Consider the following 104,294-nt stretch of genomic DNA (forward strand, 5'->3'; position numbering starts at 1 on the left):
CCCATGGTTCCTCAGTGCAGGGAAGACAGAGCAGCCACCTTGGAGCTGGGGGAGCTTGCTGTGCAGGGCACTCTGTGCTTCCCTGCGCTTCTCCACAGTCAGGAATTTAAAATGCAGAGCGGGACGCTGCCAGGGCAGTGATTGAAGCAAGTTGGAGCCAACCCCAGGATAACTGAAATGAGCCTGGACAGAGGGGAGGATCTGTATCAGATCCCCTGTGAGCCCTGCAGGAGCACATTTCATGGTTAACGGTGAAAGCACACCCAGGGTGAGGCAGGAGGATTCAGGTGTTTCACAGCAGGTACAAGAGCTCTGGTACAGCTCTGGTCGCTCTCGGGAGTGCCGTGGGGTCAGCGGGCGGTAGCAGTGAGCACTGCGAGAGGAGGGAAGCGTTTGCAACCGGCTCGGAAGTAATTTTGGTTTTGGCTGCAGCACAGGGAATCTCGATGAAGGGCTGGAGTTGGTTCCAGGTGGAAATGCAGCCAGCGGAAGGGTGTTGGAGTGATGCAAAGACTCGTGCTGGGTTTGTTGCACCTAACCATAATGTTGAGTGCCCCACAAACCCCGCTCCATGCGGCTGTTTCTTAGATATGAACCTCTGAAACAACACTCGGCTCGGCGTAGTCCCAAAAGATCAGCTGCGAGCACGAGTGAATTGCACACGGAGCTTTCCAGCGAGCTCCCCCGGGCCTGGGATTACAAAGCTGGCTCTGTTCGGTGGGCACAGTGCCCTCCTGAAAGCTCCTCGGTCTGGAAGTGGTTAGTGCTCACCGAAAAAGACCTGCTCCATCTCTTATTTTTGGCTGTGGTGTTCATCGAGGCCAGGCTCTGCTCTCATGCACGTTCCAAATTCGGCTCTCGCCAGAGTGGTTCATTTCCTCGCTCACCCGCATTCCATCCAAATCCTTTCTCCAGTACCTCAGCCCCTTATATCTCGATGATGTACACTAAAACAACGCCGGGAGATGAGGAGTTCAAGAGAAATGAGAAAATGAGATATTAAGTAATTGGCCCAGAGTCGAGCAGAGTGCCCGGCCAAGGTGTGGCACACAGGGGGTTCCTGAGGGCTGCTCCCAGCCTGGCACAGCCTTTCCTCGGCCCTCAGCCCCCTCCGTGGGGAATCGGGGAGAGCCACGGTGCACCGAGCTCTGCCAGCTGCGATTGCCAAGCTCCTGCCGCAGCCCGTCCCGTGGAATGGGCTCCCGAGGGGTGTCTTCACAGGGGGAGCAGGGTGCGTTTGTAACCTGTGTCTGACTCCCTTTCCTAACAAGTCCTCAGAAACATGAACGGGATTTTAACCATCACAAGAGGAGCGGTTTGGAAACGGCATCCTGGGCTTGGCGTCCGACCTCCAGGCAGAGCCCTGGAAACGTCCCCGTGAGGGGACCCAGGCGGAGCCCTGAGCGGACAGAGCCCATGCCGTTGGGGGACTCGGCCCGAGCCGTGAGGGGACCGAGCCCCGGTGCCCCCCGAAGACGGCCGGTGGGGGGCCGTGAGGGGACCCGGGAGGAGCCCTGAGGGAAGCAGCACGCGCGGGCTGAGGGGCAGCGTGACGTCACCGCGCGCACGTCACGCACAGCCCGCGCGCGGGGCACTCCGCGCGCCCCCGCCCCCTGACATCATCACCGTGCGCCGCGGGAGGGCAGCGCGGGCATGGCGGCGGCGCGGGGCGGGCGGTGTCTCCTCGCGGCCCTGCGGCGCTCCGGGGCCGCGCCCCGGCTGCGCCCGCCCGCAGGTGAGGGGGGACGGGCGGCGTGAGGGGCGCGGGCCCCCGGGCTGAGTGGGCGGCCGCACCTCCATGGCTCGGCCCGGACGGCCGCGCCTGCCCGGAGTTGCGCTCGGCCTTGTGCGTCCTCTGGAGGTGCGGAGGGTCCGTGTCCCACAAGCAGCGCCCCGTCGCTGTCGGCTGCTGCCGGCCGCGGCCGCTCGGCAGGGTCGGAACGGGCGCCGGCCTGGCAGCATGGGAGCAGCGCGAACAGCGCTGACCCGACCCGAGAACGCCCAACGCTCCTTCCTGGGGAGGGGCGAGTTCTTCTGGGGACTGTGCAGGGAATGGCGCGGGCTCGTGTCGGGCAGGGAGCGCGCTCAGGGCAACCAGCGGCTCCAGGGCCATGTCCTACCTCATTCAGGGTGTACAGCACGCTCAGATCGTGTAGCATGGTGAGGTTCATGTCCTGGCTCGTGTAGGGGTATAGAACATATCCACGTTTATGTCCTGGTTCATACAGCACTCCCAGTTCATCTGCTTTTACAAGGTGTGCAGGACATCCAGAGGTACCTGCTGGCTCATACGGGCTGCACAGCATATTCACATCATGTCTCATGTCCTGCTGCATGTCCCAGCTCACACAGGGTGCATGGCCCGGGTACCGGGGCTGAGAGAAGAAGGCAGAGAGAGAAGTACCTGCATGAGAGCAGAAGGCAGCAGCGTTGCTGTTCTCTGGCCGTGTCAGTACCAGGGGTCTTTACAGATGAGCCCAAAGGGTTTGCATTTCCCAAGGGTGCACTTGAAGTTTCACCTCAGACAGCTGGCAGGAGTGAGTCCTAAGAAAATCCAAACTCTGAGGCCTCAGTTATGGGATGTGCTCCATTATCAAGGCCCTCGTGGGCTGGAAATGTGCCTGTGAGCTGCCATTAACCAGAGCATGGTGAGGAGTGTCCTGCCTGTCAGCAGCCCGTGCTGTGCTCCCTATTTCCTTGTCTGTTGTGTGGCCCCTAATTGACAGATCTGCCTGTTGTTGGTGTGGTCTGTGGTTTCACTGCAGATTACGAAGAGAAAATGTGACAGAAGAAATTGTGTGACAAATAGGATCACTTTCAGGGTCGGGTTGTCAGATTTATTGTGTCACAGAGTGCCACTTGGGTGTTTCTGGGCAATGCAGCTCTTCCTCTACAGAAATCCCCAGAGGCTTGTTAGCATCCATGTCTGGGAACAAAGCTGCTGCCTCTGGTGGGTTAGACATACTCCAGCAGAGCTCGAGTTTTGAGTTTTATCCCTTAAGCTGTCATTCAGGCCCTCAGGGAAAAAGCAGTGAGCAGAAGGTGTGTGGGGTGGGGATAAAGAGGGAGGAGCAGGAGATGTTGTCTTTTCGGTTGGGTCCTGGCTGCAGGGACAGCCATCCCTTCCCTCACCGGGCAGAGCTGGCAGTGTTTGCTCTCACCACTTCAGAGGCTGGAGCTGCTGCAGAGCTTCTCAGGAGATGTGTTGGTATGAGTGGGTCAGTCAGGGAATCTCTTCTCCCCAGATTTCCGGGGATGTGGTGCCCAGCTAGGAGCCCTTTTGTGTAAGGAGATCTCAGCTGGGAGTGTTAATTGCTGGAGCTCTTCCCTGCACGAGCTTCCCTGGGCTCCTGCTGACCCAAATTCTTTTCTTGTTTTGAGCCACAAACTGCTTTGTGCAGGTTTCCCACCCTAATTCTCTGGCTGGTGCTGGGCTCTGCTCACTGCAGTGGTTTTTCCAGAAGAGGCTGTGTTTCCTGGGGGGCTGGCTGGCTGATACTGAGGTGTCTGGATTGAAAGGAGCCCCTGATGGTCTTTGTGTTTGCTGTGAGTGTGTGAGGCAGGTCTGTGGCTGTGGGCACACTGGGATCACAGAGAGGTGGAATTTGGGGTATAATGTGGGTTTCTCCATCCCTCAGGGTGCAGTGATGGGAACAGGAAGGGCTGTGGGCTGTGGTAAAGCTCCACATTTGATTAACTCAGTATCAAAAGCCCTGCTTTGCCCCAACACATCACAGTGCTTATGTAGGGCAAGAGCCATTCCTTCTTTGTCACCTGGGCTTAGGAATTTGTTTCTGAGGCTCATTATGAGTAGGACATAACCTGTTACCTCAGCAGGTGCTTCTCAATAGCTCTTGTGTGCTGATAATTGTGCTTTTTTACCCAGAATAGCCAGGAGCCTTTTCTGCTCCCTTGCTCCAGGCAAGGACTCTCGGGAGGCAAGTGGGCTAAAGATGCTGCAGCTTGTGTTTAACGAGCTGTGTCTCTGCCTGGCATGGGACAGGCTGTTAATTAAGGATGATAAGACCAAACATTGCACAAATCTGACAGTAACTTCCGAATTGATGGGTGGTGATCTATTATTGTGCTTTGGAGGTAGGGAGGCAAAAAATGCGAATACATCAACAATTATAGATAGCCAGAAATAAAATTATAAGTAGCTGTAGTTTCTAGAGTCAGCTGGTGTTCATGGGCTGCGGAGTGACCTGTGTGGGGGCTCTGGGGTTTTGCTGCCTGGACATCTGATGATAGAAGTAAACTTAAGGTTTTAAGCTGCTACTGATCTGTGTCTTTTTTGGATCCTAGAGTGAGGGAGGGAGCAAAATTTTCTTTTATTTCTGCTGTTTGGGAGATGTGTGTGTGTGCTTACGTACAATGCAGTATCCTACAGCACCTAGCATAAAATGAGTCTAAAAGATGTAAATACCTAAATAAAATATATATAAACCCTGAGCTGCAGGCCCTTCCCCTCTGAAGCTTGAGGGGCTGGACAGTGAGTCCTCTGCTGCTTTCCACCTCAGCCAGGGTTGTTTTCCTTGCCACTTTCCCAGGTGATCCCAGCACAGGCAGTGGAACGGGACTTCCAGAACATGTCCTGCGATAATGCGGCAGAGCTGTTTGTGACGCAGAGCGCAGTTATGTGTGTGGGAGGTGTTCAGATGCATTTAGAACTATTTGTGGGCTCTTTTCTTTAAGGGCAGAATGACTGGGGAGTCATTCAAGCTTCTGGCTGAAGAAGTGGATCTTGATTCGAAGCTTTCTGTGAGGAGGAGGAGGAAGAACAAGGACTGACAGCCTCCTCTGTCAGCTCTTGAGGATGAGGTGCAGGAGACAGAAGTGCTGTTAAAGCTCAGCGGTTCATGTCCACCTGGTCTGGAGCAAGTGAGAGCCCAGCATGATGGTCTGGAGCAACAAGACCTGTTCTTGATGACCACACTGACTGTAGGACCTGCTGTGGGGGGCAGGAGGTTTGCAGAGCACTTGTGAAGTGAGCCTGAGCTAGAAGATGAGGGATGTTGGTGAAAAGGCTGGAACGCAGAGTTCACTCGAGGGCTGTGGCAAGGTGGAGGAAGGTTGAGGAGGGAACTGAGCTCCCTCAGCATGTCAGCAGGCCTGGAGGGCAGGGGATGGCCTTAGAAGCTGTTTCCAAGGAGGTCACAGATGTGCTTTGGGACTCTCACCATACTAATGAGGTTTCGTTCAGCCTTTAGCTGGTTTTGGACCCAGTTATCCAAAGAAAGGACCCCTTGAAAATGTCATGTGTAGGGTTTGCCTCCTTCCCTTGCTGGATGAAACAGCCACCAGGCACAGAGTGAGCGTAAGGAAAACCTGAGCTTGTCATTGCTTCCAGCCACTTCTGCTGCTTATCCATGTTCTCCTGGCTCTGCCCAGGCTGTCCTGGTCCCTCCTCTGCCTCCCAGATCAGCCCAGCCTGTTTATGTTCACTGTAGGACTGGGGGAGGCCAAGATGCTGTCTACCCCAGGGCAGCTGCAGGGTCAGGTCTCACCCTCTGGGATCCTGCTCTGGCATTCTCCCAACAATTCAGAAATCACTCCAAGGAACAGCCTTTGGACAGAGGTCTATGGTGCTGCAATGGTCTTTTTGTGGCCAGGTTTGGTTTGATTCATCCCCTAACAGAGAGAAGACTTTTCAGTTCACCTGGGCATAATGAAAGGAGGAGAATATGGAATCCCTGACCTTAAGGAGGCTTGTGCCATTTCCTGACTGGTCTAATTTTCCCCGCTGATTTTGTGACTGGTGGCCTTGCTGCTGCTGCTTGTGCTGCTTTGTTGGGGGATGAAATCCTTGTGCTTGGACAGTCAAAGGCCAAATGTTTATTGCCAATTTATATTTTCACAGGCAGTGATGTGGGAGTTGTCTTCAGCTTAGCCAGGTAACAGCAGTGAAAGCTGCAGACTGCCTCTTCCTGACTGGTTAATTCAGTGGGATTCAGCTGCTAATTCTCATCTTCTGGATAAAATTTTAATTCAGAAGAGCCAAAGTAGCAACTTGCCCTTTTTATGCAGTGAAGGCAGTTCTGGAGGGGAATGGTGGGTGTTGGATTGTGAGGGGGCTGTTCAGACAGCTTAAATCCCATGGGATTACCTAGGTGGGACCTCTGAGGAGTGCTTCTGTTGGTGCTGGACTTGTGATGTGTATTGAAATATCTTCACTTGTGTCTTTAGCAAAAGGAGCAGCATGTCTGCAAAGACAAATACTCCACCGCTGGAGCCTCCAGCACAACGTTCCTGCCTCCAGCATTCCTGCTGTCCGGATGTACAGCACACAGACAGCAGAGAGCAAGGAGGAGGAGCCCCTGCACACCATCATCAGCAACACAGAGAACGTGAAAGGTGGGCCTGGCACACATGCCTTGTGGGGATGATCTTGGGGTGCACCTGGGTCAAGGTGTGCTGCAGGTGAGCCCTCCTCAGCAGTGCTGCTGCCTCTGGAGGAAGTGCAGGTACTGCTCACCACATCCTTTCCATCTGTGTTGCACCATTACATCCCAAAACCTGGGTGTGGAGGTCAGCATGGCCTTTTCTGAGAAACAAGGACATGAAGACTGCATCCATGGGCTTAGCCAGGCAGTTGATGGTCATGTGTATATGTGGAGGCTCCACAGGCACTGGAATTGGCTGAAAAGAATTTTCTGTCTCAGAAGGAAGCTGTGCCTGCCCAGGTCATTGCTGTGGATCGTGGAGGTGTGATGAGAGTCCTGGTGTCAGCCCTTTAGCTAGAATTAATTGCTTTACACAGCTTCAGGGACAGGTGCTCTAAAGCAGTCTGAGCAATGAGTTATTCCAGCACAGAAATAACATCTGAACTCTGTGCCTCTGTGGTTTTCCTGGAGGTACTTTTGAGACTGCCAGGCTGTGAAGTCCCTGGTAGGGTTGATGTGCTGGCTGCCCACACTCCAGCTTCACCCCATCCCTGAGGGATGTACATCCTTGCCAGCAAGGCATGGCAGAGTTGATGTGGGACTTATGGCTTTTCCTTGTGTTTTCTCAGAGTTTTCTAATGCCTCTTGCAGGAGAAAGGAATTCTCTAATGCCTCTTGCTATTTTAAAAAGGCCAAGGATAGTCTTTCAGCTGAGATGTTTTGTAGTTTTAGTTTTTTCTGATGAGGTTTCTCTTCCTGGGCACAGCTCCCTACCTGCAGGGGTGCCAGTACGGATGTGTTCATCCAGCCTGGCCTTGGACACTTCCAGGGATCTGGGGGCAGCCACAGCTGCTCTGAGCACCCTGTGCCAGGGCTTCACCACCTTCACAGGGAAGAATTTCTTCCCAGTATCCCATCTATCTCTGCCCTCTGGCATTGTGCCGTGTCCTGTCACTTCAGGCCCTTGTCCAAAGTCTCTGTCCAGCTCTCCTGGAGCCCCTTTAGGCACTGGATAGGGCTCTAAGTGCTCCCTGAGCTTTCTCTTCTCCAAGCTGAACAACCCCAACCCTAACCTTTATTCCAGGTGCAGCCTCTAAACATGAGTTCCAGGCTGAAACAAAGAAACTGCTGGACATTGTTGCCCGTTCCCTGTACTCAGAGAAAGAGGTAAGACACCCATAGCTTGCTGGGGGATTTTCTGTTGGCAAAGCCCCATCTCTGTCAAGGGATACCTCCAGAATGGTTGAGCTGGGAGAATAACTGTTCAGCTCAGAGTCCTGAGCTTTCATGTCAGCCTTTCTGGAATGATGTTTTCTTAAGACACCTTGAAAATGTATTTTTGAAACAATCTGTAGGTATAGCCAAGTGACTCCAAGCCTTGAGCCTCTGCAGTTTCACACTGAGTTTGGACAAACTATTCTCCTGGCAGATAATGGGGAAACACAGTTTGGGGAGCTGGAATTAGTTTGTGGGAGCCATTGAGCTCCCAGGTCTCTGGGAGGGCTGTGCAGGGGGCAGGGCCAGGCTGCAGGGTCAGGCTGTGTCTCGTCCCCAGGTGTTCATCCGGGAGCTGATCTCCAACGGCAGCGATGCGCTGGAGAAGCTGCGCCACCGGCTGATGACGGAAGGGAAGGCCTTGCCAGAGCTGGAGATTCACCTGCAGACAGACAGTGGAAAGGGAACCATCACCATCCAGGTAGTTCCCTTTGGTAACAGCAGGGTGTTATTCCCTGCTGCTCTCATCACTGGCCTTTGTCCTGTGAAAGAGTCACTGGAAGCTGAGCAGCAGCACAGTCCCCAAGCCTGCCCAAATATTCTGTCCTCAGCTGGGCTCTGGTTCATGAGGCTGTAACCTCAGGACTTGATGAGAAACCAGCAATGTTATCTGCTCCCCACTTGTGGCCATAGGAAAATTTGCTGCTCCTTCTTTCCCTGTTGGGAAGTACCAGTAGCTTTTCTCCCAGTACCCCTGCCTAGTGCACTTCCCAGGTTGTGTGAGTTTCCCACTAGTGGGTAAATTGTGAATCTGGTTTCCTCCTGACCTTTGGGGAGGTTTTCATGCACCTCCTTAAGTCTGAGGTGTTACCTAGTTACTTGCAGACCTTCTCTCTCCCTTGGGTGAAAGGGGGAATAAATGCCAGGGTAGTGAGAACTTCCCGTTCCCGCCTGTCTCTCTCTTCCTGCTCCAGGACAGGCTGAGTCCAGCTGATGCTGAGGTTCTGCCCTCAGGCACAGTTGGGACTGTAGATTTGGGCAGTAGCACAGCACTCCCCTGTGCCCAGGTTTTGGTCGTCTCTGCTGGTGACAAAATGCTGACTGGGAGGGAGACAGTCTGTAAGAACAGTCACCTGTGGGCATCAGCGTGGGGAGGGAAGTGGGGTTGGGCCTTCTCTCTGTACTTTGATCTTGCTTGTGGCTCTTGTCCAAGGTGGGAGGCTGAGCCTCAGTTTTGGTGTTTTCTTGGCAGAGTTCCTAACATCAAGAAGGCAAACTGGTCATTTTCCTTGTGGAGTTGTGTCAGCCATGAGCATAGCTGTGCACATTTCTAGGAGAGCAGAGGAGAAGGAGGAGGATGAAGCAGGCAGCCCTGAGTGGCCATGGCAGGTCCAGGGGAGATGTGGCACAGACAGAGCACACAGGCTGATATTTCACGTGGGACAAAAGCACAGGGGTCTGTTGGAGGCTGCACAGTTATTTTATATTTCTGTTCCTCTGCAGAGCAAGTGCTGCAGTTGCCATGGGGAAGTTAGTGCTTGTCAGTGGGCAACACAATCACCAAGCAGGGATCTTCAAACCATGATGCAGGGGCTTTGCTATTCCTGTCACTCTGTTGCAGTTTTCTGACTCCCGTGCAACACCAATTGCTTAAGGAGCCCCTTCTTAGCCCCAGGCAGGGGGTCATTCCTGCCTCTCACCTTTCCCTTTTGAGATCCTAGTGGACATGAAGCATCTGATTGCATCAAGACATTGATACCTCTCATGCCCTGTTCCCTGTGGAAGCTCTCACCTTGTTTGGCAGTTTGGTTGGAGAGCTGCTTGCCCACCTTGCAGGGTGCCTCAGATACCATCCCAGTTAGATGGGTTAGGGATTGGGCTTTTTATAACCCCCTGCCTGGCTGCCAGTGCCTCTCTAATGCCATTAAATGAGTCTTAACTAGGAAGCTTTTAACTGCAGCAGTCCTGGGCTGTGGGGAGCAGCCAGAACAACGCTGCTCCAATCTCTTTAATAGCTTTGCCTTCTCCAGAGTGCTGAAAGCTCCTTACCTCCAGTCAGGGGGTTATTTATAACTTCTTGAAGAGGCAAACTGCATATAATGATTACTGTGAACAAAGCGTCATTCAGAACATTTCTCTGCCTTTCAGGAATGCAAAGGTGAAAGAAAGCTTGCTGCAGGGATTGAGGCAGAGATGGATCTTCCCTTTGCCACTGTTTTGTTTTCTGTACCCACTAGGACTTACCAAAAAAGAGGCAGCAGGTCCCTCATATATGACCTGTAGCAATGGTCAGTCCTTTTTTATTCCTAGAAAGGTCCCATTGTCTCACTCTGACCCCTGGATCCTTCTCAGATCTTCATGCTGCTCTTTGCCTCTGGATCTGCTGAATCTCTCCCTTCCTCTTCCAAGCCCTGTATCATCTCTTTGTGTCTCATTGAGCTGAGAAAAGGCAGGTCTGTAATGCGTGGTGGCCATTACAGGCACATTCCTGGGGGATTATGTAGATCTGGTATAGGACTGCACTCATCTCTGTTCAGTGACTGCAGTTCTCCTTGTTCTCTGCCAGGACTGAATTCCATAAGTCATAAGCACAGCAAGACTCAGAATTCTGATGGATGTCCTCATTCAGGAATATTCCACCTAAGCATTGCAGTGTAGTATCTGCTAAGAGGGGCGTGTTGACTGAATTCCACTACCTTGCTTCCTTCACCAAAATCCTGTTGTTTTAGCAAATTCCACCATTTCCTCCATCCCTTTGAAAACTGCCTCGTGTTTCTAGGACAGCTCCATCTGTAGCAGCCACAGCCTGCAAGGTCAGAGTGCTTAAGAAAATCCATTTGAAAATGTGAGGGGTGTGTTTCCAATGAGAACAGCTCTGCAGAGCTCTGCAGTTCCCTGTGCTGAGGCTTTATTGATGTGGTTTTGGACCCTTTGAGGTGGGAACAGAGAGCCTGTTACAGACCCCAAGGCTCTGTGAGCACAGAGCTCACCTTGAGCACCTGCACGAGGTGACAGGCGCTTGGCTGTGCTGTGGTGGTGTTGGAGCTGTGCAGTTCTGCCGTGCTGCTGTGCCTGGTGGTGATGTGTGAGCTCAGGGCTGCAGCCCTGCTCCTTGCTGGTGCTTAATTTAGAGCTAGGACAGTTTGGAGGAAATGGTTTGAAATGTTTACAGAGCTGATGGCTGCTTCTGCTGGGGGAGGGAGTGTGCTTGCTGTTCTAGCACAGGAAAGCAGCATGGTCGCTGCCAGAGCTTGGGCTGCTCAGTTCCCTTTGTTGGGCTTTCATGTCTCTGTTGCCGTCATCCAAAATCAGTGTCTGTGAAGCCACAAAATCACCAGTTTGCTGTGTTGGGAGGAGTTAAAATGACTGCAAACACCACTCCTCCCTGCAACAGCTCCCTGTATCGCTGAGCAGATCTCTCCTGCCTCACCAGTTACAAACAGCCTGTAACAAGGACTGGGCTGTGCTGGGGCTCCAGTAAGGATTGGGCTGTTTGGGCTGCAGCAGGTCAGTGCAGATGCACCCTTGTGTCCCACAAAGCTTGGGGCAGGTGTGGAGCAGGTCCCTCTCCCTTATGGGACCAGGCTGCAGCAGAGAGGGTGACCTGCACTGCAGCATCTGTGTGTCACTTAGGCTTGAGGAAGCAGGAGATGGACAGGTGGAGATAGAGGGGTAAATGTGGCTGTACTTTAGCAAGTCTTAGGTGGAATTAAACCTACAGAAATGTGCCACAGATTGCAGGGATGGGCTGCAGCTTCCAGTGGTTGCATCATCTTTAACAAACAAGCCCAGGACCCAGAAATACAAACACATCTCAAATAACCTGTGGCCCAAGGAAGGAAGTGCACAATCTTTTAGTACTCTTCACGGCAGAATAAGAGCATATCCTGTATAAAAATGGGAAATTCAAAGTGGATGAAAGGCAGTACTTTTCTGGACAGTGGGTATTTAGACCTGGATGGGTGGAGGCTGAGCCTGTGGTTTTACGAAGGAAAGCTCAGGCTCTCTGCTTTGGACAACTTCCATGTACTAGGCCAAGATTACCTCGTGTTCACAGGCATTAGTTTTATTCTGGCTTTTCATCTGCTGGTTGTTGCTGCTGCAGATGCTTTAATGATTCTAAACCAGAACGTTGCTCCAGTGCAGCCCTGTCCTGGTCTTGTGAATTTGAAGTCTTTAATCAAGGTATTTAAATAACAGTGGGCACATTTGCTAATCAGACATTTTGGGATTTTATTACCTATCAACTGGTGAAAGCAGCATGTCTTTACAATATAGTCAGTGTTCTTCTGATGCCCCATTGAGGTTTTCACTGAAATAAATTTTTCACGTGTTTGTTTTGCAGCAAAGCAAAGTGAAAGACACAACAGTTCAGCCAGGTACCTCTAACTGGGAGTATTCCTTCCAATGCAGTCATGGCAGAGGCAGCAGTTAATGGCTGCTTAATGGGTTGTTAGGTGAAAGGAAGCTCTGCAGTACTTCAAATTGGACTCAGGTAATGAGCAAAGCTAAACTAATCTTACACAGCAGGTCTCTGCAAACATCCAGCACCCTCACCACAGCGTTAGAACAAAGGGTTCAGAAGGCACAAAGGTGCAGGTCAGCAGCAGCTTTGGTACCTTGGAGGTCTCCACACATAAAAAGGTGTTAGAAACAAAGTTCAGCTGATGTCTCTGGGGTAAATGTTACTGAGTTTAGTTCAACACTTCTGGCCACCAGCCCTTCGTAGTCTGAAGGACTGCAGCCTCTTTGTTGTCTTTTATAGGGGATGGTTTGGGGAGGATTTTTACTCTGCACCCTGAGAAGTAGCAGAGGCTAAATTCACCCAGGTGAGGAGGTGGTGGTTCTGCTGAGTAACAGCAGGTCTTCTGTAATTAACATTCAGCTAATGAAGGGTCAGCACACTGAACTCTGTGTCTTGGTCTATCCAAGCTGTAGAGAAACACCTGGCACATGGAACTCTGAGCATATCCCTCACATTTTGTAATTTGAGAAGCCCCATGTACAATTTGCTTTGTGCTGTTACAAATAGCTCTTTTGTGGCTGTGGTCAGCCTGATAAAGCTTTTCTTGCAGGATGAATGGAGGGCTAGAACTGTGTGCAGGGGAAGAGAAGTTGCAATGCTGATGGTGGAGCAAAGGTGGTGGATAGAAGGTGTTAGCAGGGGTTGGGTGATGCCATGGTGGTTCCTGGTGAAGACACCCAGCAGCCAAGCAGCAGCTGGTGCAGCACAGCTAGTGCAGAGTGGTGTGAGAAGGGCAGTAGAAGTTCCACCAGCTGCTTCCTTGGCTTTCATGGAGCTGGAGCTGCCAGCAGTTATGTGGGCCCAGCCTGAGGTGGGCTTCTCATAGGCAGGTTCAGTTGCTTCCCATGACTACAGAGTTCCTGCTCTGCAGAGCTCAGCTCCCATCTCTCCTCTGCTGCCACGTTATTCCCATTCCCCCGAGCAGCTCCATGTGGTGAAGGGAACCAAAGGGCAGCTGCAGGAAATATGGATATGGCAAGGGTGGGTTGATTCTTGATGGTGTGTTCATCCTAATCCACCCAGGTGTTTTCCTGCAGTAGGAAATGTCTGCTTTTCCAGGATCTTTGCTTTCTGCTTCCCCTGTCAGCATCCTGGCTGTTTGAGCCCTGCTTTCTTTGTTCATGAGATTCACCCTCATCAAAGCAGTCTCCAGGAATTGTCATTAAGCATTCTGCAGTAAGTTTGGCAGGGCATTAGGAATTCAATAGCCAATAAATTAATGGGGTAAGGATGTATTTTTTTTTAACACACTGGAATTTGGGAATGACATGCTGTGCTATAAATAGAAGTGGATCAGAGTTCTGTTCAGGGTCTGGCATGAAGAAAAACTGAACCAGATGCTGAAAGCTGTTCTTTCTGGCTTTTTCTTCCCTGGGGGAAGGGACCATGTCAGATTCCTGAGATTTTGCCATACGCTGTTTGTTTTCCTTGGCTTTTGATCTCTTGCTGTTGAGATCTTACTGGGCATCATCCCTGTTCTCAGCCAAGTGGGCTGACTGGCCTTACTGTATTTAACCAAGGGAAAGGGATTGCCGTGACGTGACTTGTGGGGGTGCAGGAAAATGTCTTACCCACATGGCACCTCACAAGCTGAACAGTTCAATCCTTCAGTGAAGTTAAACACTGCATTAAGAAATACATACTGTCATTAACTTACTTTGTTGGAAATAAGTCTAGTAAATGCTCCATGGGTGGCAGAGGTCACTCTGGTACCTCACCTCCAAGCCACCTAGCAGCTGCCAGCTCTGTTGCAGCTGATTTTGCTGACCCTGCACACCAAATCCCACCCCTGCTAAGGCACTGGGAATGTGTGAGCCCACTCTGGATGTGCCAGCTGCTGTCAGCTGCGATAACCATGCTCACAGGTACTCAGGTAGAACTGAATCCCTCATGGAATGAGAATCACATCTCACTTGGCTACTTTTCACCTCAGAGGCTCAGAGAACATGTAGCAGTGGGTTCTTGGGGTGCTTATGTCAGGTAGAGAAGCTGCTGGGATTTGGGAAGGGGAATGGCACATTTTTCTTAGGAGTGGCATCCTGGAGGGCAGTAGCCTGCCCTTTGCCATGGAAAATGTGTGTAGAGCAAGTCTGAAAGCACATTAGACAACAGAAAGGGAAAGATTTTTGCTGGGGTCCTGTGTGAGAGGGTGGCCATTTCTGGCTGGGGTTTGCTGTTACCTTTGTTGCCTTGGGGTGTCATGCAAATCGAAGTTGCAGCCAGGTTTGAGACTTACTGCAGCCTTTTCTGGGTGGTGCTGCTGCAGGCTCTGCTGCCTGAGATGTGTGAGCTGCAGGGAGATGTTTATCTGCATGCAGCAGTGCAATTCTGGAATAATCTGGGGATGACAAGGAGCTGTGTGCCTCTGAAGCTTGGGCAGAGCATCACAAAGTGTAGCTGGTGCATTGTATTTTGGCTGGGGTCAGGGTGTTCCCATGGGAATGCAATACCCAGCTCTCCTGGGCGTTGACAGCTTCATACCCACATCATGGAGCACAGGGTGAGGGGGAGAAGAAGGGGGGAAAAGGCAGAGCAGATGGAGATCAGTTCATGGGGTACTTGCATTCAAAGGTCTGCATTACCTGAAAGTTAAGGGATTTGCTGCTCTGCTGTTGATTCCTAGTGTGAGTGCATCGCTTCCACATTTGCAGATTGCAAACAAGCTGCTTCTCACTGCTCCTCAACTCCCCCTCAGACCAGTTCAGGAATGGAGGGTGTCTCAGTGCATGACATCTGGCAGTGTGGAGCCATGGCTGGGTTGGCATTTCTTTCCTGCACTGCCATCCTGTGCTTTTTAGAGGGACGTAGAATCCAGCCTGTCCTGGCATGGTTTTGTCTTTCCTTGAGAAATGGCCAGAGTCTCTGAGCTTCCTGGTGGTTTGTAGGCAGCTGTGGCTGCCCCTGGAGCTCTGTGCCCTCTGAGTCTGTGTTCCTGGCCATGGGCAGACAGAGTCACAGCTGGAAGTCTGCTGTTGGATTTACTACTCAGAGGGGAAGGAGAGAGTGGGAGTTGGAGGCAGAAGTTGCTTGGGTGCTGTTTGCTGGAGCAATGATTCCCTGCTGATATTTGAGCTGCAATTGCTGTTTCTTTTCAGGACACAGGTATTGGGATGACCCAGGAGGAGCTGGTTTCTAACCTTGGTACCATTGCTCGATCAGGCTCAAAGGTAACTTGGGATGAGGACCCTTCTCCCTCCCTTAGAAAACTCCTCTCCAGTTACAACCACTTTTATTCTTCAGTAATTTTTCATTCTGTTTTGTCCCTTGGCCCTCAGCCCAGCCGTGAAATTACACCCCTTTTGGAGGGTGAAACCTGCCTGTGGAGTCTTCTGGCTTTCAATGGTCCCTGCTGTGCTGTGGGAGGCCCAGGGAGCCCTGGCAGTGCTGATGGGCCCTGTGTGTAGCACTGCTGCACCCACTGCCCTCACTCCAAACACCCTCCTGCCCAGCCATCCTTACAGAGGGGCACCCACCCACTTGGCATTTACCCCATGTTTAGGGGAGCAGCAGCTCTGTCCCCACAACAAGGTGTTGTACATGTGTACCTGATTTTTGTTTTCATCTCTGGAGGCACCATTTTAAGGTTTCCTGCTCCTGATTGACCGAGCTCTCGCTTGTTTTCCTTTTACTGCTCTAAGCAGTGCTCCCCTTTTCCAGAGGTGCAGTCCCTGTGGAGAAACTCTTTTCCTTGGGAACCTTCCTCAGAGCACTGATGCAGGAGCATGCAGTGAGGGTGCTGGCCTGCCAGGCTGCAGTGCCTGAGGAGCCCAGCTGGGGATTGATCACAGCCTCCAGCAATACCTGAAGTCACTGTGTGCTGGTTTGTGTCTCCTTTGTTCCTGCAGGCTTTCCTAGAAGCTCTGCAGAGCCAAGCTGAAGCCAGCAGTAAAATCATCGGCCAGTTTGGAGTGGGTTTCTATTCAGCCTTCATGGTGGCTGATAAAGTGGAGGTGTTCTCACAGTCAGCAGAGCCAGGCAGCCCAGGCTACCACTGGTCATCTGATGGGTGAGGCTGCAGAGTGGGGTGGCAGCATGGGGGGCTGTGTCCAGACCAGGCATGGCCTGAAAGCTCTGCAAAGACAGGGCTTGTGTGTTCTTTCAGGACCTGGCTGACTGGTTTAGGTCCTGCTCAAGTTATACACAGTAACAAAGCATGGCCAAATGTGCCAGTGTGGAAACTGCAAGGACAGAAGTTGGTTTGTCAGAGCAGGCATGCTGTGGACAGAGTACCTGCCTCTCCTGTTCCATCCCTGCTGGCAGGCAGTCAGCTCAGGGGCCCCACACCACAGGGACAAACTGAACCTCATTGGTCTAATCATCCTCTGAGGTTTGGCTCGAGGCACTCACAGAGAGCAGAGCTTGTGCAGCACTGGGGTCTGCAGGCTGGGGTCTCCCTGTGGGTCACTGTATGCTGTAGGCTCATCCTTTGCTTTTTGCTTGAAGTTGCAAACATCTGTGATGGCAAAGCTGTGGGCTGCTGGACATGTTGAAATTGGAGCTTCTGAGGGTGACAAGCTCAGCATCTCCTTAAAATTTCCTCAGAATAAAGAATTTACTGCATTATTTAAATTCTTGAGAAAGGTGAGACACCAGACTGGTTTGGGTTTTCAGTAGTTAGTGTCTTTGCAGAGCAGTGTGTCCTGGGTCTGGAGTCTCTGTGGGGAAAAGAGCCACATGGGTTTTGGGGTTTCTCAGAGGCACAAGGAGTGTTCAGGCATTCAAGACTTTTTTGCCTTTTCCTCTTGGCCTTGAAGTGTTGTGCATGCTCTTAGTTGAACAATTTCTCTGTGCTATCATGAGTGTATCTGAAGTACAAACTGACACAGCATTTGTTTCTAATCCTAGTTCAGGGATGTTTGAGATTGCAGAAGCATCTGGGGTCAGAGCTGGGACTAAGATTATTATACACCTCAAAGAAGACTGCAAAGAGTTTGCAAATGAAGACCGAGTTAAGGGTGAGTAGAGCTGGGGAATGCTGTTACCCCTGGGGCTCTGTGAAGTCTGTTGGTGCCCACAGACGGGAGGTGAATTTACAGGTTTTTTCCTCCTGCAACTCCTTTCACCTGCTGTTACTGAGGGAATTCCTGCTGTTTCCACAAAGGTGACCCTTATGTGTCTTCTTTCCATTCCAGAGGTGGTGACAAAATACAGCAACTTCATCAGCTTTCCCCTGTACCTCAATGGGAGAAGAATTAACACATTACAGGTGAGGTGGAGGCCACAGGCAGGTCAGTCATGGAGATGAACCACTGTAATGCTCCACTGGAGACAGGAAACAATATAAAGCTGCTGCTGTCCCTGGAAATCAGGGGAGGATTGTCCAAGATATCACAGACCTTGCAGTGATCAGTTATTGGAAGAAAAGAAGACAATCCAGCTGAAGTCATACCTGCAACAGCTTCTTTGTAATTATTGTGGAAGTCTTGGAGATCAACAAGATCTCTATATTCCCTTATCCTGAATTACTATTTCTGCTTTATAATGCTTATTCTGTTCAAGCCATGTGACATGTTAGTGCTGTAGGGATTGCTCATATTGCTGGTGTGCTGACACCTCTCACTGCAGTTCTTTCTGTCCTTTACATGGAATAGCCACTGCCAGGGGGTGGTTGGGGTTTTTCAGCAGCTCAGCCCACAGCCTGATTTATTCCCAGCTTCTAGCTGAGCACTGCTTGATGCTGGCATTTTCTGATCATTGGCATTATACTGTAGCCAGATCCATTTTGCTCAGATGTTCTTGGCCCAATTGCAGGCAACACTTGGGAGAAATTAATTATCTTTAAAACAGAAATCTATTAATCATTTTCCTCCAGCATCTCCTCTTCTGATTGTTTAAAACTTTCTCACCTAAGAGAGCAGGTAGAGAGCATATGTGTGGCTTTTTTGTTTCCTGGAATGTGGCACTGACTGCACAGACTTTCAAGACTGTATTTAAACATTTTACTATGTTAATTTATCTAAGATTCTGTAATTGGTGTTATTAGTCACTGATTATTTATTTGGATTACTGTATAATAGTGTTTCTGTTCCAAAGGCTTTCTAGCTGTGCCCCTTAAATTACAAAACCAGAAATAGCTTTATACAGCTGTTTGCTCTCTCTGCCTGACAATCAATAGAACAGGCTCCCTGGAGGAGAGCAGTAGTAGAGCAAGGGGTGAAATGCCCTTAATAGAGTCATGGACTTTTATCTTCTTATCAGAAAGTCTGTTTTCCCTTGGGTTACAGCAACAGCTTGATTCTCATTATGCTCCCATTTCATGCCTTTTCTTTATCCAGGATGTGTTTTTCCACACATCAGCATCAGTTCACTGCAAACAGAGACACAGTTGGTTCCCTGGTGGGGTTTCTTCTCGATGAGCTCCTGAATGCTCACAGCATGGAGCTGGGGGCTTCTTTGGTCTAACTGGGATAACTGTTAGCTACAAGTGAGCCCCTGAGAATGCAGCACTTTCCCTAACACAGTTACTGTAGAACACCTTCGCTCCCAGTGAGTTCATAATCCTACCTGTCATCCTGCAAGCCCTCCAGGATACTTGTGTGTGCTGGAAATGAGAGGAAGCCACTTACGGAACAAAGCTCTGAGGCAGAGGAATCCTTAAGGATTTCAGGGCTGCCACCCTTAGGCTCTGAGGGTGGGCTGGATGTTGGTGTTGTCCCCAGAAATAACTCCTGTCACTCGTTTGGGCTTGAGTGGCAAAGAGAGGCAGTGGCTGAGATGGGCTTCACCTAGCTGGAAGCATACAGTTCTGCATTGAGTCCCACATCTTTGCTAGGTGCGAGTATTTTGCTGAGGTACTGGAAACTGAAACATGCTTGAGCATGGGCTGAGTGCTTCAGAAAGCACTGGGGGCTTAGAGCAGCAGCAGGTGGAAGCTAGAGCTCATGGCTTCAGTGCATGTGTTCATGTGTGCTGGAGCAGTGACCCTGCAGTGGTTCACAAAGCAGCTCCCAAGGTGCTGAACAAATCAGCAGAAAACAGTGCAGGAGCTCCTTCACAAGCTCTTAGCTGAGACAGTGACCTCCATCAGAGAGGCAGGTTGGTTAGAAAAGGCTGACTTAAACTTTTGCTTTTCCTTTGCCTGCTGGTTAGGCCTTGAGAACTTGACCAGTACTGCCAGTCAGTTGAGCTGTGGGATCTGCCCAGGATGGCCATTGGCAAGTGTGAGGCAAAGGAAGTTAGCCAAATCCCTTTTGTTTTGGGCTAAACAAAATTGCCCTATATATGTTGCAGGGCAAGAGTTAGCTCTGAGGGGTGGCCTAACCCCAGATGAGGGGCAGTAGTTTATTCATTGATAATGTGCCTGAGCCACATCTCGCTCCCAGGCCGTGCAAAAGAGTCTGTTTGAAACGTTCTGTTTGCCTGCTCTGGCATCCTGGAGGGCACACAGCTGATGGGAACTGTTCTCCCTGCTCCTGCACAGGCTCTGTGGATGCTGGACCCCAAGGACATTGGTGAGTGGCAGCACGAGGAGTTTTACCGCTTCATAGCGCAGGCTTATGACAAGCCCCGCTATGTCCTGCACTACAAGACCGACGCTCCCCTCAACATCCGCAGCATCTTCTATGTGCCCGAGCAAGTACGTGTGCTGTCCTGGGAATGTGGGACATTTGCCCAGCTGCTCTGAAAGGGGAGAATGGGAGAGCTCCTTAGGGAAAGGAGGCAGATATGGCTGCAGGGAGGAATATCCAGTGTGGCATCTCTGCAGTGGGCTGGGTGCTGCAGGGTAGTTGGGATACTGTGGGTAGTTGCCCACAGTGTGATGTGGGCACCCTGCACAGTGCTGGTGTTACCTCCTGTCTCTTTTCCTGCAGAAGCCATCCATGTTTGACATCAGCAGGGAAATGGGCTCTAGCGTTGCCCTCTACAGCCGCAAAATCCTCATCCAAACCAAAGCTGCAGACATCCTGCCTAAGTGGCTGCGCTTCCTTAGAGGTGTGTGTGTGGGACCAGGAATAGCAGGTTGTGGACGATGGCTTCCACAGGGATGAGGCAAGGGCTGCCCTCCTGAACCTAACACTTGTGTTTGCATCACTGTTCAAGGATTGCTTTGTGTTCCAGGTGTTGTGGACAGTGAGGATATACCCCTGAATCTCAGCAGAGAGCTTCTGCAGGAGAGTGCCTTGATCAGGTAAGCAAGAGTATCTCTGGACTGAGATACAAGGAAAAGATGTAAAGCCATGAGGGAAAGGGGACAGTGGACTCACTACAACCCTGCACAGAGAGACGTTTACCTAAAATCTCTTGTCTGGCTCTAGCAGCTGTCTTTAAAAAGGTTTGTTCCTCCTGCAGGAAGCTCCGTGATGTTTTGCAGAAGAGGTTGATCAAGTTCTTCATTGACCAGAGCAAGAAGGACCCTGAGAAATATGCCAAATTCTTTGAGGAGTATGGGGTATTCATGAGAGAGGGGATTGTCACGATAGCAGAGCAGGATGTCAAGGTATGAGGAGTCTTGAAACGCTGCAGCTGATAGTAAAGATTACCATGAGCTGGGATGAGGTAGATTGCTACTTCCCATGGAACTTGCACACCCATAACTTGTGTTCCTGGGTCTTCTGAGACCTATGGATTCTCTAGTGCCTAAACTTTCACTCTTTCTGACTGGTGCTGCTTCCCATTTATTTTGAGACCCTGCAGAGTTTCTGTACCCACACTGTTGTCAGCCCTCCCTGGTGCAATGTCAACTACAACAGGCAATAAAGACGGGCCTTCCCCTCCTGTTGTCTTCTGCCTAATTGCCATTTCCAGGAGAGCTTGACCTACATCCTCTCTATGTCACTTTTCTGCCTCTTTAATATCCGGAGCAGGAAAGGAGGGATTCAGAATCACCTGAGTCTTTTTGTAGGGCTGCTAAGAGGCACAGGAATCCTTGGGGCTGGGAGGGGTCGGGTGGAGCTCAGTGACCCAGCCAAGCTCACAGGAGCATGTTTCTTGCAGGAGGACATAGCAAAGCTGCTGCGTTACGAGTCGTCGGCGCTGCCCGCGGGGCAGCTGACCAGCCTGACCGACTACAGCTCGCGCATGAAGGCCGGCAGCAGGAACATCTACTACCTGTGTGCCCCCAACCGGCACCTGGCCGAGCACTCGCCCTACTTCGAGGCCATGAAGAAGAAGGACATGGAGGTGAGTGAGCAGTGGTGCTACAGCTAAAAGAACACCTTGAGCTGCTGCAGCAGTGGTCAGGGCTGGCTCTCAGAGCTGAGCAGGGCAGCGAGGCCTGTGATAGAGCCCTGCCAGCGCGGTGCCTTTGCCTGGCCCCCTCTGCCTCTGCTCAGACTGTGGCATGAGGCCAGGAGGAACCTGTCACACACTCTTTAACCACAATGTTAAAAAAAATCCATTCAGCTATTAGTAGTATCCAAAGGAGGGCTGTGAGAATGGTGAAGGGCATGGAGGAGAACCCATATGAGGAGCGGCTGGGGGCATTTGGTCTGTTCAGCTTGAGAAAAGAAGACTGAGGGGAGACCTTAACCATGGTCTTCAACATCCTCACAAGGGGCAGCAGAGGGGCAGGTGTTGATCTCTTCACTCTCATGACCTTCATTCACATGTTCTGCTGTGCAGGACCCAAGCTCAGCTGAAGCTGAGCTGGTAGGTTTATGTTGGGTATCAGCAGAAAGTTTTCACCCAGAGATGTTAGGCACTGGGTCAGGCTCCCCAGGGAAGTTCTCACAGCATCAAGCCTGTCTGAGTTCCAAGAAGCATTTGGACAATGCTCTCAGACAGACAGGGATTGCTGGGGTGTGCTGCACAGGGACAAGAGTTTGGGACAATGATCCTGATGGGTGCCCTACAACTCAGCATATTCTGTGATTTAGTACTTGTACAGACACTTGGTTCTTATATCTGTTTCCTACCTTTGCTGGATCCTAGAGCAGGAGACTGGGAGCTGCTGTGCAGGGCTGTAATTGTGTTGCAGATGTCCTCTGTGGGCAGGTGGCCCTCTCAGGACTGGTTCTCACTTTCCCTGGGCAGCAGGACTTTTTCAGCTGCAGACCTGCCACCCACGGTAACAAGTCCCTCTAAGGGTTGGCTTTGCTGTCAGGCCCTGAGTGACAGTCACTGTGGGGTTGAGGTTGAAACACCTGTGAGTTTCCTGTGTGATGTTCCTGCTGTTTGGCACAGAGCTGCCTTGGGAAGAAGGGAATGCTGTTACATCCCAAACAATGTGTTACTGTCCTTTTGTTGGCACAGGTGCTGTTCTGCTATGAGCAGTTTGATGAGCTGACACTCTTGCACCTCCGGGAGTTTGACAAGAAGAAGTTGATCTCTGTGGAGACAGACATTGTTGTTGATCACTATAAGGAAGAGAAGTTTGAGGAGAGCCGCCCAGGTACCATGAGGCTCCCCTGTCCCCTCCTGCTGCACACTGTCCTGCTACCCTGAGCAACCAGTGAGGGGACACCTTCCTCCTCTGCTCTTGCTGCTCCCAAGCAAGAGCCTTCCACCATTCTCATGGCTTCCATTCTCAAGGTCTGAGGCAGCTTAAATTTTTTGGAGACTGGTTTCATCTCACATGATCAAAGTTAAATGGAATGTCATGTGTGGAGTTGCCATGATTTTATTTCAACCCCATGCATACATCTGGTGCCCAGACAGAGGGAGGCAGCCCCTGGCTGCCTGGCAAGGCATGAGCCTGTCCTCTCCAGGTGTGGCACGCTCTGGGATGAGGATATGTAGGTATGTGCTGAGTGGGGCTGCATTCCCACTCCCACAAGAGAACTGATAAATGGAAGTGTAGAAACTCAGCTCATTGTCCATTGCACGCTATAGACGCACACTCAGATGTGCCCTCTTTCCCTGCCAGCTGGAGAACGTCTGACAGAGAAGGAGGCTGAGGATCTGATGGCCTGGATGAGGAATGCCTTAGGCTCTCGAGTCACTGGAGTGAAGGTGGGTATTCTGTGTCTGGGTAACTGAGTACAGGAGATCCACGGAGGCAACAATGTAGGGAAAAAAGGTGACAGGTGGCTGGGGATCTGCTGCCACAGATTTTTCTTTGGACCTTGTGGGAAGACATTTTTCTCTGTGCCTCCTGTGTGTAAATGGTGTGAATGCTGACATTTGTCATTGGATGGTCAGGGTGGCAGCAGAAGAACCACATCTCAATGTGTATTGAGAAAAGCCCATATTGCAGTCGATGCTCAGGTTACCAGAACAGGCTGGTGACTTTTCTTGCTTGTGGACTAGAAAGGTGTATTGGCAAGGAATGCTTTGGGTCCAGCTGCAGCCCACTGCCTGTGGACTGTGGGGCCATGTGGGCTCCCATCTTTCCTGCTGGTTTAGGCAGCCTCCTGTGGGATGGGAATTAATCATGTGGAGGCTTGGTGTGGATCTGTGCTGAGGAGGCTCCAAGTCCTCAGACTTGCCCCACATGTCCAGGCTTTCCACATTGATAAGAATCTTTTGGAAATCTCATTTTATGATGCCTTATTGTTCTGCTGAAGTGTTGAGTTGAGGACATCAAGGGTTTTTGCAAGTTTGTCATCCTTCGCTTATGCTTGATTTGTGAAAGCTTTTTCAAGTCTCTCTCCCAGAGTATTTGCTTGAATGGGAGCTATGCGTTGAGGGCTGCCAATTTTACTGCAAGGCCTCCATCATATGAGGCAAGGCAGGATTGGGATCTTGCAAGCCTCGGATGACCTTTTTGCATTCTGGACATGCATTGTCCATGGCTGCCCTGACTGGTGCTTGTGCCACAGGTGACCACGCGGCTGGACACCCACCCTGCCATGATCACCGTGCTCGAGATGGGCGCTGCCCGCCACTTCCTGCGCATGCAGCAGCTGGCCAAGACCCAGGAGGAGCGAGCCCAGCTCCTGCAGCCCACCCTGGAGATCAACACAGGGTAAGGAGGGACAGCACCAGCACTAGGCCTGGGACACAGCAGCCTCTCAGAAGTGGAGGCAGAGAGGAGGAAGTGTAAGGCTGCCAATTAGCAGAGTCCTCCCCATTAAGTGCAGTCAGTGCCACAGAGCCTTAATCTGTGAGGCTGCGTGGCACCTTCAATGTGAGCCCCCCACACACAGTGTGCAGCCCTCTGGGGACCATGGGGGTTGTAGGGACAGACAGAAGAGAAGAGAGAAGCCCCCAGAACAGGAGCAAGGAAGTTGACTTTGGTGATCCAAAGTTGACTTTGGGATCCAAAACCTTTATTTCCTCTTACTTTAGCTACTTGGCCTTGTTTTCTGAGTTTTTCATAATATTCTCGATGTGTAAGAAAGTTGTCATAAGGAAGTATTTGTGCAATCTTGCTGCCTTTAGGAATTGTTACAGGTGGTTGTAAAGCACAGGCCATGATTTGTACTTGCCCTATGAAATCTGCATCTGTTACTTTGGGTAATGCAATTACTCCTTGTTTGTTTGTTGACGACCTGCCAAGTAAAAGCCCTCCGGCTGGAGACTCAGAGAGGAGACGCAGAGAGGAGGAAGTGTAAGGCTGCCAATTAGCAGAGTCCTCCCCATTAAGTGCAGTCAGTGCCACAGAGCCTTAATCTGTGAGGCTGCGTGGCACCTTCAATGTGAGCGCCCCACACACAGTGTGCAGCCCTCTGGGGACCATGGGGGTTGTAGGGACAGATAGAAGAGAAGAGAGAAGCCCCCAGAACAGGAGCAAGGAAGTTGACTTTGGTGATCCACTGTGACTTAGCTGCTCATTCTGGAAATAAATTTCTCACTGTCCTAAATCAGCAAGTCTCAGTGTTGATCTCTCTCTTACAGGCATGCTCTGATTAAGAAGCTCAGCGAGCTGAAGGACAGTCAGCCTGATCTGGCTCAGATGTTGCTCGACCAGGTGAGAGCCAGACCTTCTCCAGAAGCAGCACCATCCTTCCCAGAACCAGCTTGCAGACCATGCATGGCAGGGAACAGGGTGAACCATTACAACGGGCAGGAGTCACATCCTTCTATGGTCCCTGGGTATTTCTGGGACTTGTGGTTGATGTTTTCCTAGCAGGTGTCCTAGAAGACATTCTTGGTTTCAGTGTGCAGATCCTGGGAGGGACATTCCCTTCCTCCCTCAGGCAGTGTGCTTTGGTGCTTATTTAGTGGTTTCTTCTCTTTTTCAGATTTATGAGAATGCCATGATTGCAGCAGGACTGAATGAGGATCCCAGGCCAATGGTGAACCGGCTGAACGAACTCCTCACGAGAATCCTGGAGAAGAACTGAGCCCCAAGGACTGAAGGATGAACTCTGTGCTGATCTCTTGCCTGAGGCACAGCCACTCTCAGCAGCTGCTTGTAGGCACTGTCCAGCACAAGTTCATGGGCAGAGGGCAGGGACAGTGCTGGGGACATCCAGGCCTCCCTGCAGAGGGAGGAGCCACCTGTAATTACCAGATTCCACATCATCAGTTTGTTCAAAGTGCAGTGCTCTTAGTGGGGACAAAATCCAGAGGTTGTTGCTTAAATAATGCACCCAAATTTCTGACATGACCCTGAAGAGCCTCATTTCATACTGTTTGTAAAAATGGCCTTTCTTAAAACAGGTGTTGGCAGCAAGATTCCCAGTTAGGTCTGTGAATACACCCCACCCCCATCCACAAAATCCCTGCTCACCTTTGTGCTCTGAACAAGCACTGGAAAAATCAATTAATTACTTAAGAAATCTCCAGGTCTGACCAGGCAGGAGGAGTTTGCTGGCATGGAGACAGCTTGCTGCCTTTGGCAGACACAGATACTCTTGGTGGAACATGTCAGTGCAATCCCATGGCAGAAAAGATCACTGAGCTGCTGGACCAGTTCATCCTGGTCTTGTGGAAAAAGGGAAGAAGCTGGGGGCAGCTTTCCACTGTGTGGCTTTCTGGAGAGTCTGTGGGATACACTGCATACCTTGCTGATCTGTATTTATGATAAATAAACAGTTCTTACTTTCCAGACATTCCCCCCACTTCACTTTCCTCTTTATTTTGTTGGTCTTCATGTCTTCCAGCTGATGATGTTGGTTGGTCTCTCTTCGGATGCTGTTTGGTTCTTCAGGGCATCAAGCACTGGACATGGTGGCAGGAGAGGGCTGTGAAAACAAGAGAGTATAGAGGGAAAGCAGGAGAATCAGTAGCTATGAACCCTGTTAGTTTTGTCTCTGAAAATGGGATGTAGCCCTTGGTTTGACTCAAGGAGCAATGGCTGTTCAGACAGAAATGCCCTGCTAGATTCCCTCTGTGTCTGCTTTACACCATGCAAATAGTTTATAAGAACCTTTTCTCCTGCTCAGCAGGGCTCTGAGCAGCCCTGGTGTTTGTTTAGTTTATCTTTAAATTGCCAGATTAAGATGCTGGGACTGGGTTTGGTTAACTCTGAGTACTGTGCTGGACCCGACAACCTCCAGCTCTTTAAGCTACAGGAAGCCTAGCTGTGCACAGAGGAGTGAAAAATTCCTGCTGCTTGGGCGACCATTTGAGAAGTTTTATTAACATCACCTAACATTTCACTTTTATTCAGATGTGGAAGAGGAGAAAAACAGTGATAGTTTAGAGGATGCTGAGACAGTCAAGGAGCCACCTTCTCCATCCTACAGTGGGTGATACATCCTGTCAGGAACATTGTGGCCAGCAGGACCAGGGCAGTGACTCCCTCTGGGCATTGCTGAGGCACCTCCAGTCCTGGGGTCAGTCCTGGTCCCCTCACAAGAAGAAAGACATTGAGGGGATAGAGCATGTTCACAGAAGGGAACAGAGCTGGGAAGGGGCTGGAGCACTAGGAGCAGCTGAGGGAGCTGGAAAGGGGCTCAGCCTGGAGAAGAGGAGGCTCAGGGAGGACCTTCTAGCTCTGCACAACTCAGAAGGAGGCAGCCAGGTGGGGGTTGGGCTCTGCTCCCAGGGAACAGGGACAGGATGAGAGGAAACGGCCTCAAGTTATGCCAAGACAGGTTCAGATCAGATATTGGGAAAAATTCTTCACTGGAAGCGTGGTCAGGCACTGGCACAGCTGCCCAGGGCAGTGATGGAGTCACCATCCCTGGAGAGATTCAAAAGTCATATGGATGTGGCACTTGGGGCGTGGGCTAGTGCTACATTAAGAGTTGGACTTGAGGATCTTTTCCAACCCAAATGATTCTGTGACTGCAACACAGACTGAAGCAATTAAAACCTTTGGTGATTTGTGCTGTGAGCAGCAGAGCAGGTGAGTGTGGTATCCTGCAAGCTGCACACCTGACAAAGTACCTAAAAATAGGAGTGTTGATACAATGAGCTGAGGCTGGATGGTGGTTTGTAACCTTTGCTGCACTGAGAAGCAGAGCATGCTTGGAGCTGGCCATGAGCTGCCTGACACATCTTTAACCTCCCCATCCTGTGAATCCTCCAGGAATCCCAGCAGCCCTTCAGGTGCTCATTTTTTGCCATGAGGGATTTGTGACTAAAAGTCAAATAAGATATCTGTTACTGGAGTGCACACCTACCCTGTGTCCCTGTGCCCATCAAACGTGGTGAGAGATGGTGATGGTCCTGGGATGCAGGAAGGAGCTACAGCAGCAGGATCAGGAGGGAGCTTTGGCCCAAATCTCACACGTTCTATCATGCTGCTTTGTCTGAGCCACTGGATTCTCACCTCTGGGACTCAGCTTTCCCTTTTATTTAGCAAACACCTGCAGGGAATGTTGGTGTGTGAGGATGATATTCCTGGCTAATAGAGCAGATCCTAGTGGGAAAAGGTGGATGTATGGCATCATGTTGATGAACACAAACTGAAGTGCTGATAGGAACACAGGCAAGTTGCTCTAAAGCTGGTGTCTGGATAATGATTCCTTGTCTGAAAAGGCAACAGATCCTCTTTGGTAAATAGCTTCCTGTAAGCAATGCTGCTTTGTGCAGAAAATTGATCTACTGGATTTGATTTTTTTTTTTTTTTTCTGGGATCTTATTTACAGCTGCCTGACCTTATCTTGTATTAGGTTCCTGGGGTTTGGGGGGGGGGGGTGTTGTTAATTTTTCACTACAAGTTAAACTTTGTGTGCTGAAAAGCCATTGGTGATAAACAGCATGGCTTCCTTTCCTGCCCCGCCCAGGCTCATCAGCTGTGAAGTCAAACCTATATTCTCCAGGGCAGAAGATGGAAAATATTTAATGGGGAGTGAAATCCAGTTTGAAGGGACATTCTGGAGACCTCATGCTTTCAAACTTGGACAGAATCCCTCTCACGTCTGCCATGGGACGTTGAAACTGGACTGGCCATAAAGTGGTTCAGCGGGCCAGACTGAGAACAGTTTTCTCTTGTCCAGATTTCCTGCTGAGACCATCGAGAGTGTCTTGGGTAGGCTCCAGGTCTGTGATTTATGGACAAACCACAAGCCAGGAATCTGCACTTTAAGCTCCTTGACAGCAACTGTTTAAAACATTATGGGAAGAAATGGCCACTGTTTCCAAGAGAAGAAAACTTGGGAGCCATTAATAATGTTTAGCATTTCTGCAGTTATTAATTAATCCTCCTGCTCTTGTTGTGAAATGAGTCAGAATTACTCTTACTGTACAGATAAGGTCTGCATGGAGCTTAAATGGATTTCCTTAAGAAACACAGTCAATCTGCATTAAGGACACAGCACAGGACTCCAGAATTCCAGCACTAAGTGAAACAGACCCCTCCAGGATCCAGAATCATGAAAGTACCTGCTGGATTTGGACGAGGCAGTAAACACAAACTTACAGCACCTTCAAGAGGCTCTGCCCAACACCCTGCTCAGTTGAAAGTTGTTCCCAGGGGAGCTCTAGGTCTGCCCAAAATTTACCTATTGAAATCATGTTGTTTTCCAGGAACTCCTGGGTTCAAAAATTCCTGGTATTTCAGAGAATCAGTGGAATCTTGGCTGCTTATTGGAATTATCCTGTACTAAGTCCTTTCCAGCTGGTTTTCTCCCCTATTGTTTGGGAAGAAAAGGATGCTAAAATCTGTCTTGCTCTCTACCCAGAACTGCTCACCTCCTGATCCTTCTGGAGTGAATGAAATATGGGTTTTCCTTTCATCAGTAGAAAGGTTTTCTTCCAGGAAAAAAAAAAAAAAAAAAAAAGTCAGTTGTTCTCCTTCTGTCCTCAGAATCATCTTTTGTTTCTCTGTTACCTCCCTCCTTACACTTCACCTGCATCTTCCCTGGGGCACTCCATGGTTGATGCTATGGTTCAATGCAGCCCAGGCCAGGAGAAGATTTTCTCTGCCTGGACACTCATTTCCTCATTGTCCCAGGATAAGCAGTGTTCCTTGGTGCTGGAGCTCCTTCTAGCAAGATTTTAATCTAAAATCACAAAATCCTTCCCATCACATCCCTCCTGGAACTGGTTTGACGTGCAAACAAGTGGGAATAAGTAAAGTCTGCCATTAAGTCCCAGCTGAAATGGAAGAGCTGGCAGGAGCACATGGAGCAAAAGCTTCAGTAAGTACTTAAATTTGTAAAGACTCCTGATGGTCTCATTGTTAAATCTATTTACAGCAGCAGGGAAGATGAAAAATTAGGGAAAGAAGTCGTTTTCTCATCTTTTTAAATCCACATGGCAAAAGGTATTGTAATGAGTTGTCCATTAAACATCCATCCAATGTTATTCCAAATGTCATGAGAGGATCTGCAGGGGATTTGGGGTCAGTTAATCCAGAAGCAGACTGAGGAGCCAAGCAGAGCTTGTTCTCCTTCTGCAGCCCAAGTAAACAAGGAATAATGGGTTAAAACTCAGTCCAGAACTAGATCAATAAACCAGTCCTTCATGGACCTGTGCCACATTAAATCCTTTGAAACCCAGGAAGTTAGAGCTGTGGCGGGAGGCAGAGGGAGATTCAGCTGCAGTTTTGCTTCTCAATCCCTGGACTTGTTCTGTCCCAAGTAGTTGAGCAGGTATTTTAAAAAATGTATTCAAAGTTATCTTGCAACATACTTCAGGAAATCAAAGGACAGGGATTAGTGTTTTTAGATGGGAAGTGTATTTTTAATGTGTTTAGAGATTCTTTAGTGCCCAGTGCCCTGGCTGAATGATGGTGATTCTTCTTGGAAATGATAATTCATTTCACTTCCCAGGAGAACAGGATGAATTTTGGTCTATACCACTCAAACTCGTGCCATGTGAGTTACTGAATGGAAACATGCTTGTTTTCCTGGCAGGCTTACAAGAGGAGATGGATATAGTGGCCTATACCATCCCAAAATTCACACTTGAGAGGAAAACAAACCCAGCTGCTCTTCAGGAAAATGCTGCTTTTTTCTTTGTTTGGCCCTTTCAAGTCTCTGTGCTGAGTTTACGCTGAGCTCTGTCATCCAGAAGGGAGAGCAACACAATAAATTGATACAAACCCAAACCTTCCTCATTGGAACTGGCCTCAGTGGCTGCTTCTCTGATCACTGCTGACCTGAACTGAATCAATTTGTATGAAAAGCTTAAAAAAGCTAATTTGAAGATGCCAAAGAGCCACCAGTGTTACAAGTCTTAACAGAAAGTAGGGGATCTGCTCTTAAACTGAGCAGAAAGTGAAACAAAAATTTTGAGCAATGCTGACTGCAGCACTCTGGGGGATGAATATGTACATTCTGCATAATATGTAGTTTGTGTACTCATAGATATGTAGATAGCAATATTTACTATAAAGCCCATTGCACAGCGAATTCTAGCAGTTATTTTGAAAACCTGTTCATGTCAGCAATAATGTTCACAAGCCCCATAGTCGTTTTCTGCAGAGACAACCCAAAAGCCCAGTGTGACAGTAAATATCCTGCCTCTCACAGTGTGTCCCAAGTGCTGCTGTTTCAGGGACCTGCCTCCATCTACACAGCTGTAATTCAGCGGTGAGTACACGTTAAATTAAGCCAAAATTGTCATTCTGAAGCCTAAACCACTGGAGCCCTGAGCCATATCTGATACAGAGCAGTTCCCTGGGCGGGGTTGGGGGGAGGAAAAGTGAATTATTAAAAAATTGGGAGTGCAAATCAGATGAGCAGCCTGATTTTGGGAGGGCTGCTTCTCCTCACTGCACCTGTCTCTGCTGCTGCATCCTCCAGCTGATGTTGGCTACAAATAGTGATCAGAGGACCACGTCCTTGTTGCCTTTCAGAATGGCCTGGAAATGTCCTGTGAAATTGATGGCCATTTGGTAGCCAGGATGGACCATTAAGTGCCAGTGCTTTTGGATGCATCTTCACTGGGAATATTCATCTGGCTTTTGAGTGCTTCTGAGTTCAGTTTAGGCCATTGTGCAACGAGATGTTCTTGTGCTTCAGTGTATTTCCTCTGTCTTGGTTCAGAACTGGAGTATTTTCACTCTGTTTGTGCAATGGGCACTTGCAAGTTCTTGCAGGAATTTCTTCTGAGGGCTCCTAATTCCCATCAGTGCAGCAACTTGAGCAAGAACTTGAATAAACCAGCAGAAGTGTTGAAAGACACAAACCAAAGGATTTCTTCTCATTAGTTTTGCACTGACCAGGGGCATGTTGCATCTCCAGGGGAGGTTCACTGCAGAAAATACAGCCCTCAGGTCTGCCAAAATAACCATTTTTTGCTTAAAATTCAAGGGTTTCCAGCTAAAATGGTTTGAACCAATTAAAAATTAAGTTGCTTTGCTGGAAGTGAAAACTCACAGTGTTTCAAGAGCTTATTTCATTCTAAAAGTTCTAGTTGATTTTTTTTTCTTAAGGTTTCCAAACAGGCAATGCCGTAACAGCCTCAGGTTCTTTTGGTGATGTCAAATTATGGAGTGAGATGTAATAATGGGACAATGTTATGTGCAAAGGAGACATCACATTGCTCACCCCTGCAACTGATTTGTAGTTATTAGTGAAGTGCCTGTCTTGGTGTTTTCAAAGCTCCAATGTGTTCTGTGTACCACTAAACCTCTTTCCTCTGCCTCTTGGCCGGTTATGAAGTGCTGCTCAAGAGGGATTTTGGTTCTTGCCACAGCCAGACCAAGCATTGAGAAAGAAGTTTGGATTTCAACACTGAAATTGTGATTTCAATCATGCATTCAAAATGCAGATCCAGCATATGAACCCTCCCACCCATCTCAGGTGATTTTACACCTGCAAAGCCTTGGCCACAATTAGCTAACCATTTGGAGGAAATTACTGTTGATCCTGACTCCAAGGTGATACTCATTGAGAATTCTGAGCCAGAGCAAAATGTAGTGGGAAGAGCACTTGTTTTCCTGCTCAACTCCAGGCAAAAGAAAAAAAAAAAAAAAGTATATCTATAAAAAAAAAAGCAGTAATGCTCTTTGCTCTTTTTACAGAAAAGCTTGAGCTATGCCACTGCTCACCGTGAAATTTCAGTGTTTCCATCAATTTCCACATGAGCAGCACAGCATTGATTACAACCCCAAAACATTACAATTGTAATGGGCTTCAGCTGCAGCTGCACAGCCGGCACAAGTGCGCCTGAGGTTTTAAGGTGGAAACGATTGATTTTAAATGGTAATTCCGTGCTCACAAGCGAGTGGTGTGTATTCCTCTCCCTACTTAAAATTTATATTTTTACGTATAGATAGATTGATTTCTATATATTGGAACTCCTTAAAAACACAGACGAGCCGTGCAGTACCATGTGCTCTCCTCTTTCGGTGGTGTTCTGACCATTCACCTCAGTGACAGGCGGTGCCACGGCCTTATCAAACGCCCTCCCTGTTCTTTACGTTCCACCCCGGCCGGGGCAGGGCTCGCTGGGGCCGTGAGGCGGGACGTGGTGGCCGCCCGCTTCGTGCTAGGTTCGCTTCAGTAGATGCCGCCGCCCCGTCGGAGAGGCTCAGGCTGTTCTCCTGGGGGGAGGAAAGGCAGCGCCCCGGACCCCTCAGCCCCGCTGACGGGACGGGAGGAGCCGCCCGGCGCCATGAGGGGAATGGACGGCGGGGGCGGGCGGGAACGGTCTCTGACAACGGACGGCGGGAAGGCCGTGCGCATGCGCGGGTACCGTGAGGGCCCTGTCAACGTCCCGCCGGCTCGGCCTGCGCATGCGCACCGCGCCCGCGGCGAGCCCAGCAACACGGCTGGCGCCCCGCGCATGCGCTCCGGCCGCGCAGCGGGGCTCCCCGCCTGGCGGTGGGGCGCGGGCAGGGCCGCCAGCCCGGGGCGCGGACAGGTGGGTGGGCGGCAGGGCCGCGGCGGCGGGCCCTGCCCGGGCTGGGGCCGGTGGGCGGGAGGGGAACGCTCCCCACGGCGGCGGGCCGGCGGGAGGGCGGGAATGAGTGAGTGACGTCATGACGCCGGTGATTTCAGCGCGACGCGGCGCCACCTGGTGGCGGGGAGGGGGTGGCGTTGGCCCCGGGGCCGGCCTCATCCCAAGCGTTACGTCACTGGTATGGTGACGTCAGTTATTACGTCATCCGCGGGGCGCACGGGGCGGCCCCTGTGTGGGCTGAGGGGAGCCCAGGCCGCGGCCCTCGGGCCCCGCGCGGGCCCGGCTGCAGCTCAGCCCGGGGCAGCGCCCGGGGACAAACGGTGCTGGAGGATGGAGCTCCATCCTCGGTGCTGGCATCAAAGGCAGGAATTCGGGCACAGAGCAGAGGCAGAGCTGCTCAGGGTAAGGAGGCGAGGGGTCAGCGTTCCCAACAGCTGTTCCGCTGACAGCCGCTAGGATTCGTTGGAAACCTTTAACGGGTTCAGCTTCAAAACAAGCTTTTTTCTAGCAGGGTTACCAGGGAAAGCAGTTCTGATCCATTTGTTGCTGCTTCGTGAAGCAACGTGGAATTTTATCTGTTATTTCCAGGCTCAGGGGCACACAGAGCAGCATATTCAGAAGGGTGAAGAGGGATTCTGGACAAGAGCCTGGAGCCACAGTGAACAAGGGGAGATGGAACCCTGCCCGAGGGCAGAGTTAGTTGGGATATTGAGGAGAAATTGTTCCCTGTGAGGATGGGCAGGCCCTGGTACAGGGTGCCCAGAAAAGCTGCAGCTGCCCCTGGATCCCTGGAAGTGTCCAAGGCCAGGTTGGACAGGGCTTGGAGCAGCCTGGGATGGTGGAAGGTGTCCCTGCCATGGCAGGGGGTGAGAATGGGATGAGCCTTAAGGTGTCTTCCAGCCCCAGCCATTCCATGATTCTGTGATGTGGGCCTGCCTTGAAGGGAGGCAGTGTCAGCTGCTTTACTGACAGCACTTGGTCCCTGAACCTGCAGACACACAGGTGTTTATTTTAACTAAGCAGATTTTAGATAAAGCCAAAATTACAGCTGGGCAAAACCAGTTTGACTCCAGTAAAGCCTAAAGGCAATGACATTGGGTGTTGCTCAGTCTGTTGGCTCTGTAAGAACTCTCAACAGTCACAGACTGGGTTTTGTCTACAAAAAAAGGCCCTTATGTGCTTGGCTTTTGCATCTCTTTAGAGTACTGTTCTTCCTGCCCTGGTCCCTTCTTTGCCCTTTGATTTCGGTGCTTGGACTGGAACATTTATCTGGACACCAGTAAAACTGTGTCAGAGGCAAACTGGAAATAAAAAAATTGTTACCATGAGCTTTACATTTGGAAGCAAATGGACCTCAAGTTCTTTTGACTCTTTGCTTTTCCCACTGGGTCAATTTCCATTAGATGCAGAGTGTTGAGGGGTTCAGTGTAGCTCTTGTGTGGGATTTTAGCTGAGAAGAGAGTAAGTTATTCATTGCTATGAATTAATGAAGTGTTAGTGTGAAAGATGCATTATCAGGTCACCTGAAGAAATCCATTATGAGTTTGGTCACCTTTTCAAAGAGAGCAGCCTCCTGTTTTAGAGAAATCGAGATACTTTGTTAAATTTCACTTAATATTTGGCTTCAATCAGAAGACATGATTTTGGGTAAAAAATCAGTAGAACTGCCCTTGTTTCAAGTGAATGTGCACTTCAGAATAACACTGCCTTCTTGGAAAGGAATGGCTTGAATGTTTAACATGGGAGTGTTCTTACTTCTCTTTATTTTCACTTTTTCATTAATTATTCAGTTCATCTTGCCACAAATATCACTGCTCCATTCTTGATCTACAGAATAGCAGAACTGGTTGACACAGTCACAGTTATCCCTGTTGGAGTGGAGTCAGGCACCTGGACAAGGTCACACTGTGGTTTGGAAGAATGATGGGCTGTCCAGTGCTTCCCTTTCTTGTCAGCTTGATCCTGGTGGTTGGGGTCTCTCCCAACTCAGTTCCTAAGGTAAAGAACAGAAAAACAGGACAGGCAGAGAGTTAATCTCTGTGGGGTGGCACTAGAAACGTGAGTGCTCAATGGCAGCTGTTTGCAACTGCATTTGGAAACTTATCCAGCTGCATTTTAATAATTTGAAATGCCTTGTATTGATTTTGTTGGATTTTAATTAATCATTTTGTCCCTTGATACTCCTTTAGTGGTTTATAGAAGAATTACCCTTCTGATGGCACAGAGAGCTCTCATTATTAGCTGAATGTAGGTCTGGGTTTTTATAAACTGTGTTGATTTGGCTTAATTTTATTATCCCTTTTTATTCATCAATTCCCATATAAGCCCTTTATCAGCCTGGTGTTGAGCTCAGTCTGCAAGATGGGTGTTTACTTCCCTAATTGTCCTTTTTGAAAAATCACAATGACTTCTGCTTGCAAATGATCTGATTCTGTTGACAGAAACACCTTCAGCAGCTGCTTTTCAGTGTGCTTTGGATTGCTCCTGAAATAGCCTGCTTGCAGCACCATCAGGGAATGGATATTATGGAAACATTTAGTATTTGCAGGCTTAACAGTTCCACAGTTTGATGGAGTGGCCTCTTCAGGTTTTTCTTCTTGGTTTTCATGTACACCAAGAAAGGTCTTTTTTTGAAAGTCCTTACCTTTTTCTGACAAGGTAATTTTACCTCCTAGTTTTAATACATTGCATTGTTTATACTCCTTGTATATATTCAGAATCCAGTTCCATCCCCATGATATTATATTACATCTTTATTTTTATTATCACTCTGATTACTTTTCCTTCTCTGAAAACCAAGTGAATTTTTATCAAGTATTCTTCTCTTTATTGATTTTTGGGGCATCTACCAAAATGTTTTTATTCAGTCCCTAAAATCAATTGTATTATTCTCTTTAAATTAATAACTTGTTGTTTTCAGTCAAACTCATTTGATTTTTGCATCACCAGCTGCTTCTCTTTGTGATGTATGTGCTGCTGTGTTTGCATACAACCAGGAGCATTTGCACCTGAGTGACCGTTAGTTTTTATTTTTCTCTTCACTTCCCCTTTATCCTTTCAGAGGAGGTATAAAGTGAATTTTCTATTCTGGGGACGTATTGGTAGAGGGACACTTCATTGTGTAAGTAATGATTTAAAATTCTGTCTAGAATGTGATAGATTTTTTAGTGACTGTGAAATGCTTTGCCATATGAACAGGGTGCTGGCAGGGGGAGGTGTAGCCCTGAACAGAAATGTGAGGACTGATGGGATATCAGATATGGAAGTGGGTGGTGCCAGGTGGACACTGATGCTGATCCCTGCTAAGATTGCTCCTTGGAATCTCAGTATGATTTTCCTACCTAGCATTCCCTTGTTTATAGAGACTTGAATTAATTTCTCATTTCCTATTTTCCACATCTGGTTTTGTTACCCTTTTCTGGCACAGGGAAGCTGGCAGAGACCAGGACAAGAGAGTTGTACCCTCTTTGAATTCGTGTTTTGCACTTATATTTGTTCTCTCCTCACAGAACAAACCTTGTTGTCCTCAGGGTTAAATTTTTTTGCACTTTTGCAACCACAGAGACCCTGCACTGTACAGATGCAGTGTCATGTCTTTATAAAGTAGTGATAAAGGTGTTGGTTAGTGCAGGAACCTGCAGAGATCAGTCTCTAGTGAAGAATCCATAAAAGGCTGGAGGATAATGTGCTTTTTCAGAAGTCACACCATTGACATGTAGGTTCTTCTCTATCAGGAACCAGTAGGAAGATTTTTTGTTACAAGATTTGGTCTGGAGGAATCCTTAGAGACCTCTTTCCAGTGTGGCTGCCAGAAAAAACACTGCAGAAATTCTTCCCTTTCGCAGTATTTGGTCTGACTTGACTGGAAGTTTTATCATTAACCCTCAGATCTTTGGCTGCAGCTTCCACAAAAGGAGAAGAAGGTGATGAAACTTCAGTGCCAAGCCAAGTGGTGCATCCCATCATCCTGCTGCTGCCAGCACTCTGTAATTAGCAGCCCAGGGTCATCCAGGCCCTGGCAATTAGCTGATTTCTGAACTGAGGTGAAGCTGGAGGGAGGAGTGGGGTAGAAAGGTGGCTTCCTCTGCACTCACTCCAGCAGGTCCATGTCCTTCCTGTGCTGGCGACCCCAGACAATAATTCAAGTTTTGTTTTTGCCTCACTTTCTAATGTTAATTAATCCCATTTCCCTTAGCATTTCCTGTGAAATACAAGAGATTGCTTCCAAGGCACTTTCCTGGTTTTGGAAGTATAAAGTGAATTTTTCTTTCAAGATGAGGAATTGAGGAGGAGATGTCCTGAGGCACCGCTGTGGTGCTCAGGAGGGGAGAAGGTATCTGCTGTCTGCAGCTTGTGGAGGCCTGCCTAGCACTGATGGGCTGTTGTAGCCACGGTGATGACATATTCTTGGAGACTGAAATGGCAGGAGAATTGTTCCTGGAACAGGCAGAGAGTGTAAAGCAGCAAGTGAGCAGGCCCAAATGTTGTGTGTTTGAGAGCATGTCACGTTGGACTGCTGGTGGAAAAATGTTTTCAGGGTTAAAAGAGAGGCTGCTCTGAAAAGTGGGAGGGTAACAGATGTTTTAGCTGTTTGGGGTTTTTTAAGGGTTTTATGATTTAACTAAGTAATTACAAGGCAGCAAATTGAAGGCATGTAGTAGGTGCATACTTTTAAATCGTAGAATTACGGAATAATTTGAGTTGGAAGGGAATTTAAAGATCATCTGGGTCTACCCCCCTGCTCTGGACAGGGACAGGGACACCTTCCACTATTCCATGTTGCTCCAAGCCCTGTCCAGCCTGGCCTGGAACACTTCCAGGGATGGGACAACCTATGCCGGGGTCTCACCACTCTCACAGGGAAGATTTTCTTCCCCATATTCCATCTAATCCTACTCCCTGGCAGTGGGAAGCCATTGCACCTTGTCCTGTCACTCCAGGCCCTTGTCCAAAAGTCCCTCTCCATCCTTTTTGTAGGCTCCCATCAGGTACCTATTGAAAGGGTGCAAAGGATCATCAAGAGCAGTCATTTCAAAATACACTAAATCCATCCTTTTCCCTCCATTTTCCAGGTTCTATCTTTCATTCTTACTGGTCCTGCTTTGTACCATTTTGCTGATCCATGTTTACCTGAAGGGCACAGCTGGGCTATAGATTTGGCATCTCAGTGAACAGTAAGTGATGCTGATTATTTTATTTGTGATTTGTTGAATCCTAAAATCTTCCAAAATGAATTGAATGTTATACTGGAAGAAATTACTTTCAAAACTATTACTTTTTGAGCTCAATAAATTGGTGCAAAAGCTGGTTGTTAGGGGCAGCAGTAGCAGCAGCTTCAGAAATTTTGAGATGTTGAACAGAGCAGGAATCTGTAAATGCAGGTGTGGAAAGGGAGGTGTAATACAGATAAATTCTTAGTTTTGCATCATAGGTGTGTCTGATCTGCCTGGGACACTGAATATTGATAGCAAATGCCAAAGTGCTGCTCTGTTTCAAAGTTTAATATCAGGAACTCACCATAAATAATCCAGCAGTACACATGTGTCTGAGGTATTTAAAGCCATGTAGGATGTGAGATTTGGGACTTCTCCACATACTGTCTCCTCCTTAGAAGAAAATGGTCAATTTACAGTTATAACTACCCCAGTGTTCTGTCCAGAAAAAGTAAATTTATGAACCGGCTACATAAAACTTTTGTTTCCCTCTAACAGAAAATTACTCCAAGATTCACAGCAAAATCCTCTGCAGGTCTGGGAGCCTGAGTTTAAAAGAAATAAATCCATTAACATCTGTAATTGCTTATAGGAAAGGCTGACCCATGGAAGTGTGTAACCAGCATTCCTCAGCCTCTCATGTCTGCAGCCAAGCCATTTGAGAAAACAATCCCCCATGTGTTTTTCCTGCTTTTTGAGACTTTCTATGCCCAGAGCTTTACTGGAATAACTGGACCACAGCTGCTGCCATTCCAAGTGAAACATTCTGGTTTAGGTTTGAAAGAAGTAGTTTTTGGGAGCAATAAAAACCCCTGGTAAAATAGCCAGAACAATCATGAACTCAGGACTAGGAAGAAGGGGACAATGAAAACATGTAAGAATAGAGCTCTAGTTTTAATGTTGCCTGGGAGTTGATGGCATTTCCATCTGGACACTGTACCCAGTGCTGTTCCAGGTAATCCCTGTCTAGTACTGCTGTTCTTGCTGTAGCTGAAAAGATTAAGAAATTAATTTTAAAATACCATTTATTTAGTCTGTTTACCTCATATATGTGACAGCAGTTTGGGAAATGTGGTCAGTGCTGTGGTTTATTGAGTACTCAGGGGAAGAATTCAGCAGGAGCAGGAGAACTAATCCTAAGTGAGCAACAGTGGACGTAAGAGGACAGAAAAGGTGAACGTGTTTAATGGAATTGTTCTCTGACTTGTCCTAAAACCCCTTCTGAAGTGCCAGAAATTCCATTTATTTACTTTTCCAAATGAGGCTGGGCTCTCTTCTCTGAAACTGTAGTGTCTCAAAGCAGAGTTAAACACTCCAGAATCACTACATGAGCTGAAGGATGGGGTTTTTTCCTGCTGCATTCAATGGTCTTGTGCTATATAAATATAAGTAGGAATGTGTATAACAGAAGGACTGTCTGAATCCAGAGCTCCAAGACAAAAACCTACCCCATATCAGATACCTGTTTTAAAATCTCTCCTCTCCTTTGCTAATGTGGCTTGGGCGTGTCTGTAGTACAATTATAGGGACACTGTTTGGGATCAATATGTGCTGTTTCTAATCACAGTATTTCGTGCAAATTCTCCAGCAGTTTACACCTTGTCCCACAGTGCATCTGCCTGTACCATGGTGCATGACTACCTGCCTTTGTTTCTTTGTTTAAGGGCTTCCATAAGTGTCTCTCTGAAACTCTGTAGCTTACCATGTTGATCCTAGACATGCTCTGCACAAACTGAGGTGCCTAACCTATGGTCCAGAGTCTTCTGAAGAACCAGCTTGTGAAAGCAGGTGAGGTCCTTGGAGAGAAAACATGCTCTGCTGAATGTGAATTAAGTGTGGAAGAATGAACTGTTGGAAGTGCCCACTCTGTCTGGTGACCTCATTGAAGTCTGGAGAATGGACATCTCTGAGGTGCTGGAAGGGCTGATACAAATCTGAACTGATTCTGGTGCTTCCCCCTGCCCTCCAGTCCTCACAGTGTTACTGGAAAGCCAATGGATGAACAGGACAATGATTTTAAAGAGTTGTGGGCAAATATTTTGAGTAGGGCAAAGAAAAAGGCTGGGGATGCTGAGGCAACAAAGAGGGTTCAGAACAGGCCAAAGAGCACCACAACACAAAGCAGATTAAGAAGAGGCAAAGCTGCTGCTAAGAGCCAAACCCATCATCACTTACCAGCAGTGAAGGAGAAAAACTTACTTCAAAATTTGGGTCCAAAGGAGCAAGCGTTGGTGCACAAAGAAGATGGTGATGCTGCAGCCTGTAGTGGTGAGACTGCACAGGGGGATGGAGCAAGAAGCCCTCTCCCTGCCAGCCAGCTGAGCACAGGGACCACTGAGTGTAGCCAGAGGCCTCTGACAGGTAAGTGACCTGAAACAGTTCAAACAGAAGATAGGCAAGGACTGGAAGGACTCTGTAACTCAGTGAAGGTTTTGAGAAGTCCATCCAGAGGGGACACAGTAGCACTGTTGAAAGCAGGCTTGTGCCTTACACAAGTTTAACCTAGGAGTGTGTTCTGTGCTGCAGGCAGATGTCCCTCAGTAAGGTGAAGCCTTGGTACAAAGTGATTTGCTGGCCAGTTATTATTCACTGTTTTTTGCAGTATCAGAGCTGAGAAAAGCACTCTCAGATCATCCAGGAGCAAGCTCAGATGATATTGTGGTGCTTTTTCACTCAGTGCTTCATTGTATGGTGACATATTGTCACTGGATCTTTTCAGGGGCAAAAACATGAATGAGTTAAGAAAGGTGTTGGATTAATTCATAAAGGATTAGTCCTTCAGTAGCTGTTAAACATGATGGCCAGAATGCAGTCACCAGTGATGGAAGTCCTTAAATTGATAAATTAAGTCAGTCAGGAATGGGACGTTGTTTGGTGGGAATGCTGGGAGAGCAGGGCTGTGGGACTGCCTTCCATGTCCCTGCTGGAGACCTTCATGCAGGCAAGGGCTTTCTTTATATTCCTGCCTATAAAAGGAATACAAAGGTCTCTAAATGCCTCTGCAGCACCCCAGTGTTGTTACTGTGGCTACACAAATTGTTCACTTCTCCAAGAATGGCTGTTGCAGAACTGAGCCTGGCCCAGGCTGCTCTCAGGGAAGGGCCTTCCAGCAGCTCTCAGTGTGTGTTTAAAACTGCCTGGTAAAACTGGTGTTTTCTCCCCCTCTAGTAAATCCTCCGAGTGGCTGTTCCCAGACTACCCTGCCCTCCCTTCCTGCTACTCCTCCAGGAACCTGCTCCTCACCCACCCCCAAGGTGCGGGTGGCAGAGCTGGTGGTGGAGAGAATGCAGCAGTTCAAGAGGGTGGCACCTGAGCAGCTGAAACACAGCTCGGATGGGAGCATGCCAAAGGCTGCAGCCAGCAGGGATTTCCCTGCCAGGAGCCAGGAGCAGAACTCTCCTGAGGATGGTACGTGTCTCCTCTTGGCTCTGGTGTATGCAGAATGAGTGGCTGGTGAGAATGGTTGCCTGAGGAGCAGTCCTGGATCCCAGGGCTTTGTTCCTGGCTGGCCTAGTGGTTTGCTGTGGCAAATCACTCCAGATCCCTGAGAAAACTTTGTTAAAGGATTATCCATACCTTTTCCCCAGCTCTTCTCTAAGGCTGAATTAATCTCATGTAAATTCTAGAGGAATAATTGTCTCTCTGGAAACAGGTTGAAATTCCAATAGGATCAGTGAACTTGGTCATCCTTCCCTTGGGACAGTGTTAAGCCACTCTTAGGTAGCCCCATCTTTGGTACCTCTCCAGGCACTCTCTAAGGTGATATGTTCTGTGTTGATAAATTGAATTCACAGCAAATTTACTCTGGTTCTTTAGAGATCAAGTCCCTCTTGGTTCTGTATGGGCATGAAAATCTGCTGTGTTGTACATTTGATGTATAAAATTCCATATTTTCCCCAGAAACTTCAGCAAAACTGTCCCTTCATTGTCTCTGACATGTGATGTGCTGTGAGTGAATTGCCACCTCTTGCTCCTGGGCTGGTCCAGTCTTGGAGTGTTGGAAAGGAGCAGGTTGTACCTTTTCTGGTGGAGATCAGGTGTGAAGATGCAAGAGGAAGATTGCAATGAATTTTTGTGTGTCTAACTTAATAAGCTAATAATGACAAGTGTACCAGTTTCTCACCTTCCACACAGGATTTAGTTTTCCATCTTACATCATCTCTGCCTTCTTTGCTAGATACCCACCATCCCCCATCCGTGGAACACGACAATGCTCTGGCTTTGGCTCTTCAGCAGGAATCCAAGGAGGAAGCCCTGGCAAGCCTGGAGGATGCAGGCTTGTTCTTCTGTCAGATCTGCCAGAAGGATCTCACAGCCATGAACACCCTGCGGCGAGAGCAGCACGTCAACAGGTCAAACACCAGCAGGACCTGTCCTTTCCATCCAGCCCCCATCGATTCCTTACTCAGCCCAGCCGTGGAAGAACGAGGAGCAGGGTTTCTGCTTAAGGGTCTTTGCCTTTATGGCTTGAATTTACGAGTCATTTTGGTGTGAAAGCAGAGGCTGATTGCCTTGCCCTGCAGGCCTTCTGCCTGGGTGTGGCCAGGCCAAATCTGCTTTCATTAGCAGTGTGGCAGAGGAGCTGCCATTGTAAAGGAACTTGGTGATCTTAAAGGTCTTTTCCAACCTTAATGATTCCATTAGTGATGACTCCCTAATACAAATTTTGAGATCTACTGATTTCAGCCAACAAAGTTGCCTTTGCTTTGTTTTGCTAAAATTCATTTAAGGACATCTGGTATGTCACAGTATCTGAGCTGTTTGCTGAGGGAAATGTGATGTTACTCAGAGAGATGACTCAGTTGAAATTACTGCCCTTCATTGAACAATTTCCTTAGTGATAAAAATCAAACACAATTTATTATGTACAGGCAACTCTCTGGAAATTGAAACTGTGCTTTTCTGTTGACAAAGTATCAGAAACAACACATTTGAATGATTGTAAATTCTTGATTCAAGCACTTCCAGAAAGCAAATTGTCCAGTAAATTGTCCAGTCCTACATCATGCTACTGACTGGTTCCCACTGGTCAGGCTTGTTTGCACCTGCAGCTTTCTAGGTGTTACTGTTGGTTCTGTTTTCAGACAATTTGTACTGCTTGAAAAAGCTATAAAACAGTGACAGTGCTAGATATGTTTCTTGGAAAGTCAGGTTTTCTGAACTATTCACATGTAATCCTGTGTTGAGATTACAAGGTTACATTAGCCAGGGATTTTTTGATAGCAGCCATGATTCCAAGAGTGAAGCTGTAGATGGACAGATGCACTGACACACCAGTGAATGGTCTCTTAGCACAGCCCTGTGTGTGTCATTACCTAACCAGGGAGTGACTTTTGTTATAGGTCCTGCAGATCCAGAATTTCATAGCCTGGATCTCTTTGGAAAGAACAGAAAAAGAACAAGCACAAATTTTTACATAGTTTTGGCCTGCCAGAAGTTATTTGAAGTTCATCATGCTGCACTCTGGAGCATGGTGTCAATTCAGCTGCTCCCTATTCTGTTAACAGGGGTTTATAAATGAGCTGGAATGTTAGAATGAGTGCAGGAAGAGAGACTGGGTGATGGACACACATGAAGTGTATTGTTTGGAGAGGCTATGGACTCCTTATTCCAAGAGATGTTCAAGGCAAGGCTGGAGTAACCTGTTCTAGTGGAAGGTGTCCCTATGGCAGGGCCACGGATCAAGGTGTCCTTTAAGGTCCCTTCCACCCCAAACTATGTGGGATTTTATGATGCTAAAGTTATTCACTGCACTTGCCTTTGAGCAATATGTTTTTAATATGCCTCTGAGACCCTTATCTCCATGTGACTGTTCCATGTTGTGTTCCTCACAGCGGTGGGCACATAATTCTTGTTTCTTTAGTGGATGTTCATGGCTGTTATTGATAGTAGAAGTGATTGTGCTTTCTATTAATAATATCAATATTAATAGATTAATGGCTTCAGTCTTAGCATGGACCCTTCAAAGTCTCCATAGGTAAGCTTTGCCATTGTCTCCCAGGTGTCTGGATGAGATGGAAGAAGCACAGATGTCATCCTCCAGCAAACCAGTGGTCCCTGAGTGTCCCATCTGCGGGAAGCAGTTCCAAACCCCGCAGAGCCGAGTCAGTCACCTGAAACGCTGTGCTGTGGAGATGGATGTGCCTCCTAATCTGCTGCTTCAGGCAGTGCAGTTGCAGGTGGCCACGCTTGGTGATGCAGCTCTTCAGTGTCCCAGGTAAGCTGGTAGGAAAAAAAAAAGATGCTGGTTGCTTTGGCCTGAGAGGTGTTGGAGGTCAGAAAGAACAGTAAATGCAAGGCTGACTCGCACACTGGGCAAACCCTGAGCCCAGAGCAGGTCAAGTAGAGCCATGACCCAGTACCAGGTGAGGAGGATGTGGCAGTGAGTTGGAGAAATCATCTGAATTTCCCTCAGAAGAGGTCAGGTGGTGGATGACTTTAAAAGCCAGCAGGCAGGAGCAAAATGGGGAGTAAAAAGCCTTGCAGTGTTTTGTCAGAATGATTTGTGCTCTGTGAGGCAATTGCTCAGTAAAGCTGAAAGGGTGTGTTTGAGCTTATTGAGTGAACCACAGAGTATAAGTATGGAGCCTTTCCTGAGATTTGTGGTGTCAGTGCCTCAGCTCCTCAGTTCATGGCTGTCCTGGGAACATCCTTTCACCCTGAGCCAAAGAGGAAGCAGATGTGATGTTTTGGAATGTGCTTGGTACAGAGCTGCTCACTTGAATTTGAGCAGAATCTTCAGAGTGCACCAAGTGGTGCCTGAGTGAATTTGTGGAGGGGCTCATAAGTCCAAGGAAGGACCATTACCTCTTCCCTGTGGAAGCAGGTGGGTGGGAAAGCATTTTCTGGTGATCTGGTTTTCTCCCTGCTTCAACTTGTTTGTTCCCCTTTGGTAGAAAAAATCACTCAAAGCAGAGATAGTAGATGCTTACATCCCAAAATAAGACTTCTCTAAATTGCTCTAAATTCCATGAATGATAAAAAATCTTTGCTCTCTGCTAGGAAAGAAAGTACTGAATGGTTTTTATTATGCTTGACATGGGAATCTCTCTGAGCAAATGGAACAGCTGCTCTGGAGTACTCAGTGATTGTTGTCTCTGATCCAGCCACATTAACTGGGGCTTCCTGCTGCATTCTTGGATTTCAGCAATCAGCCCAGCCGGGCAAAGCGGAAAGGCCCCTCCAACGAGGACTTGAGGAAAACACAGAAGAGGGCCAAAATGGAGCCTAAGGATGAAGATTTGCAGGTTGCCATGGCAATGTCACGCTCTCTCTTGGAGCAAGAAAAGCAGGAACAAGCAAAATCAGTTACAAATGTGAAAGCAGTGGCTGCTTTCCCAATCAAATGGAAGCCAGGATCAGGTATGTGTTACAGCAAGTTACTGTCTGAGGCTGTGTTACTGCAGGAGTAAAGCTGCTCTCCACCAAAACTTTCTTGTTGGATACAGGAGGGATGACAGCTCTGTTTCTGGTTTGTTTAAGCTGTCAGAGCTTCAACAATATGCAGTATCCAGGTGCAGTCAAGAATGACAGCAGGATGTCCATGGGTTTCAGGAATCCTGTGCTTTTTTTCACTGATTTGTTTTGAATCTGTAAAATAGTCTTAAACTGTTGTTTCTTGTAAATTGTGGAAGTGAGGAAAAATAACATGAAAATATGATTATTTCTCCTGTAGTAGATTCTTTTCCTATTCCTCCTGCCACAGCCTGGATTAATGCAGCTTTTTCAGCATTATCTCATATCACTTTGTTCTTTCTGCAGTGCCATGTGTGTCCAGTAAATGCTGCTGAACAGAGCCTCACCATTTCAGAGTGCAGAAGAGTTTAGAAAGGCAGACAACTGCCTCTGGGGAGAGGGGAAAGGGTTGAGAGCTGTACAGAGGGGAGACCACTCTTCACGACCCTGCTCCTGCCCATAGGTGCTCCCAGCTGGATTTGGGGTTGGGCATTAGTAAGGCAAAGGTAGTAAGACACAGCATTTCCAAATGAAATCTGCCCAGTGTTTGTGTGAGCTGTGGTTTGATATTACCCATGACCAGAGCACAAGAAAAGGAGTCCTGCATGGGTGTGTTGGTGGAGTTCATTTCTCCCGTAAGGGCCGTGTGAGGTTTTGGACTACCTGCACAATCTTCAGAGTTGTGTTCCATGCCTTTTGGTTGTCACTGATTACAGCACTGAAGAAGCTGCTGTGTTGACCTCCTCTGCCCTGTGTTCAGCTGTTTACTTACTTGGGTTCCTTTTCTTTTTAAAGAGAAAAAAAGGCGTAGAAAAGGCACCAGTGCTCCTCCACCTCTGCTGCTCCAGGACCCGGAGAAGGTCCACAAGAGGATCCAGGAGAGAGTAGCTATGATGCTGACAGAAGAGCTGGAATTCCCTCCCACCCCTCAGCTGCCCATTAGTAGAATTCTGGAGGATGAATCTGGAAAAGCAGCCTGGCTCATGCCATTGTACAAAGCCAAGAAATGCTTTTTATGGAACATCAGTGCTCTGACAGGACCCTGTGACCCCGAATCATTCTACACTGCAGCCTTAACCCCTCCAATTGTACCCTGGAAGCCTGTGCAGGTGGGGCTCTGTTGTCCTTGCTCTGACATGTGTGTGCCCTAGTTCTTGATACTTGCCCTGTATCCCTTCTGTTTCCTGATTGGGAATGTGAACCAGTGATCCCCTCTCTCTTCACACTCGCTGCCTGTGACCTGTTCTCCCCTCGTCTTACACAGTCAGGTTTGAGGAACTTGAACTTTCATTTCTGCCTTTTGGAGAGGAGAACAAGGTTCATGTTACCACGGTTTTTGAGCTTTCAGAAGGTAAAAGGGATGGGGACAGAGAGTACTGAGTAAAGGGATCCCATCCTACTCATTGTGCCATTAGTTTGTCCATATATACAGCAGCTTGGCTCTTGTTTTTGTACTTGGCACTTCTTTCTGGTCATTTCTAGTGTGAACTTTGCCCATGTTGCACTCAAAAAGGACTGGGGAGAAAAATTTAAACTAAAACCTGATATTTGCTAGCACAGAGAAGGTTGGAGTGCCTGGAGTTGTACAGCAAAGCATTTGCACTCAGGGTTTCCCTGTGCATCCCAGTGCCTCCTGGTGCATGTGAGCTTTGATCCAGGTCTCAGTTCCACTCTTTCATTTTGGTTCCACCTGGATCTGCCTCTTCCAGTGCTCTGTATTTTTATAAAAAATGCCCACAGAAACTCAGGAATCTCTTTCAGTCTCTTCTCTCCAAGAAAAATATCACTTTTCTTTCTTCCCTCTTTCTTCTCTTGAAGAAGTGTTTGGTGCTCGTGTTCAAAATCTACTGTGCATATTTAGGTGCTTTATTTAATACTTCTTCCCTAGTAAAAGCCCAATGTTTCTCTGACTTATTGCAGGTTGAGGCTGGAGAGGAGGGACTCCATTCTAGGAAGTTTTGACCTTTCATTCAAGCCAGAAACTGCCAGAGAAGTTTAAAAATAAAAAGCAGGAAGGTCTTTAAAATCATGGCAAGAGTGTGTTTTTCCTCTGATTCTTTCCATTCACAGAAATGTCTGAACTATTTTTACTTAGAAATAAACAAGCATTTTTTTTTAAGAAATGGAGACCAAACCTGGAAAATACCCACTCCAAGGTGAAAGTTTGATTTAGTTACATGTAACTGCAAAAGCATTTCAGAACTCAGAGCAGAAGCACCTGGAGAGCTTCAGCTGTGACTTTTGCCAGGAACTCCAGCTATAATGAAATATTTAGATGTTGAATTGGGAGCATTTCCCCCATCCTTTCTCCCTGCTTGGCAGTTGCCTGCACAGACATGTTCCTGGAGAAACCAACTTCTCTGCATTTTCCATTGTAGTTTTCTTCTGTTCAGAGCTCTCTTATCTCTGGAGGTACACCATAGTCCTCCATGGAACTGCAGAGAGCAGTTTCTCAGAATCCCCTGTACCTGGGCAATGCTCTGTGAGCCTTCATAGATGTTTCAGGAGTATGAAGCAGACACTCTACTCAGAGCTTTGCAAATACATCAAACAAGACCTAATTTTTTGGTGTCTTTTTTCCCTCCTCACTTGATCAGAATAAGCCAGAGAACCTTCAGCCATCGGTGGGATCTCATCAGCCAAAAGTATCCCAGCAAACTCAGCCTGACCTCAGTTCTCAGGAGCCCACTTGCACAAAGGTTGGAGGCCAAACTTTTGATGAATCCAAGCCAGGCCCTGAAGGAGATGGGCAGCTTTTATCCCCAAGCCAGAAGGACATTCAGACCCTGCAGGACCTGGTGGAGTTGGCCAGGGAAGGACTCACCCTTACTCAGTGGAACCTTGACACTGGCCATGTTCAGGCAACAGAGCAGCCAGGTGAGTTCTGGCAGCTTTGTGAGCCCTGCCCCTGGTTCCTTCAGCTGCACAGAGCCAGGCTGTGGTGGGGCTGAGTGAGCAGCACCCACAGCTGTTGGTGTTGATCCAAGAGGTGATATTGTGGGGGCACATTTTCCTGCAGTGAGATGTAGACACAATCAACCTGATATTTCTGAAATGATTAATAAATCCCAGCCTTTAAGAGAATTCCTAGACAGCAGATACTAAATTTTATTTTAAAAATAAAGAGATCAAAGTATTTTCTCCCAGGAGGGAGCCTGGATGTGTTCAACACCTGGAACAAAATCTTCATTCCTGTTTATCTTGGGCATACAAAAGAGCTGGAGAGGGACTTTTCACAAAGACATATAGGACATGGGGGATTGGCGTCAAACTGAAGTAGGTTATATTTAGATTAGATACTGGGAAGAAATTTTTCCCTGTGAGGGTGCTGAGGCCCTGGCACAGGGTGCCCAGAGCAGCTGTGGCTGGCCCTGGATCCCTGGAAGTGTCCAAGGCCAGGTTGGACAGGGCTTGGAGCAGCCTGGGACAGTGGAAGGTGTCCCTGCCATGGCAGGGGTGGTAATGGATGGGCTTTAAAGTCCCTTCCAACCCAAACCAGTCTGTGATTCCATGATTCTACCTGGACAGCCTTTCTGTTCTGTGCACTGTCTTTTCAGGTCTTGAGACAGTCGGATGAGAGATGCACAAGGGGATGATTTTGTGTTGGACGTCAATTACACAAACCTGAAGTTTATCTGTGCGCTACTCAGGGTTGAAAAAATACAACACTTGGAATTCCTCTATGGGCAACTCTCTAATGTCCCCAGTCACAGTTGCATGTGGTGCACAACTGCACATTTCAAGGGCAGTGGTATCCATTAAAGAGCTCTGGCTCTTCAGCAGAATCTAATCAGCAGAATTGTGTCTCCTGTTCATCTGTCAAAGAGAACATGGTTCCTAAACTCACGTGTCTGCGTTTGCACTTGGATATAATACTCCTCACTTCCCTTGCTAAGCTGCAGCAAATGGTCCCTGGCCCTTTAATGTATATAAAAAACAGTGAAATGGTGCTTAGGTACCCTCAGCCTGTCACAAACCAGAGCCAAACCCTGCAAAAAGGCATGAGGGAGAGGCTGAGCCTTCAGCCCAGCCAGCCTGGTCATAGCAGCTGTCACAGGAAGGATCCTCTTAGGAGTTCTTAGATCATTCTGTCTCACAAGGAAGTTGTTTGTGATTTGTGATGTGCATTTTTTTCCCTGAGGAGAAGAACTGACTTCCAGTGATCCTCCACTTAGTGGCTTTGTGCCCCCATCCAAGAAGAAGAGCCTCCGCAGGAGCAGCACTAAAAGAGTAAGGATAACCTTTTCTTCTACTCTTTATATACTCATCTATATATATATAGATGAATATATATTCAACAATTAAAAATGGTTGCATTTGTGCAATTCAAAGAAGTGTGGAATACTTCCCATTCCTTTCTGTGGAAACAAAGTGGTGCTTAAGGGTCACAGTGACTTGATTCCTCATGGGCACAGGTGAGATCAGCACAGCTGGGGTGTTCCATCCATGCCTATGAGAGCCTGGGGATTTTTCAGTACTTGTCCTACCTGATGAAAGATAATTTAAATGCCAGGGAACAGGAGGCCAGGCTGTGCAGGTTAGGGAGCTGTAGCACTGAGAGTGTTTGGGGGTAGGAAGCAGGGATGCAGCTGCAGAATGTTATGCAGTACTCTGCTTTAATGCCCAGGTTATCCAGGAGAAAACTGGCAGCAACCCAGGAGAGACAGAGCTGCTGCTGCTCCCCCTGGGCTCACACACCCAGCTCTGGTTGGTTCTGAATGGAGCTCCTTCCTGCTCTGGCACCCTCCTCCCCACGCCGTGTCCTGCAGTGGGAGGGGGAATTCTTGGAAGGACTGGTTGACTTGTACTAAATCCTGGCATAAAAGCCTGGTAGATGGTGGAATGTTGTGAGGGCCAATGGAAGATGAGCATGTTTTGCTGCTGAGCTTTTAAAGAGTTTTGTGTAGAAAACCCTCAACTGTGGGAGCACAGAGGATCTAGTTTGAAAATCAGTGTGTGCTCTATGGTGGCTGAGTGAGAAACACAGCCTAGTAAGTCACAGATGATGTTTTTATCAAGCCTGTGGTGTTCTGTAGATGTCATCTTATCCCACATGCACCAGGGGATCTGTAATTTTTCCATTAATGTATAATCAGTTTTATTCAGCTGAAGTTCATACAAAGTAAAATGAATTCATTTTCTTACCAAGGTCATCCACTTCATCTGATGAATCTTACTATCTTTTGTTTGATAATAAATAATCATGCCCTGAAAGGAAGTACATTTTGGTGCTGGATAAATCTTGATGCTCTGACAACATAATTTCATATTGTGCTTAAAGGATTAAGATACTTCTAAAAGGAGACAATTCCTTGAGGTGAGAATTGGTATTCAACTGGAAGATCCCAGCTACTTGGTACAGAAACTTGAGATATTCTTTGGGAGTATTAAAAAAAAATATCCTTAGCAGGAAAAGGCCTTGTTTTGTTTTTCTGTTAAACCAGAGGCCTTTAGCAATACAGAAACTGTTCTCACACTGTTGTTGAAACTCAGTTGCTCCCAGTAAAACAAGTATGGTCGTTTTTTCAGAGTCAGTTTGTTTCCATTATAGTTTTCCTGAGCGAATGAAGTGTTGTTGAAGAGCTGGATTGCCAGTGGGAGGGATTTGTGCTTTATATGAGCACAAACAGTGTAACCATGCAGAGCAAATGCACCCATTGCATTGGTAACACATCCCCCATGCTGAAGACCCTTGGTCACATCAGTGGGGTCCAGTCTCAGTGGCCTCCTCAGCAGGAGAGAATGTTCTGGTTTGTTCTCCAACACACAGCTCATACCTGCTCAGAGCTGTCTTCTGGCCAGTTTCTTTGCCTTGCACAGAGAATGGAGCAGCCAGGAGGTTTCTGGCCCCATTTCCCCATTCCTGATTGATAATTTTAGCACCAGCAGGAAAGCTGTTCTGGGCTCGCTGCCTGGAACGTCACATCCGGAGCCTGTGTTTGCTGGCGGCCCCAGAGCAGCCTCACAGGTATCCCACCTGCCAAGAATAAGAAAACAAGAGGAGTCAGATTCGTTTCCAGACTGAGTTTCCTGTCTTCCCTTTGGAGATCAGTCCACAGCACTGCCACGACATGCAGAATGTTCCCTAGCCCACCTGTGAAGGCTGGGAGAAGTGTTCCAGTGTGTGCTGCTAATTCCTGCTGGATGGAGTGAGTCCAAAGGTTGGCTCTCCACAGCCCACTGCTAATGTAGAAACCTGCTAAGAAAATGAAAAGCTGTGTTGTTCCAGGTGGAACTGCATCTCCTGCAGATGTTCCCTGGAATAAAACTTGCAGTTCCTCAGCTCTGCAGTAGGTTTGAAAAGCACAAGGTCAATGATTAGGGTGTTAAGCATAAACTGGTTTTCACATGCAGTTAGGCAGCTTCTCAACCCAGCTGTGATCTGAGGGTGTTTCACACTTCCCTGAAGCACTCCAGGGCCACCTCCAGAGCTGCAACACTAGGAGGGATCTGAGTCTTCAGGAGATTGCCTGGGAGCAGCTCCAGAGGAGCTGTCTTGCCATGCTTGATGTCTTTGGCAGCATGCCCCAAGCCTGACCTTGCCATCACCATAACCAGCCACAGGTAACTCAGCCCTCCCCAAAATTCTAGCCAAGGGTTCTGGAATGGTAATAAAAGTTGTGTTTCTTTTTTAAAATGGAGTGAAATTTACAGAAGAGGTTTCAGTAGCTTGCTCATAAATTCCTTTGAACTGGATGCCTACATTAGTTTTATTCTGTGGGGACCTCTTGTTGCAGAGCTGATCTTCTCAGCTGTCATTGCCAGACAGTAAAAAGAAAGAAGAAAGGCTCATTACCCCTTCCTGAGTCATCCTCTTTCCTCTTACCCTGATTATAGTGAATTGAGTTCAATTCTGTTGAAGTGGAAGTTATAGTTTCTTAAAATTGTGGTGGGAGGCAGTAGATCAAGAGGCCAGCTATAGGCTGTGGCTAGACCACAGCAGGAAACGTGGTGAGATCTGAGGGTGATAATGTGCTGTGACACAAGTACAGCAGAATACAACACAACTGCCCTTTCTCCACAATGGGCTGGCTGTGAAAATGTGGAGGGAAAACAAAGCAGGAATGTTTGTCAGACCTCTCAGCTTGTCCTGTGGAAGACCTGAAGTCCATAAAGCTGATGATTGTCTTCAGGAGGCAGAGGTGGTATGTCCAGGCTGGGCCCACAGCACAGCAGTGCTGATAAACTGGGTTACTCCCTTCTTATTTTTCTGAGGAAGCATTTGACGTCTGTAACCTAACACCTCTCTTTGTGTTCCTTTTGTGTCCTAGACCTCTCTCGGGCTGCTGGCTCAAGATTTCGGTGCCATGGTCAACAACCCCCACCTGAGTGATGTCCAGTTCCAGGTGGACAGCGGGGACATCCTCTATGCCCACCTGTTCGTGTTGTACGCGCGGTGTCCGGCGGCGGCTCAGGCTGTGAGTGCTGCTGGCATTCCTTCTGCTCCTGCTTTGGAGAGCCCAGACTGCCCCTTCCCACAGCCAGCCAGTGCCCCAAACCAGCACACAACACTGCTGGGCTTAATGGCAATGCCTCGGGACCTGCAGTAGTGTTTCAGCTTAGGAAACCAGAATAAATCCTGACAAAGTGGTGAAAGATGTGCTACTTTATCTTATTCAGGGAGGCTATGGGGAGTCAAGGATCCTTGCATTCCACCCATGAGCAATGAAGGAAGCTTTCAAAGTGCTTCTTGCCCTTGCATTTTTGTCCCTGTGCAAGCACAGACTGCCTTGTCCTTCTTGGTGTGTCCTGCCTGTCACCCAGGCTGGGAAGTGTGAGCAGGGAGTAGGAAGTTTCTGGGAAGTACTTTAAAATAATCTACACAGAGGTTTTGTCACTCTTGCTTTGGAGGTACCTGCACTGACTGTGCTTTTTGCAAGGCTAGTGAAGGAGTTCTTGTGTTCCCAGGGCATTTTAAGCTGAATAGGTCCCAGCCTGCTCCTGTGCAGCTTCCAGGTAAATTCAAAACAGACCAGATGAAGCTCATACAGAGAGGTGTGGATGGAAATTGGGCTGGGAAGTAATTTGATTGCAAAACTAAGCGGAGAACTCGAAGACCACCTTTTATACATGTGACTGAGGCAAGTAGTTTAAACAAAGTTAGCAGCTATAGGGTCAGGAGGGACATGGCCCGTTCCGTAGGGAGCTCTGTGTAACTACCCCGCCTTGGCATCCCCGTCCCAGGGCTGGGCACGAGTGAATGGAAGGTGCTGATGGGAGCAAGGGTGAATATAGGTGTTGTGTTGCTTTATTAGCAAACAGACTTTGCTTTCTCTGCCCCAGGTGCACAGCGAGGGGTTGGTGGTGGAGGAGGACGGGGCCGCGCCGACGCGCCGGGTGCTGCTGAGCGATGTGTCGGCCGAGGCTGTGGCTGCCTTCCTGCGGTACCTCTATGCTGCTGACACCAACTTCCCTGCTGGGCTGCGGCCCCAGCTGCAGGCTCTGGCTGCCAGGTGTGTACCCTGAGCATGTTTTGGACCTCCTCAGGCTTTCAGCCACACAGACCCCAGTTTGAGATCTTTGCAGTTTTAGGAGCTTACAAGTTCCATGGTGCTTTGCTACATCTTAAATAGAACTTGCCCATAAGGACATCCTGCTCTCAGTCGAAAAACTGTATGAGAGTTTCTGTGTTCAGAATATGCTCTGCAGACTTTGGCTGAGTTTTGTCTCAGGATGTCTGTTGGCAGCTGACGTTGAAGATGATGAGCACAACTTCTGTTATGTGATTCTCACTTCATCTGAACAATGCTTGTAGAATGTATTGGATGCTCAGGCTTTAATGTGTTGTGTCAGCCATGCTCTCAGGCATGGTCCTAGGCATGCACTGAGAGCTTGAAACAGGAGCAGTTTTTGAGATATGGGTGGGACATGGTTGGGGCTTGCCAAATGTATATAGAGAGGTATCCTGTCACTCAAAAAGCCAGGAATCTTGCACATAGCAGATATTATCCAGCCCCAGCCATTCCATGGGACTTTCCCATTGCCAAGGGGATTTAGTGTAGTCAGTCTCAAACACAGAAAAGGAAGAATGTGCCTGATACTTTCATGTGAGTGACCTGGAAAAGGGTATTTGGAATTTCAGGAGTACACTGGATCTTGTGCATCTTAGGAAATTCAACTTAAGATCCTCATGTAAATTCCTTACAAAGCTCACGAAAGTGATCTGACAGCCAAATAGGGAAGGAATACTGGAGGAGGAAATACTAATTTACTATTGTATCCCTGCAGGTTTCATGTTAGGGAACTGATGGCAGAGCGTGAAAGCAGCACTGGAGAGAGCCAGGTGTCCTCTGGAGTGGATTCAGAAGATGATCTTATCTCTGTGAGGGATGATGAAGATTGTGAGGACAGAGCTGAGAACTTCCAAGACCTCTTGAAGTCAGTGTGGGTGGGTGAAGATGAGGAAGAAGTAGATATGCTGAGCCCTGAGTGCCAGAAGGAGGATGACAGTGAGGTGGGAGAACAAGAGCTGGAGGAAATCTATGAGTTTGCTGCAACTCAGAGAAAGATGGCTCAGGGTGAAAGAGAGGTGGGCAAGGGAACACACTGCAGCATGTGCAGTGACACTGAGGCAGTCCAAGGTACAAACCAGCAAACTGAGCAGGAAGAGGTAAAGAGACCTGAATCTGCTTCAGTAAGCTACAGCCTCAAAGATCTGAGGGATGGCAACAGGGTGGAAAGATCTGAATGTGATTTGTCTGCACAAGAAGAGAAGATGCAGAATATAAATAGGTGCAAGAGCATGAATGATCCACAGACCACTATTGTGCATCGCCACAGTGAACCTCAGAAATGGGATGGAACATCCCATGGTGCTAATGAAGGAGGGGCTTTTGGGAGCTGTGAGGATGTGAAGGATTCCAGGTCACCTCAGGTCTCACATGTCAAGGCAGATCACTGTGAAGAGCAGTTTCCTGGTTTCCAGGGTGATACTGGTCTAAATGACAGCTATGAACGTTTGTTTTCTGCCTCTCAGAGATATCACTGCGAGCCTTCCCCAGTGAAAGAAGTTACCAAAGAATCAGGAAAGTCCCCTAGTGAAAAACATGTTGGTCTTAATGATTCACTTCTGTTCAGCAAGTCACAAAAAGACTGCACTCCATGTAAGAATGGATTTTGTAGGGGTCCAACTCCCCAGCCTTATGTGTCCCTTTTTCCTGCTCTTGGCTCTTCACCTGCATCTCCAAAATCAGAGGGAAAGTTTGCCAGAGAACATGTGTCAACACCAAAGCAAAACAAAAAGGAAAAATCATCCCCATCTGATGAAATACGCTCCCAGAAAGCCAAGGAGCTGGGTGCTGCATCAAAAAATGAGATCACAGTTTCTCCAACAGAGCTTCCTCACAGTGAATCAAACAAGCACACACATGTCCCAGTGTTGTCATCACCAGGCAGGACTCAGGATGCTGCAGCTCAGGGGATCAAGGAGGGTGATGTTATTGTTTTATCTTCTTCTGATGATGAAATGGAGTTACAACAAGGCAAAAAGTTGCCAGAGTCTGACTCTGCTCTGAAGAAAATGGAAGTCCCTGGGCACCTGAAGTGTACAGACATGGAACAAGGTCCTGAGATACCAAAACCTGACCCTAATTCATCAGTCCCTGAAACAGAGCAGAGATCAGCCCAGGTCTCATGTGGTAATACAGACACAGTGGGTGTAAGTCGTGATGTAAAGGTGTCCCCTGAATTTCCTCTCAGCAGACAAACAGGTGCTTGTACAGAGATCAAACAGAGTCCAAACCCGAGCCCTGGGAAAAGGCTCAGTTATGAAATGTCTCCTGGCACAGACAGCTCCTGGCTTGTGCCAGGAACACCAGTTCTGAGCAAAAGCAGAAGCTTCTCAACACAGACTCAGGTCACAAGTGTTAATTCTTTAAAGGGTGCAGGATCTAAACTCAGCACAAAGTACTTAGCAGCAGGTAATAGAAACCATGAGATGGCTGGAAATTTAATAAAAGGTCTTGAAACAATGTTATCAGACAAACATTTGCCTCTGGAGAACTTGGCCAGTGGAAGGAGCCCACCCAGCAGCCCAGCAGCAGAATCCTTTTCCAAGAACCCCCTTCCAGTTTCTCCACTAGACCCAGTTCTCCTCTCTCCTGGCCACACCAACATGGAAAGCAAATGTGCCAGTATTTCAGGTTTACCCACAGTGGTGCCTCCGTGCCAGGAGCAGCCACTGGAAGATAAAATCAACATCAGTGTGGTTGAGCTGGAGGACAGTGACAGGGAAGTAAGTCTGCCTTCTCTGGGTAGCAGTGTCCTGCTGTGTGAGGAGCCCCCAATCCCTGTTGATGACTGCTGGCACGTTGGGTATCTGTCACCAGCCAGAGGTGACTGCCGTGACTCCAGGCAGGTCAGCCCTGCAAAGACCAGCACGGCCAGCACCCCCAGCCCTGGCTCTTGGCAGGAGCAGGGGGAGAGCCCAGTCCAGGTGCAGGGAATTAAGGGCAGCACCCCTCTCCAAGGAGGTCCTGCTGGCAGGAGAACAACTTTGCACTGCCCTGAGAAGAGCCCTATTGAGCCATGTTCACCGGTGGGCAGCAGAGCCAGTTACCTGGACTCCAAACTCTGGGATAACTGGAATGGAGAAGAGAAGGAAGATGAACTTCCAGAGATTCTTCCTCTATCTCAGAGGTTGGCAGCTGCAGCAGGGGCTGGTCTGACAGATCCTGTCAAGACTCCTGGTGAGAGCTTGTATTGATACTAGATTTATTGGGCTAGGTTAAACTGCTTTTAGTGATTATCTTACCTGTGATGCACTTGACACACTGAAAGGGTCTTTGGGCTTTTTGATGCAAAGCAGTTGGCAGGGCCAGGCACAAAGAAGGTTCAGGCATTTGCTGTAGGAAAGAACCTGTCTAAATGTGGGATTCCTGGAGTGTTTCATTGTCACCAGTCCTTTGGTAGTGACAGTACTCCTTGCAGAAGCTGTGGGTTCATGGATAGAGAAAAAACAACCAAAGCAGAACAAAACACAGGCCTGCTTGCCAGTGGATTGATGTAACTGATGTTGCAGTATCTAATTAAATAATTATGCCATACTAAATGGCATAATTATTTAATTAATACTAAACTTTCGTTTAAAGTTTAAGGGGTGATTAGAACATGATGTGTGAGACTGGCTGTGCTTCACAGTATCAGTAAACTGGTATCATTAAATCCATATCTAACTCCAGACCCCAGTAGCTTGATTTGCTCAATTTTTTTATGCATCTTGTCTCTGTTATGAAATTTGCTTCCTGGGAGAAGGACCACTGCACAGAATTTGGTAAACATGTTTTTAACTGCTTTCTAAATACTGCCAGTTCTAGCAAAGCCCTGAATGGCCTCATTTTCAGATGTGACATATGTCCCAGTTTAAACTGTTTTCTGATGTAAAGTCAATGAAAACCAAGTATCCTGATTAAGGGGGGGGGGGAAGTGCTGACTTCTATCCAATATGAAGCTGAGTAATAACTAAAGCAGCTTATAAGGAAGTATTAAACAATTATTAGATAATACTAGATTTCTGCCACTAAGAGGAGAAGATACCAGCTATTTTAAGTCCTTTCTGTACTGATTCTCATCAGAGTAATTTCATTCTGCTGCAGAACCTTCCTGTCAGGAGAACAACAGGTCCCCCAGCACTCCAGTGACACCCATGCCAGCTTATTCCATCATGGAGACCCCGCAGCTGAAGAAGGAGCTGAGCAGGTGAGCATTACCTCCCCCAGGATGGCTCTTTACAAGAGGTACCTGCTGGCAGGCAGTGTGAAAGAAGGGGAGCCATGGTGAAGCTCCAGCCAGGGCTTTCTGAGATCATGTCACATTTTTCCAGCTGCACTTCCTGGCCTGAACCTCTTGCTGAGCTGTGACAATGGAAGGTGCCGTGTTTCTCTAACTTAAACTCCCGCCTTCTCTTCCTCTTTCAGATTCGGTGTCCGTGCTCTCCCAAAACGCCAGATGGTGTTGAAGCTGAAGGAGATATTCCAGTACACTCACCAGGATGGGGACTCTGACTTTGAGGATGAAATCTCCCATTCCCAGCCCCTTCCACAGAAGTCCCCGGCCAAACGGCCAAGGCAGCTGAAGGCAGGCCGGGCTGCGGGTGGGAGTCGCATGGGTGCCCTCAGGGTTGTGGGCAAGAGGAAGCAGCTTGCCAAGGCTTCTGCAGTGCTCCCTAGGGGTGAAGCTGATGGTGCATCCCATGGAACAGGTTGTGCCACACCCAAGGACAGAACTAAAGTGACACATCACCCAGAAGGAGCCAAAGAGCAGGAAAGGCCATCCGCGTGCCTGGCAGCTGATGGCAAGGAGCTCCCGGCATCCCAGGAATCGGCATGTTCTTCGGTGGATGGAAGTGACATCTCCTTTGGTTCACAGAGGTGAGGCAGTGAAGTCCTAGACAAAACACTCAGGGGTGCAGGACAGAGATGAGGTAGGAATGAGGCAAACAGAGGTGACAGTCCCTGTGGCCTTTAGTTGCCTTGCCACCTCCTCGAGTGTGTCACGTGGAGGTCAGCACACTCCTACAAAAGAAACAAGCTTTGGCTTTTCAGTCTAATTCCCACTGAACTATTCTCAGAACATAAAAGGGCTGCTTATGAGCAAGGCCCAAATCTGGTATGCCTGGTCTGCAGGTCAGTGACACAGAGCACTCCATGCTGCCTGAGAACCTGCAGCTGGAGTTGGGAGAGGACAGCACAGTACCCCTTGGCAGAACCTGCCAGGAGCCAGAAATTCCATACAGCTCTGGGCTGGGTGAGTTGGACCAGCACTGTCCTGGCTGGGATGGGAAGTTTGCAGAAGCCCTGCCATGTTATGCCTCATTAATTTTGTGGGTGCTGGTAGTGCAGGGTCTGTGATCCCAGAGGGAAGTCATAGGGCTTCACGATCAGGGATTTCAGGACCTCTGGTCCTGTCCTTGTTGGCCTGTTCTTTCCTTGACCTCTGGTGTGTTTCGTCCTGCTTTTAGTTCCTTTGTGAATGGATTTGAAACCTGTGCTTTTACATCTGAGGAGGAGGAAGAGGAATTTCCAGCATCTCAAGCAGCAGCTCGGGAAGAGGAAAAGCTGGAGGCAGTCAGGTGCTACATCCGCTCAAACACGGCCCTGTACAACAGGATTCTCTTCTATGAGCCCATCGAGCTGGCTGATCTGCATGCAGAGCTCAAACAGAATGGTATTAAAATTTCTAAGACAAAGCTGCTGGACTTTCTGGATTCTCAGTGCATCACATCTACCATGGCCAGAGCCCGGAAAGAGCAGGAACAGAAAAGGAAGGAGAGCAGAAAACAGAGAAGGCGATACCGAGTGAAGCCCACCCCTACCTGCTGAAAATCCTGTACGGGGAGGCCTTGCTGCTCAGCTGGAAAGCCGTTCCCAGCTGCTGCTCCAGCCGCAGGCGATGGGTGGAGCACTGCTGCTCCTCGTGGCCTGATCCCAGGTGACATCCCGGAGAACGGGCCTGAGCCCCACTCCCGTTCCGGGCCATCTGCTCTGGCTGCACAAAGGACCCGTGGCTGCCCTGCCTTCAGCACACAGCTCACCTGCAACGTCTTTTCACCCAGTTTGACTCTTGTGCCTTTTCTTTCCATTTTTCTAATAGATCTTAGGTCCCCCCTACTTTTCTTGGTGCTGGTGCTTCCCTCAGTGCCAGGACCTATTCCCTGGATTTGGGCAGTGAAATGCTTCACCCTTCACGTTCCAGGATTCAATCCACTCTGTCAAGCGCTGCCTGTTTACACTCCTGTGACTTCCATCTTCACTTCTTCAGCACAGTTTGCACTGCTGATTTTTAAGGCAGGGAATGCTGTGGAAATACATAAAAGGCTTTTTTTCTTGCTTCACTTGGCAATCTCTACTAAAACTCCTAAATCTGTGTTTCTGAAATGGCTGCAGAACAGGGCAGAGGTTTGTTCTGTTCCCTTTGTGACACCTCCCAAAAGTGCCCCTGATACCCCATGTTGTGGGAAAGCCCTCAGCAGAGATGTCTTTAAGAAAATATTTAAGTGAGCACTGGAACTTTTCAGCACTTCTCACAGCTTGAGCTAAACCTACTGCTTGGATCAGTCCCATTGCCAAACTGGACCGGTTCCAGTTGTAAAATGTCTGGGACTCCTGGAGAAGTCTTGGACCCTAAATTGTCGTATTTTATATATTGACCTTCATAACAACTTCTCACTTCTGTCTGTTCTGGCAGTTCTAAGTGTGCAAAGGCTCACTGAAAAACAGGGACACAACACAAAAAGAGGGCAGATTTCTAGATATCTTTGTATGTCGGACTTTGTTTTCTTTTTTTGATAATTTCCTTTTGATTTACATTATATACAATAAACAATTTAAATCCTGTCCATTCTCAAATGGAACAGTAAACAAATACAGGATTGTATAGAAAACATGAGCTTCATTGAACTAGACTACTCTTCCCAGCTTCAACTAGGGTGTGAGAACATGACTGGGAAGCCTATGCCTAAAAAAACTAAACTTGAACTCTTTGGAAAACTTCAACTAGAGGTGGAGAAGACTTTGGGGAAACCTATTTTTCCTAATAACAAAGGGGTTCCTAACACCTGTGTGTGGGAATGTCGCAGTGCCCAGCTCAGCACTGGTCATACATTCCCTGCCATGTCCAGCCAGCCCAGAGATGAGCTGGAGAGTCAGAGGAGAGGCGAGAAGTGCAGTCTCCTCCTCTCCTGAGTGCCAGGCTGCCTTGGCCTCTTCCCTCTGGGCTCTGCCTCTGCCGGGAGCTGTGGCGCAGGCAGCGCCTCGTCAGGGCCCGCTTCTCCAGCAGCAGCCGCAGCAGCTCCTGGCAGCAGCCGCGGCCCCGGCAGCACGGCCGGGCACGGCCAGAGGCGCTCCGGCTCCTCTCCTGCAGCGCAGCACAGGGAGCCGTGGAAGGGGCACAGGGCCTCGGGGCTGAGCCCTCCGGCGCTGCCTTTGCCTCTCCTGCACAGAGAGCCTCGGGCCCGGCCGGGCTGCCCCGGGCCGAGGCTGCAGCAAGCAGAGCTCCGGCCGCCCCTGCCGGGGCTCCCTGGGGCTCAGCCGGGCCCCGTTCCTGCCCGGCCGCGGGCTCAGCCCCGCTCTGCCCCCGCGCCTCGGCCCGAGGGCTGCCCCGGAGGCCCAGCGCCCTCGGGCCCGCCCGGCTCCGCTCCCCCGCGGGGCGCTCAGCCCTCGCCCCGCACCCTCCTGGCCCGAGGCCCTGGCGGCTCCCGCGGGCCGGGCCCACCGGCCCCAGCCCCTCCCTCACCTCTCCGCAGCGGCTCCCTCATGGGCGCCACGTCCTGTCCCGCTCTTCCAGGAGCTCGGGAAGCGCATCCCAGGCCCCCGTGTCCCCGGCAGCGGGGCAGGAAGGCTCCAGTGGCTGCACCGAGAGCAGCAGCACCGAGAGCTGCAGCAGCCGGGAGAGCCCCTGGCTGCCCATGCTGCTGCTCAAGGCCAAGCTGCCACCCTCAGCAGGCTCTGCCCGTCCTTCCCAGCCACTTCTGCCTGGCCTCTGGGCACGGCGATGGGCTGGGGACACTCATCAGCCACCGTGCTGTCCCCAAAGGCCGGGATGTCACAGAATCATGGAATCAGTTGGGGTGGAAGAGCTCTGTGAGATCACTGAGTCCAACCTGGGACCCAGCTCCACCAGTGGCAACCAGACCAGAGCTTTCAGTGGCTCACCCAGGCTTTGCTTGAACACCTGCCACAGTGAATCTAACACCCACCTGGGCAGCCCATTCCAATATCTGATTACTCTTTATGAGAAGAAATTCTTCCTAATGTCCAACCCAAACCTCCCCTGATTTTGGGCTGTGAAATGCTTCACCCATCTCCTTCCTGGGTTCAATCCACTCTCTCAAGCAGTGCCTATTTACACCCCTATGACTTCCATCTTCAGTTCTGCAGCACAGTTTGTCCTGCTGATTTTTAAGGTAGCAACATTGTAGAAAAACATACAAGGCCTTTGGTTTTAACTTGGTTCACTTTGCAATTGCTACTAACATTCCTAAATCTGTGTTTCTGAAAGAGCTGCAGAACAGGGCCCTGTGGGTCATTGAGTCCAACCTGTTAGCCATCACCACCATGGCAACCAGAGTGACCATAGTGGCCCTGTGGTAGCCACAGGCTGGGACAGGGACCTTGTCACTGAGTGCCACATCCAGTCTGTCCTAAAATACCTCCCATATTGGAGATTCCTCCACCCGCCTGGGCAGCCCATTCCAATATCTAATCACCCTTTCCAGGTAGAAATTCTTTCTAGTGTCCTGTCTAAATCTCCACTGGCACAAGTCTGGAGGATCTGTGGCATACAGTCCAGCTGATGGTTGGGATGCTGGGGAAGGGAAATGGAACTTTTCCTCTCCCACCTTCCTCACCAAGGGCTGCAATGACTATTTTGAGAAGGACAGGCCTTCCAGCTGATGCTGCTCCATCAGTGTACCTGTATTTCTCTCAAGTACACACCTCACAAGTGGAAAAGCTTCAGTCTTAATAATCAGTCTTAACATGGGAATATAGATATCCCTTCCCAATATTTTTGTTCTGCTTTTATGTAAGACAATTATCAACAATCAAAGATTTTGTGATCTATTATTACATCTTTACCTTCACTGGAGGTAGCATCCCAGTTCAATAGATATAAATTATAATCATTCAAATCATATAATGTCTTAAAACACTTTACTATGTGGGGAAAAAAAATTAAATTTTAATGCCACATCTCTTTGCTGTCAGGGTTTGAAACTGACTCCTTTGTAGATGCTTGCCTTGATGCCTCCTTATTGCTGATGTAAACAAAATTTAATTCCAAAAGTTTTCATAGATTATGAGAAAAGGATTTAAAATCTTTTGCAGCCTTCAAGACTACAAGGACATGCCTCAAATACACTGCAAATTATCTGAATCCTGTCTCATTCTCCTGCTTCATTAATCCCTGAGCAAAGTGGGCCTGCCTGAGTTAACTCTGGTGTTGCCACACAATTCAATTTGTAGATATTTCCCTGGTTATACATTCCTAAAACATGCTCCTTTGTCTTGGAAGATACACTGTCAAAATTCTTTATTTCCAACTGTGTAGTAAGTTACCAAAACTAGTTTTATACTTCCATTGCTTTTAACACTTTGAATGCTGCCAAAAATAATCAACTAAGGTATTTGTTGGCTTTTTTTTTTTTTTCATTTAAAATAATGGTATTGTCATTGCACAAGGTTTCTGTCTTATGTGTGCACCATGTGAACTTCTAAATTTGCTCTGATAATCAAATGAGCAGTGGGATTGATTTGGGATACTCCATAAGAGTTTGTGTATTGAAAAAAACAGCCTAAGTAGGTTTATTCTGAAAGGCTGTGCTGCAGATGCCTATGAAATAATTCTGCATGTGAGAAAAGAGCTGTTTTCTCACACAGGCACAGCTCTGTGAGCAGTCACCCTGTCTGACAGCATGTCATGAGTGGCTGTGATCCCTCATCGTGGTCAAGACCCTTGGAGGGCCCAACTGAACTAAAAAAAAATATGGGAATGCTGTAAAGCCCAGAGTGGTGACTGCAGTGCCTTTCCCTTGTACTGGGCCAACAGAGCCACACTTAGAGTGCCAGCGTTTAGATATGGAAGGGATAAATCCAAGAGCAATCCTTCCTGCAGTTCTTAAAGGGGACTTGGAACTGCTCAGAAAGCGCGTTTCAAATGCGCTGGTTTGCTTTCCCTAACGTTCCCAGTATAAAATTTCTTCTGGAGGCATTTTATGTCAGATGTCTAAGGGAACACAAAGTGCCTGGGAGAGGTGATGCAGCCTTTGGCAGAGCCATCCCTGTGATTACCCAGGGAAGATGTGGACTCCAAATCCCTGAAAATGTTCAAGGCCAGGTTGGATGAGGCTTGGAGCAACCTGGGATAGTGGAAGGTATCCCTACCCATGGCACGGGGTCAAATGGTTTGGGTTTTAAGGTCCCTTCCAACCCAAACCATGTGTGATTGCTAAGAATTCAGATTCATGCCCAAGATCAGCACAATCCCACTGCTCCCTTCACAACACTTTCGAGACCTGGGTGGCTCCAGCCCCTGACAAGTGCCCGGGTTTGGCACCCCTGTCCTGGAAGGACATGGAGCTCAGATGCAGGTCTCCACAGTTCTGCTCTGGTGTCCTTTGGAAATGTTCCTCCCTCAGAAAGTGCTGGCTGCCATCGCGTCTTGTTCCCTGAGCCTCTGCAGCGAAGGCTCCGTGTTCCCCCGGGGCGGGCATTCCCTTCCCGCCTGAAGCCCTGCTAAAGTCTCTTAGGGAAATCCCCCGGCGGCCGTGGCGGCTCGGCCAGCACACGGGGGAAAGGCTCGGGACGGAGCGGGCAGCAGGTGATGGGTCCCGAACCCTCAGGGGGGCCGAGACCGCCGCCACCTCAGCCCCGCCGCCGCCGCCGCCGCCATCATCCCGGGCCGCCTTCAGCGCCCGCGGGGCCGCCATTGGCCACCATTGGCCGTCACGTGACCGCGCCTCAGCGGCCGCGGAGCCGCCGAGCGGAGCCGAGCGCGAGTGAGGGACCGGGACCGGGACACGGCGGGGCTGGGTCGGGGACAGCTGCGGGACCGGGACACGGCGGGGCTGGGTCGGGGACAGCTGCGGGACCGGGACACGGCGGGGCTGGGTCGGGGACAGCTGCGGGACCGGGACACGGCGGGGCTGGGTCGGGGACAGCTGCGGGACCGGGACACGGCGGGGCTGGGTCGGGGACAGCTGCGGGACCGGGACACGGCGGGGCTGGGTCGGGGACAGCTGCGGGATCGGGACACGGCGGGGCTGGGTCGGGGACAGCTGCGGGACCGGGACCGGGACACGGCGGAGCTGGGTCGGGGACAGCTGCGGGACCGGGACACGGCGGGGCTGGGTCGGGGACAGCTGCGGGACCGGGACACGGCGGAGCTGGGTCGGGGACAGCTGCGGGACCGGGACACGGCGGGGCTGGGTCGGGGACAGCTGCGGGACCGGGACCGGGACACGGCGGGGCTGGGTCGGGGACAGCTGCGGGACCGGGACACGGCGGAGCTGGGTCGGGGACAGCTGCGGGACCGGGACACGGCGGGGCTGGGTCGGGGACAGCTGCGGGACCGGGACGGACACCGGCGAGGCTGGGACCCCCGGCAGGCCCCACCGCCGCCGCCCCCCTCGTTCCCTCCCGGCCCCCCTCAGCCCCCGCGGGTCCGCAGTGGTTCAGGGGCTCTGGTGCACCCCCGCAGAGATATCCACTGCTCGGTCGGGTAAATGCCGGCCTGTCTGACCCGCAGGAGCAGGTCCCCTGAAAGCAGCTGGAAATGATCTCCCACATGGACCACAAGGAGGAACTGTGGTTCTCCCACCTCCGCGCCTACCGAGGGAAGTCCGAGACAGTGCTGAGCAGCACTTGTGCAGGTAAGGGGATGGTACAATCAATCAATCAATCAATCAGTCACTAAAGTTGGGAAAAGCTCACTGAGATCATGGAGTCTGACCATTAACCCAGCACATCTGTCAACCTGTTGGTGAGAAAAACTCCAGGATTCCCAGACCTACCAGAATGCATAGGATTGGTGGTACCAGGATGGACCACTGTCCTCCCAGTGCAGCTCCCTAGCAGCAGCCAGTGCTGGATCCCAGAGAAGGCACAGGCAGTTGTGTGTTCCTGGGTGCTTTCCCAGGCCCTGGCACTCTGTGACTTCAGAAACTACTGAAGCAGACATGCATTGTCTCAGTATCTCACAGCTCTCTCTGAATTTTCTTGTTGCCTGAAGTTGTACATGTTTTAGCATCCGTGACAGCTTACAGCCAGTAGTTCTACAGCATACTCAGCTGCTTTGTGAGTTGCTGCCTTCTTTAGTTTGCTTTGCTGCCTTATAATAGCTCAGTTCATGTCAGTTGTTCTTAATTCAGAGCAGATGGTGCAGGAGGGATCCCCACCCACCCCACGGGCCACTTGTGGTTTCATAGTCTTCTGCAATACCCCTCTCAGCTGCACCCTTTATCTCCAATGCAGAAGCTGTTCCTTTTATTATTCATGTCATGCTCTGTATCTCCCTCAGCTCCATTGGAATTTTTCTGAAATGGAGGATCCATCCCTGCCAAGTCAAGTTGTGGGGTTTGAGCTGCAAGGGCACAATTACATTCTCTTTAGTCTCTGTTTTTCCCTGACACTCATTAACATTTGATGAGCTGTTTTGTCTGCCTGGGAGCTGAAGTTTCCATCCATCTGCTCCAAGGGGCTATTCCAGAATGATATCAAGAACATCCTACGCCCATCCATAGAGGAGCTCCTGGTACAGAGGCTGTTCCCCTCTGCACTTCTTTGTTAACCTGCAGTGAATGTCCTCTGTCATTCCCCTGTCACCTGGTTGGTCAGTATCATCAGGTTCTGACACAGTTCATAGTCAGCCTTTGTGTCTGAATAGCAGAATCATAAGTACCTCCCCTTTCCCTTCCTTCCCACCTCATGAAGGTCATGCATCCCACGGCAGCTGAGTTTCCTTACCACTTTTGGTGGAGGATGAATGTCTTTGGGAATGCCTTTGGACTCCAGAGCTTCCTTCTGCTAAAATTGGTGACATCTCTGAAGAACTCCAAGTGGATTCTCTTAAGAAAGATATCCAAGGATATATTTAAGGTGATACTTAGGTTTTTTCCAATGTCTGCACTTACTCTGCTTACCTGGAGCTTGACTCAGATCTTAGCACTGGCAGTCTTGGGCATATCAGAGGCTTGAGATCAACCCAAATTGGCATGGGCTGAGGAAAAACCACACTCTTCCTTTCTTGCTTACTTATTAATTTTTGCCACTTCAGTCTTATACTTCCAGTATGAATTTCTGAGCATTGTGAACTTATTCTTCTTTCACTTAAAACACTTCCAGTAAGGTTCTGTCATTGTGATTTTGATCAAACCTTTTACAGACAACAGCAACAGAGCAACTTCCCAGGCTCCACTGTCTGCTCAGCAAGTCTGACCCACAGGGCAAGGGCTTCAGGCTGGGCTGCCAGAAATGTCCTTATCCTGTCTTTGGATGTCCCTCTTCTTTTTTCCTCCAGATGCCACCTGGATGGAGTAGCTGCAGACACATGGCTATCAAAGTTCCAGTTTATTCTCATGGAACAATTTTAAGGAAAACTGTATCAAATGTCAATGTCACACCAAACTACTTTAAAAGGCATCTCAGGAGTTCACTGTGAAATCACATTGTGATGTTTTCTTACACTGCCCAGAAAGAGGAAGATCAGATGTGTACTTAGGTCATCTGGGCTGTAATTCTGGACTCTTCTTTCTTAGCCCTGCAGTGTCTCTCCTGCTCCAGGACAGCACTTCCTCATCCCAGTTGTGCATGCTCTCCCATGCATCCATGGGAACATAAAGTTGCCTTTCTTCTGCCTCTGAGTCTGGCATAAGCGTGTTTGAGGTGCTTAATTTCATCCCTTGGTGCCTCCTTTGGGAGTGCCTCTCTCTGCAGCACCAGCAGATCTGCATTTGTTCTGCTGAGTAGGACAGCTCTTTGTGGCACTTCCATGATTCTCAGTTCAGCTTTTAATAACTTTTCAGATATCCTAGAAGAGCAGCCATCTTTCCTGTTCAGGCACTAAGCTTTCACCTCTAATATGCCAGTGATTTCAGTGGATTCAGGTTCTGTCAGAGCACACAGGGCTGTTCCCAGGGTTTGTTCCTGTGAACATACTGAGAAATCCACTGTGTAGTTTGAAGGGAAATATCAGACCTTTCTATAAGAGTCAGTCTGGTGAATCTTTAGAATTAGATCCCTTTTGATTTCCCCTGTCTAAAGTTTCCTGTCTGTGACTTCTATCTGGATTCTCATTTTATTGCAGCTGAAGATGGGATTGTCATCAAAAAAGAGAAGAATCCCCACCAAGGCATCCCTGGGCCAACACAGCTGGAGGTTTCACTCTCAGGACTCTCCAAGGAGAACAATTCCCAGAGTCCTGCACAGGACCCAGTCATCCCACAAAGGTCAGAAAGGGTTCAGAGACCTCTGGAGAAGAAGCAAAGCCAAGTGATGCTGCGTGGGAAAAGTTTCAGGAAGTTGCCAGATGTTGTCCAGCAGAGAAATTCCTCTGTGGGGAGACTGATGATATGTGGGGACTGCGGGAAGAGCTTCCGTGTGAGTGCCAACCTGATCCAGCACCAGAGAATCCACACTGGAGAGAAACCCTTCCCCTGCAGCGAGTGTGGGGAGCGTTTCCGGCAGCGCTCCCATCTCATCCGGCACCAGAGGATGCACACGGGGGAGAGGCCCTACGAGTGCTCCGAGTGCGGGAAGAGCTTCAGCGTGAGCTCGAAGCTGCTCCGCCACCAGGTGACCCACACCGGGGAGAAGCCCTTCAGGTGTGCCGACTGCGGGAAGAGGTTCTGCGGGAACTCCCAGCTGGTGCAGCACCGGCGAGTGCACACCGGGGAGAGGCCCTACACGTGCGGCAGCTGCGGGAGGAGCTTCAGCGTGAGCTCGGCCCTGGCGCGGCACCGGCGCGTCCACACCGGGGAGAGGCCCTATGGCTGCGCCGAGTGCGGGAAGAGCTTCAGCCAGAGCTCCGAGCTCATGAAGCACCGGCGGGTGCACACCGGGGAGAAGCCGTACAAGTGCTCCGAGTGCGGGAAGAGCTTCAGCGTGAGTTCGGCCCTCACACAGCACCGCCGGTTCCACACGGGCGAGCGCCCGTTCGGGTGCTCCGAGTGCGGGAAGAGCTTCACGGTGAGCTCCCACCTCATCCAGCACCGCCGCTTCCACACCGGGGAGCGCCCCTTCCAGTGCGGGGAGTGCGGGAAGAGCTTCCTGTGGAGGTCGGCCCTGCTGCGGCACTGGCGGGTGCACAGCGGGGAGCGGCCGTACGCCTGTGCCGACTGCGGGGACAGCTTCAGGCAGAGCGCCCACCTCACCCAGCACCGCCGCACCCACACCGGCGAGCGGCCCTACGCCTGTGCCGAGTGCGGGAGGGGCTTCGCCGTGCGCTCCGCGCTCCTGCGGCACCGGCACGTCCACAGGGCGGGGCAGCTCTAGGCTCTGATCCCCGGGGCCCGGTGTCTCCGTTCATCCATTGACTGCCCTGCTCACGGAGCGGGAAGGCTCTTTCTTTGATGAGAACGAGTCCTAAAGGAGAGAGGTGCAAAGAGGGGAGAGCCAGCGCGAAGAGCTGGAGGTCTGCAGAGGAGCGCGGACACAGCACGGGCAGTTGGTGCTGCTCGGAGGGAAAGCTCTTGGGAGAGAAAGGACGTGCTTTGAAAAGGCTGGAATGTGCTTCGCGTGTTTCAGAGGAAGGTAAATGACTCTGTGACCACATGTGGACAATTAATAGAATGAAGCACACAGACCATCTTGGAGCCTGCAACAAAAAAGTCAACAAAAGCTCCTGATCTGTGTTCAGAGGCGCTGAGCTCCCTCCTTCAGCCCACGGGCTGGAGCCGCAGCCCAAAGAAGTCCAAGGCCTGGTGCCGTCGGCCCCCTGCGCTGGCTGTCCGCGTGTCCCCGCGGCCCTGCAGGGCGGCAGCTGCGCTGGGTGCCGTGGCTGCAGCCGCCAATAAAGCCGCCGATACCGCAACGCTGCCGCCATCTTTCCTTCTCGGCCGCCGTTTCCGGTTGCCAGGGCGCGGCGTCGGTTGCGCATGCGCGCGTTGGCGCTCCGGCCGCCCTGCGGGGGCGGGGCCTTGGGCGGGGCCGGCCAGGTGAGCCCGAGGCCGGCACGTGACTCCCGCCCGCCCCCACCCATCGGCGGCTTCTGCGCGTGCGCGGCCGCGCGCCCCGACCGCCTCCAGCGGGGGGAGCCCTCGCGCGGCGTCTGGGCCCCTCGGCCAACGGCCGGCGCGTGCCGTGCGCGGCTCCCGATTGGCCGCGCGGGGCCCCCTCGGCCATAAAGCCGGGCCGGCGGCGCGGGCCTTTGTCTCTCGCCGGGGGCCGAGGGCGGCGGCAGCAGCGGTGAGTGCGCGGCGCGTCCCCATGGCAACGGCCGGCCCGGGGCCGTCCCCCTCCCTTGGGACTCACTCCGCGGGGGCTCTGCCCGCTCCCGGCGGCGGGTGGGCCGGGAAGCCCTCCCGGACCGCCTCAGAGCCGTGTTTCCGCGCCGCTGCCCGCCGGGGCCCGGGGCTGTCGCGGCCGACGTGACCGCCCTGGCGCGGGCCGGGCCGCTCGCGCCCGCAGCTCCGAGCCGTGTGCCCCGGCGGGGCCGGGCGCTGCCCACCCGCCGGGCCGGCCGTTCTCGGCCCTTCCTGGTCCTGCCGTGTGTCCCCACGAGCGAGCGCCTGCCCAGCGACCGGCGGCGTGTGCCTGACTGGGTCCTCAGAGCCCCGCAGTGACTTTGCACGGCTGCTCGGGAGCGACGCCTGGGGCTTCGGGAACCGGAGCCCTGCGCTGTGTGTTCCCGGGGCCACTTGGATTTCCTTAGTCCTGCAGAGCTCAGGAGGCACTTGGAGAACGAAGGCCTCTTGCTATTCCTCCTTTTCCATTATTGCCCATTGTCCTGTTCAAGCCTTAGCACCTCCACACGGCACTGCATTGCACATAGCAGCCCCAAGTGCCTGTCATTGGCCCTGCTTGGCCCGTCCCATGCACAGCTGACAGCCGGCATGACCGCCAGGGCAAGCAGTGGCTCTGCTGAACAAAGGCTGTGTGGTATAATTGTGTATGTGTGTCACAATGTTTTCTTTCTCAGCCCAGATCCAGCCCTGACTTACCCCTTGTCTGTTCCTATAGCCAGGGTGAGAAAATAGGTTCTTGATGGGCTGCCTGACACAAGTGCCACCACCACAGGGCAGAACTGGACAAGGTCTTTGAGGTCACCAGGAGCTTCCTTTGGTTGGTTTGTTGAGGTGCTGGGCTGCAGCTCTAGAAGACAGAAGTAGCATTTGTGTGGCACACTAGAAGTGTCTGGGACTTGAATTACTGCCTAAATTTAGGCTGTGTCCAGGTGAAATCTTTAACTTTCCTGGAATCAGGTAATATGGTAATGTAGTCTATGAGGCTCCATTTCCAGCAGTAGCCAGTGCCAAATGCTTCCCCAGAAGGAGATGGAGATGAGAATCTCTCCTGCTGGCATTGCCAGGTAACCTCTGAGATGATTCTTCAGGCCTTTAGGCCTGCGGTTCTGGGGTTTGTTTCCACTGCAGTGATGGTAGGTCCAACCACACTCTGAGCTCTGTATGTGGGGAAATGCCTTGAAGTTGCATGCAAATTAAACAGCAGATATGAGCTCTGTACTGCCTGTGAGTTACCAGACTTCTCCAGAGTGCCCAAGCAAATCTAGTGCTTCCAGTCCTCCTTCCCTGAAGCAGCAGTGTCTTCTTCCTTCAAAAGGCTTGGGATTATTTGGATTAAATGTTTTCCTACCCTGAGAAGAACAGCTGTGCCTCTGGGGTGTGCTGCTTGGTGAGGAGATGTGTGTAGGGACAAACTGCATGCATCGAGATGAGGTGGAGGTGTTTTCTTAGGGGCGTTGAACACTGTCATTGGGAAAGAAATGTTTGGAATGCTGTGGTGTCCTGTAGCAAACCTCCTCCCTACTCTCCAGCCCTGCTATCCCAAGTGGTAGCTGTTGGATTGCTCCCAGGCAGGCTCTCTCTGGGCACTGGGAGGTACCCTGAACATCAGCCAGGTCCTGGATGAGCAGAGCTCCCTGCAGCAAATGAGGTGGCGTTCCAGCCTCTGCAGAGGAGGTGGCACTGCCTGAGCCTCCTCCTTGGTGTGTGGGACGTGCCCCCTTTCAGAGGAGCAGAGAAACCAGGGCTGTGACCATGAACTGGGGCTTGCAGTTGCCAGTTTTTAAGTAAAAGCAGCAGTGTGTGGTGGTATGGGACACAGTGGCTCTGACTGCGTTTCCTCCCAGTTCTGCAGTAACCCAGCACGGGGAAAGATGGGGCTTGTGCTGACTTGTCTTGTTGGGGATGTGTCTGTGCTAGAGACTATATCGGGAAAAATCTCAGCTTCCACATTTTCCTGCACGAGTTCTGCCCTCACCTGGGGCTACAGGGACTGGTGTTACCACTGCCACAGAGAAGAACTTGTCAGGCTGAGCCTTGCAAAACATGCCAGGAGAAACACAAGTCTGAGAATGCACCCAAGGCCTTCAGTGACTTTTTGCATGGGAGCAGGGGTTACCAACAGCAGACTGTGCTCCTGGAACAGTCATTCACCATTCTCATTGACTGTGCTTCTACAACACCAATAACAGGGTTGGGTGGAGGCTTCTGAGACCCCTCTAGGTTCTCTGTGTGACACAGAGAACCAAGTTCCTGTGTGAGCACGAGCGTGCTCCGGCTGTGGGAGTGGAGGCTCTGATGAGTGAGCAGTGTGATGATCTCAGGGCCATCTTTGGCCACGGGGAACCTTGAGCCATTGCTGCTGTTAACCACTAATTCTGAGGTCTGACCTGGTGTGTTCCCTTGGGCTGGATTTGATGTCAGCCTTCAGGCCTCTCCCAAGGGATGAGTGTGGCTCAAGTGCTCTGCAGCACTGCTCTCACCTGCTGCTTTGTATGGGTGGCTGTTTCAGGCATGTGGAGACAGCATACCTCACCTCCAGGCCTCTGGCTTTCTGGGAGTACAAGATAAATTGGAACTAGTTTGTCTAGTTTCATTTTGGGATCTGCATCTCCTGAGAAGGTCCTGGGTTGCCATGAGCGGAGCAGGCAGGGTGTCACAGACCTGGTGACATTGGTAGTGGCGAGTGTGCTGTTCCTCCTGTGCCCACGGCAGGCTCCTGGCTGAGCTCAGCTGGCTCATCTGCCTTTGTGCTTTGGTTTCCCTTCCCCACAGTGGGCATTTCCCCACTCTGAAGCTGTGTGAGGAGTGAAGATGGGTCCCTGAGTTGAGCTGCCTGGTGAGTGATCACACAGACAGCACAGCACCTGAAGCTGGTTTCTGGCCTGACCTTTTTCCTGGGCTGGGGAGGCTGCATGGTGCCATGTCAAGGGAGGTGGTGGGGTGAGATTGTAGGGCTGCCACCCCATATAACCCTGAATGACTTCTGTCCCAGCCTGGGCTCCTGGCATCACAAAGCAATGTACTTGGTCAGTCTTTCCCTGGGGAAGTCTCTCTCTCCCAGGAAAGATAAAGATTCCCTGGGGAAGTCTCTCTCTCCCAGGAAAGATAAAGATTCTGTGATCACAGGGGAAACCTTCACCTGGTGATGATCCCCCAGACCAGGTGCTGTGCCTGAGCTGGGGCAAGCCTTGTGCTGCATCGAGGATGGGGCTCAGCCCTGGCTCCTGGTTGGGGTGTGGAGAGCACTGAGGGTGGCTGTGAAACAGGGCTTAGAAACTCTGGGGTGAGGAACTGGACAGCAATTAATTTCTAATTGGTGTGCTTGTGTGACCTGCTGTGCCAGTGCTGGCCCTGTGCTGACCAGCTCCAGGCAGCTGCTTGTTGGCTCTCCCAGTCCCCAGCTGTGGGCTGAGCAGTGAATCCATGGATGCAGCCCAGTAGAGGGGGGCTGAACTGAAGTGGGAAGCATGAGGATGGTTCCCTTGGTGAGTGCTTTCTGAAGAGCCAGCATCAGCTTGGCTCCTTGCTCCTCTCCCAAGGCTGCCTGAAAGGTGGTGGTGGTGTTGCTCTGCACAAAGCTGATTACAGGTCCATTTTATAAATGAGGTGCTTGGATTTCTGTGCCCAGCCAATGTAATCCAGGTGTGGCTTGTTCCTGCTCCTGGGTAAGGCTTGTGCATCCTGTTACATCCAAGGAGATTTTATTTCCTTTTGCAAATGAGGAGGGGAAACCCAGTTACTTATGGGATTTGAAGTAAATTCTGCCAGGCAGGAGAGGAGGGTGTGAGTGGGAACAGGAGCTGTCTGCAGCTCACTCTGCTTGGAGAGTGGCCCAGGAAAGGCAGAGCAGTGAAATCTGCCCCTGCTTTGGAAGTTCCTCTATTCTGTCATAGGGAATGTTCTTGCTTCCCCTGACTTCAGAGCTCTGCTGGCCTAATTCACTATTGCTTACTTCCAGGGAAGCTCTGTACTGGTGTGGAAATGTAGTTTGTTCTTCCTCTTGAGTGAAGGAGAGGGTCTTCCCTTTCCAGTTACTCTGCTCGGAGTGTGACATCGGGAGAAATATTTGGTAGCACCAGGGGAAAGCTGCCTGCTCACAAGTCCAGTGCAGATTCCCAACGTGGAGGTCTCATCTTCAGCCAGGAGCCATCCTGAAGGGGGAAACAGAATGCAGGCTGCTGTGTTTAATGTTTTTAACTGGGTGTCAGTGTTGAGGTTCACCTGAAGTGGCTGAACTGAACAGGCAAATCTGCATCCTTGGAAGTGCCTGGTGTGAGGTGGAAACAGCCAGAGGCTGCTCCTCACTGCCCTGTCTGGTAGGGCTGCTCAGAGAACTCCTGGTTGGACTGTTCAGCATTTCACACCCATCCCTTTGTTAAGGCAGCTTCCCCTGAAAACCCCTCTCTGATTTTGCTTTTCAGACTGATCCCCAGCAGTGACCACAATGCCATCAGCCCTGGAGAGCCCGGAGGGGGGAGAGGAAGACATTTTGCACTATGAGGAAACAGAAGATGGTGCTGTCAGGTGAGTTCTGTCCTACACAATGGCACAGACACAGCCTTGGGCAAGGTAAGAGATCTTCCAGGTAAAGGAATGATTCTTCTCATCTGAAAGAAGTGAGGGACCCCAATAAGTGATCAATCAAATACATGTGCTGTGAAATCTTTAGTCAAACTGTACTGTAAGGGTGGAAGGGATGGGAAAGAGTGATCTGGCAGGGATGACAACAAACAGTTGTTGTTGTAGTCTCTACTATGAAAATCACATTTCAGAAACACTTTGACTATTTGGCAGCTGTGTTTGTGTCTTCCTGACCAAGGGGAGCCAGTTTTCCATTACTTTCTGGGCAGGCTTCTTGTTTTGAAAACTGACTCTAGAAGTGAACTCTGCTCTGGTGAGCTCTTGCCTTTGCAGAATACCCAGGTCTAGGGAAGGACATTTTCTAGGAGGTTACTTTAAAAAACAAATTAACACACATGTTCTAAAAACTAAGGCTTCAGACTTGGAAAACAGGACAGGCTGGTCAACTTCTTTGACTTGACAGGCTCAGCTTCACGAGAAGTCAATGTTTGCTGGCTCTGCTGGCACACTCAGTGGGTCTGGAGTGTTCAAAGTCTCTCTTAGAGCTAAGACAAGTGTGGTAGCTGTAGCAAACTAGTGATAAAAACTGTAAGGTGCACTTTGGCATGATTTGAGTGAGTGTGTGTGTTGATACTGTACCAGTGTCCTGATATTGTACCTGAAAGGTGGCTCAGCCAGGTGGGGGTCAGTCTCTTCTCCCAGGCAACCACTGACAGAATGGATGAGAGGACACAGCCTTTAGCTGCACCAGGGGAAGTTTAGGTTAGATGACAGAAGAAAGTTCCTCACTGAAAGAGTGACTGGGCACTAGAATTGTCTGCCCAGGACAGGGTGGGGTCACTGTCCCTGGATGTGTTTAAGAACAGCCTGGACGTGGCACTCAGTGCCAGGGTTTAGTTGATGAGGAGGTGTTAGGTCATAGGTTGGACGTGGTGATCTCAAAGGCCTTTTCCAACCCAGTTCATTCTGTGTCCAGGTAGGTGCAGTGCCTGTAGCCTAAAATCATATATGTTAATGTTTTGGGTATTTTTCAAAACAAACACCTTATGGAAACTTGAAAAACCAGTGTGATGCAGCAGAAATAAACTTTTTAAGGGTGTTCTTGCCCTGTTTTCCCATTCAGCTCTCATCTCTTCACCAGCAGTTGATATTTAAGTTGGGAAACCTACCTGAGCCTTGTTTCTTCTCTGGCAGAAGATACCACCAAGGCCCCCATGCCCTTTAGCCTGCCCTGATTGTTGCTCCCCATATACTCAAGGCTACAGTTGGGCTCATGTGGATGAGAAGCAAAAGTCAGGGTGCAGGGATCAGCAGGTCCTTGGCAGTTGCTTCAGCATCCTTGGCCAGAGCCCCTGGTAAGCCCTAGCCCTCCTGGAGTGGCAAGTCTGGTTGGCACCTGGGCTGCTGCCACCCTGCTGCTTCCTCCAGCAGGTGCCAGCTCAACCTGCGGGGTGGCCTGAGCATCCCACCTGGTACATTCTCTAAACTGGGATGGTAGATGGTGGGGGATCCCTCCAAACACAGAAGGGATAAACTCATTGCTGCGAGAGGCAGTGGGGTGAAAGGAGCTCTCCTGTTTGCCCGCAGCCCCATGGACCTTTCGGAGCTGCTGAAGGAGGGGACGAAGGAATCGCACGACCGCGCCGAGAACACTCAGTTTGTCAAGGACTTCCTCAAGGGCCGCATCAAGAAGGAGCTCTTCAAGGTGGGTGTTGCTCTGCTCCCCATCTCTTTGATGCACCCATTGACTGATGCAAACTGCAAGGCAGAGCCCCACAGCCCTGGGGGTGCTATGGTGGTAGGTAGAGCAGAGTCTTTGCTCCTTCAAGCAGTGCCTGCCTGGTACAGGCTCTCCAGGCTGGGCTTGTGCCAGGCCTGGGGGTTTGCTCTTGTTTACCCCAATTCCACGTAGGCAGGAGTAGTCATGAGACTGAGTTGTGCCCATCTAGTGAGTAGCTTCTCACATGAGCTGTGCTCTGTCCGTAGCTGGCCACCGTGGCCCTTTACTTCACCTACTCTGCTCTGGAAGAGGAGATGGATCGCAACAAGGACAACCCAGTCTTTGCTCCTCTCTATTTCCCCGTAGAGCTCCACCGGAGAGAAGCTTTGGCCAAAGACCTCAAATATTTCTATGGGGAAGACTGGAAAGAAAAGATCCAGTGTTCAGAGGCAACTCAGCAATATGTGGACAGAATCCATCATGTGGGACAACACGAGCCAGAGCTGCTGGTGGCTCATGCTTACACACGCTACATGGGGGACCTCTCAGGTGGCCAGGTGCTGAAGAAGGTAGCCCAGAGGGCCCTGAAGTTGCCCAGTACTGAGGAAGGGATCCAATTCTACATGTTTGACAATATTTCCAATGCACAGAAGTTCAAGCAGCTTTACAGAGCAAGAATGAATGCTCTGGACTTGGACAAGAACACCAAGGAAAGGATCGTGGAAGAGGCCAACAAAGCCTTCAGATTTAACATGCAGGTACTAAACAAACCCCTTGATCTCCTGTAGGTGCTGCAGCTTTTAGGTCTGGCCCAGGTTAATTCAGTCACATCACTCACCCAGTCAGTGGTCTGGGGCTGAGACCACCGCAGCCCCTCCTTGAGGGGTTGGGATTCTGGTTGAACTAGCTCTTTCACTAACTTCAGGCAGGAATTCCTCCCATGCTCCAACACCCCAGCCAAGTGTTTTGATTAAGGCAAAATTAATATGACTTGAAGATTCCCACAGGCTGTGTGGCTGTGAAGCAGTGAGGGGAAGGAGCTCTTGTGCCAAGAGAGCTTCAAACAGTTTGAGTGTGCTGCACCACCCTGGTGACAATTCATCTCCTGTCTCAGGTCTGACTTGTTGCCCTATGGTCAAAATGTCTGGAGCCTCCTGTTCCTCCCATAGCATTTGCCTCTCATCAAACCTGACTGAGCTGCCGTTTGCCCCAGGGGATGAACACAGATTTAGCTACTGGATGGAAGTTTTAATCTTGTGCTTGTAGCAGGTCAGTGTGATTTAAACTGGCCAGAAACATGGTGAGGTGTGGTTGGCTCCTTTGTCAGGCTCCTTATGGAATCCCAGGGCAGTGAGAGGGGCTGCCTGACCACTGCAGGAGCTGGGATCCTCCGAGGCTCTGCAGCAGGGAGGGGAGAGCATGTTGCCCCACACTCCCACCCACAGCAGGCTTGGAAGTGAGCAGCAGGGTGGTGCTGCCTTGCTCCTGGCTCTGACTGAATGCTTTTGGGATGGGCTGTGCTTTCCTGGAGCTGTAACATGTGCCAGGTGTCACCCCATCTCTGCAGTGGATGCCCCGAAAGGTGTCTGGGGACAGGGAAGCAGGAGTGGTGCTTGCCTGTTCCCCAGATGATTGCAGGGGTCTGGCTGAGAGCTGCCTGGCTCCACCTGCTTCATGTGCTCACTGTAACCACTTGCAGGTGTTTGATGAGCTGGACAAGATCGGCAAGTCGCTGGCAGAAGAAGCCCAAGACGGAGGCTTTCCAGTCCATGACGGAAAAGGAGACATCCGCAAATGCCCTTACTATGCAGACAAACTGGGTAGGTGGTGGCAATGAGGGGGCTGCCACGGGTGTGTGGCACAGGACTGGCAGTGCTAACGGTGCTTTCTGTGTCCTGCAGGCACGGCAAGCCCTGGCTGCCCCTTCCACGCTGCTGTGGGCCTGGCCAGGCAGCCCCTGGTGCAGCTGGTGCTGGCAGCCTGCATAGCCGTGGCAGCAGGAGCTGCAGCCTGGTACATCCTGTGATGGGCACAGTGTGGCTCTGCCTGGGGGCAAGGGGAGAGATGTGCCCTGCCTGCTTTCCGACCTTTCCCTTGCTGGTGGTGAGTTGGCTGCAGAGTGGAGTAAGGAAATAAACAGGAATCCTGTGGGACTGTCCAAGCCTCCATGCACTCCGCTGTAACACAACATCTTTAGCTGACTAGTGCATGGGACTGGTCAGTGCCAGGGGCTGAGGACTCCACTGCAGCACTGCCCTGCCCAGGCTGGGGCAGCTTTTAAGGCTAGAGATGTCTTGTCCTGTCCTGGCAAAGGCTTCACATGCGGCTTCACATGCTTGGCTTTTCATCTCCATCCCTGAAGCAGTGTCTGGAGGGGGTTTCATGCCCTGGGTTGCATCTGCAGAATGTGTCATCAGCCTTTCAAACAACAAGCAGTTGCTTTCGTACCCTGAGAAGCTGAGGCTGTGCCATGGGGCTGTTAGCTCAAAGGAGTGTCCTGTTTGGTGCAATGTCCTAGGAACCAAGTCTGACTCTTGTTGGAGAAAGCTCCCTGGGGATGGGGGCAGGACCATGGTGGGGTATGGAGGTGACAGATGTGTATTGTGCAACTTCAGGGTTGAGGGTTGGTTGTTGGTTATTTTTCCTGAAGCCTTGACTGGAATAAAAAGTCGCAATGTTGTAGCTGGGGGAAGCCAAAAGCACATCATTGTGAGAATGGGGAGGCTGTGGAGGGGGTTAAGCGGGAGAAAGGGGAGTGCCATCCTACACTGACTCTTGTCTCTGACTCATGCAGTCCCTGATAAACTCCTGCCCTGGCACCCACTGTCCCTGCTATTTCCCCTGGGGTTTCTGTGTGGGGAGGCTCTTTGCCCTGCTCAGAGGACACAGCCAGGTGCTGTCAGGGCTTGGGGCTTTCCCGTGTTGAGGAGGTTCCTGGTAGAGTAGGGAAGCTGCTGCTCTTCTTCCTGTGCTTGGTACCACTGTACCCCCAACCTGCCCTCATCCTCAGCTCCCCTGCAGGCAGATCTGCTGTGAATTTTGAGCAGGAAAGAAGAAAATATGCACATGAGTTCAGGGTCTGTTATTTATTTACATAAAAACACTGACTAGTGCCACAGTTCCACCCCTGAGCAAACAGCAGCTGCCTGTGCAGGTCAGGCTGTGTTTGCAGACCTGTGTACTGAGAGACCCTCCCCACCCACTTCGCTCTGGGAGCTGCAGGGCAGGGGAGGGAGAAGGAGCCCTGAGAGGCTGATCTTGGCTCCCAGGTCCTCTTGCCCCTGCTGTGGGAGTGCTGCTGGCAGCTCCTGTCGCTGCCTGCTTGCCCCTGCCTTCTGGCTCAGGTGAGTGAGCTAAAAATACCCCCTACACCACCATGCAAGGAGGACCCTACAGACCCTGCCAGGCCCAGGACGGCTCTGGAGCTGCAGCCTGGTAACAAACTGCTCTACTCTACGTGCCGGGCAGCCAGGACATGCCGGGTGTGGTTTTGGCTCTCAGGTTGCCAGGGGGGCCAGGGCTGCTTGAGGCTGTCCCTGCCCCCAGAGCCGCGGCAGGGCTGGGAGGAGGCGCATGCAGCTGGAGTGGCCACCGGGCAGGACGGAGGTGCTGATAAGGGTGCAGTGCTGCTGCCGGGCCCCTCTCCATGCTTAGAGGCAGCTCTGCCTCCCCTCGGGAAGGGGCTTTGCCACAGGGCTGGAGGGGGCCATGAACCACACAGAAACCTGGTGCATGGCACCGCCCTGTCTCCTTGTCACTGAGCCCCTTCCTGAAAGTGCCGCAAAGGCTGTGCTGCATCCCCTGAGGGCACCATGGGCTGCTTGGGTCCCCTCTTGGGCTCTCACCCAACACATCCCTGCAGCCAGGCACCCTCTGCACTGTGGGACTGGGGTGGGCACCTCCAGCAGCTGCTGCTCTTCCCAGGGTCCTTCCAGGTGAGAGGGGCCTCGCTCACAGCCTGGAGTGTAATGGGGTGCAGAGCAATGCCCCCCACTCCTGTGCACTGCAGGGCAGCTCCCACACAGCATCTGGGGCCTGGGCCCACCTCCCCTGTGCACCAGTGTCACCAATCCAACTATTCCCAGTGAGGAGCAGAGCCGGGGCAGTGGTGGCAGCTCTGCGTGGGAGGGAGCCGGGGATAACACATACACACCACCGGCAGGAAGCGAGGGGCGATGCACACGCGGGGACGGACAGACGGACGGCAGCGGGACGGGGCCGGTGGCGTTCAGTGGCTCCCGGGTGCCGTTAGCACATGCGCTTGTACGTGTAGATGTAGGCCTTGCAGTTGGGACACGTGTGTGTCACGTCCTTGAAGTCATCGAACAGGCAGGGGATCAGGCAGCAGCAGAGATCACACCTGGAGCACAGGGACAGGCAGAAATGCTGAGCTAGGGCAGCCCCTGGGCATGGGGTTCTCTCTGGGCCATGGGCAAGAGATGTGAGTAATTGTAGGGGCTGTCACCCCAGGAACGCCTCTGCTGCTCCAGTGCCACCTCTGTGCCAAGATCCCCACCGTGCCAAACAGCTCAGCCAAGGCCACCAGCACTGGGGCTACCCAGGACCAGGCTGAGCACTCAACACAAAGTCCCAGCTCTGCTTGTAGCACCTACCCCACGAAGCAGCAGAAGAAGCCGAGAAGGAAGCTCATGAGCCCAATCTCATAGGAGATCTTGGTGGTGATGGCTTGCTGGCAGTGGGGACACACCGTCTGCACGGGGGCACCCTGGAAGATCTCTCCCTGCAGCACTGTGACTGTGGTGGCGGCTCCCGGAGGGACGAGCACTGTGGCCGTGTGGCCACCAGGAGACGGGTAGGGGCCTGGAGCAGGGTAGTAGCCCATGGGGGGGTGAGGGCCTGGGGGTGGGTAGTATCCTGCTGTGAATGAGAAACAAACAAGTGAGCACCTTCGTATATGGCAAGAGAGGCCAGATCCTTTTTGGGGAGGCCCCCACCCTGCTGCAACACCGCCCTTTGAGTACAGACTTGGGGCCAGCCCTGCTACAGGCACTGTGCCCCCCACCCCATCCCAAGGAACCTCGCTGGAAGCTCCAAAGGCAGCCCACCCCCCCTCTTGTGTCCCCCCCCACTCCCCAGGGCACCAGGAAATGTGCTGCTGCCGATCCCCACCCCCTGTCCCCCAACCCCTTGCAGGACTCACCTGGTGGCACATAGGGCCCAGAGCCATCCGTGGGCATGTGGGGGGGCATGAACCCCGGCTGTGAGGGTGGCTCATATGGGGGAGGTCCGAACTCAGGAGGGGGGATAGGAACCCCCTGGGGCTGTCCCACCACTGGGGTGACACCCTCTGAAAGGAAACATAGTCAGCAGCCAAGGAGGCAGGGAAGGGAGGCAAGAGGTGGGGGGCAACCCCTTAAGCCACATCCTCCTCCGGGCCATAAGAAACCCAAATTCACCCCACAGCAGGGAGCAGTGCCAGGCTTTGAGCTGGGAGCGCTTCCTGCTCTTGTCATTGCCCCTAGGACCCCTCCTGCTTCCCCCAAGAGTGACATGGGGACAGAGGGAGCCAGGCATTGCAGCACCCTTCCCAGCGTGCTGTGAGGAGAGGCCACAGCCAGGGCAGTCGCAGGGAACCCACACTTCTTGGGTCCTGTCACCCCCCAGTACCTGGTGCAGAGGGGGGGCCGTGCTTCTCTTCTATCAGCGGTGCCGAGGGCCCCCCCGGGTAGGGTGGGGGTGGGTCGTTGGACATTGCTCCAGGCAGCCCTGCAGGGACAGAAGCCTTTAGGTGACACCAGCCCTTGGTGCCACAGGCACATGGAGCTGGCATGGTGCTTGGGATGGAGGTGACAGGTAACGGAGGAGGACAGGGCTGGTGCCACCACTGCAGCAGCCTCAGCTTCCCCCCCAGGCAGAACCAGGGGTATGGCCCCAAAGCTGGACAGGCTCTGAGCAGGCAGCAACTCCAAGGTGTAAAATCTTCCTGCCAGCTCCATGGGGCTTCCCTGCAAAGCCCACCTGGTGCACAGCAGCTCGTCAGGGCAGCTCTGGACTGTGTGGCCACACTCCAGGGCAGTGCTGGGCTGGAATGTGCTGTGCCAAGACTTGGCTGCATGGCTGGGGTACCAAAGGAGGGGAAGAGCTGCCCACTGCCCCCCACCTCCACCCTCAGTGACACAATGCTGTGCCCTGAGGGATGGCAGGACCCCCACCCTGAGCCTGAAGCACAAACTCTGGGAGAGAGGCTGCAAACCCACAGAGCATTTCTAAATAAATCCAGTGAGTTAAGGTAAGACCAGATTTAACAGCTGAAGCTGTTATTTTACCTGGGGCAGAATTTACCTGTCCTCTTCCCTGCAGCAACAGCTCAGAGGCCTTGACAGCTGAGAGAAGCAGCTCCTCTGAGCAGAGTAGTTTGGAAGGCAGCTTCTTCCACTGGGTCTGTGTAAAAGGAGACAGCAAGTGAACGACAGAGATGGAGAGGAGGCACAGCTGCAGCATTGTCCTGGCTGCCACACAAAACCCCTTCTCTCCCCCAGGCAGGAGCCTCCCCATGTGCCCCCTCAATGGCAGGCATGAGGCTCTGTGTCCTTGGCATGTGGCAAAGCCCCACTGACACGCTCTGAGATCCAAGGAAGTGCAACATCAACAAGCCTGATTTCCCCATTTCTAGTGGCTCAGTTATAGCTGGTAGGATGTGACTAAATTGGGAAATACAAGTGAGAGGCTGTCCACTCAGTGCTTGGGACAGCTGCCATCAGGCATGGGACAGGGTGACATTGCTGTCAGAGCCCAGGGAGCAGTGCTGGGAGCTCCATCCTTCACCCCAGCAGGCCAGGAGCAAATGTGACCCTGCTTGTCCCGTTTGCAGGCACCAGTGCCACGTGCTGGGCAGCCAGCCCAGAGCACACCAACCTCCCCAGCATGGCACAGCCTGCACAGGCACCAGGCCAGGCAGCCAGTGCTGCCCCAGCCCTGCATTGCAGGTGTGCCCACAGAGGTGCCCATGGGGCTCAGCCACCTGCAGCTGAAGGGTCAAGCAGAGCCAAAGACTTGGCAAGCAAGGCAGGAAGACCCATCCTCCCTCACCTGCATGGCTTTGCTTTATTCTACTCCTTTTTTCCTAGTTCACACTCCCTGCCACCCAGCAGCCTCCTGCAAGGTAGCAGGAAATTTACTCAGTCCCTGGAGGAGCACCATCACTGGTTGCTGCTCACGAAGGAGCACTCTGATCCCCCCAGGAGCTGAGCAGATTCCTGACAGGCACAGGGTCTCCCCCAGGATGTCCATATTTCCTGACTAAAATTTCTCCCCCACGGTCTGGAGTTAGAGCCACACAGCTTCAAAGAGTAACACTGGGGCAGCTGGGGGTCATCTTCCTCCTGCTTCTCACTCCAGTTTCTTCCTTAAGAGCCCAGGCAAGCAGAGTTGCCATGGCACAGAGCATTTCCAGGCACACTGCAGAGCCTGCCTTCTCCTTCAGTGACCTACAAAGCTCAAACTGGGCCGTGCTCCTTTTAGCTCAGTGGGGATGTGAAGAAAAGGAGGATTTATTCTTCTCAAAGTAACCAACCCTGCACATCCAGGAGCCTCAGACCTTCCTGTCCCCATGCCTGCAGGGATTCTGGATGAGCTCAGTGCAACCAGAGCATCCCAGAGTCCTTACATGGGGACACCAGCCTGCCAGGGAGCTTTCCTTCCCTCACAGGCCAACTGTGCCCACAGCTTTTCTAACATAATAGTTCTCCTCCCATTCCTGCTCAGATGCTGCTTTCCCATAATAATCTTTCAACACTCCCCAGCCTCACTCCCCCCATCAAAGCAGCTGGCAAGAAAAGGCAGGAGAGGAGGAGTCCTCCACCAGCCACTCCAGCAACAGCCCCAGGGTGAGCCAGCCATTAATGCTGCCACCCTGCCCAGGAGGGACTGGCAGCCACCAGGGTGCCAGCCCTGGGTCCCAGAGCCACACGTGCCCTGGGATGAAGGAAGCTGTGGGATGCAGGGCCCTTCTGCTCGTACTTGGCAGGCTCAGTTGCTCCTAATGCAATATTCTGCTTATTAAGAGAGATCTGTAAAGAGCAAGATGTTGGCTGTGTGCCCTTACCAGGAGGAAAAGAAAGCCTGTTGCTTTTAAGCCTCTTAGAAGCTGTTTCTCTCCTGTGCTTTCTTTCATCTTAATGTGAGCAGCACAAAACCTGGCCCAGTTCTGATGGAGAGCTCCACACCAGAGGGCACTCAGCTTCCCCCTGGCACTGGGCAGGAGCTACCCCAGAGCATCCCTCACCACCCTGGCACTGACAACCCTGCAGTATTCCAAAATTGCCAGGTTTAAGGTCAAGAGCTGATGGAATCACCAGTGTCTTGTGCAGGTCCTTTGGAGCAAGGACACATTGCAAGCTCCTGAGACTCAAAAGGAGCTGGTTATCATAGCAGGATGGAGAGAGGAGATGCTATTTCCAGCTACAAATGCAGATTAGCTCTTCTCAACTGGAAGAACAGCTTTTACTGGTTTCTTCTGCAAATTAACTACAGAGGATGAATCCACTATGGAACCAGAATCATCACAATCAGTTAAACACAGAAGACAGGCAAAGGACCCCTGTGTCCCCCAGGGAATTGATATTTGCTAAAGAAAATGAATAAGAAAAGATTCCCATTAGCCTGCCGGGGCACAGCACAGCTCCATCACAGCCTCCACGCAGAAAGGGCTTGGCCCACCCTGGCTGTGGCCTCAATCCCTGTGTCCTCCCCTGGCTCTGTGCTCCCTGATCTCATTCCAGGCAGCTTTTAGGTGAGAAGATGGCAACAGATTTCTAGGTCCCCAGTTCAGATCAGAGGGTAACTCTCAGCCCCAAGAGGTCTGTCTGAGGCTTCCCACACAGCCGAAGCGCCGTGGGGCAGCACCCAGCCCTGCCTGTGGAAACACAATGCTTTCTAATCCCCTGCTTCCTGTGCCCAGCAGCCCCGGCCCAGTAATGAGGGATTGTAGAATCCCAGAACGGTTTGGTTTGAAAGGACCTTAAAGCCCATCTCATTACAACATCCTGCCATGGGCAGGAACACCTTCCACTGTCCCAGGCTGCTCCAAGCCCTGTCCAAACTGGCCTTGGACATTTCCAGGGATCCAGGGGCAGCCACAGCTTCTCTGGGCACCCTGTGCTGGGGCCTGCCCACCCTCACAGGGAAGAATTTCTTCCCACTTTCCAATCTAACCCTGCCCTCTGTCAGGGTAAAGCCATTTCCCCTTGTCTGTCATTCCAGGCTCTTGTCCAGAGGGCATCAATCAATACCCCAAAGCCCCTGGTTCCCATTACTGACATGTTCAAAACTGATACAAAGCAACTTCCAGCAGTGTTGAGAGGAGCTGATGTGTCAGGGTCCAGCATCCCATACAGGCTGTGTTTCCCTCTGTTACATCACTGCAGAAACAATTTGGGATTCAAACATGGCAAGAGGAAAGGTCTGCACATCCCACCTGCCTTCCAAACAGATAAAGTGGGCATCACTCATCAAAACAACCGGTGTGCAGTGGGACCAGGGAATATCCTGCTACCAGAACAGGTCCTAACAAAATAAAATAGATAATGCCACAAAGAGGATGGACACAGATAATTCAGATTTGCTCTGCTCATGCCATTCTTCCCCAGCAGCAGCTGTTTGTGCTTCAAGCTGCCTCCTCACAGATGAAATCTCCATGGGTGAGACAAACCTGGCAAGGGCAGAGCAGATGCTGGCAGGTCCAACTCACGTGTGAGCCCTGATGGTGCAGTGCTGGCCCCAGCAGCTCTGAGTCAGCCTCACAGCACCACTGAGATCCATCCCACAGCTGAAACAGCCTGTGCTGTCCTTGCTCCTGCTGCACTTGTAACTGAGATGCACAGCAATTCAGCTTTGCTTCCTCCATGGGAGCAGTGGCTCCAGCCACTGAGATAGGAAGCAGAATTTGTTCATACTCAGCCACGTTCGGTGACGTTGACACTTCAAAAGCTGCGGCTGCACATTTTTGGAGCTCTTCCTCCATTAAAAAAAAAAAAAAAAAAAAACTTCTGATATTTTAAAAAAGAAAAGAAACCACTAAATTCAATGAATAAATAAGAGAGAAATATACGAGCACTTTCAGCTTCACTGCACATCAAAGAGATGCAGATTCCAGCTTCCAGGCTTTTGGAAATACAGCTTTAAAAGCCAAGAGTCCTGAAGATGCTGGGCCCCCACTGAGAGAAGAACAGCATTGTGGCCAAAACCATCGCAGTCTTCCTGGCCCTGGGAAAGATACCTGTGTGCCACAGGTTATGTGCTTCAGAAACTGGGATATACTGAGACTAGCAAGGCACAAAAGGCCACTCAGATGCTGGCAACATGTCATTTGAGCCAAAGTCTGTTACTCTTCAAAAGGAGCTTTAGGGGCAGCCAGGAGGGAGAACGGAGCAGGGTGTGCTGAGGGGGACAGAGCCATACCCTGACTGTGGCAATTCCAATCCCAATCGCCCTCCTCCACAATGGCATTTCTGAACAGCACCTCCAAACCCAGCCTAGAGCTGCACGTTCCCTTTGTTACACCTGTGTCTGGAGCTACAGGGCTTTGCCCCCTGCCCGTGCTGTGCCCAGAGCTCACAGGGCTTTGCCCCCTGCCCGTGCTGTGCCCAGAGCTCACAGGGCTTTGCCCCCTGTCTGTGCTGTGCCCAGAGCTCACAGGGCTTTGCCCCGTCTGTGCTGTGCCCAGAGCTCACAGGGCTTTGCCCCCTGCCCGTGCTGTGCCCAGAGCTCACAGGGCTTTGCCCTCTCTGAGCTGTGCCCACTGGCACAGCGTGCAGGGATGTGGCTCAGCTCCCACCCCGCGCAATCCCACCGGACAGCTCTTACCTCCAAAGGAAAGACAGCATAAATCTCTGCTGAACAAGCACTATCAGTGGTTATTTCTGCCTGGTTTTTATGTTTTCTATGCAAGCAAGCCGAAGCTCCCCCTCAGCTTCGCCTCTTCCCATACGCATTTGCTGCCCCCAGCCTGCACACCACCTCCCCGGAACCAGGAGGGGAGGAATAAACAGCACAGAGTGCTTCAGCCTCCTTCAGAGAGAAGGATGTCCTGGCAATCCTTGACCATTACCAGCTCCTTTACCCGCTGTTAACCTTGGCAGCACCTCCTCAACTCCTCATCCTGGTCTCGGCCAAAGCAGCAAGAGGGCGCATGCCTGCAAAGCTCTGCAAGGCACCGATGGAAACGGAAACCCAAGCGAAGGACTGAAGGAAAGGTCTGTTCTTTTTCTGAGCAACTCAGCTGCGTTTTCCCAAGTCCAAGTCACTGCCAGGGAGCACAAACCCACTGTTTGGGAACAGCCAGGCTGCTCCCAGAACAGCAGATTCCTTCCACACTTCTGCACTAAGATTTCAGCTGCAGAAAACTGCTTCTTCCAGGAGGGTCAGGCTGCTCCTTCAGTGCAGGCACAGAAAGATCAGCTGGCAAGGCAGGCCAGCAGCTCTCCTTTAAAAACAAAGGAATACTGGAGAAGAAGGTTTTTCGTCATTTGAACCAGGTATGTCAGACAGCCAAAGCTCCCTGCTCTGCTCTCCACTACGTGAATCTCCAGAGGAGCTTTCCCATTGCAGTCATTTACCTGAGGACCTTGAACATATCGTTTGACCTTCTGTGTGCCACCGTCACACAGCAGACAAATCACCTCAGAGCAGGATCCTCGCTGGTAGCCAGGTGCTGTATCCAAAACAAGATTTCTCAGGGCATTAAATCCAAAGCACAATCAGATAATCTCCACAGCGAAGCCCCGGCTCAGCTGTCCTTGGCCAGAGATTCAAATTACCACTTCCAGCAGCTCCTCTGCATGGATATCAGGAAAACCAGACACAAAATCCTCCCTGCTTAAGACAAGGAGGCTTCATCTGCAACTCCCACAAAGGGTTACGTGCGGGAGGAGTGCCTGCAGGACCTGCTGCCGCCTCTGGGATTCTCTCCAGTGCTGTTCGCCTCCGGATCGGCTGACCAGGCGCTCTTGGCTCTTCACACTGGGGCTGCAGAAACAGCCTTGCCAGGACCTGCTTAACCTGAGTATTTAAAGAAAAACCAGCCAAAATGAAAAGAACAAACTGGGGTTGCTCGTTCTCTCTGCTGTTGGCTCCCAAGACGTGGCACATGGCTGTGGGAAGCATCACGTGCTGGCAAGAGCTCACGGTGACATCCAGCAGCCAGAGGGGCTGCAAGGGAGGAGGGGTCACAATCCCACACACTTCAAAACTGGACCCCAGCCCTTCCACGTGTCAGGACACTGGGGAAAGTTGAGGTGTGGGCAGAGCACTCTGCACCACCAGGGCAGCTGAATTTGGCCCCCAAAAGCCAGTTTTGTGAGCATGGAGCAAGCAGGGAGCACACAGCAGGGAGGCTGCCCCACAGGCTGCCACTGTCCCACTCAGGTGGTGCTCACTGTTCAGACCCTTCCAGCACATGTCCTGGCTGCACGGGAGAAGACAGCCTGCAAAACACCAGGTGTGCTCATGGCAGTGATTCAAGTAACATTAAAGATAAATCTGAGCTCCTCTGCATCCTACCAATGTGCTCCAGAGAAATGAGAAAAGGAGGGTGCTGCAAGCCAAATCCCTGGGGAAGCAGAGAGCTTTTCCATGAGACTTTCACTGCAGTTCACAAAGAATCCAAGCTAACACTTGATAACATCCATGGGAAAGCATCCAGTGACAGCAGCAGCTGTTGCCTCCAGTCCTCTGTATCTACTTAATTTCCCCCCTGAGATGATACATCCTGCATTACATCATCCCTTTGATATCTGTTAATAATGGTGATAACACAACCTGCCAGAATCTCAAGCAACATCTACTCCAACAGTGTGTTTTAATGTAGCATGAAACACAACTGTGCCAACAAGAATAGCTGTACATTTAAACAAGCAAACAAAAATACCCCAGGCTCAAGAAGCTTAACAGCAAGCAGAAGCCTCAGGAGGTCGGGGGAAGATCCACAGCTCTTAAGCACGGTCACAGATCCGAGCTCACCTCTGAGGGCAGCCCAGAACAGAGGCTTAAGGATGAGTTAGGAAGGGATCAAAGGCTGTCAGTCCCTCCCACTCCCAGCACTCATGGTTTTGGAGACTGGGCAGCCTGGAGGTTCTCCATGGAGAACCCCAGATCATTCCCAGTCACCAAGTACTGCTCTTCAGTTACCTACACAAAAAAGCATCTCCTGCTGTCAGCATCTGCTGCCTCCCATCTGGGGGAGACCAGCACAGAGAAGGTGAATATACAGTGGGTACCCATTATGTCTCACAGCAAACCCCAGGGTTTTATAGATTCCCTTTCCAACATCAAATTAAAAATACTTTATTTCTCTAAACACTCACTCTTTCATTTCTCCCTCATTCTATAGAATTTTTTGACAGAAAGACAAATAACACAGCTACATCATTGCTGAATCAAACTGAGTATGTGTGACGTCCGTTAAATGACACAGAGAGCTCCAAGGGAGGAGGAAATTAGAATCAGAGATGATCAGCAGTTTTGCATTTCAAGTTTCAGAATTAATCAGAGCCCAAGAGCATATCCAGAATTCCCCTGCACATTTTGCTACACAATGAAATAATTTTGAATACATTGGTGGTGATTCCAGATCCATTTTCAAGTGCTGTACAAAACATATGCCATGGCACTGATGTTTCCTTACCCGAGGAGAGCAGCAGCTTGCTGTAGCACTGGCTCCAGTCTCCAGCACGAGCATTTCCCATGCTCACAGATTCCCCTGCCTCGGCGCCAGAGAAGCTGCTGACATTCAGATTTAACTGGTACAATGTCACCTTGCACTTTTTTTCAGGACTAGTGTGAAGTGCTCTGTGTCACTCGATTTTATGTAAGGCCAAGGCTCACTCTTTGCAAAGGAGTGCGGTTTGGGGTTCAGCAGGATTGTGTGTGTAAGGTCTGAGATCTCTCCCGAGTCCCACTGCCAGCAAGGAGCATCCACACACATCCCAAGATGTGCACTGGAGGAACGCTTCCATGCTGAGGCCATTTGTGTTACCACACTCACTTCCTTGCCCCCACAGAATTTCCCAGTTCCAGACTGGGACCTCTCCTGGAGTTGCCCAGGGCCACCAGCATGGGGCTGGATTGTGCCATGGCACTTGGACAGGAGAAGGGTACCTGGCACTGCCCTGCTCCCAAGCCCAACTCATTTGGACTGCTCAAAGACGGATGACAATGTCCCAGAGGGGAAAACCCTTGATTAATCAACAGCCACTGAGTGTGCCCAGTGCTGGGCACCCCCAAGTTACACAGAGCTCCTGCCATCCCCAATTCTTCCTCCAGTTCCCACCAGACTTGGCTAGTCCACATTGACTTCCAGGTCCAGTAAAGTCATTTTCACTCCTCCACGACTGTGTTTTCAATTTGCAGCACCAGTTCCTGCCAAGTCCTTCATAACCCCTTCCCCAAAGCTCCTACCGAAAATCTAGGACAGAGCTGGACCCCAAGCAGCCCTACACACAGAACACCCCTCCCCAGGTCCCTGCTCTGGGCTCTTCCCAACCCTTCCTCTGTCACAGCAACACCTCACTGCCCTGCTGCTCCACGAAAAGCATCGCTGGTCAGAGGGCTTGGAGCAGTCCTGAGGCAGGGTCACTGCTCCCACTGCAGAGGATGGGATAGGGAAGATTCAAGCCCATAATAGCAGGATGCCCTCAGGGCAGGTAAACAGCTCAGCCGCTCAAATCCTCTCCTGAGCCTGAGGAAGACAGAGCAGCTGCCACAGTTACGACACTAAACCGGCTGGGAACTGTTTTCTCTCACATCAGAACAGCCCAGCAGGCAGCTCCCAACTGAGCTCCCACCAAGCTAAACCATCCTGAATCACGGCAAGGAGAGTCTGAAAGGCTAAATTAACACCCCCTGTGGCAGCCATGAACTCTGGGGGAAACCTCTGCTCCCGAAACACAAATACGCTCCAGATGACATCTCTGTGGAAGATCTGCAACAAGCACAGGGAAAGCTGATATTTAACACCAGGAAAGGGCCTCTAGTCCCTGCTTGCTCAAAGACTACATGAAGATTCTGGAGGAGCTGAGTGGTCCCAGCAGTGCAGGTGGGAAGGACAAGCTGAGGCTTCAGCACAGGCCCAGCCTCCTGCGAGCACTTCCTGATATAGCACAAAGCAGAATAAAGGCATTTTGTTAATTAGGAGGCAAACCAAAGATGCCTCTAAGAAAAGGGCAGCATGCACACAACCACCAGCAGCTTTTTATCCAGTGCTCAGCTAAAAACACAAGCCCAAAAGAGTGGGCAGCAGCCAAAATCCCATCCCCACTGCACTCCTCTACTCCATGTTCCAGGCTTTATCCTCCCTCCAACACACGGATCCAGCTCCCCTTCCGCCATGAGCTGGGTGACTGGCACCCCTGAGGACCTCAAAAGCATCCCAGGTTGGAGTCACTGCAGCAGTGACTCTAGTCATGGCTCTAGTCCACGACTTCCTCCCAAGATGGAGCTGCACTGAATCCCACAGGTTCCTTTCCCTCCTTTTAAAAGGAAATGCTTTAAAATTAAATGCTTCAAAAGGAAATGCTTCTTATTTGAAGAAATAATCAATAAAATCTAACAGGCTGCTTTTCATTCATCCCCAGCCAGAAATGTAATCTCCTGTTAACAGCACAGCCCTGAACACATCATTTATCTGCTGCGGGTACCAGCACGCCCAGATTTTACAGCTGTACAGAGTGGGGCTGCCTGCATCACAACGACTAATTTATTCTCAGAAAGGCTAATTTAATCTGGCAGTGAATGTTCTCAAAGCCTCCTCACACAGAGCAGCTTTTCTCTTGGTTGGCTTAACAACAATACAGCATATCCAAAAACGTGGAGGGATGCTAAGGAAGAACACTGCCCCTGTGTTTTGAGCCCTCTAGTCTGAGAAATTTCTCTTGGTAACTACAGGCTTTGAGAAAACATAGAGTCCTGCTGGTTTTTCAAAAAGCCAACTGTATTTTTGAGGCAAATATACAAGAGTTTAGGCTATTTCCCCCTCACATACAACTGTGTCTTGACAGAAAGAGCTCTTAATGAACAACCAGCAAAGGTTGTTCAATATTAGACAACTCATTCACTTCCAACTGCACATCAAGAGCAGCACACCTGGACTGGGGGTGCTCCCTGCCACAGCAGGTGACTTTCCCCAGCCCACACTACAGAGGAATAAACTTCAGAACAAAAAGCTTTTTCTTTAAAAGGCTGGGTAACTGTACCATGAAGTATTTCAGAAAGAGCATCCTTTAGCTTCCTAGCCTCTGCCATTTGCAGGGCAATAAATAAGCCATCAGAAAGATTTTTTTCCACTGTTTTTAAATTCTAGGTGGTATTTTCCCTTTGCTTGTGACAGTACACACAATGGCAGCATGTACCCACAGCCAGGCTGAGCCACCTGACCCTCCATGGACGTGGCACCACGTGCTGGTCCTCACCTGGATCTACCCCTTGCCCAGGAGATCACTGGAGAGCCAAACACAGCTCCTTGGAGTCAGAGGGGCTACACCAAGGCAGATTGAAGCTTTACAATAGACAGAGCTGTAGCAGTCTAACCCTCCATGCTCAGGATTGTCACCACCATCCTGCTGGGAAAGAAAAGCTGCTGCTGTGCAAGCCTGGATCACATCTGAGAGGGCTCCTGTGCTACAAGGGCAAAAAACGTGCCCCAGATGACATCCAACAATTTAGGACAATCCAGTAATGTGGGGAAAATGCAAAAATCAGAGGGAAGCAGAACATTTACGCAGGCCACAGAAGAAATAGAGAAGAAAACAACACAACACTCCCCTTGTTCCTATCTGTCAGGAATTGCTGTCCCAAGAATAGCCTATTCAGAAACCAGGAAACTCAGAGAGCAGCAGGGAAGGGCTGAGTCATGGCCATTTGGAAAAAAAAGAAACAACCCACAAGAAACCAACCCAAAAAGGAAGGAGAAAAACCATGGGACAGCAGTTGTTCTGGGTCTTGGAGATATGAACAAGTCAATCCAGAACATATTAGTCAATCTTTATTTTCAAAAGCTCTGCAAACAAATGGCACTGCCATAAAATGCAGCTGACCCTCACTCTGCTCGTGGGAAGCAAATTGTTGTACCAGGAAAAGTTCCTGGTGCTTCCCAGCACCAGCCCCTGGCTGCCAGGACACAAATTGCTCCCAGTTTGGGCCTTCATTTTTGTTCCTCTGCAGCATTAGCATCCAAAAGATTTACAGGCTGGGCAAGTGCTTTCCCTTTGGAAAAGCACATCCATCTCAGGGATGCTATTAGCAGAGGGTGAGCAGCCATTTCCCTTCCCCACAGTGGAAGGGCACGAGGTAAAACATGACTTGGATGGGCTTCCCACAACTCTCTGAACAGATGAGCCAAAGCCAAGTGCTCCCATCTCACATCCAGCCTCAGCACAGCCTGTCTGGCCCCATCAAAAGTCTCCCACACGACGATTTTTGTTCTGTGACCTAAATCAAATCAATTGTAGAATAATTCTCCTCAGGATAGTAGTCTTCTTCACTCAACCATCATCTGAGAGATTACACCTGCTCTCCAGCTGTGGGGCTCTGGGAGGAAGAGATTTCTGAGCAATGAGGGGCTTATTTTTCATACAATTCCTTGATGATCCCTCATAAATCAGGGAAGGGGGGTATCTATCTTTTCAATCAAGCAGCTATGCTTCAAAACATATCTGGAAAACACCTTTTAATTAATTTTATCTTGCCCTGTGAGGTACTGTCATATTGAAGTTGCAAAGGTAGGAAGTGAGAAGCCCCTCAGAGCTGCTGCCTGTGGGGAGTGGATCCCCACAGGACAAAGCCTGCTGTCCCCAGCCTGTGGCAGATCACCTGTGCTCAGGTGTAACTGCTCACCTCTTCCCAGCTCTGGGAATGGCTGGGAAAACCATAAGCCCTTCAGATGTAGGCCCAACCTTGACACAAACTCCAGAATGACAGCTCAAGGAAACTGTCCCAAAGCAAACAGGCTCTCATGGTTCAAACTGTGAGTGAAATTCATTTCTCTGCAAAATGCAATGAGCAAAGAAAGATGAAACACAGCTACAGCATGGGCTGATGTGCATGAATCACAGTAAGGTGTGATGGATGGAATTTAGGATTGCAAGACAGAATGCAGGATGGAACAGTAAATGTGTAAGCTTAAAGCAGAATACTTCTTCCAAAAACATCTTCCAAAACTGTTAATAGGGAGCCAGGCTGTTAGTGCAAGGTAGGGAATTTTTTTTCCTTCTAAATGCAGAGACTGGGTATCAAAGAAGGTTCAGGAACATGCACAGGAGAGAGAGTTCAGGGCAGTGGGACCCCCATCTCAGCACAAATGCTTTATCCTAATGATGTCTCAGGTTTTAGCTTTTATATGTTTCAGATTCTGTACTGCTTTAGTGTGTACTTCTGAGCTTCATATTATGGGATGGTGAGCTCTCTTCACAGAGTAGGGAGACAAAACAATTCCTTTTCTAGCTTGGGACTAAGGACAAATGATCCAAATCTTAGGCCCAAGAGCATAAACAACGTGGGCTGAAGAGAGAAAAACAAGCAGGATGGAACTTCATAAGCTAAAGCTGGAATTGGACAATGAACTCCAATATGTAAATGGACCAGAACTTATAAAAGTGAGAGACCCCGGGAGCGCTCGTGCATTTTAGGACCATTTTGGTTCATCTTGAGTGCAGCCCTGGCTGGGCTCTTGTGCTGCCCAAGGTGGATCCATTGAGGCCTTTTAAAAAATCCCTGCTTTATTCTGTAACTCTGTCTAGTCTCTGTTCTAGGTCAGCCTTCACAAGGCATCACTAAAATCTATAGGGGAACTGGGTAATATTCAATTTCTTATGTATAAAGGAGGCAAAGGATAGAACTATTACTAATGCACAGTAACCTTAATAATCACAGTAAAAATGAAATATATTACTTAATTTGCACAGGAAGCCCCATGTCAGCTCTTCATTCTCTGATGATCTCAGGTTCCATCATGCCAAGTGGTAAAAAGTCAAACATGCACGGCCAGCAGCTGCTCTGCACAGTTCCTAAGATGTTAATCACATTGCCACCTTTTGGAGCTATTTATTTTGTTTTCTTAGCCTAAATGCAGGCCTGCTAAGAGGGCCCAGATTAAAGACAGCTGCAATGAAGTGCCTCATGTGGAGATGTGCAGCATGCAGCACTTCACTCCTGCCTCCATCCTCCACCCAGACTGATGACCAGAACAGGGTTGCTCTCAAACAGCTGTTTCTCACCACCACAAATACAGAAATTTAAGACTGAAGCCACAAGGCAGCTCAGAACGAAGGGGCCCAAAGCAAAACTATAACAGCAGCCCAGAGTCTCCCTGAGCGTTTCACGCCAGAAATAAAATTTGAGCTCCCCCTTCCTCAGAGACTTTATTCTGGTGAGAAAATTGATTGTGGTTTCCTATGGCAGCTGCTCTCCAATTGCATTCCCTTTGATCAGAGAGGAGACAGGTTCTATGCAGAGCATGTAAAGATCTGACACTGCTCATGAAAGTGCTTCTCTCCAGCTGTGAGATGGATACCCAGTGCTGTTTGGGAACAGCAGGAAAATACCAAGTGAACATCACATCCCAAGGCAGAAGTTGCTCATTGTGTGTTTTTTGAAGGAAAAAGTGTACACAGACATCTGTGTTTGCACACTTGTGTGCTCAGATGCCTTGCTCTGAAACCTTCAGGAGAGTTGATTGGCTCCAGGTTGGAGTCTTTGCCTACGTAAGAGCTGCAAAATCAGGTTGTGAAAGCAAAACCAACCAAAAACCTCCAGCATCTGCAGAACTACTAAAGTTCCCACTACAAACCATTACTGTTCTTGTATCAGGGAAGAGTAGTGCACAATTCAGTCCTTTTAAGACATCACTGACTGCTGCTAAGAGCTACCAGGCATATCAGCATCTATTTGTTGTTTCCTGATTCTCCTGCACACCTTGTGTTCAGCACCTTTGTGTGGCCTGCTCTGGGAGAACACCTTCTGAGAAGCTGGCACACCTGTCTAGAAGCTCAGTCCTGCCGCCTTTGTCATTATTTTAATCTCCAGATTATGTAAATACTATTTATTGCCTCTCTGGCTCACCTGGCAGCCACCAGCCTTTCCTGGAAAGGTACAGGAAAACTGTCATATGGTACAGAGCCCTGTAAGAGTGGCAGGAGTGAAGCACCAGCCCCACTGCAGACCCCACAAAACCCACTATTTAAAAAAAAATTAGTTTCTTTCAATCCAGTATAGTCTCTCCTGATTAAAGCAATCACAAGAAATCAAATGTAGGGCTTTACAATGTACCAAAAACATAGAACACTGAATTTCATACTATTCTTCACAAGCAGAAAATAAGTCCTGGATCAGAGCAGATACTAACTAGTTTGGGTATTTCCTTCCAAAACCACTCATCCTCATACTGGAAGATCAACACCATCCTTTAAACACATGCATTTATCTGCTAAATTCACAGGTGAAAGGAAAAATATATTCTTCTTTTACATAATAAATTGACTTTCATCCCTTATTTGGCTGTGTTAGTGAGTAAGACTGGCAATGGCAACACTTCAGCAGGTGCCAACACCGTGACAAGGACCCAAACTCCCCCCCAAAACACAGAGATGGTGTGGACAGGCTTTAGTCTAGGCCCTGCCTGAGCATCCCTCAGCTACAGGAGCACCTTAGCTGTGCTCCCAGGATGTGTTTGCCACCTGTGCTTCATCCAGAAGGAAAGCAGTGCCCATTGTGGCTTCCCAGGCACAGAAAGAGCTGATTTGGAAATGACCTTCACAAACATTCTCATAAACCAACACCAGGTGCTGAGGGAGACATTCTCTCTCCCTTGGTAACTGCAGCTGAGACAGAGCAGAACAGGAACACACAGAAGTGAGTTTCAGAACTGAATTTGAGGTGAAAGACCTGTTGAGGGAACACAAGAAACTCAGCACGGTCTTCCATCTTATCAGGAAGGGTTCTGAAATCAGAGAAGCTCCCTGAGTGTGACCTGTCCCTGTCACAGCTGTGGCAGGACGTTCTGGTACTCGGTAGGAACGCACACGTCCCATTCCCAGCACCAGCCTGAGTCAGCCCTGAGCACACACGGCCACGGCAGCTCCACCAGCCTGTAAGAGCAGCTGGGCAGGCCTGACCACGTTTGCTCCACTTGGCATTGCTCAGGGACATCTGGGGACACTGCTCCATCCCCTGACCCTTGTCTCAGCCATGAAGTCACCGCCTGCCTGCCTCCAAGCAGGAATTAGCTCCTCACGTAACACCTGAGGAGAACAGAGCAGATACATGGCTAAACACTTCCAGGGATTTCCTGGGCACATGGATGTCACCACAACATTGAGACAGAGAAGCCTTTGGGAGAGGGAAGTTTGCAGCCTGTGCTTCCACACGAGTTTGTTTAGCTCCTGAACATGAATGAATGACAGACTGTGGTTATATACCACACTATGTCTGTGTAATACTCACTGTACTTTTCCCTGCTGCCTACTCTGGTCACACTCTGAAATCAGCAGGGCCCCTGCTGAAATTAAAGCCCCCTTTTAAGTACTTTGAGTGAAGAGAACAAACAGGAGGCTCTTGTGCATATTCCCAAAGAGTTTCTCAGAGAGTTCTACATACAGCCCAAATCGCCTAGAATTATAATTTAAAACATTTCTACTTAAAACCATTGTGCCTGACCTCATCTCCACCACCTGATATTTTAGGCTCAGCCTAGAATGTGACAACTGCCAGTCCCCTCCCCAGTTCTCACTGGTGCAAGGAGACCACCTCAGAGCAGTTCTCAGGCCAAGGGGCACAAACCTACCCTTGCAGGGACCTGGAGAAGTTTAACCTTGAGCATGGCTCATGTGGAGGATCCAGAGGACACTGCCATGGCAGCATCCTTCCCAGCCTGCAAGTTTCCACTCCTCTACACAGCCCTGGAGCTCTCCCCAGGATCCCAACCTCATTCCTCTGTTGAGCAGCAACCACCACCACCCCCCCTGTACTTTTTCTAAAGCAACCAAACACTGCCTTACAGCTGCCACCCTCTGCCTTTCCAGTCCCCTTGGGAGGGAGAACCCAGATCTCACAATTTTAATGGTTAAAAACCCCACAACTTCTCACTAATCTTTATTCCTAGGTGTTTGTCGCTGTGCCACACTATGTCTTAACTGAAGGATCTCTCTTCATTTCACACTGCCAATGTGCCAAAATCATCCTCACCATCATCATCTCTCTTCCTGCTTGTCAAGACATCTTAGCTTCTTTCGGCTCCTCTAAAATGGGCTCGTCATCCCTGACCACTGGGCGAGCTAGTCTCTCCCGAGCAGGGATAACTGGAAACACACACATTCGTTCCTAGGCCTGCTTCCCTGCTCTCCCGGGATCTGTCTGGGTGGCATTTGCTCCTCTCTCAGCTGTGCCCTCCCTGCAGCCCCCGCCAGCTCATGACCTCGGCCAGGCAGCAGCGCTCGCCTTACACCGGGAAGTCTTTTCCCAAGTACACGACCTCGCTTTCCACCCGATTAAATTTCATCTCAGCCCTCCCGTCCCAACCCTTCCCGGCACTGCTGAGGGCACAGAGCTGAAGCTTTGTAAGATTTTAGCAGTACCCTGCGACACTTGGTCAGCGTTAAAGGCCCGTCCGAGGCCAGGGCTGCCTCCCGCTCCTCTCCGGGCCCATGTCCCCATCCAGCCGTACCTCCCCGGCTCCGCAGCGAACGCTCCAGCCACGGCCGAGCACCGAGCCCTTCCCTCGGCCTGGTCCCTCCTCACAGAGTTAACCAGGGCTTCATTTCCATCCCTTTTCTTCCCAAGAGCGTACTGCTGGTCTTCTCCTGCCTGTGTCCCCGTCTGCGCTCAGCGTCTCCCCAGTGCCGAGTGTCCTCCCGTGCTCGGTATCCCCCCTCCGGTTCTCGGTGTCCCCCCATGCCTGCTGTCCCCCCCGGTTCTCAGTGTCTCTCTCCGGTATGTCCAGCCGGCCCCGCTGCCCGGAGGCCGCCGCGGCCTGTCCGGGGCTGAGGGGGCCCGGGCCGCCTTCCCCCCGCGGCCCCCCGGGTCCCGCCGGTCCCGCACCGATCCCCACGGCCCGCAGGCACCTACCGGCTCCCGGCGGCGGCTCCGGCACCTGGCGGCGGCGGGCGGGGCGGGCCGGCCTGGGCGGGCGGTGCCGCGGCGGGGCGGGCCTGGGCCGCGCTGGGCCAGCCGGGGGCCGGGCCCGGCCGGGCCGAGCCTGCTGCCGCTGCACTGGGCAGCTCCGGGGAGCCACGGACTAAGGGAGTCACCGCACGGTTTGGGCTGGAAGGGCTCTCTGCTCTGGGCAGGGACACCTTCCACCAGACCAGGCTGCTCCAAGCCCCGTCCAGCCTGGCCTTGGACACTGCCAGGGATCCAGGGGCAGCCACAGCTGCTCTGGGAATTCACCCTGTGCCAGGGCCTGCCCGCCCTCACAGGGAAGAGTTTCTTCTGTATAAGCTTAATTTCCCCTCTTGCAGTTCGAAGCCATTCTCCCTTGTTCTGACACTCTATCCCCTTGTGCCCAGTCCCTCTCCAGCTCTTTTGGAGCCCCTTTAGGTGCTGGAAGTGGCTCTGAGCTCTCCCTGGAGCAGTGTCTTCCCTGTCCTGTGCATGGTGCTTTCCCTACCAGGTGTCCCAGCTGATGCCCCACATGATGCCCTGCTCTGGCCGATGTCCTGTCCCACACAGTGACATACCCATGCCATGGATTCTGGCTGCCTCAGGACCAGGGAGCCTGTGGAACCATGAAGGCACCTATCTGGCTCCAGTGGTCTTAGCTGCACTGCAGGGACTAGTTAAAAAAGCAGTATTCTAACACAGACACAGTCACTTCTCACCTGCCCCTAGGGCTCCAGAGATACTTTGAGATTTAGGTGTGCTGGGTCCCATCCTGCCCTGACAGCTCTGCCTGGGGTCACTCTGGGCTGGAGCACACAGCTCCCACTTCCCAGGCAGGAACAGCCATGTGCCTTGCAGGCTCCTCTTCTCTCTTCCCTGTCACAGTGAGTGGCCAAGCCACAGGTGACAACAGGACAGGCAGGCTGTCCCCGCATCAAGGCACAATCTAGTGGGAGACATTGCCACAGCACCAAGTTAAAGTTTAGACTCTGAGTGGGAGATGCTGCAGGTAAGATCAGAAATATCTGTCTCGCTCGCTCCTTGCAGCACAAGAACGTATTGTGGTGGCCTCCTGTCTTCTCCACAGGCAGCACGGGGCTGGCCTGCAGCAATTTCAGCATTTCATCCCATGTGAGACCTGGCAGCCCCAGGCCAGTCCCACCTCACATGTTGTGACCTTGGCTTTGAGCACAGCCACAGAGCAAAGGCGACAGCGTTTTGCCAGTGTGATGAAGCTGAAGCTGGGACATTTGTCCCCTTTGGACATCTTTCACTTCAGTTTGGGGGAACTCCATGGGCACCACTATGGGCTGGTCAGATGTGGCTGATGCTGTAGGTCCCAGAGAAACATTTCCAAGCCCTGGTCTTCTCCACACACTTCTGAGCTTCCCTTCTTTCCATATCCCCATGCCTGGGAGGACATGGTATCAGCAGTCAAACCCATGTTCTTCAGGTCACAGACATGCTGCAAATGATCACCACCGTCTGCTCCCTGAAAACCACTGCTGAGGGCTCCCAACTGCAACAAATTTCCAGGAGATGCATGCAGCAGAGCTGGGCCAATTACTGGAGAGCTCTTTGCAGAGAGGCTGGGCTCCCCAGAGACCCACACGGATGGCACAGATGCATGAGGTGACTGGGATGACAATCTTTCACAAATCCTTATGGAAAATGCACTGAAGCCTCCTAAAAGGCTGCTCTGGCTGCACTGACCTGCCTGGGTCCATGTCACCCTCACAGCCACTGGAGCAGCCACCCACCCCTGGTATCCCAGTGTCCTGGCCACCTCCACTTCTCTTGTCCCTCCTGCAGTGTAGGATTTTACCCTCTAAAATTCTGATGTCTTGGGAGACCCACAGGGCTTGGGGTGGGATGGCACTGGGGGTGGTGTCAAGGTTTGGAGTCTCCTGCCCCATCCCAGGGGCTGCCCAGCTCTCCCTCCTGGAGCAGGGTGGAAGGACTGATTTCTCTCCTGGTCACAGTGGAGCTGTCTCAGGAGCTGTACCAGAGCTCTCTCTGTGAGGTGCTCACTGCTGAGGTGCTCTCAGGTGCCAGGCTCCTTTGCTGGCAAAAGTCCTTGGCTCCAGCATGGCTGGGGCTCTTCTCTCTCCCCAAAACCTCAAGGGCTGTTTGGTTTCAGAAGGCTGGGAGCTCAGTCCTGAGGCCTTGCAGGGCTGGCCCACAAAGCCCCACACAGGCTGGGCTGACTGCTGGAGCAGCACGAGGCCGTAGGGACCTGTCAGCCACATGAGAGCTCTGCTGGAAGAGACATTTCTGTCATGCCAGGCCACTGTGCCAGGTTGTGCCACCAGACCTTTGCCAGGTGAATGGCAGGGCCACGCTCAGCCCATGTGAGTCCCCAGGCCACTGGCAGCCCCCTTGTTTCTCTGCCTCGTGCACTGACGTGGCTGGGGGGAACGTGGTCACTGTCCTCTGTGGCCCCCAGTGCTGGCCATGCCCAGGGCCTGGTGGCAGGGCCAGGGGGTCTCCACTATAAGCCCACCCAGGTTTGGGATGTTGCTTTGCTGGGGGCCTGTAGGAATTGGCACTGCCCAGAGCAAAGCTTTGGTGCCTGTTTTCAGCGAGATCAGAGACCTGGAGGATGTGGCTGCCTGTCTGGAGAAGGTGCTGGGTGAGATAAAGCAGCTGCAGGACGTAGAAGGTGCCCAACTGCCCATGGTCTCAGGAGGTGCTGCCCAAAGGCTTGGGGGCTGCAACCCCACATCCCACTCGCCAGGAACACATTGGGGCATCTCTCAGGATGTTCTCACTAGCCACCTCTGGGGCTGGGGCTACCATAAACACACCTCCCTGCCTTGCCTAGGTTCTGCAGCCACCCAGGTTCACTCAGGGCCACATGTCCTCCCCAGGGGCTGGGCTTTGGCAGGGGGGTGCTGGGCCAGCTGCAGGAGCAGTGCATGAGGCTGCAGGAAGCTGCAGAGCAGCTGTGGGGAGACACCAAGGACACCCAGGTGAGGAGAGACTCCAGGCACAGCTCAGCAGCCATTTGTGCCACGGCTGGTGCCTGAACCAGGCTGGGTACAGGATTGTCTGGACCTGGCACTTCTCCACTCAGAAGCAGCTCAGTGGGCCAGGATTTTGTCACCGTGCCATGCTGGTGGAGCTGGGGACAAACAATGGTGGGTGGCTCTGAGGAGGATGACGGGAGGTCAGGGGATGGTGGGATGGTGAAGCACCCAGGTATGAACAAGGTGCTGATGGAGCAGGGCTGGGGTGTTGTGAACAAGCACTGGCAGTGGGGTGGTGGCAGGGCAGGGGTCAGCAGGGGATGGCTGTCCCCCTGTACTGTTTCTCCTTCTCCCCCTTCAGCAATGAAGATCCCCCCAGCTCTGCTGCTGGCACACCGCAGGGATGTGCTGCACCCCCCAGTACTCACACAGGTGGCTGTCCTGAGTGTCCCCTGGGCCACCAGCCCTGCCACACGGGCAGAGCTGCTGCTGAGCACTCCCAGGGGAGCTGCTGAGGGTGTCCTGCCCCATGTTTATCCTTGTGCATTGCAGGTGCAGGTGACAAACCCAGGCTCCTGGGGGCTGGTGACAAGCTCACAGGTGTCCAGGCTGGCCATGGGGCTGTGAAATGGCATGGGGGGCTGGGGAGGGGCACGTGCACCCAGGTTGTGTTGCCTGGCCTTGGGGAACTGGTGGAGTTGGGGTCACACTGCCCTGGCACCCACTCATTGCAGTAGGGTAACACCACAGGCCAGAGATGCTCCCTCCTCTGTTGCCTCCCCTGAGCTCCTGGGGACACATGAGGCATCCGGAGTCTGACTCTTTTGGGCTGTGCCATGTCCCCATCAGCTCTCTGACCAGTCAGATGACCAGTCAGATGTGGTCTGGCACATGATTTTCTAATCCTGTGGCTCCTGGTGGCCCTGAGACAGTCACAGGCACGTTCCCCTCCAAACCACCCAGGTCTCCCTGTGGCTTCACCTGTGTTTCTTAGGCAGTTGTCTCTCTTCAAGGCTGGGGACAAATCCCTTCTCTGTGTGCCCTGGGTGGCTCTGTGCTCACCCCCCCCCACCTCACAGACCATCCCCACTCCCAGCAAGACTCCA

The 104,294-nt window shown here is 50.7% G+C and overlaps 5 protein-coding genes and 1 long non-coding RNA gene across 20 annotated transcripts; 5 read left to right on the forward strand and 1 right to left on the reverse strand.

The window, feature by feature from the left end:
* The first annotated feature begins 1,623 nt into the window (after positions 1-1,623).
* TRAP1 (TNF receptor associated protein 1) lies at positions 1,624-26,000 on the forward strand. The gene is made up of 18 exons (XM_053957261.1): positions 1,624-1,735; positions 6,187-6,354; positions 7,468-7,550; positions 7,939-8,079; positions 15,219-15,290; positions 15,969-16,129; positions 16,969-17,078; positions 17,256-17,329; positions 19,544-19,699; positions 19,935-20,055; positions 20,182-20,251; positions 20,413-20,560; positions 21,058-21,243; positions 22,315-22,453; positions 22,928-23,013; positions 23,823-23,968; positions 24,841-24,913; positions 25,188-26,000. Exons 1-18 carry the CDS (start codon positions 1,654-1,656, stop codon positions 25,287-25,289), a joined length of 2,118 nt encoding a protein of 705 aa, XP_053813236.1. The 5' UTR covers positions 1,624-1,653; the 3' UTR covers positions 25,290-26,000.
* A 7,048-nt stretch (positions 26,001-33,048) lies between these two features.
* SLX4 (SLX4 structure-specific endonuclease subunit) lies at positions 33,049-61,192 on the forward strand. Of its 8 annotated transcripts, XM_053957121.1 has the most exons (17): positions 33,049-33,153; positions 38,265-38,366; positions 40,070-40,766; positions 41,574-41,813; positions 42,583-42,757; positions 44,407-44,622; positions 45,553-45,767; positions 46,656-46,969; positions 48,458-48,737; positions 50,002-50,090; positions 53,132-53,278; positions 54,144-54,313; positions 55,089-57,547; positions 58,454-58,556; positions 58,775-59,227; positions 59,483-59,603; positions 59,818-59,930. In XM_053957121.1, exons 3-17 carry the CDS (start codon positions 40,400-40,402, stop codon positions 59,836-59,838), a joined length of 5,370 nt encoding a protein of 1,789 aa, XP_053813096.1. In that variant the 5' UTR covers positions 33,049-33,153; positions 38,265-38,366; positions 40,070-40,399; the 3' UTR covers positions 59,839-59,930. The 8 variants fall into 8 exon arrangements, with proteins under 8 accessions (XP_053813096.1, XP_053813091.1, XP_053813094.1 ...); XM_053957116.1 differs by lacking the exon at positions 59,483-59,603 and having other exon boundaries at positions 59,818-61,192; XM_053957119.1 differs by lacking the exon at positions 59,483-59,603 and having other exon boundaries at positions 50,005-50,090; positions 59,818-61,192.
* An 899-nt stretch (positions 61,193-62,091) lies between these two features.
* On the forward strand, positions 62,092-63,731 carry LOC128795964 (uncharacterized). The gene is made up of 2 exons (XR_008433678.1): positions 62,092-62,760; positions 63,683-63,731. It is a non-coding gene; the product is annotated as an uncharacterized LOC128795964 (long non-coding RNA).
* Positions 63,732-65,977: 2,246 nt separating this feature from the next.
* LOC128795963 (zinc finger protein 501-like) lies at positions 65,978-70,491 on the forward strand. Its single transcript, XM_053957124.1, has 2 exons — positions 65,978-66,225; positions 68,658-70,491. Exons 1-2 carry the CDS (start codon positions 66,129-66,131, stop codon positions 69,842-69,844), a joined length of 1,284 nt encoding a protein of 427 aa, XP_053813099.1. The 5' UTR covers positions 65,978-66,128; the 3' UTR covers positions 69,845-70,491.
* Positions 70,492-70,636: 145 nt separating this feature from the next.
* On the forward strand, positions 70,637-79,798 carry HMOX2 (heme oxygenase 2). Its single transcript, XM_053957324.1, has 6 exons — positions 70,637-70,756; positions 75,237-75,339; positions 76,984-77,101; positions 77,383-77,874; positions 78,816-78,936; positions 79,018-79,798. The coding sequence occupies exons 2-6, from the start codon at positions 75,260-75,262 to the stop codon at positions 79,140-79,142; spliced, it is 936 nt and encodes a 311-aa protein (XP_053813299.1). The 5' UTR covers positions 70,637-70,756; positions 75,237-75,259; the 3' UTR covers positions 79,143-79,798.
* Positions 79,799-80,183: 385 nt separating this feature from the next.
* CDIP1 (cell death inducing p53 target 1) lies at positions 80,184-100,281 on the reverse strand. 8 transcript variants are annotated; one of them, XM_053957326.1, is made up of 6 exons: positions 100,187-100,281; positions 83,404-83,518; positions 82,745-82,843; positions 82,278-82,424; positions 81,730-81,994; positions 80,184-81,476 (listed from the first exon to the last, which is right to left on the reverse strand). In XM_053957326.1, the coding sequence occupies exons 3-6, from the start codon at positions 82,827-82,829 to the stop codon at positions 81,365-81,367; spliced, it is 609 nt and encodes a 202-aa protein (XP_053813301.1). In that variant the 5' UTR covers positions 82,830-82,843; positions 83,404-83,518; positions 100,187-100,281; the 3' UTR covers positions 80,184-81,364. The 8 variants fall into 8 exon arrangements, with proteins under 8 accessions (XP_053813301.1, XP_053813303.1, XP_053813308.1 ...); XM_053957328.1 differs by lacking the exon at positions 100,187-100,281 and adding an exon at positions 99,786-99,950 and having other exon boundaries at positions 83,420-83,518; XM_053957333.1 differs by lacking the exon at positions 100,187-100,281 and adding an exon at positions 99,697-99,717.
* Positions 100,282-104,294: the final 4,013 nt, after the last annotated feature.

Source organism: Vidua chalybeata, chromosome 16 (assembly GCF_026979565.1).
Source record: "Vidua chalybeata isolate OUT-0048 chromosome 16, bVidCha1 merged haplotype, whole genome shotgun sequence".
In the NCBI taxonomy this organism is placed as follows: domain Eukaryota; kingdom Metazoa; phylum Chordata; class Aves; order Passeriformes; family Viduidae; genus Vidua; species Vidua chalybeata.

What these genes read in the sequence shown, in the direction of transcription:
- CDIP1 (XM_053957326.1), bottom strand. Translation starts at nt 82,829, where the DNA reads ATGTCCAACGACCCACCCCCACCCTACCCGGGGGGGCCCTCGGCACCG. An exon ending in TGGGCCCTATGTGCCACCAG is followed by an intron (nt 81,995 to 82,277) that starts GTGAGTCCTGCA and finishes TCTCATTCACAG; the next exon opens with CAGGATACTACCCACCCCCA. An exon ending in TTCTTCTGCTGCTTCGTGGG is followed by an intron (nt 81,477 to 81,729) that starts GTAGGTGCTACA and finishes CCTGTGCTCCAG; the next exon opens with GTGTGATCTCTGCTGCTGCC.
- TRAP1 (XM_053957261.1), top strand. Translation starts at nt 1,654, where the DNA reads ATGGCGGCGGCGCGGGGCGGGCGGTGTCTCCTCGCGGCCCTGCGGCGC. An exon ending in CAGGAGAGTGCCTTGATCAG is followed by an intron (nt 20,252 to 20,412) that starts GTAAGCAAGAGT and finishes TTCCTCCTGCAG; the next exon opens with GAAGCTCCGTGATGTTTTGC. An exon ending in TAGCAGAGCAGGATGTCAAG is followed by an intron (nt 20,561 to 21,057) that starts GTATGAGGAGTC and finishes TGTTTCTTGCAG; the next exon opens with GAGGACATAGCAAAGCTGCT.
- HMOX2 (XM_053957324.1), top strand. Translation starts at nt 75,260, where the DNA reads ATGCCATCAGCCCTGGAGAGCCCGGAGGGGGGAGAGGAAGACATTTTG. An exon ending in CCTTCAGATTTAACATGCAG is followed by an intron (nt 77,875 to 78,815) that starts GTACTAAACAAA and finishes AACCACTTGCAG; the next exon opens with GTGTTTGATGAGCTGGACAA. An exon ending in TTACTATGCAGACAAACTGG is followed by an intron (nt 78,937 to 79,017) that starts GTAGGTGGTGGC and finishes TGTGTCCTGCAG; the next exon opens with GCACGGCAAGCCCTGGCTGC.
- SLX4 (XM_053957116.1), top strand. Translation starts at nt 40,400, where the DNA reads ATGGATGAACAGGACAATGATTTTAAAGAGTTGTGGGCAAATATTTTG. An exon ending in GCAGGAGCAGCACTAAAAGA is followed by an intron (nt 50,091 to 53,131) that starts GTAAGGATAACC and finishes TTTGTGTCCTAG; the next exon opens with ACCTCTCTCGGGCTGCTGGC. An exon ending in ATCTCCTTTGGTTCACAGAG is followed by an intron (nt 59,228 to 59,817) that starts GTGAGGCAGTGA and finishes TCCTGCTTTTAG; the next exon opens with TTCCTTTGTGAATGGATTTG.
- LOC128795963 (XM_053957124.1), top strand. Translation starts at nt 66,129, where the DNA reads ATGATCTCCCACATGGACCACAAGGAGGAACTGTGGTTCTCCCACCTC. An exon ending in GCTGAGCAGCACTTGTGCAG is followed by an intron (nt 66,226 to 68,657) that starts GTAAGGGGATGG and finishes ATTTTATTGCAG; the next exon opens with CTGAAGATGGGATTGTCATC.